This window comes from Leptosomus discolor, chromosome 17, assembly GCF_034619465.1.
Source record: "Leptosomus discolor isolate bLepDis1 chromosome 17, bLepDis1.hap2, whole genome shotgun sequence".
NCBI lineage: Eukaryota > Metazoa > Chordata > Aves > Leptosomiformes > Leptosomidae > Leptosomus > Leptosomus discolor.
Window position 1 is genome coordinate 1,616,476 of NC_141407.1, and position 142,777 is coordinate 1,759,252.

The following is a 142,777-nucleotide window of genomic DNA, read 5'->3' on the forward strand; positions in this document are numbered from 1 at the left end:
AAATGGCAGACTTAGAGGCAAAAGCTGATCAAACGTTTCAACATCTCCAATCCCAAGTTATACACCAGACATGGGAAACACCTTTCAAGTCTATCACAGCAAATACATACTGTTTAGTATTAAATAATTATGTCTATTGAATATAAGAATACGGATGTACACAAAAGACAGATTTAACTCTCAGGATGCAGTTTCATTATTTTAGTCTGCTCTAATGGCAGATCACTTGCAAAAGGAGCCTTCACAGGATTGATGTAAATTTTAAGAATGCATATACATTGTATGAAAAACAATTTGCTAAAATTAGATTTTTATCATTCCCTTTTTTTCCCTTCCTTCTCATTAATTAAATGCATCTTTTGCTTACCCATGTACCCCTGCTCCTTGGAGCTTCCCAGAACAAGCTCTTTCAGTTTGGCTTATTGCCCATCCTACATCACCTGAAGGACAATCTCTTCTCAAGTATCAGTGTCATTACTTCAAAACAACTGCTGTACTGCTGTCCCTTCCATCATTTCCAGTCCACGAATTAACTTCCAAGCAGAAAGCATCTGTGTGCCTGTCAGGCTGTATTTTATGCTCCTTCTCAGGCAGCTGGCCAGTGCAGGAGAGGCAACTCAAATTAACACCGTTAAAACTGGTAACACATATAGGGCAAGTCAAAATCAATTCAGGATGTAATTTCATTATTAATTTAATATAGTTGTGGGTTGCTGACAAAAGGGATGCTCCTGTCCTCCCCCCCTACACCAGCCAGAAATTCCTTCCTCTCCTTCCCTTGCACTAGGCTGATGATTATGCAGTAATGTGGCAAGTCAGATCTGCTTACTGTCTCCTCAACTGTTTTTTCCAGGACTGGTTTTCACTCGGATCAGTGAACTGACTGATGAAAAAGCTTCTTCAGCTCCTTGTGTACCACTTTTTTTCCAAATCTGTCAAGTATGAAGACCTTGCTTTGAGATTTGATTTTAAGAAACCAGGTTTTTTGGCAGTGTTAGCTCTTCAGTTGAATCACGGAGTGGATAAAGTACGTGCTCACGACACTGCCAGATGATATGCAGGGGCCTGCACTTAGCTTCAAGACAGGCTAAATCTAATCAATTTAGATAAAGTGTACACAGAATATATGACAGACTCAGTTTGCTAATTCCAGCTGCCTTGTTGTAGGGTATCATTTTGGGATACAGAGGAACTAAAGTTTCCCCTCACAGACTCCGAAAAGGAACTTCAGACCCTCCAGCTCCCCGCTCCTCCATCCCCTTGCAGCTGTGCCGCGGGCAGTGTCTGGCATGCTGGACTGCAACGTGAGCCAACTGAATGCTGACTTTTTGCCAGGCTAGCTTTCTGCTGTTTTAGTGAACTGAATGAGCTTATGAGACAATCACATAAACATCAGGACCGGCTCACATAATGAGGACTGGACAAGTAATGAGCTCTGGAGTTGGCTCCAAATCCTGCAGTCTAAGTTGAGGATCATTTCAGCCCTAAGATCTGCAGCAGCCAGGTATGGGCCTGATGCTCCAGTGCCATCCATTTTCAGGGCTAGCTGATTCTGCTCAGAGAGGCTGTGGAGTCTCCTTCTCTGGAAATATTAAAAACCTGCCTGGACACAGTCCTGGGCAACCTGCTGTTGGTGAACCTGCTTCAGCAGAGCGGTTGGTCTAGATGATCTCCAGAGGTCCCTTCCAACCCTGGCCATTCTGTGATTATTTGATTGTGTACAACATACAGAATAGTAAATATACAAATGAAGTAGTTAACTCACTACAGTCTTCATGCTGCTCTGTAGATACAAGCAACCTGGGCTATAAAACATCTAGTACGCATCAGCACGGGCATTCATGTTACAGGTTTCCGAAATGGGCAGAAGCCTTTTGACAAACCAGGTAGTATTGTCTCATTTCAGAGAGGGCAGAAACAGATATGGGATGCAGCAATCGATCACATCTTCTTCCAGCCATTGTGAGCTTTCTCCCTTATGAGTTATGGAAGCAATTTGTAAATGCCTGCATGAACACAACAGGATGGAAAACGCCAACTGCTTCAGCAGTAAATGGAGACTGCGCAGCATGCCTGAGGCTATCAGCTCCCTGCAAAGTGCATCTGCCCAGGTACTGAGACGTCAACTCCAGAGTTCACTGGGATGTACTTGTGTCAGACCCTGGCCCTTCCTTCAAGTGGCACTGGGCACACAAGGGCTCCAAGTGGCCTGTTGCTCAGAAGCAAACAGAAGCAGGGCCCATTACAGTCACTCTTTCAGGAAGCACTGTCCTGTAGAACAGGTTACACTGGAAGGATCCTTTGAAGGATACTAGCAGAAGATTCGCTTTTCAATAGAAAAGACAATACAATTGGGCTAAATACTGTAGTGTGACAGAAAGCCACCAAATCTGGCTCACAGACACTCAATTTCAATAAAAGGAGCTATATAAAAAAAATGAAGCAACTTGTCAAAACAAAATTTTAAAATAGAAAAAGCAACCAAAAGAAGGAATCCTACAAGGACCCTGGGGACTGTTAACTGCTGTATGGGAAGCTCAGGTAATCTGTGTGACACTATGCAAGCATAAAGACAGAGCCACCTCGTAGACAAACCTTGCATGACTTAACAGGAAGTTTAAGGAGTCTGTCCTAGGGGTGGCTGGAACTTAAAAGAAGTGGGAGCTTTGTCCAGATGAGCAAAATGGGAAATCCCATAAAGCATGGCAAATGAAATGCAAATGGGAAACTAAGGGGACTAAAAGAAAGAAGGAAATAATTCAAATGGTCCCTTGGCAAAGGATGCTCAAACTGATAGTTTGTGTTACTTGCTTACTCCCCAACTATGTCACTCAAACCCGCCACAACCAGGAAGCCAGCTACAGAGTGGATGAGATCACCCGACCACCACAATATGCAAGGGAGTGGCAGAGCCATCGCAGGTACCCAGCGAATACTTGGCATCAGCCATTACTTCCAAAGCTGCCAGGGAAACCCCACACCAGCACGTTTTGTGGTGCAGAGCACAGGAGTTAGAGCATCCACAGAAACATCATGTGGTTCAGTGCTTGTGAAAATGTTTGAAAGTTAAAACTCACTGAAGAGATTCATTTAAAACCACATTTTTATTCTTGCTGTGTTTGTAAAACTTGGGGGAGGGGGATGTTTTTCCAAAGGCCCAGGCTTGCTTGCTGCTGTTTTAATGAGTTGAAGCAGCTCACCCTGTGATTGCAGGAGCACTGGAGCCAGTGCAACAGTGGGAGCGAGGAGAAAGGAGAGGGGGCTACAGCCCACCATTCAGAAGAACTATTAATAGAGCTCAAATATTCAAGGTTTTGGAGGTAAAAAATTTCAGAGGATTCAAAAAAATGGTTTGATACATTCAGGAGAACAGGTCCATTAACAGACACTAGATGGGGAAAAAAAATAGTAAACCGGATACATCCTTCAGTATCCATAGCCCAACTTTTGTGGATCCTGGGAGAGCAATGGGGAAAAGCAGCAGAAAGCTGTCCAGCTCACACCTCCTCCCTAAACACCTTCCCCCACTGCCACTGCTGGAGAGCTGGACGTCCAGATGCACTGCTGGGCAGGCCAAATGACATCTCACACCCATCTTTATCAAACTCACTTTATATGAAGCTCTTACCACGCATTCTTCTACACACTGAAACAAAGCAAGGAGCAGAGAAGCTCCTTAGCACAGCATGGGGCACTCAGCCTGTGAGGAAAGTTCAGATTTACCTGCCCGCCAGCACCAAACTGGTTTTGACTGGGCCTCGATTTGGCCAATTACGCTTCAATTGTGAAATAGCATCACCTGAGCAGGGAGCCACCACCCTGTAACCCCTCAACCACATACAGTAAGATGGCAGGTTTTGGACAGCCGAGTCCCTCCCTGACACCAGATTAAGTCACCTTGTTGTGAAATGCAAAGGTAAGAAAGATGCATTTCACCATCAGCTCTATCAAAAGGAGGCTGAGAGCCCCAAAACAGATGCTGGCCCTCCCTCCCTTGCCAGTAACACCCATCCATCAATGACATGAATTATTTAAATCCTCTGTCCAGAAGCAGAATCACGCTACACCAGCCCTGAGATATCAACAGGTATGTCAACCCTTGGCTAAATTCTGCACGTTTGATGCTAAACAGGATGCTTGAATCTGGGTGGCAGCTCCCTAGACAGAACGTGTTCGTGTGGGTTTCCTCGGTGTTGGTCAGAGTACCAGAGAAGAAAGAAAAATTATTTTCCTGCAAAATGCATTAACTATTCCAGGAACGACATCAGTTGCTCCTGAGGTTTCAGCAGCAGAATAGGCTCAGAGTCCACCTCAGAGGCCTCGCTTGATGTGGCTGCACAGCTCTGAGCAGCCTGGCGCCTACAGGAGCATAGGAGGGGGCACAGAGGAGCCAGCCACTGCGGTTACATAAGCCATTATGACCAAGTGACGTTTTACACCAAAAAAAAAAAAAACCAAACCAGAGCTCTTTCTGATGACAGGCCTGAGCTCTGTTAATCATTGCCGCTTGTGGCTGCTCAAGTAATTTGTCACCCTTGACAGGCCCATGGAGCAGTGTTTAACAATCTCAGCACAGCCTCATGGAAATCTCTAGGGTCTGATTCCTGGCCATCAGCAACTGATTTCAAATCACTATTCACGACTTCTCTTTGGAGTCAATTATAAAACTCCATATAAAGTACCTACAGTATCTTTGGAAAGCAAGCGATGTTTTCCATCATATGAGGAATGCCTTTCTGAACGTAGCTGGAGGCCAAAGGAGGATGGCGCGCTGTACAGAACATGCCTTCCCAAATTTTAAGTTTGTCAGATAAGGCCTAAGGAGGAATCTCTGACCTAATTAGCAGGTGCCGTGTGCACCCAAACCCAGTTTGCTCTCTACAGATTCCAGTGGCCGTTCTTGGCTCCAGATGCTTGTGAGTTTAGATGTTCCTTCAAAAGCCCTGGCCATTAGTTCCCAAGATCTGCCAAAGTTGGTCAGACACATCCTCTTGAAGGTGCTTCCTGCCCTGGTGAGATCTTGTCCCTCCAAATCCAAGCCCCATTGGCATTTGAGGCAGGAAAAAACTTCTGCTTCCCTTTTTCTCCATCCTTCTTCCCCTGCCTCTCCTCATTCACCCCCACACTGATTCACATTAAAATTTATGTGGTCAAAGTTAGAAGCCGAAGCTATCTAGTGAGTGACCTGGACTGGGTAAAAAAGAACAGAACAGTTTTTACAAAGGTAAGTTGAACCTGTGTAGGTTTTGCTGCAATATCCCTCAGGTAAAAGTCACCTTTTTGTTTTTTCCTCACTCAAACTTCTCCAAACCAAAGTCCATGGTGTAGACCAACTCAGAGTTTAGTTTCCATTAAGAAAAAATGGTGTAAGTTAGGGTGATTCCTATTAAGTGAAATTAATCTTCATATACTCAGGATACAGCAAAAACATTCACAAAGCTTAAGAGAGCTTCACATCACGTATCTTAGAGTGGAAATCCATGATAACACGGACACTGCAACTAGGACATGTGGTTATTGTAAACAAAGCCCTGAAGATGTTAAAACACAAAGATTTTACTTCTTTCAAAAGTAGCTGAAGATGTCAATACAAGTGATTCAGTTTCAATACTCTAGTTCTTGAATGAAGCTGAACCATCACAGGTTTCCTGTTTAACCCCTCCATATTTAGAAAGACTTGTTACAACAGATCAATTCCTAATTTCATTCCCTAGAAATCAGCACGAGATAAGGAGACTGTGACACCAAGGCGACAGTGAAGGATAAAGTTGACCACACCAAAATCTAAAACTAATTCCTCGAGTAAGAAGTACTAAAAGGAAGTTTCTCAGAAGTCTGTTCACAGCCTCTTCTGCAGGTGAAGATGGCACAGCAGAGACATTGCAAGGTTTCCGTTTACGGGATCTGAATGCAATTGCAGAACAATGTAGGCTCGAAGGGATCTCTGGAGGTCATCTAGCACAACCTCCTACTCCAAGCAGGAGTCATTTCAAAGCTGGATCCAGTTGCCCAGGGCCTTACAGATTTGAAAATCTCTAAGGATGTAGATTCCAGCATTACACACCACTCTAATCCCCAAAAATCGTTTCCTTTTATCCAATGGGAATTTCCCTTGCTGCAAGTGGACGATAGATGTATAAACAATGAGATATTTAACCTGAAAATATCACAGACCAGAATAAAAAGGAGAATGAAAACCCAAAAGTAGTGACTGTTACAGCCACACATCAGCACTATTTAAAAATTCCTTTTCTAAAACTGTTCAATAATGAATAAGGAATCGTCAGATACTTCACATTAAAGGCATAGATGAAGCAGAAATTCATCTCCTGGCAGATTCTTCAGGGCAGATGTTAATATGTCAAAATAACAGGTTTAATATTAAATTGATGCCTGCCCTTGAAAAATATTCCATACTTTCCAGAATAAGAACACATGAAGAACTGCCCAGGATCTGTGTAGTGCAAGAGCCGGTCTGACACAGTTCATGAGCAAAGGCCTAGGAAACACAAAAGCAAAGCACCTGGTGATACTGCCCCTTTGCTCTTGCATCCACATATGCTTGAGACAAGCCTCACTCTCTCTCAGGTCTTGTAGAAGCTTCTTCCCCAGTGCACTGAAACGCTGCTGTGCTTTCCGAACACAGAGGTTATTTATTCTCCAGCTTTGTGCTTCAGAAAAACCAGTAAGGCAGCCTTCCACATGAAATCTAGTTTGGTGCCTCTCTCTCCTTTTCTGGTAGTCACAAAAATGATGAACTTTACCCATTACATACAGAATACTCTTTCATCCCAACACAACAAAACCAAAAAAATGCACAACAATTCAAGACAAACACACCCTGGAGGCTAAATCAAAGACAAACTCTTTCTGACAGCCCACTTCAACAGCTCTGAGCAGACACAACTTTCCAGAAGTCAGCATGTGTTGTCCAGAGAAGGACCTTCCCAATCCAAAGCCCTTAGCAAACAGCAAGCATTGGAACACCAGCCCTGGCCCTGCAAAAGCCTGTTAATAACACCCTCTCTGAAGAGAGGCTAGCTTGCCAACACTCACCTGGAGAGAAATTATTAAATATTCTTACTTGGTTTTAATATTTCCTTCCTGTAACATTATGTGCACATTTCTCCCATGTTAACCCTTAAGCAGAATTTAGTTTAAAGATGCTGCTGATGCAGTCATCTCAGAAATAAAACGAGAACCCTATTTAGTTCTGGATTGATTTTATTCACTCCAATACTATTTTTTCCCCATCCCTCTCCAAGCTTCATTGCCTTATCCTTTTGCAAAACAGCAGATATAGTTACCTACACCATGTCCAGTATTGCAATGTTACAACCATGCATTCTAAAGAAACCCTCAAAAGGAATTTGAAGTGTTCTGAAGAAGGGTAGTCACACCATTACAATGGAGGGGTATCTGGGCAACACAAAGACCCGTCACTCCTCTCCCTACTCTTTCAGCCTCCAAAACTCTCAAAGATTTGCAGATTGAGGTAGTATCTTTTATTTAACTAGCTGGAAATAATGACTTGTGTGACCAGAAGCCCTTCTCCAGGTCAGGAGCAGGTGTTAAACTGAAACACAACTCAAACCACAATTCACCTGAGCAGTCTATGAGTTTAAGTAAGTGATACCTCTCCTTATATTTAAGTAAAGAAATGTATAGCAAGATGCTCTGAGTTGGCCTAAAATGACAAGAAATTAATTCTGTCAATGAATATGTGAACACCACAAATCACAAGTAATAAACCACAAATAAACAGCACTTGTACATGGGAACCACGTCCAGTTTCCACTAATCCAAAACCTCCTCCTCCAGTCTGTCCTTTTCTAAATCCTGTGGAGCAAACACAAAATAACACTACTGCTGCTGGTTGGTATTTTATTGTGGTATTACTTCTGTGGCAGTTGAAGCTGGAACTACCTACCACAACTGTAAGAACATGCCAGCATCCCAGCTCACTGTCAGACAAAGAGGACACATTAGTTCTTGCTGTCACAGAAGTTTTAATACTCCAATAACAACCCCAAAATACCAGCCACAAGGCCAGACTGTATGTTGTGATCTGTACAAACTGTATTTGACTTTACCAGGTATTTCCACCAAAACACTTCATTGAGAAGCTGCGCTGATTTTGCCCAATGAAAAATGATCAGAGGGGCTATTTCAGCCTGCCAGGCCTCATATCCCCACTCCAACATGCGAAAGGATTTCTCTTATGAACAGAGCTCTAGAGCTAAGCTTTCAAAGCCCTGCAAACAGCGTTCTGATGAAACGTTAACTGCAGAATAAATCAGCCTAAATCCAGGGAGCTGTTCCAACAGATTAAAACCTCAATGCCAAAGAGAAAGGAGGAGGTCCTGCTCCCACTTTATAAATACCTCACTTTGTTTTAAGCCTGCCACCTGCTGCTTTCATTTGGTGGTCGTAGTCCTTTTATCAGAAGAGACAGTGAATAATGGGTTCACATAAGCTCCACGCTGCTAGGACTTTACACGCTTCCATCATATCCTCTTCAAAGATACCTTTTTGAGACTGAAGAGTTTTGATGTATTTATCATTCTTTACAAGGAACTCATTTCATACCTTTCATCATTCTTGTCAATCTTTTCAGCATCTCTCCCAGTTTCCCTAGGTCTTCAAGGGCAATGAGACCAGTACGGCATTCGCAACACAGGTGCACTATGGGCTTACACAGCAGTATGTTTCCTAGTTTGATCTCTATTATTTTTCCACAAGCATCTAACCTTCAATTTGTTTTTCCAAACACTGAGATAATATTTTGATAGAAGTGTCTATTATAAGCCCCAAGTTTCACCTATGTCTGGAAAGCCAGTTCAGAGCCCATCACTGTATACATCCAGTGGGGGTTGTTCTCTGCACGCGTTATTTCACTACCCTGAATTTAAAATGCTGTTTTATCACTCAGTGCCACAGGATTTTTCCACACTTCCTCAAAGTTAACTCTTATTTACTATAATAATTTATCTTTTATCAAACAGGTATTGTCACCTCTCTTCCATTTACTTTTTTAACTTTGACTTCTCTGTGCTTTTGGCCTTTGCATCATGCTCCAGCAATGATTAACATTGTGAAAACACTGTATAAAATTAATCTTCCTTCTGTCCGATTTACAGGTAAATTTTTATTGGATGTCCCAACACTTCTCACGCTCTCAGAAATGCCGGTTATTCTTCACCCACCTTCTGTGCCAGTCATAAAGCTTTATTAGTTTCTTTTGTCCTCCAAGTGGCTCCTTTCCAAGGTGCCAAGTCCTGAACTGTTTAATGTCTCCTCCTCTTCCTTCTCATTCTCTGCCTTTGCTCTCTCCTATTTCTCTTACACTCGAAGAATTTGCCAGAATAATTACGCCGATAATGCGCTCCAGTCTAGATTATGTCTAAGATTTTACTGCTCCATAGGACCATTTTTCACACTTCCTTAGGGAAACATACCAGAGCTTCTCTTTAGAAATGTACCTTCATAACTGTGCTCCACATAATGCCCTGCTTCCCCAGCACTCCCAGAACTGGGAATTTTGTCAAATCCTGGTTTTTATTGCATATTTTAAATGTAAGCTGTTCCTATTCTTCCCCCTTGACCTCAAGTTGACCTCAATTTTAATTATTTTTTTTTTTTATAATTGGCTCTTTTATATACATTTTCGGCATTTGTGTATGAACTACACTAGGTTAGTGTGTGGTAGCTGCAAACAAAGAGAAAAGCATCCATCCACTACAGGAGTGGAGAAGTCCTATACTCCTCTGCTTGCTCGAGAGTCAATCAAAAGAAGGATGCAGTGGGAATCACTACAGGCTCAGGTGTTCATTTCTTTTCAAAACAATGTGTTGATCTGATTTAGTTTCAGTAGTTCATCCTCATCTGTTTTTAGGCTGTACTTTTTGTTTTCTTGGACCCTTCAGGTAATGCTTCTTATGTCAATACTATTCAAGACAGTAAATTCAGATGAGATCAGTTTCATTCCTCTGTCTGACCCTCCTGCCTGGCACAGGATAACCAATTTCTCTACAAAATTCCTTCACCAAACCACACATGCTGGGACTGAGCAGTGCCGTTCCTCTTGGGATCTTTTGAGTCAGCACTGAGTAACTTTCCATTTAATGAAGGGACCAAGACTTTCCCTTGCAGCCCGATACACTGGCACCTGATACACTCCTCCTGTTAAACATTCACCTCAGAGTTTAAACGTTTCGGTTTTCCTTCAAATGAGGCTGTAATCAGGAAAGAGGTGAGAGCTTCAAGGCTGCCTCCCCTGCAATGACTTTAGAGCCAGTCTGGAGTAAAACAGAGACCCTCCTCTTGCCACTGCTGCCCTGCAGGCAGATTGCAAGCTGTTTTCTACCTTTTATTGCCCGATCACCAGTAATAATGCTCTTCACCTAGCCACTGCTCCATAGAGAAAGACAGCACAGCATTGCTCAACCAAGCTCCTTACTAGGCCAGTGGTGATAGCAAGCACCAAACTGTGTTAATGCAGGCGCTCAGAGGAAGAGGCAGCAGCTGCTATTTTTGAGAGGTCACTGCTCGTCCCTTAAAAGTGATGAGTATACAGGTAAGTCAGTAAAAAAAGGATGGAACTTTTTAACAGCTGCACAGGAATCACTGCAGTCCTTGTCTGTTGGGCCAGATAAGAAAGAGATCCCCCTCCTGCTGCAACTGCCCTCAGGAGCTCGGAGGCAGAAGAGCTCCCGACCAGCTGGGCATGCAGCACCTCCGCTCCCCACACCCTGGCTTTTGTTCACACAGATGCTTGAACCACACTGTGGGGATGCGGAGGCCAAGAGTGCAGAACAAGTCTCTTGATTTATGGAAATGCAAGTCCAGTCTTGAAAGCTAAGGCCCCAGACTACAAAAAGCAATTTGGAGTCACTGCTGCTGCGAAGACCTCGGGTTCTCTTAAAAATGCAAAAGAAAATTTGAGTCTAGTGATTTATAACAGGATAAAAATACTTCACTAAAGGAAATGTTTAAAGATCAGGGTTTAAACTCTGTGAGCCTTTCCCTATTGAAAGCTTTGACAATGCTAAGACTGTATTCCCTTAAATCATTTTTAGGCCAACAAGGTGACTGATGATGGCTTCTACATAAGCAGTTTACTTTAACGTGGAGACATAATAAAAATAGCAGCATAAGTGCCATGTTCACAATCAATCCACAGCCCAGAATGATGTTGGAAGGCTAGAGATCTGTGAAAACATTGATACATCACATCAAAGAAATCAAGCTACAGAAAAGCAATATACCTGCATTACAACACTTCTCAGTTCAGGCAATTAATGCTGAAGTCACAAGTTAAGCTTTCTGGTGCATGTATTTCAAGTCGTCTTTTCCCCCCAACAACTACGACCTACCAATCAGAGAAGGTACAGAGATCTACATTCTGAAGACCTCTATAAAAGGCTGCATAATATTTCTGCCTAAACAGTTCCTAACTTATGAAAAAGACGTACTGACAGTATTTCCCCTGCCTTTATGTAAAGTCTTAAATTCACATTCCTATTCTACTATGAATTTCTTCAAAGCTTACTATACCACACAACGAACTATATTCTATTTCTCAGTTTTCCCCCCCCCTTTTTTTTTTTTTAAAGAAAGCACAAGCTTCTCTGCCTGTTTTATTGCTTTCACTGTTGAGAAACTGCTGTCTTTATTAAAGAAGAATGAAGCAATTAAAGTCAAGGGGAAAAAAAAAAAGTAGTTATCTTGTGAAAGGCCATAGGAAAAACCTCCATTATCCTTCTACTACTGACAAAAAAACCCCATCTAACGCTCAGTGAATGCCCCCTTCACCTGTCTGGGAAATCCTGTGCACCACAGGTTTAAAAGCTGGTGTTTGAAGGCTGTCCTGTTTTATTGAGGTTGCAAAACAAGCCCAGACTTTAAACCAGGGGAAAAAAAAAAGAAAAAAAAAAAAGAAAAAAAAAAAGAAAAAAAAAAAGAAAAAAAAAAAGAAAAGAGAGAGGTTTTTTTCCAGACCAAACCAGCTTCTTGGGAAGGATGAGAAAAGCGTCTCAGCCCCGCGCCGCAGCATCGCTGCCCGCACCATTTCTGCTGGAGGCAGGGCAGAACGGCCCTGCCTGGCAGTGGAGCTGAAGATGCTGCTGGCAGCGCAGCTGCCAGCAGCACAGCACCTGGCCCTGCTGCTCTGCCTCCCCGCCTTAAGACACCCCTCTGTTCCTCACTACCAAGGTCCTCCAAGAATGCTGCTCCCTTTAGGATATCGTGGTTAATAAAAACAAGCAGGATGACAGACTTCTTCGAAGTCTTTAGGGGTCACTAAACTGCCAAGAAAAACTGTGATCAGTGAGGAAATACCATTTTCTAATGCCTAAAAATACTGCCAAGAATGGAATGCATTCATGTGGAACAGGCACAGGACCCCCCTCCTGAGTAACCAACTGGTGAGCTCTGCAAATGGTTTTACAGACATTTTTATACTGGTGAGAGTGGCAGCATACATATAATTATAGTGGCCTACAATTACCCTTCAAAACACTTCATTTAGGCAATTACTACCAGGCATAACAATAAAAGCCGTTTCTCACAGTTGTAAGCTGAATCACTATCAGAAGGGCTTGATGGTCTCATTATGCTCATGAAGGTTCTGTAGTACATGCGTGACCAGTCATCCCTGGCATTGAAGCTGTTGCTGGTTTCAAAGGACTGCTGAAACACCCGGACACGGGAGCTGTGGTGAAGCCAATAATCCTCTGTAACAGCAACCGTCAGGCTACGCAAAATTTGGGAGCATTGCCAACATTCCTATGCATTTGCAAAGAATTCATTAAGACAACATGGGAGTACACATCACACAAAATGTATCAATTCATATTCAACACACACGAACAGGAAACAAAAATACAGCAAAAGCATTTGGTCAGAAGGGTGTGGGAAGTCTCCATCACCGTCTTGGTACGACTGTCTCAGGCCAGAGAGGGTCCAGAAAGGCTGTGTCTATCATAGCCAGTCAGGCCATCTTTATTAAAAAGGGAAAAAATAAAAATAAAAATAAAAATCTTCCATTCACTACCCAAAGTATAGTTATTTCAGAAAGCAAGATTTTTTTGGGGGGGGTGGGGTGTGTGTGTGTGTGTGTAGGTGATGCTGTTTCTTCTCCTTGCACCTCCAGCACCTATGCTCTCCAGCATGCCACCACAGGTGCTCAGAAGAACCAGGATACTCCCCAAGAAAATCACATCAGCAAAGGTCTCTGGCTTCCTTGCATGTTTGGGGTGGAAACCTGGAACAGTGGCAGAGTGACAGGGAGTGCTACAGTGAAGTCAATCACTCTTAAGGCAAGTAACCCCTCTGAGCAAGAACCACACGTCTGAGACTGCTCCCTCTGTTAGAGCATGGCCACAGGAAAATTAGTCAGCAATTACTCGCCCAAAGCAGTCTGGACACATAATCTTCTTACCACATGCAATCTTCTTACCACATGCAATACACCCAGAGAAGCGCGTTTTGAAATACAATGAACAACCTGAGCTAAAGGACAACAAAATCAACCTGGCTTTAAGCCCCATTAGCTCCTTCTTCAAGGAGCATTCCCCAACTGCAAGCATCGCACTCAGTAATTGCACATAAATAACCCTTTTGGGTGTAGAAACCAGGAGAAATGATGATGGTTTATATTTTCTAAGTTTTGGAACACTGCTGAAGAGATGAGACAGCTCTTGTGAGCAAGAGAGGTCACTCAAGCACTGGGTGTTTCCTGACCAGCAGCAGGACTTGGACTTTGTGTTGCCTGTGGCATTTTAGTAGAGGTGTAGAAAAACTTTGTGACTCCTTGTGATCACAGTCAACTCAGCTCAGCGCCTGCTTCACGTGGACAGCCCCATGACCAAGTCCAAAAGCAGAACAGTCATGAGCCCCAAGATCATTAAAAACAGCTACAAATGCACAAATTAAGTGTCCAAAAGGTAACAAACATCTGGGTACCACCCAGCTGGTGCAGTGGCTCTGCTCAGTGTGAGCAAAAGATTTTTTTTAAACCTTCACTTGTTACAGGAAGACCCCACGTACTGCAAAGTTCCCAGGCTGGGGTACAATTGACTCACTACAGCACACAGACCGGATCTCCACTCCTCCCTGGGGATGGAGGCCTCCCTTATTTTTTTTTATATGCCACTGAAAAGATAAATAAATAAAAATGACACTTGGCTCTCCAAAAACCCAAATTGCTTTTACTTTTTCTTGGAGGCAGAGATGATCTGATCTTCTTCATTAACTCTCTTGCACAGACAAAGCTACAGCCCCCTATGTGTATTCACTCTGCTGGGAAATTCCAGCCCTTTTTGCAATACAGACATTTGTGTTGAAATCTTCATGATGATGGGCCAATTGCAGCTGACAGCCCTAGATCACTGCACGCTGACTCCTCAGTGACAATCACTCACTTACATGACACAGCAGTATGAATGAGCACGGTACCAAACACTACAGATTGACAAATGCCCAGTTGTAGCCAGGGAGACGTTACATCCCAGAGTCCACAGACTGACACAGGCGAGCACAAGGTCTCACCAAGGTGACACCTTGATGGGCAATCTTGTAAACAGCTCCTCCTTCCTTTTGTTTCTTCCAACACCGTAACAGCAGCTACAGCATTTGCTTTATTACAGGTATTACACTGTGCAAAGTGCTGAAGAATAATACACCTCCTTTTAAAGCAATGTCCTTGCTGCAGACTGGAAGCCAGCAGACCTGTGATCCCGCAGTTCAGCTCCCAACTCCGAGGTATTCCCAGAGTTCCCACGCACCGAGATCTCACAGCAGCACAACCATGCTCACCTTTGCAGGGGTGGAACTGAGAGGCCACTCACTGCCAGGTGAGCTGGCAAATGATTTGATGTATTAGCTAGACCTGAATTGGATGGAATACCTGCTGGGTATTCCATCCATTTACTGCTAGAAGTAACCAAAAACATTTAGGGCATACGAGCTCTCTTATTGACTCTTTATTTTTTTTAAATAATTAATGTTTCCAATTCACTATTTATCTTAAAAATGTCACGAAATTTTGTTCTGTGGCTGAGCTAATCCACGTGCAGGTCTTCACCAAGCCCTGTGCCCTTCTCTCTGTCAGCCCATGGATAAAGCTCAATTGCATTGTAAAATGAGAAAAAAAAAAAAAATCTTCCCTGGCTTTCCTGAGGACCATAAGAAATGTATTTGCTAACCTTTTTATCCAAGCTGAAGGAAAAAAAGTTGAATTTGTAACAAGGACAATTTCTTTGGCGAAAACCATGTCAGAATGAACTACATGAGCAGAACAGCAAAGGTGGGTACTATACAACGTTCAAAAATGCCTCTTTATCAGCTGATGAGTGTGTGCTTGCTCAACACTCGCAATGCTGTTATATTAATCCTCCAGCCATGGCAGGGACAAACCATGCAGCACCTGAACTGGCAGCACAGAAAAGCAGACTTAAACCACTCCCCAAGCCCCCATCTTCTACCATCTGGAAAATAAAGGACAAAACCACATACAAGCCCTCCTTTTCTGGAAGGAAACACACCAATCCAACTCACATAACCACATATTCACGCATATTAAGTTTTTCTCTTTGCCTACGCCAAGGTAGAAACACCTATACAAACTGAAAAAAAACCCAAGCCAGACCTTGTTGGCTAAGCAAGACATTTGAAATCTACCATAGAAAGTAACTATTAAAACCAGAACTATCTAACTCCACACAAAGACAACTCAAAAAATCCTTCAGCAGAAAATTGTTATGATGTATGACAACGGAACTGGTGAATCTGGATATGAATTTTCAAGAACACACCTGAAAAGCCTATTTAGTGAACAGAAACTTCATTCAAGACCTGTATCATTTGTATTTACGAAAATGAAATGTACACAATCCCAATTAATTCTAACACTTACAAAACACTACAAGGGCATCAGTAGCAAAATTTGTGAATTTCCAGCTATGTATTTTTGAAATATTTATGATGCAATTGTTCCTAATAAATGAGAATGAAGTCCATACATAGGATAAAAAGTAATACTAGATCCCTGCTAATTTACATAAATGCACTAAAAAATCCTCCTTATTCACTGTGTTTAAGGAATTCCAGATACTAACCCACGGTCAGATTGTTCTTCTGCCTCAGTACAGTGAAAACATCCAAGCAGCAGCCAGAAAAGAGACTGAATTAGTACCTACGCGCAATTCATACACCAAGTTACACTAATCTAACCCCAGCATCAAATTCATGCCAATTTGAAATAAAAAGTGCAAGTCTGTGCACAGGCACTTCACTGCCTTCAGTCTGGACTACAGTTGAGCCTGTAAGGTCACAATTTCAGTCAGCAGCAGCAAGCATCAATCTAACTGAATTGATTCTAATTAAATCCACACGTTTGTATACACTAGTACAGCAACACTAAATTAGCATTAATTTATAATTTGTTGGGTTCATCTCCAGCCAGATTCGTTTCCAGACGGGATTCACAGCACAGCAGCAGGAGTGCTGGAGGGGAGCATCAGCCAGGGCTGCGAGGACAGGCAGGACCTCTCCCTTCACAGGGGCGTTCATGGGCAGGCATTGAGAGCAGTGACGAAACTGCAACCCAGGGTAACATCAGAGCGCTACTGAACTTGGGCAGCTCTGCAGCTACAGCATGGATGGGAAAGCCCTCGCCAGATGCCAGAGGGCAGGCATAAATGGTCAATTTTCACAGGGAGACCGCCAGAAGCCTTTTGCAGCTCTGCTGCACGCTGTATTCACAAACAATCTGGGAAAAGGGGCAAGGAGTGGAGCGAAAGTCTCCCGAGGATATTGGCTATTCTGATAGTAAAGAGAAGGCCTGGCTGAAGACCTGCAGAAAACCCTATGAGATCGAATAACTGGGAAATAAAACAACAGATGACACTCAGTGCAAAGAAAGTAGCAGTCCGAAGAAAAAGGATCCTAATTTCACATATAGAGTGATGCGCCCCACACCGATCATTAGCATTCAGAAAGTCTTGCTGGAGCCATGACAGACTGATAAAAGCATCAGCTCACAGCCATTCAACATATAAAAACCCAAACCTAACATTAGGAAATGACTTCTAATTAAACCACCATATAAAGCTATAGAATGTCTGCAGCTTAAATCCTGGATGCAGCACCTACCCCTTCGTTTCAAGAGGACATAATGGAAGGGGAAAATATTTTTTTAACAGAAACAAGGTTTAAAAAGATGAATAATGAGGAATAATCAACTAAGCTAGAGTATTCTGCCTGGAAACAGAGATTACTGCAGTGACATATGACAGAAGCCTACGAGATCATCAGTTGCATGGAGAAGGCAAACAGGGATCAGTTGTTCACTGTTTCCAAACAACACAAAAGCTAAGAGGTATGAAATGAAGCTAGCAGCTGTCAAGTTCAAAGGAAAATAAGCAGAGGTAGTCAGCACCTACAGCACTGTTTTGTGCTCTGGAAGGTCTCCCCTGGGCTGTGTCAGTGCCATACACTGAAATGGAATGGAGACACGGGCGAGTCCACAAAATAGAAATACATTAACCATTAACAAAATTAATGCAAACAGCTACCTCTTGACATCCTACAGTGGACGAGAGACAAGGGGGCTATCAGACAAAGGTTTCTATAATTTGTCCTGACCTTATGCTATTCTCTTTTTGGTCACCGTCAGGAACGAACAGCAGACTAGATGGTTCCACCTGATTGTATGGCTGTTCTTACACTGCAAAATCAATTACATCTCTGATACTCCTCAGCCATTCTTTGAACTCACACAACTTGCTTACCTGGCAAAAGCTGATCTTCTGAGGAGGTGGGGACACAGAGGGGCTGGATTAGTGTCCTGCTTATTTACCAAATTGACCTGGTTCAGGAAAACATCCAGTAAATGCTAGAGACGGTACAAGACAGAGCAAGAAGAGCACCAGCTCTTTTGCATGCCCTCCAGTCATTAGATCAGTTTAAGATGTAACACAGAGCTTCATCATCAAAATACAGACAAAAAGGAAGCAGCAGATTGCCTTTATCCTCTGCTCGAACACACTGAGAAAAAACACAGTTCCAGCATTTGTGAGGTAAAAAAAAAAAAAAAAGGCCAGTTTCAGATTTTGAATCCATCTGTTAATTACGAAGAGAGTCTGGTTTATACATGACTGAATAATAAAGGTTACTTTAAAATTAAACTTCGCATTTATATCCTCTACTGTATGCATACTATGTAAAGTAAGAAACGCCCCTTTGGCAAACTAAAACCCGTTGTAAATACAGAAATGCATCCAAGCCTGGTAAGGATGATCGCCAAATGAAAACAAAGCTATTCCTTCCCGTGCTTCCCACAGCATCCATTTGAGTACTACATTAAATGGTGCTACATAGTCACAGAAGCCAAGGGGACATGACCAGATAGAAAATGGTGAATGACCAATAAGAATATATCACTAAAAATCCAGCAAGTCCCATTTACAACTCAGAGTTTATGAGAACAGAACTGAAGACCAAGTGAGATTATCTCTCATCAACTCTGATTCGCAGAGCAGAAGGCAGTGTCATCCAGTCCTTCCCACATCGGGACCAAAACGCAACTGCTTTGCTTAATAACTGACCTGATCTGGCCAGAATACTGGGAATTCCCAGGAAAAGCAATACAGAATTTCATATTCATGTGAAAATGAGACCATTGAGCTGCATCAAGACACACACCAAGAACATTTTCTTCAACACTACAGAGGAACAGCAGCAAAACCCTCCCCCGTTCTCCTTTAACTACCGTGGATTAACCCAGGCTGTAACAACTACAGACACAACGAGCCTCAACCAGCACTGCGCAACGGTCCAACACCAGGCTGGAGAGCCGTAGGCAGCAGAGGCACGTTTACTGACACCCAAGGCCCAGCTGACAGATGACGAGCAGGAGGCAAACCCTGCTGATGGAGGGTTATGGTATCAGCACTGCCTACAGAAATAGAACTCGCGGAGTGTTTGGCTTTACCTTTTTCCAGCAACAGTAGCGGCAATCCAGCTGAGCTATTATCTGGAAGAATGATAACTAAATAATTAAAAATTGAAATCCCTATTCTGTTACACACAGAAACCAAACCCAAAACATTTTTTAAAGCTGATTTGCTTTCTCCTATTATTTTTTTTTGTGCTTAGACTATATTACAACCAAAATTTTTTGAGTTTCTTACTGAAAACACCATATCTATACAGCAGTACTCTGCTGTAATGTTTACCTTAGGCATGAAACAGAGAAATGTTTAAGAAAACTGTCCTAGAAGCATCTTTAAGAAAATTTCCTAGTAGGTCTTTAAAGGAACCAAAATATATGTTGTACATAATAAAGCCTCTGAAATCTGAAGGTACCACCACACTTACGCTTTCCAGTGAAAAACACTAAAGATCCCGTCATGCCTGACCAATATGAAATATGAACTGCAAACGGAAGCACCGGAGGATTTCTGAAGATGATCTAGGATTAGGAAAATGCAACTTAAACAGGTTTGTTCATTTCAATTAGTTTTTAACCTTAGATCCAAAATGAGCAGCTAGGAACATAATTACAGCCTCCAGTAACAATGCTTCAAGCAGTTGTTTAATTTTCCTTCTACAACATCTCCAGATTCTACATTTGCAAACATCTCAATACAAGCCAAGTATAACCCACACGAAGGTTCTGCCCTGAAGACAAGTTTCAGTACCTCATGCACCACACAGAAGCTAAGTTTCAAAACCCCAAATAAATGAAATTGGAGCAGTCATTGCCAGCCTTGAGCCCTCTGCACAATCCCAGTCCAATGACCAATAAACCAAACAAATCCCAGTGATTGCCTTGCTTCTTCAGGAGTCTACCCCCAATTCAGTAAGAGACACACATTTGGTAAGCTCTGCTCCCCTACTCCAAGAAAATTATTGTGCTAGAAGAGTTCCACACTGATTTTAAACTCAGCTCTTTGACTCTACATTACCTTTTTACTTTTCACCATAGACTGATACACTGGTGCTAAACACGGTTTGAGAGACCCCAGGATTTGGAAGACTGCTGTCCTCTTGTTTCTACAGAAAAGGAAAGGCAGAAGCTAAAGTAATGAGCCCCCAGGTCCTCCTGTCTGAACACGGGAGACTCATGAGCGTGCCTGACACAGGAAGCAGAAGTGGATTCTCCTCCACTTGTAATCCCCATCTTCTCATCACCTCAGTATTCAAGCACAAAACCTCTTCTGGGTTTCCCAGATGCAACCCCCGGACACTTATCAGACCTTTCCTGTTCTCTGGAGCAAACACATGCATGACTGAGTCGCCCTAGTTCTGCTACAAACCTTGACTGTGCTGTATCATGACTTGATTACACACCAGTTCCAGGCTCCTTGGACTTGAGAGGAATCAAAAATGGACCAGACACCAGGCTCTCCACCGGCAATGCAACGCCCCAAGGCACTGCCACTGAGCCAGCTGACGGCACTCTCAACACCTCCCGGGAAGCCAGCAACAGTGTTACACAGCGTCTTTTGTTTTGTAACACCGCATTTTCTGCACCAGACTTTATAATAATGATTTTCAAGATAGCAGAAGCACTTGACTTTGCTACGATGTTTTGAATTACTCCCCACGATATACATTAAATATAAAAAAAGAAACGGACATTGACCTAAAGTGATGATGCAAGTCAACAAAACAATTTTTACAAGGTATTCCTTTCCCATTCCCATTCACATACTGACAAGACTGCCAAATTAAAGAAAAACACCCTGGTTTTGTTGTCCAAAGTAAATAATACAACTGAGAATTTTAAGATCTGAATACCAGAAAGCACAGCTACAGATGAGAGCAAGCAGGAAGCCCAGAGCACTCCGCTCCGTTATTTATATGAAAAAAAAAAAAACTTCTCCGCAATAAAACCAGGAGCAGTTTCCAGGCGTTTCTCTTTTCCCCCGACAAAGCCCGGCATGACGAGGGATTATTTCTTAAACCCAGCTCCCCGAGGCAGCGGTACTTTCCTCCGGCGTCTGGTAACGGCGGAGAGCGGAGCAGAGCGGAGCCCTCCCTCAGCTGCGGCCTCTCGGCGGGGGACGCAGGCGGCAGCGACCGCCCGGGCCCCTGCGGGCTGCGGCCGCCTCAGCGGGACTGGCCGGGGAACACCCCCGCCCCCGCTCAGGTAACCCTCCCGTCGTGACCAGCCACCGGCGGCGCCCCGCGGGCGGCAGCGGCGGGAGGGGCCGCGGGGCGCAGGGCTCGGCGGGACAGACGGGGCCCGCGGGCGCGGCTGCCGCCAGTCGCTGACCCCGGCCCGCCCTCCCGCCCGCCGCCCCGGCTCCCGCGGAGCCGCCGGGAGGCATCTGCTGCCGAGCGGCAGCCGAGCGCCTCAGTGCCGCTGCGGCGGCGCCCGGGGGTGGCGGCAGACGGGCAGAGGGCGGGCGGGGGCGGCCCCGGGGGTGTCCGGAGGCGCTGCCGGGCGGCGGCGGGGCTCACCTGGACAGCAGGTACCTCAGCAGCTCCGGCCGCCGCGGCATGTGCGGCACTCTGCGCCTGCGCGCTGCGCCGCGGAGACTGCGCCTGCGCAGCGGCCACCCGGGGGGGTCAGGACTACAAACAAGATGGCAGCAGGGCAGCGATTCGGGGCTGGGCGCCATCTTGGGAGTAGTTCCTCTTGCGCCGCCCTCCGCCGGGGCACTGGGCCCCATCCGCCCCTGCCCGCCCCTGCCCGCCCCTGCCCGCCCCTGCCCGCCCCTGCCCGCCTGCAACGGCCCGCCTGGGCGGGCGGTGGCGCCGCTCCACGTCCCCCGGCGCGGCCGCGGCTTCTCAGCGCGGCGCCTCCAGGCCCTCTGGGGCGCGGCCCCTCCGCCCCGCCCGCCGCGCCCTCATGGCAGTGGCTCGGAAGCCTGGAGCGGGAGGGGAGTCCCCGGTGGCGCGGCGCGCTGCCGGGCCAGCCCAGCCTCAGCCGCACGGCTGCGGACACCTCCCAGGCGTGAGAGAGGTCGGGGCCGCAGCCCCCGCAGGGAGCCGGGGCTCGGGGTTAGCGGGGCCGGGGCCCGGCGAGTCGCACGCTGAGGGAGCGTGCCTGCAGCAGCCCCTGGAGCCGCTCCCAAGCCTGGAACACCTCTGGTGTGCGTTTGGGTTGCGTGGTTGTGGTTTTATTGTTTCTCCAGATGCTTGGTAGGCCGAACAACCGTGCTCGTTCCTTCCCCGCGGGCTGTTCTGCAGCGTGCAGGTGTGAATGCCGGGGGAGCCCTCCCCGAGGGCATGGCTGTCCGCCTGTCCCTGTGCCCGCTGCCTGGTCCCAGGGCCATGCTCCTTCCCTGCGGGCAGCCATCCCAAATGGACGGAAAGCTCTGTGCAGCGCCTGGCACTTCAGCGGGGCCCCATGCTGTCTTGTACCGCCTGCTGCCTTTCCCCGACACCCCCCCCCCCCCCCCCCCCCTCCGCCCCCCGACTTCAGGAGCGTCTCCAAGTGTAAACACTTGGTTCTCAGGATAGCGTGGCAGCATCCCCAGCACCTCTCACCTCCGCCTTGGTAGGGCCCTGCCCCAAGCATTTAAAGACAGGCCCAAACTTAAGCCATATTCTGGTTTCTGGTGCCACCCAGTGGTCTTACATCCTGCTTCTAACTCAGTCCTGAAATAATTAAAGGCTGTTAGGGAATAGCGGTGGAGGAGGGGAGGCAGGGATGAGGCGGTATGTAGGTAGACTGTTCCCAGGGTGTTCCTGGTGGAAAAGAAGGAAAAGCACTGGACCATACTGCCACTAGGGTCGTACCAGCCCTACACAGCATCGCTGAGTACCCAGTGCTCCCCTCTCCTTACCTCTGAGCCTCAGCCCTTCCTCACATGGCTCCCCTGACCCACCTCTGAAATCCTGCTACCGCCCTCAACACCAGCTCCTACTTTATCACCTTTCCCAACTTACCTGTTATCTCTAGCAATTTGTCAGTAGCTGCTCCCACCTTGTCCAGCTAGCTTAACATCAGGCCAGGGCCTTCTCTTTTGCCAGTAGTCTCCCTTTGAGGTAGTATCAGAAGAAGCTGCCTTACTGGGGAAACCTCCATTCATGCAGCTGCAAGTAGCTGCAGTCTGACCTCCCACCACCGAGACCCATTGAGGCCAGTACAGGGAACACACAGGGAGGCATTTTAGGTAAGTCACATCCCTGTAAGTGGGCAGACAAGTCCAGCTCTTTGGCCTTGTTAGCCACATGATGCTTCCCAGGTGTTGGTAGCAGGGTGGAGTACTTTGGTTGTCTCTCAGGCGCCTGGTGCTGGAGTGAACCCAGTTCTTGCCTGAGTCTCAGGTCTTTGGAGACCACCCTGCAGACCTGGGTGATCCACCTCAACGGTCTACTTCATTGTAGGTCACAGTATTGAATGCCAAGTCACGTCTGCTTCCTGAGGGTCAGAGTCAGTTCAGCACCACAGAGTCAGGCAGCGTTACACACTCACACAAGCCTGGAGGCAAGCAGTGCTCCATTTTGCCAACTGCGATTGCTGCAACCCTCCCAACACACTCATTCATTTATAGTGCACCATTGCCTGGCTTTGCCAGGGCTACATACTGAAATGCAGGGGGCTGCGGTAACCACCTCTCCCATAAGTTTCCTAGTTTCCCTTCCTTTAAGGAACTGACAACAGTATCCAAGGTGAGCGTGTACCTACCAAAGAACAGCGAGGCCTGGCTGCTCCCTGAGGGACAGGGGAGCTGGCCAGGGCAGGGGCCTTGCCAGCCAGAGCACCATCCCATCATGCCCAAGCAAGTTGAACAGAGCAGACCTAAAGACATTAACCAGGTTCAGTCAAGAGTCCAGATCATCGATCAAGTTTGTGATGATAAGGCAGGCGCAGGTTGGGGTCAAGTCTGATGATGATAGTCAGGACCCGATGCAGCCCAGTAACTGCTGTAGTTCAAAATACTAAGACAGTCTTGAAATAATATTGTATTTTAATTCAATTAATTATTTTTCAAGCTTTATAGAAAAAGGAATTGTTCACTACAAAGTGATGAAACTGTCTTAAGTCAACTTAACCCCCATCCATCATTTGCGCAATGTGCACATTTAGTGCAGCTTAATGCTTGGAGGATTTGCATTCAGAGGGAAGTTGTATTTGGAAAATAACACCTAGAATTCAGTCTATCTCTGTCAACCTCTCTTCTGCCTAGCCCAAGTCAGATTTTGCCAAACTGTTGTTTTTTGTTGCAGTCAGATATGTCAGAGCATCTTCTCTATATATTTGTGTTCAGCTCTCTCCAAGGAGAGGGTGTCTGCCAGAGATACCAGCTTTGACCAAACAGACTCCCCATCAAAGCACCTAATGGAGCTAGAAGGCTGCTGGGAGTGGTCTGATTCTGCAAGGGGTTCAAAATCTAGCAGTTCTCCCTCTGACAGCCTTTGTGACAGCAGAGCAAAGCAGCATAGGCAGCGGGAGAGCAAGGTAAAGGGAGCCTGTTCCGTTGTTTTTCCCACAGGAGATTCCTGTGAATCGCTGAGGGCTGTCCCGAGTGATGGGCAGCTTGGTTCCACCACACACCAGAAAGGGACAGCAGGGATGAGCTAACAGCCTGCAAAGAGCCTGGACTGGCCCTCAGCAGGCACCTCTGTCTTCTGTGACAGTAGTCAGGGGGCAGCAGTACAAACACAATGTCCTGGTTTGGGCTAAACCAGAACTAATTCTGGTTTAGTGCTTTCACTTTTCAGTCAAGCCTCCTCTAACTAACGGCACTTTCTGAAGCAGCAGCATGTTTTTCCAGACAGTGACTGCTCCCAGCAGTGACAAGGCCTGATGTTTACAGTCAGTACCAAGGAATGGGATACAGAGAGGCCCTGGCTTAGACTTGTTCTTGTAGCAACCAAGGCCACTGCTGAATCTTGTATTGTGTATTGGGTGCCGGGAGTGAAAAAGGTCACAAGTGCAAAGAAGGTCGCTCCTGCAGGGAGGAGCGAACCGGACAGGTGACCCAAACCTGACCCATAGAGTGTTCCATCCCATAGACGTCATGGTCAGTGTAAAGCTGAGGGATCATGAGGGTCTCTCTCTCTTCTTTGATGGCGACATCTGAGGAGGACTCTGTCTGTTCTTCTGTCGTCGATCCTGATCCGTGCATCCCTGAATCCAGTGCCTGAGTCCAGCTCCTGCAGCCCGTCCCTGTCTGCTGCCCAGTCCAGCCTGGGACTGCCCCAGTGCCAGCCCTGCAGCACCAGCAGTGACGTATCACCATCAGGGTGGGGGGAGCTGGGGTCGGTATTGCTGTTGTATCTATTTGTACCTATTTGTACATATTGTACATATTTCACTATTTCCTTATTATTATATTTTCTTTTATTGGTACTGTTTCATTAAAGCTGTTTTAGTTTTCTTTTCCAAACCATAAATTCTCTCTCCCTTGTTCTCTCTCGTTTTTCCTTCTGGGAGGGGAGAGGGGTTAATAGAGAGCATCTGTCCTTTGTTAGTGGCTGGCCCAGCCTCAACCTGTGACGCACAACTATGCCATCTACGCATACATGTGCCTCATCGGGTTCGCTCCAATCTACTGGGCCAGTGTGATTTCTTGTGCCTTTCCAGTTTTATGCAGAGAGCAGAGCTGCCTGGATCCAGAGGACAGAGCTGTCCCAGCAGCAGCAGCTGGAGCCTTCTCTCCCGCAGGAGCAGCCTGCAGCTCTGCCACACCAGGATGGGGCTCTCCTGCTGCCTGTGCTTTTCAAGCATCTTCCCAGGCTACAGAAGTCATGGTTGCTCCTCAGAAACGTGGAGGGAAGGAGTGAGGGCAGAGATATACGGAAAATGGCAAGCCTGTAAGGTAAATTGTGCAAGAGGACCCGATATAAGGGCATGTGTTTCCAAAGCAGTGGACTGGTTGAGTCCCATGAGCTCACTGCGTGGTGTGCCAGCACCAAAAGGAGATCTTGGCCCAAGCTGGCTGCTCAAAGGACTCCAGCAAAAGGCTGCTCCTTCCCTGTAAGACAGAGCACTGTAACGCCATGCTCTGAGGGCAGGGTCGGAAAGTTGCTCTCCACAGACCTCACTTTGTATCGCAGCCCATAATCCGCTTGTGTTTCTGGGGCTTTCATGAGTGTGGAAGAGTTGCAAGCAGCATTCCTCTTATTTTGTTGGCATGTTGAAAACCACATTTCACATCATCACTGCACATCCATTGTATTAACCGTTTACTGAGAGGTCTAAGTGGGGCAGCGCTGCTCATGGTGCAAAAAAGAGCAATGCCAAGGTCGGCTGCTCTGTTTTCTCAAGGCAGAAAGCTGCCTCATGTAGGCTAGATGGTTTTGGTTGAGGGGCACAGACCAGGCATGGAAGGACCATACACCTGCTCGGCAGCTCCACCGAACGTGAAAGACTCTTCTCATTTTCAGCACAAACCTGTTTCTGCCCAAGCTGTGCCCTGTGCTGTGCCCAGCAGCTGGGACTGCTGGCTCTTTGTGTGCAAATAGGGTGGCTCCATATCTTCCAGCCTGGAAAACAGACCACATCAAACTCCTTTATCTTTTGTAGAATGACGCCTTTTCTTCAGTAAATGTTTACTTCTTTAGCATTTACTTTCTCTGTGTTCACTTCCTAGTAAGTATTAATAGAAACTAAAGCAAGGAATGCTAAGTGTGCCTGGAAGTAGCCACGTGTTGAAAGTGTGCAATGGAAGTAATGGAAAGGCGGGAATGTGACTGATGGACAGCATTTGTTCCTTTTTTTTCTTCTGAAAATGCTCTAGGTGGGACAACAACACTAGGGTTACAGTAAAGGATGAACGAAAATTTTCACAAGATTTGGGGTATTGTCTCGATGCAGAAGAGCAGGCTGAGGAAGTAGCCAAAATATCCAGATTAAAGCTATACATATATATGTATATGTACATAAAGGAATGGTTATGATTATAGGTATGTTATATATTATTATATATGTATTAATGGTATATTACTTGTATACAACATATGTATGATATATAGTGAACTGGTGCAATATGGATATAGAATTAACTGAATGCATGGTCCTGGAGACTGAGTAGTTTGGGCTGGAGCTTTGGGCTGGAAATACAGTCAATGTGTGTAAAATAATTAGCAAATTAAAATGTAAGTGATAGAAGACTGTCTATAAGAAAATGCACGGTGCAGAGTAATTACGAACTGATTACATCCTTATAAAACAAAGCTCTAGCTTATAGTGGAGCCCCTGATGCTCACACATCAGCATGCTGCTGTCACACCATAACGCTTGCTTGTCTACAGGACACCTGTGTGACAAACCTGGTGTCTAATCCAGCTGGGCAGAAGCAGTTCTGTTCCTCCTGGGGTTCGTGGCTGACTCCGAACCAGACAGCTGTGGGCAGCGGCTGCTTTCTGGCCACGCAGGGTGGGACGATTCTCCCAGCCTTTCTGCCCAGCTAGGTGCTGGGAGTGGGTAGGGGGAGAGGCAGACCCTGGGAGGAGGAGCTGGACATAGGTGTGATGATAAACTTCTCTGTGAGGCCCAAGGTCAAGATGACCCCCATCTCTGCCTGTTCACTATCCAAATGCACAGATGTTTCGAGAGAAAATTGGAAAGGTTTTCAAGAGGCCAGCTGTCCTGGGTTACAGTGTAAAATGTGCCAAAAGAAAAAAATATATTCTATTACCATCTTCAGGAGCTGTTGAGACCAGGTGGGGCGGTGCTCCCTGCCTCCCCCCCTCTGGACTATCTCCTGTTACTGGGCACAACAATGCCTTATCGCCTGACTCATCGATAACTCCCTCCTGGGCTATCTCCTGTTCATGGCCCATCAAGGAACTGCCTCACGACTCCCCATCCCATTGTGAGATGCTCCGCCCGGGGAGGGGGGGGAAGGAGCCAAGCAGTCCATGCCAAATAAAAACGGAGATTTTGAACACCCTAGCCGCCTTTCTTCCACTGGATTCCCAGAGGAGCTTTTCCCCCCACCTGAGTTCCAGAGGACGAGAGCTACCTGCCGACCACTGGACCTTCGGAGGAAGACCAGACTCTTTTACCTGATTGCTGCTTCCACAGAACTACACCCATCACTTCAGGAGGACTGCAGCCAGCATCTTATCGGACTGCTACTGCCACCCTAACAGGGGGTCAGGTTGTATTCCTGACTCTGTCAGTGTAAACCAGTGGGTTGTTTGTTTTTTCCCTGCCTTGTGTTATATATATATATATATTAGTAAAGAACTGTTATTCCTATTCCCCATATCTTTGCCTGAAGGCCCGTTAATTTCAAAATTATAATAGTTTGGAGGGAAGGGGGTTGCACTCTCCATTTCAAGGGAGGCTCCTGCCTTCCTCCACAGACACCTGTCTTTTTCAAACCAAGACACCAGCTGAAGCCTTTACATAGCTGTTTACTACAGAACAGCTTCAGGCTATTCCCTGCCTGAGATTTTTCTTTACGGGGAATGAGTCAGCCAGGAAATCTGTTTCAGACTGAAGTAAGTAGAAGAAATCTTAAGACAAATTGCTCATAAGAAGAAATTGCTAGCATTAGCTCATACTCACTCCTGTGCTGTAGACTAAACAAGAAATTAGTCATCTACCTGCTTATGCAACCGCATGCCCTGGTTTGGCTGGGATAGAATCATAGGCCAGCCATTAGCAGGCTCAAGCCAGCCAGGGCAGCTGACCTGCGTTAGCTACAGGGGTAGCCCATACTATAATGTCCTGCTCATTATACAGGTGGAGGTTCACCGAGGAGGAGGAGCTCCTGGAAGGTTCTTTCTGTTGGGGTTTCTTCTGCTCCTCCTCTTCTGCTGGGGCCTACTCTGATGACAGTGTATTCATTTGGCTGAGTATTTTCTGTTTGCCCTGGTGGTGGTTTCAGTAAATCTGTTGTACTTCCACCTACAGGTCTTCTCCCCATTTTCCCCGATTCCCCTCCCTGACTGGTGAAGGTTTGTTGAGTGATAGAGCGACTGTTACATTTAGTCCCAGGTCCAGGCTAAACGCAGACACCATAAACCAAAATGTCCTTGATGTGAGAGGAATGGGACATGGCAAATGTGATTCCACTTTTTAAAAGGGATTTGGGGAAGAGAGCTGGTTCCGAGCACAGCCTGCAGTGGATCAGCCAATAGCCAAACAGCCAAAACCTCCCGCAACGGCACATGTGGAAAGGAGGAGGGCCAGCAATGCAGAAGAATGGAGGCTTGCAATGGCAAGGACCTGCAGGAGGAAGAGACTTCCCCCAAAGCCTGAGGTGCCCTTGCAGAACCACTTCACTGTTCTGCAGACTGGAGAGGAAAGGTCACATCAGGAGCGACGCTGGAACTGAGCAAGGCAGCCTGATCTGCTCCTGTTGTCCTGGTTTGGCTGGGATAGAATCCTATTGTTTTGCACTTGGTGGAATTTTTGGCTATTTGGTCTTAGAGTTGCTTTTGCAGCAATGTGCAGTTTTACCGCTGCTTGTTGTTGGTTTTCTGTGGCTGATGGCTTTTGGGCATAGGGGCAGCGGTGCTGCTTTGCTGGGTGCTCTGGTGGTTGATTATGGTATTATAAATTCTTTTGTAGTTACACTAATTTCTGATTTGTATGAAATGGCAATGGGCAAAGACAAGTGGCAATACCCACGGGATGTTTCCAATACTGTGCCCATATTACCAGTCCTTTTGAATATTTTTCGGTTCCTGGTTGGGCTTAAAGGAAAATACTGGTACAAAGGAGGGTGCGGTGCAGCTACCTCAGCCTTTATGGGAAGCACTGAGGCTACCTTAGCCCCGGTGATGGGTGAGGCAGGGACTTGACCAATGCCAGAATCAGTTGCCTCTCTCGAGAAGATGAAACACAAGAAAAGAGCAGGTCCTGCAGGGACATCTCAGGCAGTGTAAGAAGAGGTGACAGCTCGATCTCTGCCCCGGGTGAATTGTGAGATATCTGTAAGAATTATGGCTGGCATGAAAGAGAGCCACTTGTTACCTGGCTGCTCTGATGCTGGGATAACAGAGCCTGTGATGACAAGTGTAAGTGGTAGAGAGAAGCCAAACAGCTGTGACCAATGGCAAGAGAAATGGGTATTGACAGAGGTCTCAGAAAAGAGGCTTATCCTTTCTCTCCCTCTCTCTGGAGGTGACTCCCCTTGAGTGTAAGGAACAGGTATCCCTTCAGAGATGATGTCATATATTGCCTGGGCAAGTGGACAAGCACTGGGAGAGGTATGAGCTTCCTGAGAGAAATATCTGTGCAGGAGCTGATTTTTTTGCCACCTGGACAACTCTCAGGCACCGGTAGACCTAAATGAACTCAGGCTCACCGGACCCATGTGGCACAAGTGGGTACTGAGCACACCACCCTCGTATGCCAAAGCTTTGCCATTATTTAGTTCAAAGGGTGATGAGGCACCAACGGTGGGTGAAATGGATGACTATATGCAGATAATCTCTCTGCCTTTCCAGGGCCAGTATCTCTACTGTAGAGCAAACATCTGATTAGTCCATGGAATTGCTCAGTAAAGTCTTGGAAAGATTGTCCAGGTTGGAGGGTAAGTTCCACTCTCTGTCTGAACCAACACATGTCTTGGCTGTCAGGAGAAAGCATTTTCCTGTAAGGCCTGCTCAAGAGAAACGACACACCTCACGAGGTACCCTGTGGTTCTTCCTGTGGAACCATGGGGAAGATATGAAAAGGTGGGATGGAAAACCTACCTCCATCCTACAGGCACGTGTCAAGGAGTTAAAAGGTAAAGTGACCACAAAAAGGGGCCCTGTCAGAAGAAGTGCTGTGCCAGTTTCCAGAGGGCAGCCCCACAGATAGTATAGATGGGCTTCAGGTCCTAATTTAAGATGTGCAAGTGATGGTGACGAGTACAGTCCACGCAAGTGCAAATGCTAACAATGGACGCTCTGCTCAAAAGTAGAGGGGCCCTGCCTCCAGCCAGGGGTATGACAGGGATAACCATGTCTACTGGGTGGTGTGGGTTCAATGGCCTGGCACATCAGAACCACAGAAACTTGAGGCAGTAGTTGATACTGGTGCACAATGCACCTTGATACTGTCGAATTACCAAAGAACAGACTCCATTTACATCTCTGGAGTGAGAGAAGGATCACAGAAACTTATGACAGTAGAAGCAGAAACGAGTCTGGACGATCTGCTGGTGATAGATGGAGTTCATCTGTCTCAAAGGATCTTTGCATATGACCTGGCCAGACTCATTGAAAGGGCTTTAAACTAGGCCTGGAGGGGGATGGCAATAAAACCGGGCTCACTAGAGTTGAGCCTAAGGGTGGCAGGCCACTCTTGGGAGTGACATTGTTAGCCCGGCTCAAGTGCATTTACACCAATGCACACAGCACAGGCAACCGACAGAAGGAGCTGGAAGCCATTGTGCAGCGTGACAGCTGTGACATAGTCACCATCACAGAACCATGGTGGGATGACCCCCATGAATGGTGTGCTGCAATGGATGGCTATAAGCTCTTCAAAAGGAACAGAAAAGGTAGAAAAGGCGGTGGGGTGGCTCTCTATGTTAGGAAGTGTTTTGACTACATAGAACTCAACAACTGTGATGGAGCTGTTGAATGTGTATGGGTAAGGATGAGGAGGAGGGCCAACGAGGCAGGCATCCTGTTGGGAGTCTGTTGTAGACCACCCAACCACGATGAAGAAGCTGATGAAGTGTTCTACAGACAGCTCGCAGAAGCCTCAAAATCACCAGCCCTTGTTCTCATGGGGGACTTCAACTTACCAGACATCTGCTGGAAATAAAATACGGCAGAGAAGAAGCAGTCCAGGAGGTTCCTGGAGTATGCGGAAGATAACTTCCTGACCCAGCTGGTAGGTGGGCCCACCAGGGGAGAGATGCCTTTTGCTAGACCACCTGTTTACTAACAGAGCACTGACTGTTATCCACTGCTGTTGTTTCATGTGGGCACCAGTGATGCAGCCAGGAGCAGTCTGAGGAGTATTGAGAAGGATTACAGAGCCCTGGGAGCGGCCGTAAGGGGCTCTGGAGTGCAGGTAGGTTTTTTTTCATCAGTCCTCCTGGTCGAACAGAAGGGGTTTGAAAGGGCCAGTTGAATCTGGCAAATCAACAGCTGGTTATGGGATTGGTGCCACAGCCAGGGGTTCAGCTACTTACCATGGGACTTGCTTTGAGAAGTCTGGTCTACTGGGGACTGACGGGATCCAACTGTCATTGGCTCATCCTTGGTCATAGGCTTGCCAATCTGGTGAAGAGAGCTTTAAGCTAAAGCTGCTAGAGGAAGGGAACCTCAATCTGCCCCACTCCTATCAGAGCCTGGAGAGGGATTTCGGGTCAGCAGGAGAGCACCTGCAGAGCAGCACGAAGGAATTCTGGCCAGTAAGTCAGTTTCATCGGGGGCTCAGCTGAAATGACTCTATGCAAACGCAGGTAGCAAGAGGAATAAACAGGAGCAGTTAGAGACACATACACCTGCAGGGCCATGATCTTATTGGCATCTCAGAAACGGGGTGGGATGGCTTCTGTGACCGGAGTGCTGGAATGGAAGGATACAGGCTCCCTAGGAAGGACAGGCAGGGGACATGAGGAGGGGGTGTCGCCCTTTAGGTCAATGCAGCTGGAGTGTACGGACCTCTGCCTGGGGATGGAGGAGGAGCTGACGAAGAGCTTATGGGTCAGGATTAAAGGGAGGGCAGGGTCAGGAGACTGTACAGTGGCGGTCTGCTACAGGCCACTCACCCAGGAAGACCAAGTGGATGAGGTTATCTATAGACAGATAGGAGCAGCCTCATGTTCACAAGCCCTGGTCCTCATGGGTGACTTCAACTACCTTGATATCTGTTGGAGGGACAACACAGGAGGGAATAAGTAATCCAGGAGGTTCCTGGAATGTGTCGATGATAACTTCCTTCTCCAAGTAACAAAGGAGCTGATGAGGAGAGGCGCTATGCTGGACCTTGTTCTCACCAACAAGGAGGGGCTGGTGGGGGATGTGAAGCTCAAGGGCAGCCTTGGCTGCAGTGACCATGAAATGGTAGAGTTCAAGATCCTTCAGGCTGTAAGGAGGGCACACAGCAAGCTCGCTACCCTGGACTTCAGGAGTACAGTCTTTGGCCTTTTCAGGGACTTGCTCGGTAGAGTACCATGGGATAAAGCCCTGGAGGGAAGGGGGCCTAAGAAAGCTTCAAGGATCACCTCCTCCAAGCTCAGAAGCAATGCATCCCAAGAAAGAGAAGTCAGAAAAAAAACACCAGGAGACCTGCGTGGATGAACAAGGAGCTCCTGGACAAACTCAAACACAAAAAGGAAGCCTACAGAGGGTGGAAGCAAGGACAGGTATCCTGGGAGGAATACAGAGAAATGGTCTGAGTATCCAGGGGTCAGGTTAGGAAAGCCAAAGCCCAGAGAGAATTAAATCTGTTCAGGGACATCAAGGACAACAAGAAAACCTTCTATAGGTACTATAGGGAGAATAATTGGTGAGGAGGACTGTAAACACCCTCAAGTGACTTGCAACTGGGGTGTCAAAAAACACATATATCACACTAATTGTTGTTTAGTTCTGTGTGTTTGACAAGTAGAACATCTGTGTTCAGATAATGTAGGCCTGTGACAGACTTGGAGGCATGTTATCAAACATGCTTGAGATTCCTGCCCTGCTGTGGGAAAGATCAAAGCACAGTGGATAAATACACCTGCTAAATCCCTAATCAAACAGATGAAAAGCAGCAGGGCTGTTACTTTTTTGCTCACTAGCAGGACTGAGCTCCGCAGTGCCTGCGTCCCGTTTACATGCCTCCTCCCAGGTGCTGCTGTGGAGATCCCTGGATAGCAAAGTAATGAGAGTAAATTTACTCTTCGCATTTCATCTGTGGTTTTGTGGTTATTCCTGCAATTTGCCTGTGTTTGCTCACACGGTTACGTTGGGGTTCAAAGGAAGACTACAGAAAGTGTGGGCCCTCTCTGAAAGGAAACGGGAGACCTGGCCACTATCCATCATATTAGAGAAGCCGTGGCAGTCCAGTGAAGTTCCTGCTGACTGGAAAAGGGGAAATGTAACCCACATTTTTAGGAAAAAAAGGAAGACCTGGGGAACTGCAGGCCAGTCAGTCTCACCTCTGTGCCTGGCAAGATCATGGAGCAGCTCCTCCTGGAAACTGTGCTAGGGCACATGGAAAATAAGGAGGTGATTGGTGACAGCCAACATGGCTTCACTAAAGGCAAATCGTGCCTGACTAACTTGGTGGCCTTCTATGATGGGGTTACAGCATTGGTGGACAAGGGAAGAGCAACTGATGTCATCTACCTGGACTTGTGCAAAGTGTTTGACACTGTTCTGCACGTCATCCTTGTCTGAATTGGGGAGACATGGATTTGATGGATGGACCACTCGGTGGCTCAGGAATTGGCTGGATGGTCGCACTCAAAGAGTTGTGGTCAACAGCTCGATGTCCGAGTGGAGACCAGTGATGAGTGGTGTTCCTCAGGGGTCGGTATTGGACTGGTGCTGTTTAACATCTTTGTCAGTGACATGGACAGTGGGATTGATTCCAGAAGACAACCGTGAAGATGATCCAAACCGTTCTATCATTCTGTGATCAGATCCCAAAGGGGCTTTTTCCCCCTGCAGTACTAAAAGTCTGCACTACTAAGAAATCGTCACCTGTGATATATTCAGGAATCTGGTAATCCACGCTTGAGGAGTAAATGGTAGAGTTTTCTAGTTGCAAAGGTTAGAAAAGTTTCTTGAGGCAGTTCCCCCCCATCCCCTGGCTACCCACTGTGCTAGTGTTCATCAGTTGATTCTTGAGGTAACTACATGGATTTCTGTGAGTTAGGGTTACCTCAGCCCTGGCATCTATTCTCATTCCGCCAGCCTTGGGAGTTACAGGCAGAGCACAAGGATGACGGGCCCCAGCCCTGGGGCTGCCTGTCCCCTATTCTTCTTCCAGCAGGGCCAGGGTACACACACACACACACACGCCAGTCAGAGGAGGCAGGACCCTTGCCCCAGCACCCCTCCTTCACCCCTTCCCCTTTGCTTGTTTATACCAGCCCCGCAGGTAAGGCAGGGGTTTGCCATCCACCCGCTGCCTGTGCGCCCCTGCCTGCACTAATGCCGGGACTGCCTCCTCCCAGTCACCCTCCTCTGCTGCTCTTGCACCTGTAATGCCCTGGGGCTCTTTCCCTTCGCCTCAGCCAGGCGGCTGCCATGCTGACACCTTCCCCAGCGTGGGGGCTAGTGGTGCGCTCAAAGCGACCAGGGCAGCCGCTAGTACCCATTTCTTTGTGCCGAGGGGGAAAGGTTCCCCAAGGGAGCTTACCAAGACATGTGAATATCTGCCTTGCCATGGGGCCAGTTCCCCTACATCCTGGCAAGCCTCACCAGTGTTTTTCAAAAGCACTACTTTGTCGCCCTGACCCCAGGGTGAGGGGCAGGGTCCCTGCAGCTACTAGGCAAGCGGCAGATTTGGTGAGGTGGCTCCTGAACGCATTAAGTGTTGAAGGTTTGATGGAACGCTGCCTGCCCTGAGGTCCCAGGCGTGCAGCAACCGCAGTGCCAGCCTTTCACCTGTCACCTCTGCCAAATTTTGCAACTCTGTCTGAAAACGAGAGTGTGCAGGGCTGCCCCCAGGGACCCCTTTGCTTTGTTAATTGCTGATGGCTGGGCAGCAATGCTGCTGCCGCACTCATCCTCCAAGCCCTCTGGCCACTCCTCAGCACCCAGGTCCCAGAGGCACTCATCCCACCGCTCACTCCTGTGGCGAGTGGCTCCGGCCTCAGCAGTTCTGCTCGCGGGGGGCTCCATGCACCCCCTGGCCCTGCTGCCCGCTGCTGCAGCCCCCCCCGCACTGCTGCACGTGCGCTTGCCTTTGCATGAGATGGAAACGCTCCCACGGCTGCTGTAAGCATGCCCGTAACCACCGCACACAACATGACGCGGCCTGAGCCTTTCCTTTCCCTGGCCCTTCTTTTTGGAGACAAGGAAATATTTCAGCAGGGGTAGGACACACCGATAACTCCTTCTCCCAGCTCTCGGGAGGGGGTGGGGGGGGTGAGCCAGGCCAAAAACCATGCGATGGGCACCCATGGCTGCGTGTGAGGCCAGCCAGGCACACCAGCGATGTTTTCCCCACGGCCCTTTGTCCAGAAAGGCATTCCTGGCTGGGATCCTGCCACCAACACAAAGTATAAAGCACAGGGGCTGCTGCTTGTTAGGGATCCCAGCAAGAAAGGCACTCGGACTCTGTAAAGTATTGATTAAAATACTTTAAAATTAAAAGACCTGGAGACAGGAGAAGGAAGAAAAAGTATAATCGTACATCCCTTCAGACGCTGGGAACCTCTAGTTGTGCAGCATCACATGGACCTCCAGCCAGGGCATAGCAGAGCGCAGGGGAGAGGTTCACTAGTATCATGGTCTTTAGGGTTTTTATAGGGTTTTCCCCAAAGTAAACAACTCCAGTCATCATTTCTGCAGTTAAACAAAAGGCTCTTTAATGAAAACACACAGCTTCACTTCAAGATAAAGACATAGACAACCGGTGGCGCCATTGGCAGGTGCCAAGTGGGAGCTGCCTACAGGCTGCTCCAGTGCAACCAGCTGGCAAAGCCCATCCTGTGGCCAGCAGCTGTATGCAGCCTGGCGCAGGCCCGAGGACTGAGCTCCCCCTGTGGCACGCACAGCCTGGCCAGGCCTGCGCTCCTCGGGTCAGTGCTGGCATGGGTCACCGGCCCCTTGATGGCCTGCGGTCTCCTGTCAGGAGCAGTGCGGGTGCCAGGGATGGGGACCTTGCAGCGTGCTCCAGGAGCAGTCCCGCAGTGGCTTGGCTTTGGAGAGGAAACTCCACATGGACAGGGCAGGAAGACACAGCAATCTCAACTTTTTTTATACATAAAAACAGATAACAAGACAGCGGTAAGGTGCGTGAACCCTGTGATGAGATGCTGAGGATTCAAGCAGGCCGAACTGCACCGAGCTGGGGAGGCTGCGCACAGGCAGCAGCAGGCAGCCCTGAGGCCATTCTCTGTGGTTTGAAAACCACATGTATAAGCGCAAAGGAAAAAAGCAGAAAGGCAGCTCGCCACAGCCTGCTGCAGATAAACTCTGGGTTCCCTTCCTCTGCCACTGCCAAGCTTACTGTAGGAGGCTGAAAGGAGTGTTTGCATCTCCAACGTAGTGGGCAAGGGCTGAGAGGAAGATGGGCTCAGCAAGCAGACGGTGGTTTAGGGGTCGGGGGATCTGTGATCCAGCTCTGCACAGTTTTAGTCTCTGCATGTGTGGTTGTTGGCTTTCTGAGCCTCTGCTTGTACAACGAACTCCCCTTCCACGCAGCCCTCCCAGTCCTTGCTGCATGTACCACCCCAGCAGCGTCACTAACACCTCTCCAGAGCACTTCTTTTTTCTATTAGGCACCAGAGATTCATGGTACTATGAAGTGCAGTGTCCTGCAAGGGCCCCCTCTCCCCTTGGGGGCAGAACAAACAGGTGGAACAGATTTACAGTAAAAGCACTGAGGAAATCTTTACTGTAAAACTCTGGCCTCGTGCCGTTGGCAGACTTCTGTGCACAGGGCGCGCAGAAGGACATAGGTCTTGCTGCAGGACAGAGGTGCAGTTTGCGCTGTGGTACATGCTGTTGCTTCAACAGATGGCAATGGAAGGGGTTAAAAATCTCTATGCAGGCTGCTGTTTGTTTGGACTGATGTTTTCCTGCTGCACTGAACAAGGAGCCGGGAGGTGAATGCTACAGAAGGGGCCTGGTGACCCAGCCCCTGTGAAGCCACTGGCAAGGGATCTGTAAGACTGGGCTGACCTCCCCAGCAACATGCCCACCGCAGCGGTTTGCAGAGCTCAGAGAATCCTGCAGATGAGGCAAACGCAATGTGCCCCCACGGGGGATGCGCAGCCAGCTGCACCGTGCTGCTGCAGGGAGGGAGGCCAACGCGGCCATGCTGCTGCCCTCCAGCCCATTGCCAGGGCCCTGCTGGACCCTGGGCCCTCGCACTCTCCCTCAGCAGCCTCGGCTGCCATCTCACGCCGGGCCATGCCCGGCTGTGGGGCGCGGGCACAGTGCCCCGTGCTGCCTTTCCCACCGTCTGTGTTTGAATGCAGGCACTCCTAACGCGGTAGCTCGGCACTTTCAGAGCCTGCACGGAACTTTGATCGACACCAAGGGACAGGGCAGACAGCAAACGGGAGCAGGACGGGAATAGAGCACGCTGGGAGGGAGGGACATGGCCCACGGACCGGGGAGCCAGAGCTGATGCTGCTCCCTCCCCGTAGCTGGGCCTCGGCTGCGGCGGCTGGGGCGTCAGCCGGCAGCAGAGCTTGGGGACAGGGTGAGGGCCCACCGGGTCACCGCGGACACCCCCTCGGCCTCTTGGGAGCGCCCGGCAGCGGCAGCAGGAAGAAACACCGGCGGCCGGTCGGCAGGGGGACGCGCTGCCCGCGCTCGGCTCGGGCGGGACGAGGCCCGGCTCTGTCTCCTGGGGGCGGCAGCAGCTCCAAACCCCGGGGGGCCGGGGGCGGCCGGGCCCTGCTGCGACGCCGAGGCTGCTGTCCCAGGCCCCTCGTGGGGCCCTGCGCCAGCCCAGGGAGGCGCGCTCAGAGGAGCGGGGGGAGCCACAGCACGGTTTGGGTTGGAGGGCGAAGGCCCCCCCCGGGCGTGAGCGCAGCGAGGAGCCGCGGGGCGGCCCAGGGCGCCGAGGGCTGCGGCCCGCGGGCGGGGCTGGACGGGGCGGGCAAGGCGCGCGCGGCCCCTTTAAGAGGAAGAGCACGGCGGCGGCGACACCGTGGCCGACCCGCGCACGCGCGCAGCCTTCCCCCGCGATTTATTTGGCGCCGTCTGCGTGGGAGGAGGGTGGGGGCGCGTACTTGGGTGGGGAGCCATGCTGCAGCGCGGCCGCGCGCATGCGCAGGGCGCCGCGGGGCCCGGCCGCCCGCCGTGCGCTTTGTGGCGCTGCCGGAAGTGGCCGCGGGGAGCGGGGCCGAGCGGAGCGGAGTGGGGCAGCGCGGAGCGGCGTCTGCCTGTGTCGCCTCAGCCGCCGCGGGCACCATGGAGCCGGCGGCCTGAGGGCGGAGCGGCCGGCCCTGCCCCGACATGCCCGCCGGGCCCTTCGGCGCAGGTAAGGCGGCCCGGGCCCTCCCGCGGCGGCGTTGCCCGCGCCCGGCCCGCTCCTGCCGCCGGCGGGGCCTCTGGCGGCGGGCGCCGCCCGGGAGTCTCCGCCGCGCTGACCTCTGCGCTGCCCGCCGCGGGGCCGGGCCTGCGGGCGCGGCGGGGCCGGGCTGGAGCGGGTGGGGGGCGCGCTTGCCCCCGGGGGTTTCCGCGGTGGCCTCGGGCAGCTGCCGGGGGTCCGACCTGTGCCGCGAAGCCGCCGCAGGGCGGGCGGGCGGGAGCGGTCCTTGAGGGACCCCCTCGCACCGGCCTGCGGCCCTGGGGTCTTTCTTGGCCTGTGCCCGGCCCCGGGGACCGGTTTTGAGGCGCGTCTCGAGTCCCCGAAACGAGCGTGAGGTGTCACCCGCCGTCGGTGAGCTCCCTTCCCCCGCCGTGCCGGCTGTCGCGGGCAGGAGTGCGGTCGCGAGGGAGGGAAAACTTATTGTTGCCGTTTCCCTGCAGACTTACAAATAATCTGGTAGTGGCTTGTGTTCCTGGCCACAGGCCTCCTGAGCTTTGCCATGATTCTGCTTTCCTGTGCTTATTTTTCGTCTCATTTGATCTTCAGGGCCTGCGGGCAGTAGATCAGATTTCTTTTGGAAAGTGGTGAACAGCAGCAAAAGCTCAGCAAGGCTTGCTGCTCAGGTTAAGGGGACCTTCAGCTTCATGAGATCCCTTCCTGGTTGTGAGGTTTGTAGAGTTGCACAAGGAACTGGACTGAAGAAGAAGTACAAATGTAAAATAAACTGTTGAGTAAAAATTACTCTCAGTCTAGGTCAGGGAAATGCAGTTTTGCAGTGGAGTTCATTATGTGGTGTTTGGCCCAAGTGAGGGATGTGAGAACTCCTTAAATTCTTGGCTGTCCTGCCTGGAAGGTAATTTTTTCAACCCTGCTTTTAGAGATTAGAATAATAGCGGGAAGCAAAGTAGTACTGATATCTGAGTAATGAAGCTTGAAAGCAGAGTAATAGCTGAAACATATAAAATTGACCGATATTTTTGCTTTCTTACAGCTCTTCAGACATTACAGTGTGCAATTTTTAGGCAGCCTCCTTCTCTGTGGCGGGTGCCCTGTGTCCTGCTTTGGGAAGGCTGGAGCCAGAATGGAGATGTGGTCTCCGAAGTCAGTGAGCAGGGAGTGCTGGGGAGAGCGGGACCCACGCCCTGTGGCTTCAGTGGCACCTGGCATTTGAGACCCAGCCTTCCCTATGTCCGATTCGTGTATTAACTTCTGCTGCAGTTTGATCATAAAAATCAGACAAATTCATCTTCCCTGGGCGAGGGGAGCAATGATTCTCTTCTCTTCTGCTCAGTAGCGCTGTGCCTGAACAGCCTTGGAAAGGATGACATGAGTTCCTGTTTTTTCTGTGCCTGATCTCTAACTGCCTTGAATCTAGACTTTTATTTATTATTTTGTGGTAATCCTGTTTTTTCTTTAGCAAAATACTGACTTAGCAAAATACCAGCTTTCTGCTAGTGCTCTCTCAGGTGGCTCTTCTGGTTGGCTCTTGCCTTGTTTATTTTTTGCCTGCTGTCTGCTCTGCCCTGTTGTCCTTTACACGTGGCGTGTGCCCAGGGCAGAGCCTATTCGTTGGATGGGCTTCGAAGGTGAGCTGCCTGGAGGGGTCTGCGCTTCTTCACTCCTGGTGGGCTTAATATGAGTGGTGCTGAGCTAGTCTTGGCAAGATCCAACTCACTGTCTCCAGCAGAAGCTGGGAGGACAGAGGGGCAGCAGCATCAAGGTGGGGCAAGTGGGCACGTGGCGGTTGGCCACGCTCAGGACGTCGTGGGCCTCGACTGGCTTGAAAAATTGCTCATAAACTGCTTTGGTGCCTGATCCAGGGAAGACTGGTTGTGGCAGGATGGCTTTCTGGCAGCATTGTCACCTCTAGAGAGCGGAGGTGTACTATTGGTGTAGTAGGGGGCGTGTTAGAGGGATTACTTGTTTTCTGTGAAATAGTTAGAAAGTTTGTCTAATATCCCAGAACTTCATGGTGTAGATCCTTTATGTTGATCCTTCTCTGGTTTAGGCTTGAAGGTCTTCAGCCTTCCTTGGGCATCTCTCTGCTGATCGTCTTTGCATCTACTATATTAATAACAATTGCTTCTGCTCTGCTTTTTTGGTCCTGATAAAACCCAAGAAGCATCTGTTTTGGGGACAGCTTGTCTTTGTGCTTTAGATCCTTTGGCATCATAGGCAAACGTTTCGTTGTACGTATGAAACTGCTGAGTACGAAGGGCTGAATGGTCGCGTTTGCCCCCACCGCTCCCTTTGCTCAGCACACCCTTTCTGAGGAACTGCCCTGTACACCAGTGCTGCTTCCCTGACCTCTGCCCTGCACACCCTCTGAAAACCTCACCTCTGCTGTAGGCTCTGGATGCCTGCGTGCTCCTTCAAAGTAATTGCAGAATTTGGGTCTGTTAGTTAGGTAATTCTCGCTGTCTGACTTTACTAATCCAGGAGTTTAAATATTTTGGCTGCAGCGGTTCATATTAAGTCTTTGGGGACTGGAAGTGGAACTTAAATATCTTTAGTTCTGGAGTTTTATGGGCTCGTTAGTGAGTTCTTTCATACTCACCAATTTCTACAGTGTTCGTGAACTGGGGATCTTTGGTCTTAAATGCTGAAACATCGATTTTCAGTCGTTTGTATGGTGATAGCTACTAAAATTCCTCAGCTGAAATGGATCTGGAGGGAATATATTGAAACCCAAATTATTTACCACACTAAGGAATACCGGAATTATGCTCAGTTTCATGCTAGATAGTAAATATTTTAATCTCACATCTCTCAGACCTGTTAATGCTGACAATTTCTTTCCAAATCTGTCTGTCTGAGAATCTGGGGATGTTTTATTTAGTGCAGCCTCCAGGAACAGAAACACGACCCCTTTCCAAACTTGAGAGTGTGTAAAACTGCTTGGTAAACTTCAGGATTTTGTTTGTTCCTCTTCCCACCCCTCTTCTTAATTAGGTTGCCTGTCATTCTCAGAGTCCTTAGGGATTTGAAACTCAATAAGACATATGTTTATGTGAAATATGAATATTCAGCTGCATGACACTTGGATGTTATTTGGGCCAGTGAGAATGCTTTTTTGTAGCTGAAATGCAGAAGCATTGCAAAAACAGAGGTAAAAATCAGGGTGTGCTGTTTGTGTGACAGTCACGTATTTTTTCCTTTTTTTATTTTGCTGTTGCTGTTTAAGTAATTGATGATACAGCCTCTTCTGAGGGAGTGAGTCCTGCTTCTATGAAGCATTAGGTGCCTTTTGTCCAAAGCATGTTGTCAGTTTGCTGAATTTGTCGAAACAGAACGTTGTCACAGACACAGTTGGGAGGGGAGACTCACCAGCCTTTTTTAACTTATGTCCAGTTACAAGGAGCTGCGGAGCAGATGGGTTTAGCTGTACCCCAATCCTAACAGATGGCAGCAAGTGCTAATTCAAATGGCAGTTGAAGTGGAATCTTAAATGAAAAGTAACTTCTAGTCCGTGCAAATAAAAACTTTTTACTGCTAAGTGTAGGAAGCGAATAAATCAATACCCTAGGGAATCCCACCTCACAAGGATTTTACGTCTGAAGCAATTACTTGTTTCAGTATTCCTTGTATATTGATAAGACTAACAGAAGATTTCTTTTATGGCAAGACTGATGATACAGATTTGATCATTAAATTCATGTATGAAGGTCAGGCAGCAGGCTGGGTGTATGTGGCAGCAGAGGTTTTGGTTACCCTGTCCTGCTGCTAAACCTCTTTTAAACATGGCATATTATGTCCATCCTGTACCTGTCACACACGCTGCTCCTTTCGGAAGTGTGGAAGGGACACCCAAAAGAGCTTTGGATCTGTGCTTCAGCATGGCAGGGAGCTGCATGAAGGCAAGTGGTTGTGTCCTCCCATCGCCATGCCCTAGTGCAACAAGGGTTTTCCAAAGTGCAGCAGGATTTGGGAATCCTTGTCCTGTCTGACGACTTTTGTCTTCTAGACGAGAAAGCTCCTGCCTAGGTCCTGCCTACAGTTTGCTTGTGCTGTGCAACACTTCTGCGCTTCTGGGAACCCAGTTTTGGTATAAGGGCAGCCACAGTAAGTGTGCTTGCGGTTATCAGCATGCTGATAAGCTCCTGCCGTGTGCCGTTAGCTGCCAGTCCTTCAGCTGGAGTGTAGTGGTGGAAAGTACATTAAACCAGTGCTCCTCAAATGATGCTACATGCCTCTGTAATGAACTTGAGTGTCAAATGGGAGGGATGGAGAGTGCCTTCAGCCCTCCCTTGCGGTGAGCAGCAAAGCCGGGGGGCAGGGGGAAGGGGCACACTGCTCTGGGGGTACAGGCAGTGCTGTGGGCCCGAGAGAGGCAGGGGAAATCTTGCAAAGTGGATGATATTTCACTTCTGTCCTTCCTTTTTCCACTCCAAACACAAGCTGGAGCCTAAGGCAGTGTTCAGGTGGGACAGGAAGGGGAAGATGAGGCCCTGTGGGTACAGGGACATGAAAGGAAAAGGCAGCAGTAGGGAAACCTGTGTAATGAAGTTGAGCGGTGACTGAAGCCATCACTAAGGATTGTGGGTCATGTTCATTTTGGGTTTTTTGTTTCTTTTTTGTTTTGTTGTGACTTCTCTGTGTCTCAGAATGTTGTTTTCCTCTCAGCCTAAGGGTTTTGACCGCAGTGGCACATGCGTTCCCCCTGCCACGGCCCCTAGAGGAGAGAAAACCGCTGAAGGACGGAGAGGGTATGCTTCCTGCAGGCTGTGGCTCCTCTGATTAGTTTGCTATCAGATGAGCATATGTCATTGCTGCCTCAAACCAGGAAGGACTTAGTTTGGAAAACGAAGGTCTCGCTGCCTTGTCTTCCCTCCTCCCTTGAAGGGTATCATCAGGCTTTTATGTAGGTTTTGGATGTAAATAAGCAGTTGAGGAATCAGCTAAATAGCCAGACATGTTTAAATAGTGACTTGTCCCTGGGAAGGTGTATTTCCAGGCCTGGGTCCTTGTTTGGTTTTGGGCCAAGGAATGTCCAAGGGAGGCATTCAGAACATTCCCTGGCTCCAAAATGTGCCAGTTAAGTGTAGTTGGTGAACGGTCCTCAGGGTGCCTTTTGTGACAGCTTGAGCTGATCTAAGTGGTGGCTGTTGAACACTCCTTCCTTTTTTCCTGTGCCAACCCTGTTTTCCTTGTTTTATTGTTCATGAGGTCAGCTGGCTCAGATAATGGGTAAGAGTGCCGGTGTTGGTGGGAGAGGAGGAAAGAGGAAGATAGCACGGTCCCAATTCTGATGGCTTAGGCTGCTGTGGTACCACCTGCTTAAGCAGCAGTTTGGAAATTTCTGTGAGTGTGGGTACAAAAGGCTGCTACTGCCAGAAGGGATGCTCCTGCCACACTCCTGGCCATGTGTCCTCACTGCTTCTTGGTGTTGGCACAGATGTTCATCTCACCTGAGTTAGATCAGATCTTGATCCAGCTAAAAACTTGTCTCAGCAGAAAAAATGTTTGTGCTGGCTTAGCTTTCCGGGATGTCTTGATGTGTAGATTGAAACTGGCAGCGTGTGGCAGACCTCCTTGAGCTGCCCAGTGCTGCCTGGTGAGACTGGACGGCAGCCCCATGACTAGCTGCTGCCCTTGTCACACACTGTGCCTCCCTGCCGCCCGGGGCTCTGGCATGCTCTGGCCAGGCTCCCAAGCTTGTTTCTGTACAGCAGGTAGGTGTTGTGCATGTGCTGATGGTGCAGCACCATCCACTGCTCTTGGGGCAGAAGGTGTACCCTGCTGTGCTTTGGGGCAAATGCTGGCTGAGAGTGACTGTGGAAGCATAGCTTAACTTTTGCTACTTCTAATACGCCTCTCTTGGTTGTGGTTTCACAACAATGCCAAAAACCCCCCAAAACACCGTCGCTGCAAAAACCTGGTTAGTTCACTGTCAACTTGGCTCCCTGAGCTGGCTCAGTCTGCAATAAGGGAAAATGTACAACTGTGGTTCACAGAATGGCAGGGGTTGGAGGGGACCTCTGGAGATCATCTGGTCCAACCCCTCTGCTAAAGCAGGGTCACCTAGAGCAGGTTGCCTAGGACCATGTGTAGGCAGGTCTTGAATATCTCCAGAGAAGGAGACCTCACAGCCTCCCTGGGCAGCCTGTTCCAGGGCTCTACCACCCTCAGAGTAAAGAAGTTTTTCCTCATGTTCAGGTGGAACTTCCTGTGCTCCAGTTTGCACCCATTGCCCCTTGTCCTGTCGCTGGGCACCACTGAGAAGAGCCTGGCCTCAGCCTCTTGACACCCGCCCTTTAGATGTTTGTAAGTGTTGATAAGGTCCCCTCTCAGCCTTCTCTTCTCCAGGCTAAAGAGCCCCAGGTCTCTCAGCCTTTCCTCATAGGAGAGATGCTCCAGTCCACTCATCATCTTCGTAGCCCTCTGATGGCCTCTTTCCAGTAGTTCCCTGTCCCTCTTGAACTGGGGGACCCAGAACTGGACACAGCACTCCAGGTGTGGCCTCACCAGGGCAGAGCAGAGGGGGAGGATGACCTCCCCCAACCTGCTGGCCACACTCTTCTTCATGCACCTCAGGATGCCGTTGGCCTTCTTGGCCACAAGGGCACATTGCTGGCTCAGGGTCATCCCGTTATCCACCACAACTCCCAGGTCTGTCTCTGCAGAGCTGCTCTCCAGCAGGTCGCCCCCCAGCCTGTACTGGTGTGTATGGGGTTATTCCCCCCCAGGTGCAGGACCCTACACTTGTCCCTGTTAAACCTCAGCTGGTTCCTCTCTGCCCAGCTCTCCAGCCTGTCCAGCTCTTGCTGAACGGCAGCCCAGCCTTCTGACGTGTCAGCCACTCCTCACAGTTAAGTATCATCAGCAAACTTGCTGAGGGTGCACTCTGTCCCTTCGTCCAGGTTACTGATGAATATGTTGAATGAGACCGGACCCGGTACTCACCCCTGGGGAACACTGCTAGTCACAGGCCTCCAGCTGGACTCAGCACAAACTGTGACTGTGCTGGGAGTGTTGGTGAAAGGAGAACTCTGGTTCTTCTGTCTAGTTCTGAGAGTGCTACCTGGGAAATTTTCTAGTGACTTCTCTATCCTGAATCTTAGGGACAAATCTAGGTTAGGATGTGTGCATGTATTGACTTTGCGAGGATTTGAAATGCGTTAGGGCATTGGTTTGGTACCAGTATGTCATGTTATAATGAAACTATAAGGTGATGTTGAGTTTAAGTTACTGATCCACCAAGGCTCAGTCAGTCCTGAAATGACTTCAGATAAAGTGCAGTCTTCGTCATCAGTCAATCAAATTTTCAACTACCAGTTCTGAGTAGTGCATGCTGTAGGAGAAATACTTAATGAATGAAAAAGAGGCTGAATTTTTGTCTTCTGAGGTGACTAAGATTTTCCTGAAGGTTTCCTGGTATATAATTTTAACTACTCTTGAGCTGAAAAAGGGAACAGGGTATGAATTTGAGCTGTTGATTACATGAACAAAATACTTCAACTAATCTCTGTTTAGCCAAAGATGTCATGTAAGTGGACCTTTCCTGCAAGGATGGTGCAAGCGGAAGTTGTGTGAGGTGAAATCACTTCTCAAGTTTAAGCATCTCAAATGAGCTGCTAGTCCCTAACTGAAACTTACTGTAATGGTTTTTTTTTTAAAAAACCCACCAAGCTTACAGCTATATTAAATAAAAAAAACTAAACCCAAACATATTAAGGTTGAAAACCAGCTGTTGAAATATCTTCCTTGTCTTCAAATGTGTGATATGGACACATGCATCCTGAATTTACAAGGGTGCATATCATGGCAAACAGCCTCTGTTTTGGTAATTTGTTATAGACGTTTCTACTAATTATGTATTTTTTTTCCTTCCTTGCCCCCCAGGTGCTATTTGGATTGTAGCATAGAGGCAGTATGTACTCAGAGTGGAGATCCTTGCATCTTGTCATTCAAAATGATCAAGGTAATACCAGTGTACTTCACAGCTATCCCGAAAACGTGGGGAGAGAAGTGGCAAATGCAGTGGTGCGTCCTCTTGGACAAGCTTTAATCACATCATCTGTTGGAAGTGAGAGTTTACTAAAAACAGACAAAGAAGTAAGTGCGTTTCCTTAGAGATCATAACTTCTTTCGTGTTAGAGTGGCAACTTAATGATTTTCTGTAGCCTTTTTTATTTTTCTGTCTTTAATAGTCCAAGTTTTATGAAGTGCGCTGTATTTTTAGGTTGGTAATCTACGTAAGGCTTCTATTAACAGCTAGTTCATAGCATGACCTAGTGGTAAGTGTTTATCTGAGCTACTGTACCAGGTGGTTCAGGCGAAAGTGACCAAAACCAAACCAAAAACCCCCGTGGAGGCAGGTAACTCAAAAAGCCTTTCTAGTTACCTTAATTTCTGAAGCAACGGTATGTGACTTTAAAAAAAAAAAAAAAGTCTTTGTATAGTACAAGTATTTATTTACTAGAATTTGAAAATATTCCATTACATCAGCTCCTGTGTGTTCTGAAGAGTTCTCTTTATAGGTTAGACTAAAGAGATTCAGGATTTACTGTGATTTACCATTTATTCATAATCTTCATAATGTCATGACACATAAATTAATGACGGTGTTTTCCTGCACTGTATGTTAAATAGAATTGCCCATACCATATAACTACTGTTATTTTGTTGAGTTAGAACCAATATGCTCTGACCATTGTTTACTTGCTAATGGTTATTTTTAATACCTTTTGCTTTGTGTTTGGTTAGGTAAAATGGACCATGGAGGTGGTTTGCTATGGACTGACCCTCCCTCTGGATGGCGATACTGTGAAATACTGTGTCGATGTATATACAGATTGGATTATGGCTCTTGTGTTACCTAAGGACTCCATTCCTTTACCAGTTATTAAGGAACCAAACCTTTATGCTCAAAGCATTCTCAAACATCTCCAAAATCTCTTTGTACCAAGGTGAGTGTTAGGGCTGGGACACTTGGGAGGCTCAGGAATTTGAAGCTGTAGTCAACAGGTAACCTGTCAAAGACGCCTGATGAGCTGTGGGGGCTCCTGATTAAAGTAAGACTGCTGTCGTTGCAAAGTTAGGATGAAGGTGTCACATCAAACCTGTTTTGTAATTTTCAATAGCAAATTGAGTTGTGGTGCTGTGTTTAGGTAATTAGAATTACAGATCATTTATAGACTCAAACATTTACTGTTCGAAGAACTTCAAGAACCATCTCTATTAGATGACTGGAGGGCAAGGGGAAAGGTTAAATAGCATCACTGGGTGACCATGTGCTTGGTATTGTGTAGAATCATCCATCCTTTGTTTACTCCAGACTTGACCACATTTCTGATGTGCTGGAGGATCCTGCAGTAGGTGACTGCTTTGTGCCTGCATCTTGCTGCCTGTTAAATGGACATGATTATGCTGACCATCTTTCGCCAGTAGTTTTGAAAGAAACCTGTGGGGAAGTGCTTGCTCTGATAGCCTGGTGTTAAGACATCCTTGGACGATAATGTTGACGTGCATGTGCCTCTAGGTCTTGGACAAATTTATATGGTCAGCGTGTTCAAACATCATCCTTTGTTGTGACGAGTTTACCTGCTGCCGTTGGGCACATGTGTTGGATAAGTAAGAGGAGGTTGTTTAATGGTGCCCTGTGAAACGGTACTTAAAAATGTTAGCTACCTGAGATTACTTCAGATCTATGTCTAGTGTATGTCTGTAAGTACCAGATCATCTGCTTTTATCAGTATTAGTAAAGTATCACTGCAGGTGGCCTTCAAAGCACTCTGCTGCGCTTCGATCACTTAACTTTACCTGAAGGCTTTGTAATAAAGGGCTTTGAACAATAACTCATACAAGTTCAGATGAGTTCATTGCTGTGTATTGATTTCTTCAAAGTCTACCACCTAACCTGAGTTGTCATTGCTCTTAACTTGTAGTGATAAAGGCATTTTAATTCCCATTAAAGGGTGGTCAGGGCAGTGGCACAAATCTGAGGAAAGCATGCTTCTGGATTAAACTTCTGCAGAAGGTTGTCTCTAAGCTTTAATACATGCAGAATAGTCTACTGTCTGGGAACCTTTATTCCCTTGGTGCAGTAGAGAATGAATTCTTCACTAGTCCATTAAATAGTTCTTGCTGTGATCCCTTGACTGCTTTGGCACCAGGGGCCCTGGAAGCCGTCAGTTCCGTAGTCGTGTTTCTTGCATGCTGTTGGCATAAGCTGCCACTCCAGCGTTCTTTCCCAGCTTCATTGGTGGAGCTTGATGCAGGGTGGAAGACTGCGTGTGATGGCTGTTGGACAAAATAATTAACATCCAGAGACAGGAAGGGCTAGAAAATCTTTATTTTAAACACTTCCCTGCTCCCCCCCACCCCCCGCCCAGTATAACTGTTCTATGATTTTTCTTTCAAAAGCTGTGTTCAGAATTCACACCAGCAACAAGAAGACATTCCATAATGGAAATAAAATGCGAAACTGAGTTGTGCACATCTTGCTTGAGTGAAAGCAAAGGCTCGTATTCTTACGTGTCTGTGTACAGGAAGAGGAGAATACTTACTGGTTTTACCCAATTGATGCAGGTTGCTGGTGCTGATGGGCTCCTCTAGAATACTTTCCCAGTAGCTCTTGTAGCAACCTGCATTGCGCTATCTCCTGGAAGAAATCTGTTCTTGTGTTGAAAATACTAAGCCTTTATTATAAGCCTATGTCCTATGGAGGGTTGTGATTAAAATAGCTTCCTTCCTCATCCTGGTTTCCTGGAAACGATGTAGCTGCCTTAAAAGTGGTGGCCCAGGGTTGTGGTGAGGGTTTTGGACTCAGAGGAGGATGTATAGTTGAGGCGTGCAATGCAGCAGCCTTAAGTGAGCAGTTGAACTTAAATAGCATCTCAGGAACACGTATACTCCAAATACAAAGCAGGTGTGTGGAAATCATTCTAGTTTGAGTGCTCAGCTGAACCAAATGTTTACATGCACAGTCCTAGAAATAGCGTGGTGCTGAAAAATAAGAACAGAGAAAGATGGGTGAGTCAATTTGCCTTTCCTCTGTTTGCTGGACTGACTAGAGAGGGGGTGCTTGCATCCTTCCCTCCAGCACTGACCTTGTGTCCACCTCGGTGAAGTGAACACTTCTTTTCTTGACGTATTCTAGCAGTCCCCAAGCAACGCCCAGGCTTTCCATCTCTAACAGCCCTAAAATATTCAGGAAGCCTTGCAGATTACTTAAGCAGTAGTGGTAGTTACTGCTCTCAGATAAAGTTTCAGTGCCGCAAAGTCTTGTTGGAAGCACAGAAAGAAAATACCCTGCTTCCCCTCCCCCAGAGACTGAGATGTAGATTCTAGGGTCTTCTGTGCAACTAAAATGTGTGGAACTGCTTGAGAGCCTGTGGAACATATGACTGTCCAAGGGTAATAGATGCTTTTTTGTAATAACTCCTGCTTCTCATAGGAAATCATTAGAACAATTCTTGGTGGAAAGAAGTGTGGGAACCAGAAGGGCAGATTCCGTAGAAGTCTAGACATGTGTCTGCAAAATGCAGCAACCAGAGTTTGCCATTTGGTTGACTTTGTGGGTAACAGGAACTGGTAGATGGACGGGTACTTTAGAGTTGCCTTTACCAGACTAGCTCAGAAGTATCCCATTAGTCATCTTGCATATGGAGCACCTATGCGTAAGCCTTTCTATAGATTCCCTAAATTATTAGGGAAACGGGTCTTGAAACAGGCTTTGAAACTTCAAGTGTATCAAGATTAAGGATACCTTTTGGTTAAAGTATCTGCTCTGTTGTTGCTCAGGGAAAAAATAGGGCTATAACCAAGGCAGGGCTTGCTTGTCCCAAGCTGCTTTGTTCTACGGAGACTATCTGTTAGGTTCCAGTACTAGCATCAGACAATCCACTGAAATCCTGAACTGTGACTAGTAGTCTGCAATTTTGCATTGGATATTATCTGGTCTCTTTGTAATCTTGTTTCCAGTACGGTAATACGTTTATTCTGTCAAGATAAGGGTTGACAGTGTTTTCAAAGTGTGTCTGTCAATAAGTGATCTCAATGTGAGCTACTATTCTCTAAGAAAAGCAGATCTCTATCTAGTGGATCAGCATCTTCTTGAGATGCTCACCATGCAGCATGACTTGGGGGTTATAGCCCATTGAAAGTGTTTGGTAGGAATCTGGTAATACAGTGTAGTAGTCCAGTGGAAGGTAGTATTTTTATGATTTTTTTTTTTTGTCATCCCTTTGTAAGCAGTAGGAGGGATGAGGAAATGGCATACAAGTAGAAATGTGGCTTGCATATATTACACGGTCTAATTTGTAATCTCCTCTTTGACCCTTTAAACTCAGCTTTGTTTACCCGTGTCCTCAGAAACTGTCCAGAACATTTCACGTTACTATTTTGTACCAGTTCTGCCTTGTCCAAACTAACTGGTGGGAAGAGAGCGTGCTGCTCTGTGCTGCTTCTGTAACACTTCATGTTGAGTGACTCGGCAGTGACAGTGGGGAACCGATTGTTACTGTAGGGAAAACCTTGATAATATCAGCTTGTTCCTTTTCTCCCTTACTTATCACCTCTTCCTTTAGTCTAATTTTCCCATGTAGTGATGCTCTTCTAGATTTTTTTTTTTTCTAAATCCAAGGAATTGGGGGTAAGAGTTGGAGCTACATTTGGAAGCAAGAGGAGAACGAGGAAGAATTAAAATTAGTTTGCTAACAATGTTTTCTCCTAAGCTTGCCACTTTCCTTCTGAATGACATATGCAACAATTAGTGATGTCTCAAATAGATTCTCATTGTCTGCTCTAAGATAAATTCCTTTGGGATAGTGGGTTGGTGTTCACTCTGGCGGTGAGCTCTGTGTCATGTAGAGAAGAATATTATGGTACACCTTGGTCTCATTAAGGCAGAGTTGGGGTGCTTAGAGACACAGTTAGGGTGTATAGAAGCATATTAGCTCATTCTTGGCTCTTGTTCAATAATATTGATGTTTCCTCTTGTAATTGCTCAAAGTTCAGATTATTGTACACAACAAGTACTGTTTTCTTCTCTTGCAGGCCAGACCCAGGATCTAGTCAAATTAGATTGTGCTTGCAGGTTTTGAAAGCTGTCCAGAAACTGGCTCGTGAATCCACAATTATGGCGAGAGAAACCTGGGAGGTTTTGTTATTATTTCTTCTTCAGATCAATGACACTCTTCTAGCAGCTCCAACTGTGCAAGGTTCATGTTCAACTTCCATTTGGTTCATTTACTGGAAAAAGCTTTGGCTCTGCTTGATATTAAGCTGCCAGGGGAATGGGGGGAAACCTGTTAAAAGCTCTTAGTAGCCACCAAAGCACAATAGCTCCCTCCTAATTCTGCTGCACTATTCTGGAATAAAGCATTGTCAGAAAATACTGAATGATTTGGAGCTGAGTTTTCCGAAATGTGTTTTTTCAGAACAGTGACTCTGTACAGGAACAGTTCATGGTGAACGGTTTCAGACAGTGTTGTTCCCTGATTGTTTCACTGAAACCCTTGTGTGTCTTGCTGCTTGGCCTGCGTACTTGAGAAGAATATTGTCAGTTTATAGCTATTTTTTTTAAAAAAGGCATTAATATAGATAGAGTGCAATAGATCAGAGAATTCCCAGTGTCCTTTAGTGACACATGCATATGCCTGGGCTTTGTATATTATGTTTGGTCTTATAAAAAGGCTAATTGGCTGTAGGAAGCAATCAGGAATCTCTCTTTAACAAAAAATCATGAAAATAATGAACTTAAGAATCTTTACGCACTTAAACTGAAATCTCCTTGGGGAGATATATGATGTTATTTAGATTGAATACTCACTAAAGACATGCTTTGTTTCTGTTTTAAGGTGGCATTGCTGAGAATCTCGCTGAAAAATTAATTGGCGTGCTGTTTGAGGTGTGGTTACTGGCTTGTACGCGGTGCTTTCCAACACCACCTTACTGGAAAACTGCCAAAGAGATGGTGGCCAACTGGCGACATCACCCTGCAGTAGTTGAGCAGTGGAGCAAGGTCATCTGTGCCCTTACTTCCAGGTAGGAGAAATCCCGTGGAAATAAACACATGTATGGGATGATCACGGTTATACATGTTTTCTCTGAAGTTGTTTATTTGTGGAATGCACAGCAAAGTAAATGAGCAAAACAACGCAGGAGACCTCACTAGTGTCCTTGGCTTTTACTGTTTGTGCGTGTGTCTGTTCTGCAAGTGAAGATCTGGATTGGGTCATCTCTGTCACTGTGTCATCTCAGCGTCTCGCTGGTATTCAGCACTCTACGGTGCGTTGGTATTGGTCTCCATCACTGTGACTCTTCACCAGGTCCCATGAAGAATGAGTCATGGATATCAGTGTAGCGTTGCAGTCTGTATGTTCAGTGGCCGTCACTACCAAAATGATTAGGCACTTGTGACTCCTGCATGTTGCTGTGCTGGAGGTGACTCCTGGACTGTGCCACCAGCACCCTGCGGAGCTGAGGCTGCGCTATAGCTGCTCGGCACTTGTGCCCTGGCAGCAGGGACGCAATGGGCCAGTGACAGGCTGGGCTCTCCTCTGAGCAGCGGCGCTCTCCTCCAGAGAGGGTCAGAGAAGAGCTGTGCCAAGCCTGACTGGGTATGGCAAAAGTGAGGGTCTGTCGGCTGCGGGAGAAGTTAGGCTGCAGTAGAAGGCCCTGAACAGCGAGGGGAGTCTCAGTACCCTTAATATTAGGGTCTTTGTGGTACGAAGTCTTTGTGGGACAAATCTCAGCATCTTGGAGGAAAGAACTAAATTAATTGGCGAGGAGCAGAGGTCTGGGTCTCCTCCTCCCAGCTCTCCTGAGGCATCAATAACTATTTCTGTGGAAGTTCAAGGATGTATTAAAACTGCGGCACTGTGAAAAGTTCAGTAGTGTGCTTTTCTGCAGTGGTTTATTTTAATTCTGAAAACTTTTGCTTTTGAATTACCTGTCAAAATTCCAAGTGTGGATAGATTTTTCCAGGTTATGCAGCTACTTGTTAAACCTGTGGGGAAAAAAGCTGCAATGCAAGTCCTGCATATTTCCCACGCTATTTCTCTGTCTATTTTTAGCTCATTAGATGTAGCGTTGCGTAACAGAAAATATTTTATGATTCACTGATCTGAAAAGAACAGCTCTGTCTCAAAACATGCGTTGGTGTTCTGCTCCATGCACTATGCCCACACTTTATCTTCTACTGTTGACTAACAGTCTTAGTTCTGTTGATGCATAGTAATCTGCAGGTTTTCTGTAATATTTTAGTCTGCTGTTCAGTGATGTTGGTTTGTGCCCAATACATAGAAAACTGAACTCATCTGAGACTAAGTTCAGTGGTATTTTAAACTGCACCTTTAATTGTTCAATGAAGCTCCAGCTTCAAGCAGTTAAAGTGCTGTTTTAGTAAACAGTTTTCTGAATTGGAGTATTAGCAGTAAGCTGAGAGCAAATGTCTCAAAACCATATGGAAAATTATATTTGGAAATCTGCACACATATGCAGTGTTAATCTGTATCCATTGCTATGACTTCATAGCAGGATAAAACTAGGGTCTTACTTGTGTTGCCACACCAATAGATACTGCTTTTGCCCACCTAAGTCTATTAATGCCTTAAGTCTATTTTAACTGACTTGGATGTGTGAATGTGATGGGTTGTCCCTGGCTGGGTGCCACATGCCCACTAAAACTGCTTTGACTCCCCTCCTCAGCTGGACAGGGGAGACCAGACGCTTGTGGGTCGAGATCAGGACAAGGGAGATCGCTCACTGGTTACAGTCACGAGCAAAACAAATTCAGCTTGGGGAAATTAACTTATTGCAAATCAAATCAGAGAAGAGTAATGAGACATAAAACCAAATCTAAAACCACCTTCCCCCCACCCCTCCCTTCTTCCCAGGCTTAACTTTATTCCCAATTTCTCTACCTCCTCCTCCCCAGTGGCACAGGGGGCTGGGGAATGAGGGTTGGGGTCAGTTCATCACCCATTGTCTGCCGCTCCTTCCTCCTCAGGGGAAGGACTCCTCACACGCTTCCCCTGCTCCAGTGTGGAGTCCCTCTCATGGGAGACAGTCCTCCACGAACTTCTCCGGTGCGAGTCCTTCCTACGGGCTGCAGTTCTCCATGAACTGCTCCAGCACAGGTCCCTTCCATGGGGTGCAGTCCCTCAGGAACAGACTGCTCCAGCGTGTGTCACCTGCAGGGTCACAAGTCGTGCCAGCAAACCTGCTCCAGCATGGGCTCCGCTCCACGGGGCCACAAGTCCTGGCAGGAGCCTGCTCCAGCGTGGGCTTCCCACAGGGTCACAGCCTCCTTTGGGCATCCACCTGCTCCGGCGTGGTGTCCTCCATGGGCTGCAGGTGGAGATCTGCTCCACTGTGGGCCTCCATGGGCTGCAGGGGAACAGTCTGCCTCACCGTGGTCTTGGTGCAGGGGAATCTGCTCCTGTGCCTGGAGCACCTCCTGCCCCTCCTTCTTCACTGACCTTGGTGTCTGCAGAGTTGTTGCTTTCACATACTCTCACTCCTTTCTTTGGCTGCAAATGCTCTTGCACAGTAACTTTTTTCCCCTTCTTAAATACTTTATCCCCGAGGTGCTGCTACCGTTGCTGACTGGCTCGCCCTTGGCCAGTGGTGGGTCTGTCTTGGAGCCGGCTGGCATTGGCTCTGTTGGACATGGGGGAAGCTTCTAGCCGCTCCTCACAGAAGCCACCCCTGTAGTCCCCCTGCTACCAAAACCTTTCAAACCCAATACAGTGGATTACAATTGATATCTGTTTTCAGTCATTCTTAAAAATGCCCCGAATTTCAGATTCAGCCGTTCTCCTTGAAAATCTGATTTCTTGTAGCTCATGAGGGGAGAATTGCGAATCGCGGTACAGTCTGCTGCAGAGCAGAGATGTGGGGCATGGCTTTGCATGGGATGTGCCCAGACTCTTCTGAGTTTGTCAGAGCTAGGTAATTCCTCAGCAAAACCCTGGTATGGGGTGATGCCTCCGGGGCACTAAATGTAGATGAGTATGAGGATGTCAGTGTGAAATACTGGAAAGCAGTTACTGCCTTGTACAGGTGTGTGTATTTCTGGTTTGGACCTGAGGAAGGCCTTGTGTCCTAAAGCTCATGTGCCTTTCTGCCCAAGCTGGTTACTATGACAGGCTGTGATTCCAAACACACTTGGGGTGTATTTCACATTAGTTGGCTGCACATTACTGTAGTGCCCAGTGCAGGAGGAAGTGGAAGGTGTTAATTCACCTATTTAACTCTTGGGTTAGGAGTCAGCCATAGACTTCTACTCTCCTCCCCTTTCTCATAGCTTTAATGACTTTATCTTTATAAAACTGTGGCTCTGTAAGTGGGTGATGATGAATGGGACATTTCCTGACCATTACTTGCAACTCTAAGCTTTGAAATAAGAGTGTGATAACTGAAGCAAGAAATGGTGCTAAAAGTGAGTTTAGCTTAGAGAAAGACAAAAACTGATTTCTGAGAATGCTAGGATGTTGACAGGGTGCAACTCTGATCTCTTCCGTCCCTTAACACCAATATTATGTTGATCAGGGAAACTGATCTGTAAGTTTGCCAAGCTGGGGCTGAAGCAGGGGTCAAATCGGACAGCAGTGGCTCAGTGAAGCTTGTTGGTGACTGCTCAGGTGGTTACAGCACTTCTAGAGAAAGATCTCAGTTTATCTAAGGCATTGCCCTCATGATATTGCACTGCTCTGAAGCCCTCTGTGGGTTTGCTCTTCACTGTTCTACAACTCGTAGCTTCTCCAAAACATAGCGCATCCTTCTGAGGAGCTTGCTGCTCTGTGGATCGCAAATCCTGTGCTGCTTGTAGGGTGGCATCGAGTGTTGCTCTGTGCTGGTGTAAACTGCAAGTCATCAGTATGAAACAAAATTCGGAGCTTCCAAACCCCCTTGCTTTCTAACGCTCCTCTCCGAGTTGGGAGGCTGGGTGCGACCAGGTGAGGATTCAGAGATGAAAACTCAATAACCACAGAGCGTAATTAAGCAGGCATTCTGTATGGCAGCCCTGGGGATTGCTCCACCACGAGTGCTTTGCTGGAGTGGTCTCAGAAAGTGGCTTAAGTACAGTTTGTGCACATTCATTACGTTTCTCAGAACTAATGATAAAATTCAGGATTTTGCTAGAACTCATTACTATATGCTAATGATTTTGGTACATGCGCAGTTAAATTATGGTAGGGGACTCTTCTCCCTCTGGTGGTGGGACTTCCTCATGTTGTCCTTTCTTTATTAACCCCAACCGGTGTATGTACTCAGTTGTCCTTTGAACATTTTTTTTGTGTCCCCTGGTCTCGTGCTTTACTTGGGTATTATTCCAAGTTCCTGTTATTTACATATGTCTATATGTCTATATCTTCCAGACACCAAAGGCCGCACAATCTGTTCTTCCTTGACACAAACACATGATTAAGTTACCTATATCTTAACTGGTAAAAATATTACTCTCTAACAATGTACAGACAGAGGGTATAAGATCAAATGGTTCTAAAAGACTAAACTAAATAGTTTAAAACAACCAGGCTTAACATGGTAAATACAAGAAAATCTTAGCCCTATCATCAGGGCAAGAGAAAGAAGAAATATTTCATGTCAAAATAGCTGACCCAACATAGCTGCTTTAATGCAAAAAACCTAGCAAGAAGCATGCTTTTACCTAGGTTTAAATCTTAGCCCTATCGAGTAACTTGGAATTTAGGTCTGTAACCTAATGTGACTTGCTGGTGTCATTGGACACTATAGCTGAAGAGATTTAAGGATAAAGGCTTAAATTTCTCCTTATGTAAGAGCTTGTCAGTTATGTAGGTGCCTGTGTGAATTGGTAGCCCCCTGGCGAAACAGATGGGGGAGCTGCTATGGGGTGTTAGACCTTCACAGCTCTTGAATTTGGTTGGACCTTTGGGCAGGCTCCAAGGCGTGCGCCCTTCAGAGCTTTGGGGGCTAATTGGTGGTATAAAAGGGGGATCCCTAGGAAACCTTGGGCTGTTGCGTTATTGCTGGTGGGCTCACCTGTGGACTGCTGATTCCTTTGAGGATCAAATGCACCGTTACAGTTTTGAGGAGTATTAACAGAATGACAGATCTGTCTGACTTGCTTTCTAGATTGCTGCGTTTTACATATGGACCTTCATTTCCTCCATTCAAAATTCCCGATGAAGATGCTGGTCTGATTCCTCCTGAAATGGATAATGAGTGCGTTGCACAAACTTGGTTTCGCTTTTTACATATGCTGAGGTATTGTAATCACACCCATCCATTGTTCGTATTCTTGCATCGTTTCTGTAAATTTGTATGACAAATGAAAAATTTCTTTGGAGTTTGCTACGATTTAGCACCTAAATAAAATAAAGTGTGAGGGAGTTGTTGTGCCAATGCCCTGCAGCAGTTCAGGGCAAGACTGTGAGTGGGTTGTTCAACTTTGAACTCTTCGACTCTTTCAGAACGTAAACTGGTTCATTTAATTAAAAAGTTTTTAGCTATTTGGTGTTTTGGAGGATCTGAAAAAAAAGAGAGTTCAATACAATTTTGTTTCTCTGAGATAGCAAACAGGAAAAGCAGAACAATAGCTCTGAGAGATATGTACTGCTTCCATTTATTCTCCAGGGTGTTAAATTTAACCTACAAAAGATTATTTTTAAAATGGGTGTATCTCTTTGTTTTTGTGAAGAAATCTATAGAGTTAATTTTAACATCCATTTTACTGTTCCTTAAATACACAACAGAACTAAGTGGTACGCTTGATTTTAAAGATTCTTGGGAATGGCATCACATTAATATTCTGGGTGACTAGAATATTAAACTTTTCATATAAACCTGTATTTACTAATTAAAGCTAGATAAACATTAGACAGTTTAAAATCTACTTCTTAACAAATTTAAAAAAATGTGTTATTTTTCTTAATTTCTGATAGTAATGTCACAAGTACTGTAATCCTCAAATCTGAAATTGCTGTTAGAGTCAGGAATTCCCGTATCAGTCAGGAAAAATTGCTCGAACTTCTGCAGCCTGTTCCCTTTCTTGTCACTGTTTGCTGGCAACATTTAGTTCTTTGCTTAGCTTTTGAGAATAATTTTAACAATGTAAGGACCTCTTAAATGGAGTTCAAAAGACCTCATAAGTAATTAATATTACTGCAATGGTGGGATTATTCTATCAAGTGTATGCTCTGGTTCATTGAATCTTAATAAAATTACTCAGAGTACTTGGGTAATGTTTCAAAGGAAGACAAGTAAGTAGTGCCAACCTGGGAAGTGAAAATTGACTTCCTGTAATGGAGTAACAGCTAAAAATATATTGATGTTGGATGCTGTTTTTGTGTTGTTGCTATTTAAATGCCTTAAACTATTGCACCTTTTAAGTATTTTTAAAATACCAACAGCTGTTCTTAAGCTGACTAAAAGATATTTTGCTCTTTTTGTGTGCAGTAATCCTGTGGATTTGAGTAACCCAGCCATTATTAGCTCTACCCCCAAATTTCAGGAGCAATTTCTGAATGTGAGTGGGATGACTCAAGAACTGAATCAGTACCCCTGCCTTAAACATCTGCCTCAAATATTCTTTCGTGCCATGCGTGGGATCAGCTGTCTAGTGGATGCATTCCTAGGTAATGCTTTTATCTTACCTCTGGGTAGCCAGGAATAGTAACTTAATCATTATTTTATTCTCTTTAAATCTGCCATCTCTGTAAATACAGCTGTAACAATTTATCATTTGCAAGTATATCCTGGAATTGATAGGGAAGGGACCTCAGGTCACTCTTAAATGGCCACCCATATACACAATAATATTTAAATGCACAAAGTTGTAGGTGGCCTTAGTTTCAAATGCAAAACAAATAAATATATCTGAAGTCTAAAATAAAACCATCCATCTCTTCCCTAAACCAAGGCTTCTTTCTATCTTTGTCTAATCAATAATGCAAGTGTTACGCTTTTAGCATGTTGTGAGCACTGACCACTGTGTTTATAAACGCTGTGGCAACAGCTGTGTGCACTGCCTGTTTTGTAAGGGATGGAATTTTGGCTGTTGTCTTCAGATCTTTATACTGCAAGTGCCAGTTTCACTTAGTTTATGATTAGTGGGTGACTAGTACTGCTGAGAAGAAAAGCTGTGTTTCTTTGTGTCAGCCGGTAACTGAGTAGCTCAGATTTGACTGAAAGGTACAGTAGATGTAAGCGCTGGCTGGTAGGTTTTTCAGTAACACTATATAGCACCTGAAATCGAAGGCATTATTCTTAGAGTGCTTCAGGCTTATTAAAAATTCTTCAGAGAGAATGTGCTATAGTAAACTCGGAAGAGCTGTCTGTCTCCCCCTGCCTTTTTGCTTGAATGCATGCAAACAACTGTTGGCACCTGCCAGCAGCATGAGCTGATGTGTCACTGCAGAAGACTTGAACAGATAGGGGAGCTGCCTTCAGAAAACCGATTGGCTGTGGAATGAGACTGTCAGCTTTTACGTGTGGTTTGTCTTTTGGAAAAACCTAAAGAGTTTAGTCCTTTTAAGCAAAGCACTTAAGATTCTCCTGTCTCACTGAATTGTAAGGCCCTTTTTACTACAAATACATTCTGTGTTACTGTAAAAATATTGCAAGGAAAAGCTTTGTCAGTACTGTATTCCCCACTGCCCGCAAGTTTTTGTCACTATAGACTTCACTTCTGTAGAAATAGCTTTGTTTAAAAAGTTGAGTGATGTAAAAGAGCAAATGATCATTTTTCTTAAGCTGTGATACTGAATCTTGAAACCTGTTGTGTCCACTGTGTTCTTCCAGATGTCTTGCCACTAATTTTAAGGAATTTTAATGGTTGCTTTCTACTACCACCACATGTGGGATTTAAAATATTCAGTAAACTGTCAAATAATATCATAATTTGTAAAAGGGGGATTGTATATAGGCAATATATGGCTTAACTTTACGAAAACCTCATTGTGTTACTCTGTCAAACTCTGTCTTCCTACCTATGATAATAGGATTTGGCAGTCTACACTGAAACAATAATTTAAAATAAAACTACAAAAACAAACTCCAGCTGAGCACTGGTAGATGTTCCTCTGAAGTATCTTACTGGCTATGTAAGCCGAATTAAAGTTTTTTTTAAAAGCTGTTAAATACAGTATGTATTGGGGAAAAACATACTTTATGTGTTTTTTGTGAAAGTGTGGTCAGTAATTTTCAGTGAAGAAAATAATTTGTGATGTAAGACTCTTGAGGGGTACATCTCACAGTGGAGGAGAGGAAGAAGCTGAGCAGCTGTTAGCTTTGCACAGTGCATGCAGCTCTGCTGGGATAGCTGTTGTAAAGAATTTTTGGACCTTAGAAATCGTCTGGGGTTCTTACCTGAAACTTTAACCCACTAATGGCGTGGTAGTCCTTTTTGTGTTCTGCATCTGGCTACCTGAGACTCCATTCCCACTGGAGCAACCGTGTCTACATACACAGCTCCTCATCTGGATGCAGTGGGGGGAGGGGGGTGACAGTATCTGGGGCTGAGGTCTTCCACACTGGCCATCTGTGGAGCGCTTCTCTGGGTCCCTGGCAGCCCAGAGTCTCCTGTGAGCATGCCAGGAGCTTTGCTGTCTACATGAGCTTTTGATAGGACGTTGAATCAGAGACTTCAGACTTCTGAGGATCTCATGTGGCAAGATGAAACACCCAGGGTGATGAGAGCCCACCTGGCGTTCAGAGACAAAGACGGCAGACTGTGATGCGCTCAGGCACAGGAGAGCTGCTGGTGAAATTCAAGTCAAGCTCTAGGTGTGCCTGTGAGAGTGTGCACAGGCAGACTTCAGAGCTCCAGTGTGGGCCCCTTCAGTAACGGGAGATCTCCTTGCCTTCTACTCCAAGGGCCAAAGCATGTGGTTTTTATCTTGCCCTTCCCAATAATGTACCTACGTGATGTGCATGTTTAGCAAAATACTGCATCCTCTTTTCGGAACAAGCGTCCCAAAACAATACGTTTCATAGTGCGTACTCTGCCCTCTGCGTGGGGTGTAGCACTAAGGGCTGAGCAGCGAGTTAGTTGTTCCGTAATGTGTTACAAAAAGTAATTGGGTGCTTTAATGAGCATGGTCAAAAAAAATCTGTGTCAAATCTTCAAGCACACTGCAATTCCACACTTAATTTTTCAAATGGGGTGTGAGAGTGGTGGTATTCATTAAAATGGAAAGACAGAAGTGGTGTTTGTCAATTCAGGTTTTGCAGAGGGCTAGTTGCTTCTGATTCTGACAGGGAAGAGTAGCTTTATACGCCATGAGTATTTCCCTGAAGTAAAGAATGCCCTCCTGCTGCCAGAAAAATTACAGCTTGCTCTGCTTTCTTATCCCATCTCTTGTACTGATGTAGTATTTGTCTGTTCAGCAAGCTGATTCAGCTCACAAAACCAGTGGAAAGCTGCATGGTGGGTGGGTTTCCTCTTAGTTCAGTGAGCTGTGTTGGCTTTGAAGGGTCAGACATGTTAGAGATGTTTCAGAATGGGGTGTGGGAGTGTGTTGAGAAAGAAAGGCAAAGGTGAGAGGCATCTGAATTTTGGCAGGAGCAAGCTGCTAAATTGGCTTTGGCAAATGAACCTTGCCCCTTTCCCTGTGCCTGCTTCTGGACTTGGTCCTCCCATGTGCCATTTCCCAGGTCCTTATGGTGTGGGGGTGTTTGGTGATTTTTAATCAGTTGCTTATCTAATGTAAGGAGAGTTTTCTTTTGCTTGTCCGTTTATTTCTGCTAATAGTAAAAGGGGAAAGATGTTTTTCTTACTACCTCTGTTTTGGGGAGCAGCGAGGGAAGCTAGTCTGTTTACAGAAGGCGCCCAGTCGCTTACTGATTGAGCTGCTGCGTATGAGGCTATGGAATTCGGGCTGAAAGCTTGCTTTATGTCTTGATCTACAGGCATTTCACGACCCCGGTCAGATAGTGCGCCACCCACGCCGGTCAATCGGCTGAGTATGCCCCAGAACACTGCTATCAACACCACTCCACCCCATAACCGAAGGCATCGGGCAGTGACTGTGAATAAAGCAACGATGAAAACTAGCAGTGTAAGATTTCATACCGTGTTTAAGTAGCTGAACCTTTTGATGGTTTCCTCTGTCAGAGGAAATAATTTCCTTGCTTCTAGGAGCTGACCTCTTCTTCTGTTCAAATAGGTAACTACTGCACATGCATCAAAAGTGCAGCACCAACCCTCCTCTACTTCTCCACTCTCTAGCCCAAACCAGACGAGTTCTGAGCCACGGCCGCTACCAGCTCCTCGCAGGCCAAAGGTTAACAGCATCTTGAACCTCTTTGGATCGTGGTTATTTGATGCAGCATTTGTTCACTGTAAACTTCATAATGGAATAAACAGAGACAGCAGCATGACTGGTAAATATTACTGAAAAATACACATATGCTTTTTTCCTTATTTTATTGACATTTCCTACCTGCAAGATTAACATATGCATAATAATAATTAAAAAAAAAAAATCTGAAGTGCTGTGTTGTGGTTAACCCCTCCCAGCTGAGCCAGCACCTGTTGTTAGTTGAGCAGGTGTTTGGGGGCTTTCAAATTCAGAATATCACTTTTTACTCTTAAACACTCCCTTGCTCTAACAAGCATGGCAGTTCCAATTATGCTAGTGGGGAAAATTTTATTAAGTGAAGGAAATAATGTGATTTTTGAGTCCACTTCCTAATTTGAAATCTGCTTGAGTGTCTCTGAGTAATAGCGACTTTTTATAGTGACTCTTTAATGTTTGAAAAATTGTCAAACATCACTCCAGATACTGCACAAAGTAGTACTTCTTGTTTTTGAAGAGTGTTATGAAAACAGAAATACTTAAAATAGCAAGTGGAGTTGCTGCCTTTCAGTGGCAGTTGCTATGTGTTTCCATATATGGCTTGATACCTTGGTTATCTTCAGTCCTTAACTGCTAGATTTATTTTGTCTCCTAGGCTTGGCCTCAGCTTTAGAGGTTAGATGTTCTGAGACGTGATTAGTGCTCTGCTCAGAGAGGCTTTTTATCACTCTTCTTTGTTTTGGTGCTAATATTCAGAAAAGAATAAACTTTCTCACTCCTTGCATTTTTCCTGTTCTTTGTGAAGTATTCTGCATGTCTGCTAAACTCTTCCAAGAGATCTGTGTATCGGGAGCTCACTGGCCTAAGTAGGAAAATAGGAGGAAGAGGTTTGTTGTAGTAAGTTGGGTTTATAGTGGGACTTGACAGCAGCAGTTAAACTTGATGATCTTCCTTGTTTGTTGTGTCTCAAACACCTGTGTGGAGGTGATGGATTTAGGATTTGGGATCTGTTAAAGGTATTTTTATGTATGCAGCACATGGTTCTTGAAAGTATTTCGTTGTAGATTCCTGTGGTAGGTTCAAGTTCCTCTGTAAAAGGGCCATGACACATTCCTAGAGAAATAGCTGAGCTTAGGAAAGAGTAAGGCCTAATTTGAAGGTATGTTCAGTTGCATATGTAGCTAACATTTCTGTATTTAATGCGTTTCAGAGGGATTGGGTCATTTTAATTTTTACATCACCTGTATCTTGAGCAATTTTAATGAAGTGTTTAACCTGAAAAGGGTGTCAGCGGGGATGCTGCTTATACAGCAGTGTCGGGTATAAGCAGAGGTGTTGTGGTTCTAGCAGAAGTATACAGTCATCCAAAATCAAAGTGATTGACTTCCTTGAAGGGGATCCAGGGCCTACTATTCATGTATGCAATGTCTTAAGTCACCTAAGAGAAAATTGTGATGTTGCTGGCCTTACTAGCTTCCTGAAGACTGGAACTGGCTGTTTGGAAATTGTTTGATTCTGTTCCTCCTCCATGCTCTCCAGAGCTGTCCATAGCGAGGTCAGTCTTTGCATGTCACATGTTCTGCCATTTGTTAGCAGCAGCGGGTCTGAGAGAATTACGTTGGTGGAGACCCAGAAAACTGACTGTGTTATGTCCTGCTTTTCTAGCAATTTGGAGGACAGAATTAACTTACAGAATTTAATCAAGTGTTTGCTGCCCTTCCAGGATGCTGTGTAAAGTACTGGTCACAGCAGGGCCATGGCAGGCTGTTGGAAGGAGAGTGAAATGGAGATGGACCCATACTGCCAAAACTCTGTAGAGAGGCACCACAGTCTGGCTGCCTGATTTATCCTTTTGGGTAAATCCTTTTGCTCAACCTCTGCTTTAGGTGGGGAAATGTAGCAAGACTTGTAAAGGGCTGGGCTCCTGCAGTTTCTGTTGACTTCAAGTATCAGGTTTAAGTTCAAATTGAAAGGCTTCCAGTTTTGGCGTCTATCTGTGAAGCCAGATGCCTCCAGGTGAAGTCTTTTCCTCCTTGAATAGTGTAAGGCAGGAGGTGCTGTGCTGGACTGATGAGGTGGGCCAGGAGGGTTCTGTGATGTGGGTCCCCTCCATCACCCAAGTGGGGCCCATCAGTAATAATCAGATCTGCGTCTTGTGCCCATCCACCTGCCTCTGCTCCTGCCACCCAGTGTAGATGTGGCTTGAAGAAAGAGGGCAGCCAAGAAGGGACGGTAGCTGCGACAGTCCCTACTCTTACAAAAGAGGACAGAAATCAGTCTGCTGCTTTTTGTCCGCAGGTTGGCTGTACCCGTGGGTCACGGTCCGTCTGCTGTCCTCTGTAGCCTGATACAGTAACACTTCTGCCACTAGCTTGAGTGTTCTTACCATGTTTGAGGCTGCTGGGGATAATCTTTGCATTAGCTTCAGGAAGCACTATTATTTTTATGAATGCTTTAGTTTCTTTATGATTGGGAAGGGTCTGCGCTTAAAATAAACTTTACTATGGAGTCTTGTCTTCCACTGGCCCCCACACAGTATTTTTCTGGGACTGTGTAAGATCTCAACAGTTTTAAACCCTTCTAATGTTTGGTTTGTTTCAATGCCACGCAGTTAAGAATTTTTTCTGTCATAGCTCTCTGATATGATTTCTCTGTCTCATTGCTGGCTGGAGGACTGAGGACCACTTTGAAAAGGAGAGAGGTGAAATATGTTGATACAGATTGCTCCTTGGTCCTGCAGAGAGATCCCCTGCCCTGGGCCACCTTTCTGGAACACTGCATTTTCTAGTGCATGTCTCTTACTCCTCTTCTGTCGTGTGACACATCCTCAATGAGAGCCCATCTGACGTGATTTCTAAAGAGGTATTCGTGAGCTAAATGCAAGTGTCTAACAAGTAACCCTGTGGATGAGCTGAGGTCTCAAGTTCTAGTTCAGAACTTGGTTCAGTTCTTTTAAACGAACGCTGCTGACTCACGTGGATTAGCACCTTGTCCTTCTCCCATCGTATAACTCAAGTTTTTGATAAGCTTTAGGAAGTAAAGAGTAGTTGATCAAGGCCAATGTGAAGGAGTACTTACCTACCCTTGCTTTTCTTGTCCTGGAGCTTCACATATCTTACTTCTTGAACTCTTGAATCTCCGGAAAGGAAGTCAAGAAAACTGACTGGTGGAAAAAATGTGCAGGTTTTTGTAGGTTCTGAGATGAAAAATATCTGAATGGGTGGAAGGGTAACCAAACTTGCGCTACTTGACCTTGCTTTGGGAGGGGGCTGACTATATAACCTCCAGAGGTCCCCTCCAGCCTCAGCTCTTCTCTGCTTCTGTCAATATAACTGCTGCCCAACTATTGTTCAGTTTTCGGTCATCTTCATTGGTAAAGTTCTCGTTCCAATGCTTGCGCAATTCAAGATCATCGTGGGTATTTCACATCTGTGGTTGCTGTGTTTTTTTCTGTCCCTCTTTGGGAAGAGAGAGAATTGTTCTCTTCCACAAGATTAGCTGGAGGCCATCTGTGTATGGCTGAGGGCTGGTGGAGTTTCTCACCTGGGAAGCAGTCTTCCTGTTGTTGGTGTGATGCTTTTGTGCCTTGAGTGTTGTTTATCAGGTTTTAGTTTCTGCACGGAGACCTTGATTGTGAAGCTTTATGGCTTTATGGCTTTATAGCAGGCAGCTAATGAACATTACTCTGTATTGTGGTAAAAGAGGAAAAATGATGTGTTCAAAAAATGTACAGTTGGTTTGAAAGGAGCTGGATCCTGCTGTTGTAGTCTTTAGCTGCATGGTGTTTATTTAGGTGTTAGCATGGCATAAATAGCTGCCTATGATTGGTACTTGAGAAAACGCTTTCATATGAAATCTGCTGTCAAGCCTTTATGAAGTTGACGCTCACTATGACAGCTCTGGGCTGTGTGTACATGTGCCGAGTGTAGTTTCATTGGCAGGATGTGTTTTGGTTAGACAAGCTTGGCCATGGGATGCGTGCTGTTGCTGTCCTCAAGGACTTGTGAGAATTGGGAGGGACACATGAATACCTTGTGCCAGCATTTCAGCAACTGAATCTTCCTGTCTGTGGGCTCATTGTTAATCCTTTTACCTAAAGAAGTCCATCACAGGCCTGCCAGCTGTGTGTGTTCCAGCAGCTGAAGGTCTTACCTGGGCGGGTCGCTGCTATCACCCAGGCGCTGCTGGCGGTGGGGGGAGTCTTGGGGTATAGTTTTACCTTCATCTCTTCTGGCCCTGCTGTCATTAATATTAATGTCCCAGAGAATGTTTCTGGGGGTCTAGGAGCAAACTCTAAGAAGCCCCAGTTAGGGACATCTTGAGTCTTGCTGAGGGGCTTGGTCACAGGTCTTGATCTGACCCTGTGCATTCAAAGCAGCAGCTCTTAGGAGGTGGTGGCATTCTCTGACTGGAGTCTTTCCTCTCTGTGCTCTCTGGAGATTGTTTTTGAGATGTTGATATTTCTGGTAGAGTTCTGCCTTTTTATTTTTGCTTTGGAAGATTGTTAATTGAGCTGGGAGTCAGGGGACGATGCCTGGGTCTCCTGGGTGTTAGCAGTTTGGCTTAGGGAAGACAGAGCTGTAATACCGTCAGGAGTGTTGCAGTGGGCAGCCTCTGCAGGTAAGTAACCTTCCCCCACAGACATGCCCCAAGTCGCAGAATCCTCAGGATAGCCTTTTGTATGCTGCATATACAGGGCAACGTAGGGACGTGCATTTGAGCTGGGAAGGGTTAATACATCCATTTAATGAACAGATGTACATTGATATGAACAGCTCTAAATCTTACTAGTATTTTGTAACTTTTTGTTCATTGTTTTGCATGGTACTTTCAAAACCATAATTTTGGACCTGAATGCCAATTTCCTATGTGTTTAACGAGCTTGCTGTATCATAAAGCTTTTAATCTATTTTTTAAAAAAGCTAAAAGCTTCTTAACTTATATTACAATTTCACCATCTTAAAAGTATTTTATAACTACTGCTGTCCTTTGATTTGTTTCCATTTTATTTCTATTATCTTGCAGCATCTTTTATCCAAATTCTTCTTTCTTATAAATCTTGTAAGTAGGAACCAGTAGCTTTTCCTTGATTGCGGTCATGCTTTACTTTTTCCATAATCCCATATTTTATTTGTAAATTCATTCCCATTGTCTTTTGTAGCTTTTGCACTTTTACTTGAAAAAGACAAGTAATTTTTTTGTGTGTGTTTTTGAATGGGGAGGATTGTTGGCAAAAGCAAATTAATCTGCCTGAATCAGTCCCATCTTTTCTGTACTTTAGTCTGTGATCATGTCATGAGTTTCAGGACTTTGCACTAACCATGTTTTTTTTACTTAAAGCTTATTTTACAGACCTAGTGTTTGATTTGTATGCGTTGTGCATGTAGTGTTTTTTTTCCAACTACGATATATTGCTGGATAGCTTATTTAGGACAAAAAATGGCTCATGGGAAGATGCATAAAGATTTGTGCTTATTTGCTACTTATGTCATGAAAATTTGCAAGGTACAGTAGGTTAAACGACGAATTTAAAGACAAAAATTAAGAGTAGACACTTGTCATTAGGATGTTTCCTTTAAAAAACCAACCAACCAAACAAACAAGCCCCTATCCAGAAATCAACAGTATTCCAGCTGTCGAAACGTTAACGGACCTTTGTTTGCAAGACTAACTGTGAACCTGATGTTCCCCAGTGTCCCAGGCTTGAGATAGAGGCAGTTCTCTGGTCCTGGTAGAATGATGTTGGCGTGATTCTGTTAGGAGCACGCATTAAGTGTTGCTTGGTTTTATAGCTTATAAAAGTTTTGAAAATCAATATAGTCTTAGCTAAAAATAAGAAGGATCGTACTTTTTCTGCTGTTATCAAAGAGTGAGGTTGTCCAAGGAAAAAAGGAAAAAAAAAATTACATTGAGAGCAATATATCTTTTTTGGTTGCCTTCCTGGCAGAAAGGATGAAGGCAGCCAAGTGAGTAGCCTCCTCCATCGTATGCACGTGATACTGATGTGTGAAAGGCAGACCAGAACTCTTTCTAGAAGGACATGAATTTAACTGGCTTGGACTGGCAGAGCCGTCCTGCAGGGAGGGAGCACAAAGCTCGGCTGAACCACATCCCATTTAGGTACAGCGTGTTCCCAAGAGACTTCTGTGGAGCTTGTTGTGGGATAGGGAGTAGGAGGGGGCCAGCCTCCCTGGTAGCTGCTGTCGGGAGGCTGTCTAGCCTCAAATTTATTTGATGATTTCGGTAGTCCTGTGGGGAGACAAGGACCAAATCAGGAGAGTGGGTTTCTGCAAACTTCTCTTTCTGATATGAGTCTTAAGAATTTTTTGATACATTTTTTATTTGTTTATATAAGAAAATTGGATCAAAGCAGCTTGGTGTTCAGAGCAGCATAAGAGATTAGTGGGCCAGCTGAAAATTAAGCACTTGCTTGGAGGTCACAATAATGGCACCATCTAAATGTTTTTTGGTATTTTAAGGTAGCAAGGCAAGGTGGTACTTCATTTTTCTGGAGAGGAGAACTAGTGAGGGAAGGTCCTTGTCCTCCAGAGGAGTTAAGAAGCTGGTATTGGATGTAAACATACTCTTCCCAGCAGAAAGTTGGGACAGGCTCTAGAATATGAAAGTCAGTTGTTGTCATCCTTATAAAGAAAAAAGTTACACCCACAAATACTCTCTAAGCAGACACACTGACTCAAATACAGTGAACTAACGGCTTCATGATGACTACTAAATTTGACTTGATCTTTGTGTCCAGGATCCCATGAGCCTATTACATACATTAACACACACAGTGAAATGCTGTTTTTTCTCTTCCCAGCTATAGCAACGCAAGCTAGCGTGGAGTTTCGCCGGAAAGGATCACAAATGTCCACAGACACAATGGCTTCCAACCCCATGTTTGATGCGAGTGAATTCCCAGACAACTATGAAGCGGGAAGGGCAGAGGCGTGCGGGACACTGTGTAGGATATTTTGTAGCAAGAAGACTGGGGAGGAAATATTACCAGCTTACCTATCCCGGTACTAACCTATCTTCCAGTTGCTTTATTGGTATATTTACGGTGCAAATGAATTCACAGTGAATAGCATTCAGTTACTGTCTGAATCCTGTGTGGCCAATTCAGAAAACCCTGGTTAGCCTCCAGATGCTACAGGTGGGGATCCCTGGCTAAACTGAGTAGTGATTTCCTTCTGTCTTCTTGTCATGCTGGTTTTCATTGGGTTTTCTTCAAGTACTAGTTGAAGGGAAGTCCGTTGAATTGCCTCCCAGCAGGAAGGAACATTGTCTTTTTGATACTTTCTTGCCTCTTGTGTTCTTGTTTGTTTTTTTTAACTTGTCGGGTGGAAAAAATAAGTGTGCAGGTGTGAGACTTTGTACACTTTATTCGACCATGAAGGGTCTTGCATTGTCAGACACCTCAGCACTGGGATGGAAAGTGCTTGTGGTTTGGCTTTTTTTCTTTAAATATAGAAATGCACTAATATTTTGGTATTTAAAACAGTTGTGTTCTGAACTACCTCTGTTTTCAGTTTTGTTTCTAGTAAATAAGGCAATTTTGCCTGTCATAGAGTACCTTTTTTTCCAAATTTTTGTTAAAAAGAGAAATAGCAAAGGCTAGAGGCAGAGAATCAACTTTAAATCATGATTCTCTCAAAGTGCTCAGGTACATTTGTCCCAGATGGCATCAAAACTTCTTGGAGGACTGAACTGTTTTTTCTTGCGTGTTGCAGTGTTTTGTGTATAGATTGTTCGTGTTTCTCTTACCCAGTCAGTGAGATTCCTTTGTGTTTGCAAGCCTTTTAAAAAAATATAATAACGGGGATGTAAGTATTCTCCAACAAAAACCTGTAAAAGAAAGTCCCTGCTTTAGGATGATGGCCAGCTAGGTTCCTGCCCCCCCCTTTTTCATTTGAACCGGGTATGGTGGTTATGTTTGGTCTCTCTTTTCCCTATCACTGATCAGTGTGTCCTGTCCTGTTCCCCCTCCCCTAAAGGATTTCATGGTGTTTTTCCTGTGTTGGGAAGTTAAAGTCAAGGTCTCCCACCCATTCTTACGTGGGAGAGGGAGTAGTGGGAGAGCACACGACCTAAGCCCTGTTATAACCCTCTGGGCTGTATTTGCACAGCTTCCAGCCCCTGTGTTGCACAAGTCAGAGGTTTCGGTAAGACTGTGCTGCACTGCCTTCTCTGGTGAAACACATCCCCCTTCTTGTTAGGCTCCTTGGGTGCGCTTGCCTGTGCTGAAGTAGCTTGTGGCGGGATGCTCCTGTAAACATTTTCTAGCTCTGATTTTGAAACCTACTCTATTTTGTATAGAAAAGATCAAATAGTGGCTGCGTATTCTTGTTCATGTGGGATGCTGATGCTTTTTACGTGCAAATAAATTAATCTTATCTTTCTTTGTCAGATTTTACATGCTTTTAATTCAGGGTTTGCAGATAGCAGATTTCGTTTGCCACCCCGTTCTTGCCAGTGTTATTCTAAACTCCCCTCCTTTGTTCTGCTGTGACCTGAAAGGGATTGATGTCGTCGTTCCTTATTTCATTTCAGCTCTTGAGACAATTTTACCTGACAGGTAAATTACTATTTCCTTGTAAACATCATCATAAACAGGGGGGGGGGTATTTATCTTCTGGCATTTCAGTCATTCCAGAGTAGTTTTCACTGAAGGAGTTCTATAATGTGGGCCCCATAGTGTGTATGTATTGATGGTGATAATAGTGCCACTTCATAAGCTCTAATTTTCAATTTTATTTAATGCAATTTTCTTTAAAGCAATAGTAGAGCTTATTTTAAATTAAATATGTGAGTTGTGTTATCTACATATTCATTGATGGAAAGCAGTATGTGTAAGAATAGGGAAAAGGAGTGATTTAGCTCAAATATATTGAAAGCCTACTGATTTTTAAGTAAAATTTCACAGGATATTCCTTAGTGGCTGTTGCTGCGGTGAATTCATTAAGAGAGTAATCTCTTTCACATCATTAAATAGAAAAATTGATCATTTAGACAGGCTGGTGAAATTGGGGTAGGTTCTTAAACCAGAAAATATACATTCACTCGTCAGAGCTTTATTCTTCTGGATGTTTTGCTAAGTAGTGTAAGGCAATTAATAGTACTCCGCATACTTTCTTCCAGCATACATTTTGTGTCTTGGTACTGCATTTCGTTTTGAAGTTACGCGTAAAATATTATTTATCTTCTGGGCTTGAATCTGAGCCACTGCTTCTTTTGACTAGGCCTTAGAAGTAGAATTTGCTAGTGGCTACTGCAAAAAGTGGATCTCTTCGCTAAGCAGCTCGTGTTTTATGCAATATGCACATGAGCCTGTTCTGCGGATCTCTGACAATCCGGGGTGGGTTTGAGTTGTGATAAGCCAGTAAAACCCCATGACTGAACCTTCCTGCTGTGAAGATGCACTATACAAATAATAATTTCATCAGCTCGTTGCTTTTATGTGGGGTACAGAATTCTCAGCAAGTGATGATTCCTGCATGAATTCATTGTGTTACTGCTGCCATTAAAAAAAAAAAAAATAATCCTGAGCCTAGGAAGAAACAGCTGCATGATATACTGCAAATTATTTAAGACCACTGGGTGGCTGTATATTTCATTTTAACTTAATTAAGTTCCTGTGAGATGTTGATTAACTGTATGATGCTTTGATTTGCAGAGAACTCTCAAAGTTTAAAATCTATGTAAACCCCACAGAGCTAAGAAGAGCTTCGATTAACATCTTGCTGTCTCTGTTGCCTCTCCCTCATCATTTTGGAACCATAAAGTCTGAGGTAGTAAACTTACCATTTCGTTTTGTGTTTCCATTTTTGTTTTCCTGATTGTTCCGCAGTGGGGTTTGGATGACTTGCGGGTTGTATCAGGTGTTCTGTTTAGCACTGAAACTCTGACAGCAAGTCTGTAACAGTATGACTGTATTGCAGGTGGCCATGCGCAACGCGTGCCGTGGATATTAACTGTTGAAACCAATACCGTGCTGGTGTGATCTCTAATTGATACTGAAATAAATGTATTTTTCCTTCAGGTTGTGCTGGAAGGGAAATTCAGCAATGATGACAGCTCAACATATGATAAGCCAGTAACCTTCCTTTCCTTGAAGCTGAGGCTTGTGAATATACTTATAGGAGCTTTGCAAACAGAAACAGATCCCAACAACACTCAAATGATACTAGGTAATTTCAACTTTTTTATTTAACTGCGTTACAGAAGTGTCTGTCTTATTCTGTCCTGGAGTAATATGGGTTATTAGTAATGCATTGCTTTGTAAGAAAAAAGATGAAAATCCTAGCTGTATAATCACCCTTGTACTGTGAAAACATCTTGAAAAGCCTCACATTTTTGTTAAAGTAATCTCTTTTTACAGATGTGGAATAGTACTTGAAAAGTAGAAACAGAAATAAAGCACGTTCTAGCAGGAAACGTCGATCATAAGTAGGAATGAAAATAGGAAAAAGTGGTGGTTTAATGTTGGGAAGGATTTATAACTAATTGGTTACAGGGAACACTTTAGTTTTGGATGTGATTAAGCCTAGAAACAAGTGGAACTACTGGGTGACTGGTCATCCAGCACTGGCAAAATACAGGTGACATTTGTTTAGCTCTGTGTGAATCTTGAGCTTGGCAAAAACCCAGAAGCTTTGGCATAGAGTCTGGAGATGCATCATAGTTTGGCAACAAACTGTTCTTTGAGGTAACGAGTGCATTAACGTTATTTGGAATACTCGGAGTAAGTAGAAGCTGAAAACTTGTATAGTACCTAATCTGTCACATGAAATATCTTTTCAGACAAGTAGAAAATGTACTTGCCTTTTTACCCCTGTACCACCCCTGGCCCTTCCCCTCCCCCACACCCTTCGTTTTCTCTCTTTTGAAGTGTCTTTTTCCACGTTACGGTGTTCTCGTCTGTCGGTGATTACAATACCACTTCCCTCTTGTCTGTTTAAAAAGGAAGCAGGCTTGTGCTGCGGTGGGAGGCGTCTGCCTTGTTCTGGGAGACAGAGAGCCTACCTGATTGATGGGGGAGGGCGGGAAGGTGGCGTGAGCAGTGAAGTAAAGGGAAACAAATCCAGTCTGCGAAGACTTTCAGAAAGGTTCCTTGCAGTGGTTGAAATAGTTCCTTTAGTAGCAGAACACTAGAGGAGAACAATGTGAAAGAATGATTTGCAAGCGATGCTGGTGAAGGGATGAGGGTATTCATGGTTTCAAAGTGATCCTCCAAGCGAGACCCACAGTGTGTGGGTGCACAGAGGGTTGCACCACCCCTAGAACCGCAGGGCAAGGCTCTGTTCAATCCTGCCCAGGCGTCCCTGTACCCCTCCACTGCCGGTTGGTGGTTGACCTGGCTGGGTAGATGCTCTGCCTTGAATGGTTTGTTACCATTACTGTTTCCATGATAGTCCGTGCCAGTCCACCTCCCCTCTATTCCTGTTGTTAAACTCCTGTTTCTGTATGTGAAGTTATTTCCTGCTGGATTTGGTTGGAGCGGGTTCTTGAATCTCCTGTTTAGTCAGAGATTCTCAATGTGCCACCAGCTTCTCAACAAAACCAATGCTTGCTTCCAGGGGCTCGCTAAATGTTTGACAGTGGTACATTTCTCGTCATACAGCAAGTGCTGTTTTCCTAAACATTCGTTGCTGGGGGCAGGGCAGAAAATTAAAAAGGGTGTGTTGGTGTCAGCCTGTTGGGGGGCTGTGTCCTCACAGCTTCTTTCCCCCCTCACCCGGGGGCGGTGCTGCCAGGCAGCCCAGGCTGTTCGCACGGGCTTAACTAAGGCACCCAGGGGGCATCAGCAATTTCAGTTTAACAGTGTCTTACACTTGTGCATGATTCTGTCTCCCAAGATGGAAGAGGAAACTGCTGCTGGCTAGTTTGGATGCAGGAGGGATGGCTACCCCTGCAGTAGTGCTTCAGCTTTTCCAATATAGTATTTTAGGCACTGATGGAAAACAAAGCAGAGAAAGTACGAGGCTGGGGATGACCTCCAGGTAGAGAGAATTTCAGTGTATCCCACCTCAGATTATGAACTGACCTCCTGATTTAGGACATTGGTTTTGTTTTAGCCAAATTGAAATGAAATCAGTTTTTAATTTGCTTTGCAAACCCACAGGTTATCAGTGATGCAAATATTAGCCTTGATTTATTCCCCACTCTGCCTTTTGGGGCAAGGACAGAAATGTCTTTATGAAAATGAAACTCCCTGTGTTACAGTTGTAACATTTCATTGAGAACAGGCGTGGTCCCTTGTGCTGATGTCTTAAGGGTTGCTGAATGGACCCGACATGATTCACTTTATCTTCCAGCATGTTGCTGTATGTTCTGGTTGTTCATTAAGACTTTTAAACATGCTTTTGTTTGCCAGTGACCAGCTGTGTTTTGGTTCCTAATGGCCAAACAGGGGAAGGGAGCCTCTGTACCAGGCGAGAATGTGGCCAAGGCCAGCACTGTATAACCCTGGAAGTGGCTTTGGACTACGCAGCTCGTTTCAGTTCTCTCTGTTGTCTAACAAATACTGTTCACAGAATCAGTAGATATACTTAAATGTAACCTAAGTTTTTAAATTAGCACAATCTGATGGGAGATGAGGAACGATTCCACCCTTTTGGTGAAACTAGAATCCTTCTGAACTGAGGAATTTGGCAAACCTATGTTCAAAGCATTTTTAAAATAGCTGAAAGCACTCTCTATCTCAGCTCTCATCTGCTTCAAATGGCTAAGCCTGAAGCAAATCCTGTGTTTTATAAAACTCTTCCAAGGAGTTATAAAACTCTTTATAAAAGTTTTTATAAAACAGGATGGCGATCCTGTATGTTAGACCTTCAGTGCTTCTTTGTAAATTTTAGCAGTGAATATTCTACTGTGGTCCTTAGTTACCTCCTTATGTCTGATTCTTCAGGTGCAATGCTAAATATTGTTCAAGATTCAGCACTGTTAGAAGCCATTGGCTGTCAGATGGAAACGGTAAGTATTTCTTGCTTATGAAGTTACCACTTCAGAAGGAATGCACTGCTCCTTGTATCTGCTCTTGTAAGCTGCTCAGTTAGCATCTTGAGGTTTGATCTTTTTTTTTTTCTCTCCATTGTATCTGAGAGCATCTTCTGGTATAGGGAACTCTACTCAGAAAAATCTTCTCATCGCTCAAAACTGACTTTCAATTTGCAGAACGGTGGTGAAAATAACCTCTTCAAAAGCCACAGTCGTACTAACAGTGGCATTAGCACTGCAAGTGGAGGTAGCACGGAGCCCACCACACCAGACAGTGAGAGACCAGCACAAGCCCTTCTGAGGGATTATGGTAAGGATAGCACTTTAGAAAAAACTCTGTCATTGTATGCCAGGGTGATGGGTTTGTTTGTTTTTTTTTTTCTGTTCCTAGTTCTGGCTAATACATTAATGTGGTTGCGTGTTTTGAACCCAGGGTGGATAGCCCCTTTGTTTATTGCTGGTTTGTGCTCCTATGTGCCCTTTCGGTGATTGTTTTTTAATCCTACTAAAGGACTCTGTTAACATTTTAGAAATAAGAATGTAAAAGCTTGTAGAAAAGGTGTTTGCAAACTGCTTGACTTTAGCTAATGTTTTCAAGACACTGAGCTTTCATGAACGATAATGGGATAAATACACCAAGTGTAAATGAATGGCTTCGTTCATTTTGGTAGTATTCCAAATGCTTACCGGAATTTCGCAGCACCTTTTCTTAAACTGTCTTTAAAGAGCATTTGAGGGACTCCTGTTTTTTATAGAGCCAGTAAGTAAGCAGAATGCTTGTGATGTGTCATTTGTTATAACAGGACAGTTTAGTAATTAACTTCCGCTTGCTATGTCTTGTACCGTGCATTTTTGAATCCTTGTAATAAAATCCATGTTCTTCTAAATCTGTCTGGGGTAAGCTGCCCAAGGGTCAAGATTCTGGAATTTCATTTGCCCCTTTGGTCTTCATCAGTTTAACTGCTGTTGACCAGTGTGAGAACATAGCACATTTATTGTGCTGTAGCCTAGGTTGACAACTCTGTTCTCGCCAGCCAAAAATGTGGGGGCTTTTTGGTGAGTTTTTTTTTTTTTGCTAGTTCTGTAAGTAAGGAAAGGAGGGACATTAGCAGGAAAGACTTGAGTATATTCTAGGGGTTCACGTAAGTATATCGATGCTTTCCCTACAGGATTTGTTTGTTTGAAGTTGTTGCAATGCTAGTTTTCAGCACACTATTTGAATTGAGTGTTTAATTCATGTGGATTTTCATGTACAAGTTCTTGTAAAAATACCCATTTATAAGGTTAAAAAAACACTTTTAAATATTTGACTTATTGAGTCTTTAAACCATGACATAACTTGAAAGATATTTTTGTAATGTATTCAATTTATTGGTGTTTTTTTTAATTTCCTATGCACGGAAGGTAGGATTGTAAGAAATTTATGAAAAGGATTTCTGAGTTTCTGCTGGATGCTTCACACAAGAGAAAATTGAAAACAAGATAGTCTATTTTTACTGTTTAGCTGTAGCAGACACTTGAATCTGCTACTAGTATAATGTTGTACTTGACTCTTGAGTGTTAAATATGAGATTTAAGTTTTGGGAAGGATATACCTTAGCTGTTGTAGTTCTCATGTCTCTCTATAACTAGTCATTTAGCAGTTTTTGTTTCTGAAATTAATGTGCCTTCTTCAATTTTAACAAGTGTCTATAGTATTTATGTTCCTCATATTTTGGAATGAGAACAAGTGATACTAAAAACATTTTCTATTTTTAATTTTGAGCTAGAAGTTCAGGGAAATTAAAGGTCTAGAAATAATTGTATTTTTTGTTCTCCAGGACTTATTTTTTTTGTTATCTACATCTGTCTAACTAGTAAAACTTTGGATAAACGCTAGGTGTAGAAAGAATGGGTAACTTCTGGCATAGATATCTGAAGTTTCATGCACTGTTAGTACTTGGATATTTAGGCATCAGTAATGTACTAATGTACTTATACATTACCTATGCCTAAATTTTTCTGAGACTACAAGACATCACAGCAATTTAAGTACAATAGCAAGCCTGAAGCTAGCTGTTCTGCTCCTGAAATGCAGCAGAGTGCTGGGGTTATCTGAAAGGTCTTTTTTAAAAAAAAATTAAGAATTGAGATGGGGTAATCTGAATGATTTATATGTCTTGTGGTGTATATAAGGTAGTTAGCCTGTGCAAAAGTGACCAACCCAATTTCTAGATTCTGGGTTACGTATAGTTTTCTTTTATGTGTGTATTGTGGCTGCTTTGGCTTGTGCCTGTGCTTTGCTTATTGTCACTAATGCTTAGTTATTTTCCCTCCCTGTGGTATGTGGTATCGGGGTTATATCCTAGCTCTTAATACAGATACCGCTGCTGGGCTACTGATACGCAGTATTCACCTGGTAACCCAAAGACTCAACTCACAGTGGAGGCAGGACATGAGTATCTCTCTGGCTGCACTGGAGCTTCTGTCTGGACTGGCAAAGGTAAGAGGGGGAGTTTTGTGTGCTCTGGCCTCTTCTCGAGGGGTGATTATAGTCCTGTTGAGGTGAAAGTCATGCCACCAAACAGGTCGTCCGTGTCTGAGTTTGTCAGCAAGTGTTCTGTTTGGCCACGAGAAAACACAGTTCTCCTTTAGTACTTCATCTTCTCCTGCTGCCAGCGCTCTGTGGCTCAAATGGCGTGCACTCTGTAAGTGCCTTTGGCTGAGAGGGAACCGCAGGGTGGCTTGGTCAGCCGCACGTGGCGCTATGGTACGATTCTGGCTGGCTTTGTTGAGCTAGCTGAATGGCTCCCAGCCTTTCTCATGGACTCCCATGTGTGGCTGGTGGTGTTTTCTGTTCTGGTTTTTATACAACAGGGGATGCATCTGCCATGTTAGGTTGCACCGTTGAGGAAAACCTTGCCGCTAAGCTTCCAGTGGCAGTGCAGGGGACTGGGCCGTTAGTTTTCATCCCCGCTGTGAACCATTTCTCGTAGCATTGCTTGGTCGGGTGGCCAGTCTGTCTGCTCACTGTGACCAGACATAGACACAAGAGGTTTTGATGCTGTTAGATGTCAGATTGCAAATACGCCAGGGTATTAAACAACTCAATTGCCCTTTTTATAAGTGTTGTACCTGCTTTTCCCCTTCTATTTCATCTTAAAAACAGTTTTCTGAGTTTAGAAAATGATACCATATTTATAATACGAAAGTTTTGCCTTCTTCAGAGCTTTATCTGCATGCAAATCCTTGATTCAACAGCAAATAACTGAACTAAAGCTACTGGGGAGGGGGGGCACTTTTTTGTTGAGAGGTAAAATGCTCTTTTCTGCTTGAGGGCTCTTCTTCCCCAGCTGAACTTCATGATGTTTGTTAAGCAGAAGTCCGGTGTATTTACAGCAGCCACGATGACCTGGCGTGACAATTCAGCATTTCCTGTCATATTCCCCCAGGACGTCCACAGATCTCTCTGAAATACATGTCTCAGGCATTTTTTTAGTGTGGAGTCAGCACTGAGCCGTGTTGGACTGGATGCTTATTTTATTACTGCAGCAGCATGAGCTGAAAGATGCATTTGAAAGTGTTTTGCAATGAATTAATGTATGGTTATTGGGTCTTACAGAATGTCATAGAGAGCCAGGGGTTTCTGCAGCTTATGTGGTTAAGCCAGGTTTTGGGTTTGGGTTTTTTTTTTCCTTTGGCTTGCAGTGAAATGGGCATGTGAAAATACATTATCTTTTCAAATGCCTACCCAGGTTAATATTAAGTATAATAATCCTTGTATAACTCTCATGCAACTGAAGTGATTTTTCCCTCTGGGACATCTTGGCTATCTTTACCCTTTGTAACAAAGAGGGTAGGAAGAGGTCACCTCTTACTGCAGAATTGCAGAGTGGAGAACTGGTTTTGTGTGTGCCTTTGCAGGTGACCATTCCCAAAGCCCCCCTCAGGTTAGAGGCTGCCCTGTCTTGTGTCTGTTCAGCAACAGGTTATTAGTGGGACTTGGTAAATTCAAAAATCCTGTTTCCTGCAAGAGTGCTGGTTTACCAACCTGTCTTTCATAAGCTCATCTTGAGGGGGCTCTCTTTGCCATAGATTTTTACGCTTCTGCAGGAAATCTTGCCTTCATCCTAGGGATCTGAGTTGTCACCCCTCCCTCTGTGGAGTACAGCTGCCTGGCTCCGGTGTTGTCACCAGTGAGACCATCCACCACTCTGTGGCATGGTCAAATGGTACAGAGTAGAAAAATCCAGCTTTGACTGTTCCTGTGCCAAGTCACAGGTTGGGAAGAAAAGAGAAGAGCAATTCAGTTCTGTAGTTAGTTCTATAATGCAGATCCTCGTGCCTCAGTGTCCAGGGCTCTTCCCTAGCCCTCCGGTCTGCAGCCTTGCTCCCTGAAGCCCTGAGGAGGGAGAGAAGCTGAGGGGTTTTTGCAGTGAGTTTTTTGGGGGGTTTTGTGCCAATCTGCTTGTCTGAGGAAGGGTTTTCTCCGCCTTTTTTCACTGGTGAAAGTTACCGTGCTGACAAAATATACCTGGTGGAAACTTATGTGGGCAGAATGAAGCCCCATGGAAGGGAGGCTTGGCAGTGAGTGGGTTCTCAGAGGTACAGAATGGGTTGCTATAGCTGAAGGAGAGAGGTATTTGCTGAGAATAAGTTTCAAATACTCATTTATTCAGCTTGCAATTGGTTTCTTACCAAACCATATTGGTACCACTCTCGCTCTTGGAAATGAAGCCATACAATGTGGTGGCACCTCAATGTAGCATTTATTTCCTTGAAGTTTCAATATCCATCACTGTTAAATGTTTTTACCAGCAGCTTTTAAGCTGTAATCATAAGAGCTCAACCATTTATTCCTGTTTCTTACAACTGCATTTAAAAATGCCTTTAAAAACTCTTTATTCTCTGAAAGATTTTTGTGGAGGAATTCTTACCCTCTCCTGCTTGCTTCACACAGGTGAAAGTGGTGGTAGATTCCTCCGATCGGAAGAGAGCTATTAGTTCAGTGTGCAGCTACATAGTGTACCAGTGCAGTCGCCCAGCCCCGCTCCACTCCCGCGACCTTCACTCCATGATAGTCGCAGCTTTCCAGTGCCTCTGTGTCTGGCTCACTGAGCACCCCGACATGCTGGATGAGAAGGTGAGAGTCTCCTGTGTGTGTATTTTGAGCACTCCAAATTGTAATGGCTTTCATGCCCAACCTGTCTGTTCTTGGTCCTTTAAAATAATGTGGTTTCCTTAGTTTTCAAAAGCATACTGGGAATTTCAAAGCTAGTTTGTGTGCAAAATAGTTTTGAATTTTGTTTTCTGCTCTTTATTCACCAAGAATGGTTTTGGCTTTAAAATTACCTTTCATATTTCTAAGAATGTCTTAATCTTCCTTTTTGCTTTGTGAAGCTGGAAAAAGAGAGAAGAAAAGAGAAACTGAAAAAAGAAATATAGAAACCAGTGGTGTATATATAGCATAGCTACCTGCTGCAGATACTTCACTAAAAGCCGTGTCTCTTCTCACTTCTCAGTTCTTACCTGACTAAAGCATCCTCTAGACTTCATAGAATTCCTTTGATACTTGTATTTTGTTTCACCAAGAAAACAGTTTTCTAGAAACTGAGAAAGGCAGAGTTTAATCCAAGATGGAATTTGCTTGGGAAGCTTGAAAAGAGCAGGAAATGAAAGACGAGTGTTTCCAAGAGCCTTCTGTCCTACTGTTTAAAAAAAAAAAAAAAAAAAAATTGAGTGCATATTTTCATTGTTGGTCTCCTTGTAGAGGCAGCACAGTGATCTTTCTATATTTTATATGTAATGCATATTAATATGTAGTATGTTCATAAATTTTTATATAGAACATATATGTTCTATCTCTTTATACATTCTATAGCATATATTAAAAAACGTATATTGAAATCAAATTGAAAACCCACAAGCAGGACTTCAGATAAAGATGCTTTCTGCATATGCTTTGGGATACTGACATGGCAGTAGGTGACTAGGGTGGGATGGTTTCTCTGGATGTGGCACAGCATGGACTTACTGAACTGCATAATGCTTTACTGCATAGAATCATTTCGATTGGAAAGACCCTTAAGATCATGGAGTCCAACCGTTAACCCAGCATTGCCAAGCCCACCGCTAAACCATGTCCCGAAGCATCACATCTACATGTCTTTTAGTAAATATCTCCGGGGATGGTGAATCAACCATTTCCCTGGGCAGCCTGTTCCAGGGCTTCACAACCCTTTTGGTGAAGAAATTCTTCCTAACGTCCAATCTAAACCTCTCCTGGCGCAACTTGAGGCTGTTTCCTCTTGTTCTATCACTTGTTATTTGGGAGAAGAGACCAATGCCCACCTCGCTACAGCCTCCTTTCAGGCAGTTGTAGAGAGCGATAAGGTCTCCCCTCAGCCTCCCCTTCTCCAGGCTGAACAATCCCAGTTCCCTCAGCCGCTCCTCCCCAGACCTGTTCTCCAGACCCTTCACCAGCTTCGTTGCCCTTCTCTGGACACGCTCCAGCACCTCAGTGTCTGTCTCGCAGTGAGGGGCCCAAAACCACGCACAGCATTTGAGATGCGGCCTCACCAGTGCTCAGTGCGGGGGCAGGATCACTTCCCTTTCCTTTCAGTTATCAGTGCACATGGAGACAGTGTTACCTACTGTGTGCAGTGCATACCACACACTTAGTAGCTTGTTCCTGTGTCACAGTAGTTGGGTGGTGTCGTGGTTTAGGCCCAGCCAGCAGCAAAGCACCATGCAGATACTCACTCATTCCTCCCTGCCTGGGGGATGTGGAGGAGAATTGGAAGAAAAGGGTAAAACCTTGTGGGTGGAGATAAGGACAGTTTAACAAAACAAGGAGAGAAGAAACAATAGCAACAAAACTCATAAAAGAATATGTAAAGCGAGTGGTGGGCAATGCAATTGCTCACCAGCCAGAACCTGAGGCTCAGCCCCTTGAACTCTCCTTCCTTTGCCAGCTCCCCCAGTAACATCCTGAGCATGACACTCTATGGTATCCAGTATCCCCTTGGCTAGTTGGTCAGCTATCCTGGCTGTGCCCACTCCCAGCTTCTTGTGAAAAATTAATCCTATCCTAGCTGAACCTAGGACAGTTGGGAACCATTCCCTGCATTTGCAAGTGTTAGAATTGCAATTTGCCATGTGCCTCACCTTAATTTGCTTTGAACTTCACCTGCTTTTTTACTAGCCAGTGCTGTAAATGCCTTCTGTAATTCTTCATGGCTAGCCTTTGCACCTCAATGCTGGTTAATTTTGCTGTCAGAAAACTTTAATCATCTTCCCCTCTTTTTCTGCATCAAGTAGGAATATAAGGACACAGGCCAAGGCATAGAACCCTGCCTGGTCTCTGATGGTAAAAACTGACCACTTACCTGTGTTCAGATTTTAACCAGTTATTTATTCTTGAGAATGCTTTCCTTGTTATTCTACAGCTCAAGCCATGAGTTTTGAAGGATTGTAGCAATCCAAATGTTTTTAGCAAGTGTTTTGTGATGAGCAACACTCGTGAGTCACACCTGTGGTTCTGCTGGGTGTTGGCCTCTCCTGTAGTGGATTTGGTGAAGCTTTGCTGTGTATGTTTAGAATATTGTTATTGTTCTCTTGATTTAGGTACCATGATGTATTTTACTTATGAAAACTGTTGGAGATGGAAAGATTTGGAGAATGAATTCTTGCAGTTTTCCAGACGAGTTCATTCTTAATGTGCTTAGAACTTTATTAAAAGATCTGCAGAGAGTCTCACAAATGCATTTATTATCTCTAATTGTATTTACATTTTTCAATTGCACTCTTAGTAGTCCTCTTAGCAATTTTGTACATATGTAATGGAATATATTGTGTGTATGTATTCATTCAGCACCTTCTACCATGAGAATACAAACATAAGTGGACATTTACAGATGGAGAAAATATCATTCCTATAGCAAATGTGATCTTATTCCAACACTGTCTTTTAGAATTATCTTCTGCCTCTATTTCTGAGCTCATACTGCCAGCAGTCTTTTATTTTAATCGATGGTGTATCACTGTTTCCCTGAGGTCCTGGAGACATTTATTGGAGTGGTTCTGCTTTAGGATGGTTCCTCTTGTGTTTTAGGATTGTTTAAAAGAGGTGCTGGAGATTGTGGAGCTGGGCATTTCGGGAAGTAAATCCAAAAACAGTGAACAAGAGGTCAAGTACAAAGGAGATAAGGAGCCAAACCCTGCATCCATGAGAGTGAAGGATGCTGCTGAAGCTACACTAACGTGGTATGTAATTTGCCAGAGCATGTTTACTCTTTCGCATTGCCTTGTCTGAGAGTGTTTTAATTAGGAATTCCCAGCTGGTGAGATCTCAGCAGCAAGAGCATTTGAAAAGTCATCCAGAAACTCCCTCTGTTTTGCTCTTTGGGCAGGGTTGTGCTGTGCTCTGCCTTAGCTGTCTTCCCCCTCCCATTACAGGGGTTCAAGGGAAAAAAGATCCCTGTGATTGCTGTCTTCCCCTCCTGCCTGCTCTCTTCTTTGCAGAGCAAAAGCCAAGCCTTCCTCCAGCCCCTGGTGTTCTGTTCTCAGCCAGTGCCCTCTGCAGACAGCAGTTCCCTCCATCTCCCACTTGACCTGGTGATCCTATCTTTCCATTCCCCCTTCTCCTTATCCTCAGCCTGGCAACACAGGCCATCCCCACACTGACCGGGAAACCGATAGACACTGTCTCACGTGTAATGCAGCAGGGAATGGCCCGTGGAGGAGATGTAAGCTGGTGCGGGGTGGGATGTCGTTCCACCCACAGCCTTGGGCTTCCTTAATATATTTGGGAGGTTCTGCTGGGAGTGCAGTAGCAGATAATGTGTGGGTTGGGGACGGGAAGCACAGAGGAGAATTGAGATCTGCTCCAGACAAGTGGAAAAGTGCTTTTACTGGGTGAACAATGTGATGGTAGACTGGACAGATTGAGGATGGGTAGGATAAATATTTTTTGCAAAAGGCAATAGCTGCTTTGTTTTTTGCTCTGCTTCACAATAAAAATCAATGCAAACTTTGCTGTTAGTAAAACCAACTGTGTGATTTCCAAGGTAAAAAGAACTACTTGTTGGAACTTATGGACAAACCTTTATTATTGTATAAAAGTGCCCATCTTCATTTAGAGAGATGAAACTACCTGTTCTGAGAATAAAGTGGAAAAGTGTCTGAGGAGGACTTCAGTTAATTTACCTTTGGTCTGGGTGGTGTTGGTAAGAGTAAAGTCCCGAGTTAGATCATAAGATCTTCCGTCTGACACTGGTCAACTCTCTCTATTGGTTCCTGCCATAGAAATTTTCAGGGTAGATTCTGTACAACTTCAGATGATTTAAAGTTGTACTTCTAGGAGCCTCCCAAGGCTGTGGCTCCAAGGAGGTCAGCACTGTTGGATCATACCTGGAGGCTTTCTCCCGGGGAAGGTTATCATCTATGATAGCTGTGCTTGTGTGATCCTGGGCCTTTCTTAAAGGGTTTTAAGTTAACGTAATCTGTACTTGAAGAAAGCAAAGACAATCATAACTGGTGCATCTACCATGTCTGCCTTGTTTGTTGATATAATGCTTTAAAGCATATCTTACTATCTCTACAACCTAGGTTAGAAAGAAACTGATTCTGTAGGCAGAGGACCCTTCTTTGTAGATTTTCATGTATGATTTCCTGAAGTTACTGGTTCTGTTTTAAGAAAGTCTGATGGGGGAGGGCAGGCTTGCCCTGATAGGGTAACTGCTGTGTCTAGATACAAATGAAGAATATGAGTGAAGGTCTGTGCTTGGGTGGAACAGTTCGTCATCTTAATCTGACGTAACTTTTTTTCTCACTTGCAGTATTATGCAGTTACTTGGAGCTTTTCCTTCTCCCAGTGGCCCTGCTTCTCCTTGCAGCTTGGTGAATGAAACCACGTTAATTAAATATTCTCGTCTACCTACCATAAACAAGCATAGCTTCCGTTACTTTGTGTTGGATAACAGTGTCATCCTGGCGATGTTGGAGCAGCCTCTAGGGAATGAACAGAGTAAGTTCTTACTTCCCATTTCCTCCTTCCTCTGGTAAAGCTCTCTGTATAGAGCTGCAGACCAAAGGCACTTCATCAAGTGTGTGTCTCACAATTCAGGGGTTTACCTGTTCCGTGGGTGTGCAATTGAGCATTGTGTTGTTCTGGGATGAAGCAATGCGAATAACTTCAATCCCACTGATAGTCACACATGTACAAGCCCATCCAAATTGTTCATGTGGTGTGTCTTTCACCCAGTTAGATCAGATACTTGCAGCTGACTGCCATCTAAATTATTGCTGATGGACAAAAGCAATAGCATTATATTTTGAAAACATCCTTGTTCATAAAAGAGTAAAAATATAAAGAGTATAGGAGGCTTGATAGGGATAAGTGCTCAACAGGTGTTTGATGTGACACCTTTATGCGTGCACAGTTGCTTTTGCTTGCTTTATATCTCCTGTTACTAAATGTTTTTGTGGGTGCTTTTGGCTCAGAAGGTTTTAGTTGCTTGGGAGCTGTTACAACTTTCCCATGTACCATCCTGTTCTATCAGTGACGCTACTGTAAAGGAGATCCGTCACAGGGTATTGGTTTTCACAGCTGAAACGTAACTCATTTCAGTCTCATATGCTTTGACCAACAAGAATTTATATTAAACAAGGTGGTATTAAATTACGTGATGCTTTGAACTGAATAACTGATCCTCTGGTAAGTCTTCGTGTATCATGGCATTATCTAACAGAAGAGATGAAAATTCTTTTACGAGCTACCTCAGTTTAAGACTAATTTGCATTAGATCTGCTGGTCTGCCACAGATGCATTTTCCTCATCTGTGGACAGGTTGGAGTCTGGATACTAGTGTTGAAAATAGAGATTGCACAGAACTTCATGAACTGGCTAAGAGAAGTTGTTATTTTGAGTTGTTGTCTAGAGTGCTTCAACCTTATTGAGAATCACTAAATAGATCTTGCAGAAAGTGCTGATGCTGGGAGCCTTGCTGCACATCCACCCACAGTCTGTGTTTGAGCAAGCATGTTCCTGACTAGAATGGATTAGGGCACGCTAGAATGGCTGAGCAATTCTCATCCTTACTCTGCCTCTGCTAAATGCATTACTGAGGAATCCTGTAAAGCTATTAGAATCTCAGATTAGATTATCTTTTCTTGCTGTGCATAACTTGCTTACAAATCCCTTTTGAATTACAAGATTAATTGCAGTAATGCACGAGTACATCAGATCACTTCTGAGGCAGGTCACTGAAGTGGGTGATTGCGGGGAGCTGGGTTGGTTTGTCTGTATGTGTACTCATGTAGCTGTGCTGCACCCTGTACTTCCCATGAGATAGTAGGGAAGGAATAAATATCTGCTAGTTATCTGATGGTGTCAATTTGTGGTTTACGTGCACGAAAGTTAAATATAAAAATTTTAAAAAGTAGCTGTAGAGGTACAATGATCCCTCTTCTAAGGTGGCTGATATCAGTGGCCTTTTAAGTCTCGAAGGAAGACTGAAATCCCTGCAGTGTTAGAACCATCATTGTGCAAGTTGAAAGGCACCTCAGGAATCTGCAATGTAAACTCCTGCTCTAAACAAGCGCCAATACTGAATTGAGACCAGGACAATGCAACCTGACGCCCAAGTGGGTCTTGAAAACCTATGAGGACGACTTCTCTGTGTCCCCATTCCTTGTGGTGAAAAATGTTCTGCGATGTGAAGTCAGAATCTTCCCCTGTCTGAGTTTGACCATTAGCTCTTGTTCTTCTGCTGTTCTTATTGCTGCTGTTTGTGTGGGACCTTTACAGAAGGTCATGGAAGTATCATGGAAGCTGTGTCTCCATATGGTCATTTGTCTTACCTAAACAGGCAGTGACTGCACAATCTTTTTTTTTTTTTTTCTTCATTTCCTGGAGATAATTTGTAGTAAAACAGTGATCTGCATGCATTTGGATAAAAGTTACTTTTAGCGATGAAACTGAGCTGGCGACTACTGAACAGACCGCAAAGTAGACTAGTACTTGTCTGCTGCAGAGAGGAGGGTCGCTTGCGCCTCACCAGGAATTGTCTTTATGGTCAGGGAGGAGTTAACCTTGAAAACAAAACCTCTGTCATCATGCCTGCATTTCTTTCTGGTGAAATTATTGCACAGTGAACTGTTTGCAATTTATGATGTTGTGTTATTCTCTTAACCCATGTGCTTTGCAGATGACTCTTTCCCCTCTGTCACGGTTTTGATCCGTGGGACATCTGGAAGATTTGCATGGGCCCAGCAACTCTGTCTCTTGCCAAGAGGAGCTAAAGCAAATCAAAAGGTCTCTATCAAAGCCCGTAAAGAAATCTTTAACTTAGAGATGTTCAGCAGAAATTCCACTAATGTGAGACAGCCCCACAGAGCTGGTGACTATACATTAAGGCTGAGCCACGGGGCCTTTAGCTGTAGGTAATGTGACACATCTCTGGTGACTCTTTATGACTTGTGATTAATATTGAATACAGGCTGTGAAAGTGCTGTTGCCTTCTAGATTTGTTTAAGGGGAGAGAGCGTTCTCTTCCCCTCCCTCCCCCCCCCCCCCCCCCCCCCCCCCCGAAAGCATCTTCTGAGGCGATGGGGAAATGGACAGTGTATTTAGTGTGAAGGCGTGAATGTTGGTGCTGATTTGGGGATGTCAGGCAAAGCCCTTGCAGCAGAGGGAGCGAAGTCTGGAGGTGCAGAATGAGATGCTGCAGAGAGAACACGTATTCAGGCTACAAAGCCCTATGTTGCAAAGATGGCTGTAAACTTCCTGTGAGAAAAAATTAGACTCTGGAACGGCTCTGGAGAGGAATAGTGGAGGAGAAATACCCCAGTCTCATTTTACAGTAAAATATCTTACTGTATTTGTCTAGTGGAACATGTCCTTCTGTTATCAAAATTTCTGTTTGTGAACTTCTCCAAATCTTCAAACTCTTCAATGCCCCTCAGAAAAATAAAGGAAATAATAATGTAGCCGCAGTGAGGGCCTGTCATTCTCAGCTGTCATGTTCACACTTAGATGAATCTGGTCTCCCCGAAGCAGCCTTCGGGAAGACCCCCTGTGTGATGTCTTTGGAGCTGTGCTGTCACTGAAGCTGAGCCATTTCGCTAAACGGTGTCAGTCAAAGTGTGCTACCTCCCACGCTGAAGGAGAAGTCATGGCTGCTGACCTGCTTACCAGTTTCAAAGGAACTTTTCCAACTCAAAGGCATTCTGTAACTTTAACGTTAACAAGTTTGCCTTTTTGAAGCTTAATTGGCAGTAAATAAACTTATAAAGCAGCACTCAAGATGTAATTAAAGGTCTTGCTTGCTTGGACCCTATGTACGTGCAAACCTGCACCTAGATCTTTTGTTGCTTTCGTTTGTGACATCAAGTTTTGAATTGCATACTAACAGTTTAGACCGTAATGTAGTAACAACGTCAGAATTGCTGTACGATACGTTATGCAAGGCCCTTGGGTATTCTGGTAGTGCATCTTGCTCCTGACCCACAGCACAGCGCTGTTCTCTTCCAGGACTTGCCAGCTTGACCTGTTGTGATCGTCGTGGTCAGCAGGGTTAAAGTGGAGGCTTCTCAAACAGTTGTTAGCTTTCGCTCGATACGGTTAGAATGGGCTGAAAACAAGATGTTGCCATGTAAGCTTGCCATTTTTATTGGGATTTTCAGCTGCTTAGAGATTAGATGGTAAGCAGGATTCATAGATTGCAGGAGTGCAGCCACCAAAATGGGCAGAACTGTGTGTCTCTTAAAATTTACAGCCACATTTTTAATACAAGTCTATTATTTTAAAGTACTTACTGAATGTTTTCTAAGGATGCCTCTCACTACCGGGTTAGTGTACTTCTGGTGGTGAGGAGGGAGAGAATGTTTTCCATGTATTATGCTGAAGTATTGTCTAGTGGTATGATGCCTTGAATGTAAAAACTATCCCCCTTTTTTGTCAGACTTTTGTACCAGAACCTCGACCAGCTCCTAAAAGTGATGTTGGATTGAAATACAGTGTGAAGCACCGCCCTTTTCCTGAAGAAGTGGACAAGATCCCATTTGTGAAAGCTGACTTGAGCATTCCTGATTTACATGAAATTGTAAATGAGGAAGTAAGTAACTCTTAGTCTCTGACTTGATTTTGTTCTTGGGTTTTTTGTCTGTTCATGAATCATAGACTAATGTCTTGCTGTAAATAGCGTGACTCTTCTGCTTGATTAATTTCAGATTAATGGAATAATAACCCCAGCAAACTAATGGCATCTGTGCGCTTCTCCAGGAAGACGTTGATGCCTTGGATGTGTTTTTTTTGGGAGGCACTGCTTAACACGTTTTCTTGCAGATCATAATGACTGGTATTGCTAGGAAGCAATTTGTTGCTGCTTCTGGGGAAATGGAGGGGTTTTTTTTGAGACTTGGGGAGGAGAGGGGTGCATGTCTCAAAAATATTTGAAGTTTTACAGTGCCAAATGTGTTTTAGTTTCTGCTCACTTAAAAGGGAGAAGCTGTAGCTGGTGCTGCGTACATAAATTTGGAACAGCTTTCCCATGCAAGCAGGTTGGTTGGATGTTCACTTTGTAACACTGCAAGGCCTTGTAGATAGCACTTTGGGAAACATCCTGGTGGTGGAGTTGCAGCTGCTGCTGTACCTGTGACTTACAGCTTTCCTAAAGGGTGGAGCTGTTTTCTTAGTGGATCTTGGTGGAATCAGCGTTTCACACAAAGTTTTTTCAGCTCGAAGAGCGACACGAGAAGCTGAGGAGTGGAATGGCCCAGCAGATTATTTTTGAGACTTCCATTGATCAGAAAAGTGAAGAGGAGTGGCGGAAGAAGAGCTTTCCTGATCCGATCACGGAGTGTAAGCCTCCCCCACCGGCACAGGAGTTCCAGACAGCACGCCTGTTCCTCTCTCACTTCGGGTTTCTCTCACTAGAGGCATTGAAGGTGACCTGATACTTCTTAGTGTTGTGCAAGTGTCCTCAGTACCCGTATGGTCTGGCTTAGCAAAAGAAGAAAAGTTTTATTAGTGGAAGATCTTCCGTTTAATTCCAACAACAGTTAAGCTGTAGTCTAATCAAATAAAGTGGATTCCAGTCTTGCAGGGCTGGGAGCAGGGCTGTGAAAGGCCATGCCTCAAGTTGAACATGCTCTGAATAGGTGGCTGTATCTGTATTTTTGCAGTGGGTGCATAAGCTATTGCATTCATGTGTTCGTACTGGAGATCATTCCCTTGGAGTGAATTAGGTTTTGGGGTGGTACTGTAAGAGTTTCTGGAATATGACTGCCTTAGAAGTTCTGCTCCAGAGATGATTGTGCTGAAGTGGTTTAATCATACATGAACACTTGGGAGTACATACAGGTTGTAGAGCTTTGTTTTTAAAGAACAGTTTATAGAGATGATCCATGTTCTTAATTTGAAATTCTGCCTCTTACCTGTAGATTCTCCCTTTTATTTGTTGCGTTTCCTTCCAGGAACGGTCAACAAAAGTGGACAATGGAGATTTTGCAAAAATTCTGTCTAAAAGTGCTTAGTATTTTACATATTACTGGTATATCAATTAATAAATAGGACACTATGTGTGGGACTGTGTGTAGTTGTGGTATTTTGAAAGTATCTGCTGCTTTTGTTGTGGTAGCTAGCACTGTTTGAGCAAAATGTTATGTCTGTTTGGCTGGCAAAATACCATTTTTGTTTAATGAGGAGAGTAGAATGCAATAAATTGTTAAACTGTTATGCTTGCTGCTACTCATTTAGAGTAACAGGATTATATTGCATCAGAACGTTGTGTATGATTTTGCTCCTAAGAGAAAATGGAAATTGTCTTTTTGTGTTTTAATAGATTATTATTGAAGCCATAAAAGGCCTTTTCAGTTAGGAAAGATGGGGGTTTTTTAAGCTGTTGAACTCTCTCTATTGGATAGGAACCTGCTAACAGTCGTCTACCTCCTCACCTGATTGCACTTGACTCTGCTCTTCCTGGGTTTTTTGATGACCTTGGCTACTTGGATTTACTACCATGTCGTCCTTTTGATACTGTTTTCATTTTCTACATGAAGGCAGGCCAGAAAACAAGCCAGGAGGTGAGTGAAAGTATAGAGTGCCAACTAGCCTGTATTGTCTTGTTTCTAGAAATCCTCAAGTGAATAAAGCATCACTGCTAGGGACTAGGGTGGAATATCAGAGCCAGGGTTCTGGGCTTTGTGTTCATTTACAGCGTGAGCTATAACAAGTCTCTGCATACTCATCTGTAGGTTGAAGTACATTACCCCCATTTAGGATTGTTGTAACATCTTTTTAATATATATATTTTTAGATATACATTAAAAATATATTAAAATATTAATAGTATTTTTGTTATCTGTTCTGTCCTTATTGTCCTTATTTGCAGAGTTCAGAGATTCATATCAGAAATGCATTTCAGGTTTCTTGGCTTAGCTTGCAGGGAAGGTTGCAGTTTGTTCCGGCAATGTGCATTGTCCAGATAGTTTTGTTTGATTCTAGTGTTAAACACATGTTAAAGGAATGAAAAATTTTCTGCAAGAAAGAAAGTGTTACTGCTTTGTAAGCCTTTACATTATGCTGTTTACATTCAAATGTGATTAGGTTAATCAGGTTAATTTGTGCAAATCTAAATAGTGACTTCTTTAGACTGTGACCTAGAAAATCACTAGAACAGCTTCTGGGCTCATTAAAAAGGTTGTTCCTAAAGTACCTTCTCCTCATTCCATTCATAATCCAAATATCCATACATAATTCAAATAGTAAAGAGCAGAAGCATAGCTTCCTTAATAAATTATTGTGCCCTCTCCTCGTGTTACCATGAACGTACCATTGACAACCCTGTAGCACTTCTGCTTCTGTGCGGAATACACTTAATTCTTGAAACCAGGATTGTGCTTGTTTTGAGCTTTCAAGTTCAGAACAGCCAGCACACGGTCTTTCCATCTCAAGTCAGCTACAAACAGGATATACAAGGTTTGCCTTCCAGCTGAAATGTGCTCTTGCTGAGCTAGCAGAATGCTTTCTTCCCCATCTGATGTTAATATGCTGGTATGAATTTAGACAGATGAGATTACTTAGTCCTGCAGAACTTGCCGGCCTTTGGAAACCAAATTAGCATGGGGTTTTCCATGTACCTTTAAGAAAATCCTTGTATTTGGGAGATTCCACACATATTTAGACACACTTGTGCTACTCCTGCTTCAGGATCCCTGGGCATTGTGCTGTGATTCCCGAGCCTTTCGGATTGTGCAAAGTCGCAGTGGCAGTCAGGTTAATAACATACTGGTCTGTATGGACCTGAGCTGAGTGACACACTGATACTGCTCTCATCTTTGAAAAGACCTGTGACTTATTTCTGTCCTATTTCATTTCCAATACTAATGATCAAGAGAAGAGGAGGTCAAAAGCAGAGTTGTGACATGGTGTCCGCTTTGAGCGGGGCTGGCTGCCTGGCCCTACTCTGCCATCTCTCTGTGTGAGTTCGTGCCACTTGAGCTCAGGACCTCCTTCCATTCTGAGAGGTGACCTGCTGTCCTTTCACAGGGAGTGGTGTCAGCTATGTTTTATCTGATGCTACTCAGCCCAAAATAGTGGCATCTAGCCTGCTGGTTACTGCATCAGGCCCAAATATTTTTCTGTGGTGGTAGGCTTTTGCAGTTGAGAAGGGTCTCGTGGCATTTATTTATACAGGGTAACGAAGCTGCCCACATGCTTTTTACACTGTTATACTCCACGTCATTAAATGTCCTTTGAAAATACCCGCTTGTCCTTGCTTTACTGTAAATTCACTTTTTGAATGGGCTCAGATATAAAACCGTATAGTTATATAAACCCTGAGCTTGCCTATTTTCTGAAATTGTCTTCTAAACTGCACTTACCTCCATTCTGAAGCATACCTATGGCTTCAGTGTGCTCAGTAATAACAGTAGTATTTCAGTGCAGTGTGTCCAGTCATTGCTGAATATTGTACGAGGCATTAGGATGGGGTGCCACGACCATGTGGATACAAGGAGCCTCCTGTCCTTCCAGTGCCTTGCCCTGTCCCTGCAGTTTCTGCTCCTCTGGAGCCTGCATCCCAGTGTACAGCCCCCACACAAACCAAAATCAGAGACGCTCTTGCCACAAAACAAATTCTCATGTGGCCCAGAAAGGATGGATGTGTTGCACAGTGTTGTCTGTTCTACAAATCCCAATGGTTCTTTTAGGCCAGATCACAAATTATCTGTGTCTCCCTGCGTGCCACTTGGTGAAGATCTCGACTTTCGCTTGGTCACCCTAGGATAAAAATTGCCTTTGGATGTGGAAACATCCCAGATCTTTATAAGAAGTAGGATTAAGGTTTAAAGTGAACAGTGCAGTGTGACATTTGGTTAAAGTGTGTGCTCAATCCTGCTGAAAATCGTTTTGCAAGATCTGTTTCATAATTTAACGTGCCGTGAGGCCTGCCTTCAAAATCGCTGTATGTTGTGTACAGGTGAGTAGTGATAAAATACCTTTCTCCTAAAAGTTCACCGTAGTTTACTAGTGAAAATTGTCCAGAAAATTCTTATGTTACATTTAGTGCTAATGCGCTGAACAGTTCTGTGGTTTATCCCAGATGAGTGGATAAATCTCAAAATTGCCATTTCTAGCAGTTTGATTAACTATTTTACAGGCTTTGGCAATCATAGAATCATAGAACAGTTTGGGTTGGAAGAGACCTTCAAGATCATTGAGTCCAACCTTTGTCCTTGCTCTACTAACACCCCTAAACCATGTCCCTCAGTACAACACCTACCCGTCTCTTAAACACCTCCAGGGATGGTGACTCCACCTCCCTGGCCAGGCTGTTCCAATGCCTGACAACCCTTTCAGTAAAGAAATTCTTCTTAATCTCCAGCCTGAACCTCCCCTGGTGCAGCTTGAGGCCATTTCCCCTTGTTCCGTCGCTTGTTACTAGGGAGAACAGACCGACCCCCGCCTCGCTACAACCTCCTTTCATGTAGCTGTAGAGAGCGATAAGGTGTCCCCTCAGCCTCCTCTTCTTGAGGCTGAACAGCCCCAGATCCCTCAGCCGTTCCTCATGAGAGACATGCTCCAAGTCCTTTCCTAGCTTGGTAGCCCGCCTCTGGACCCCCTCCAGCGCCTCAGTGTCCTTCTTGTAGAGACGGGCCCAAAACTGGACACAGCACTCAAGGTGCGGCCTCACCAGTGCCCAGTACAGGGGCACAATCACGTCCTTGCTCCTGCTGACAGCACCATTGCTGACACAGGCCAGGATGCTGTTGGCCTTCTTGGCCACCTGGGCACACCGCTGGCTCACGTTCAGCCGGCTGTCAATCAACACCCCCAGGTCCCTCTTTGCCCGGCAGCTCTCCAGCCACCCCTCCCCGAGCCTGGAGCTGCTGGGGGTTGTTGTGGCTGAAGTGCAGGACCTGGCACTTGGCCTTGTTGAAGCTCATCCAGTTGGCCTTGGCTCAGCAATCCAGCCTGTCCAGATCCCTCTGTAGAGCTTCCCTGCGCTCAAGCAGATGGACACTTCCACCCAGCTTGGTGTCACCTGCAGACTTACTGAGGGTGCACTCCATCCCCTCGTCCAAATCGTTGATAAAGATGTTAAACAGGAGTGGCCCCAGTACTGAGCCCTGGGGGACACCGCTCATGACCAGCTGTCAGCTGGACTTAACTCCATTGACCACAACTCTCTGGGCTCGGCCGTCCAACCAGTTTCTCACCCAGCAAAGCGTACGCCGCTCCAAGCCAAGAGCAGACAGTTTCTCTAGGAGAACACTGTGGGGAACAGCGCCAAATGCCTCGCTAAAGTCGAGGGAGATGACATCCACAGCCTTTCCCTCATCCAACGAGCGGGTCACCCTGTCATAGAGGGAGATCAGGTTTGTTAAACAGGACCTGCCCTTCAGATGGCAATGATGGCAGAAAGACAAGTTGATCAAATAGGACATTGCCAAGCAGGAGGAGGCTGGGCAGCAGGGAGTAGCGTCCATGTAGAAAGTCTGGGGTTCCACGCTTGCTGAATAGCTGTATTTGGGCAAAACCATGTTGATGACATGAAATTGTAATTAAAAAAGTGTGGAGGAAGACGGCTGCTTCCTGGAGTCTCCTGTACCTACCACGGTGCTGCTGGTTGTTTCAGATCCTGAAGAACATGGAGTCTTCCAGAATTGTTCAGCCACACTTCCTGGAGTTTTTGCTGTCTCTTGGCTGGTCCGTTGATGTGGGGAGGCACCCTGGGTGGACTGGCCACGTCTCAACAAGCTGGTCAATCAATAGCTGCAGTGACGAAGAGGGACCTGAGCAAGGTAAGACATAATGAATGGTGTAACATTAAATTAAAATGTTTAGACTCCTTTAGGAGACAATGAGTTTAAAATTTCTTACTACTGGATACCTGTCTGAGCACTTGCACTTTTTTTTTGATAAATGCTGATGTTTACTAGAAAGAAATGTGTACATATTAGATTAAGCTTCAAGTCAAACTGAGCAAAATTAGTGTTTGTATTTTGAGGGGAGGAAGTAGCCTCAGCAGGAAATACCTTTGTGCTCTATTTTTCGCAGACTCGATGAGTCTTTAACGTATTTTCCAAAACCAGTATTCAGGTGAAATTGGATACAGATTGTGCCACGTTTTGGCAAATAGACATGAAATGCTGTGCGATTTTTAGTGTTCTGTAAGTAGATTAAAATGAGATGCTGATGAGTAAGTTACCCTTGTAATTGTTCTTGGTAGGAAGTAATGAAAACAAGCTGCTGTTTGTAGGTCACGGTGGTTGGAGCCCACATGCAGCTCTTCTGTCCTGCTTAATTTACTCTGCTTTTTTTCCACTAGAGCAGCTCTTCCTCTGGGCTTGTCATATACCACCCTCTCCCCATTCTGTCAGCCAAAATGATCCTCAGGGCGGTGAACTGCTATCCCAGGATAGTGAACTGGAGGTTGGGTTAGTTTCTGCCTTGAACAACTTAATCGCATTACCTGGGATTCCAATAGTGTCTGGGTTGGCTTCAATGTGGTTCATGGTCGCTACTTCAAGAGCCAGACCTTTTCTTTGTGATCTTCAGAGCCTCAGCCTTCTGCTGTGGGCCGCACAAAGGCATTGAACAGGCTGGTCCCCCTTGTTCAATGTCTTTGCTCTGGCATTTGCATCAGGTGCAACACCATTACTGCTGCAGTTGCTTAAGCAGCAGCTCTTGCTCTACTGTCCCTTCACTGTGCCTTAGAAATGTTGCTGGCCAACTAAAGGCTTCTCCGTTCACTTGTAGGATAAAACTGCAAATGATAGAAGGCTTGAAATGTGGGGGAAAGGTTAAGAGAGCAGGGGCATGGCTTTCTCTGAACACGTCAGAAGAGTTTACAAAATGGCCAGGTCTTGGTTTAATTTTCCTTTGAGAACAGGGTCAGACTGTGATTTACTCGGAGGCAGAGCCCTCTCCCTTCCCTTTGTGGCTGGCTTTGTCAGTATGGCTCTGTGGAAGGCAGTGCCTGAATTAATGAGGTAACCTGTTTTGATGTAGGCTTTTTAACTTGGATTTTTTTCAGCAATTTGGATTAGATCACAGACCACCAAATAGTTGCATTAGTTCAACTAATTGGGGGAAGAAGGAACAGCAAAAGCATAAGCAGTGGCTAAAAAAATGAAATGGTAGATTTAAAGTAGACTTGGACCAAGTTGTGAAGATTGCTTGCTTTGTTTTCTCCTCTGCTCTTTGCTGTGATTAAAGCTGTTTATTTTATTAAATGTACTTTCTCTGTAGATGTCTCTGATCAAAAACCCATTCAGGAGTCTAGTATCCTGGCCTGTATCAGTAGTAGTGTGGCCAGCAGGAGCAGGGAAGTGATCCTGCCCCTGCACTGGGCACTGGTGAGGCCGCGTCTTGGATACTGTGTGTGGTTTTGGGCCCCTCCCTGCAAGAAGGACACTGAGGGGCTGGAGCGTGTCCAGAGAAGGGCAACGAAGCTGGTGAAGGGTCTGGAGAGCAGGTCTGGTGAGGAGCGGCTGAGGGAACTGGGGTGGTTTAGTCTGGAGAAGAGGAGGCTGAGGGGAGGCCTTATGGCTCTCTACAGCTACCTGAGAGGAGGTTGCAGCGAGGTGGGGTTGGACTCTTTTCCTAAGTAACAAGTGACAGGACAAGAGGAAACAGCCTCAAGTTGCGCCAAGGGAGGTTTAGATTGGACGTTAGGAAGAATTTCTTCACCAAAAGGATTGTGAAGCCCTGGAACAGGCTGTCCAGGGAAGTGGTGGAGTCACCATCCCTGCAAGTATTTAAAAGACGTGTAGATGTGATGCTTAGGGACATGGTTTAGCGGTGGGCTTGGTAGTGCTGGAATAGTGTTGGACCTGATGATCTTAAGGGTCTTTTCCAACTTAAATGATTCTAGCGTCTTATGATTCTAGAATAGCTTCCAGTGAGACATGATTAAAATAAATTCACAGGCATATGCTTTGGTTTTGTTTCCCTGCACACCCCCAAAAGCAAAGAAGTTCTTCAACAGTTGGGTTCAGGTTGTGGTGCTGCTCCCTGAGAGCTATGGACCAGAGAAGCAGGAGCGCTCCCCTGCTGGTGCAGCATGGCTCGGAGGCTCCTGCGTGTCTCTGGCCACCTTTGTCCAGCATGCTGAGTTTCACTGCTCTGTTGGTTTTGCTGAGGCAGCTGTCCTAGGAACCCTTCTGTAAATAGTTCAGTTTGAAGTCCTTACTTGTCTTCCTGGAGGCGGTGTGGGGGAGGAAAAGGTGGGAGGGTGTGTTGTAATTTACTTACTGCAAGGCTCCACCAAAGAACTATTTTCTCTTTGGGCTGTGAAGGCCTGATGTACTGGTCAACTGTGATGAAGCAGTAAACGGGGGCTGAGAACAAGGAACTTTCTTGCATTTGGTTTGATTCAGGAGAGCTTTTTTCTAACTCTCCTTGGCAGAAGAAAAGACACAAAGGAGAGTGTAGAAACTGGCTTGAATTCTACAATAGTATCAGACCGAAGTTACAAATGTTAGAATCTTTTGGAAATTTAATGACTAACTGAATGATGCTTGTTAGAGGGAATGGTTAGATATAGCTCCTAGATGAATTCTTGTGACAGACGTGCTTGCCAGAGTACTCAGTCTGAGGGAAATAGGGTATGCGATACAATGGAAATGTGTTTGAAATAAACCCTTTCCCAACCCAAAATGCCATTTCCTTCAAGATGACAAAACAGTTTATCTGAGAATGGTTGTTAGGCATGAGATTTGACTGTGAGGTCTTCTCATTCTAAAATGAGATTGGCATGATTTCTTCTCATTGATTGCACCTTGTATTTGCAGGTCTTCTCCTGAGGCAGTGTATAAAGAGGCAGAGCTTCCTTTTGACTGAACTTTCATTTTGTATCCATTTCAGATGATCTAATTATTTCAGAAGATGTTGGGGCAAGTATCTTCAATGGGCAGAAGAAGGTGCTGTATTATGCGGATGCCCTGACAGAAATAGCTTTTGTTGTCCCATCACCGGTGGAGTCCCTAAGTAAGATCACTTTGTACATACTGTTCACAAAAAACAAATGTTTTTTGTTAGAGAGCATTTTCAGAAGCAGAAACTAAGTAAGTTAACTAGCAGTATGTCTAGCAAGATCCTTGTCAGAAAGCTACTGGTGTTTAAATTGCAACATCCTAGTCCTTAGACTCCATCCTAAGGTGATACCTGTTCTGTGCCCCTTTGTCTCAGTCCAAGCCTCAGTCTATGTCCAGGTTTGCACGGCAGTATTGCTGCTACCCTGGGTGCGTTAGGTTGGACATACGGTTCACTATCAACTGGCAGTGCTTTTCTTTTCCCCTCTCCCATCTTGATGACATGCTCCTACAGCACATGGAGGAGCATGTGCACAACTGCTATGTAGGTGAGCAACAGCTTTCACATCGCTTGCACACTAAAACCAGTGTGCGAAAGTTTCCTGGAATGGAAGGGCTGTGAGGAAATGATAGCCCTAGGGAGGAGGAGACTGTGTTCCGTAGGAAGTGAATGGGACACCTCTTAATCCATAGGGAGTGCTTTAATTGCAGTCTCTTTCTGGAGTAGCTGGCAGTTGTCCACCGCTGAATCCTATTCCTGCTTTTGGGTGCTCTGTTCACTTGGCTGCAAGTCTATGTGTGTTTAGTTTCAAAAACCTTACATGTGATGACAAGTTAAGGTTTTGGGCAGAAGAAGAGACAAAACCCACCTTTCTTCTTCTGGCTTACAGCTGATTCACTGGAAAGCAATGTCTCTGACCAAGAAAGTGACTCCAACATGGATCTGCTGCCAGGAATATTGAAGCAGCAGCCTCTGACACTTGAACTCTTCCCCAATCATACAGACAATCTTAATCCCTCCCAGCGGGTAAGGCAAAACTTGCATTGAAAAATAGCATTCTTCCCCCAAGAAGCTCACTGGCCACACTACAGCAATTTTCGATAGTATATGATTTAGTTTCCTAGCATTTGGAGCCGTTGATCTTTAACATCTGCTTTGGTCCTGCCAGAATTTGTACATGCAGTATGAGTTTGCAAGTTTACATTAATTAAATATAAAACTTAAACATGCAAAGTGGTAATACTCTGTATATTGAAATCTTGACTACATGCAGGAAGAAGTATATGCAGTATTTACAAAGTAATTCAGACTTGAATCCATGCTTGGAAATTTAGAATGGGTAGAAATGAACACTTTTCATACCTATCCGGTTTAAAATAGTATATGTCAGTCGTGTCTGAGTATCAGGTGTGAAGTTGCTTTTGTATGGTAGCAAAGCAGAAAACCGTGAACTACTGTAACAGCCAAGGATTTACAACTACTTATTTCTTGTATAGAATTCACTTCCAAATGTATATTTAGTTATTGATTGAAGGTCTTTGAGAACACTGAGACAAACTTGAACTAGTTTTTTAGGATTGAGTATCTTCATTTATGTTGAATATAAAAATTGTGGAGACCCAGATTACTGTTTCTCAGTGGGTAGTTCCACTGGAGCTGCCCCGGCTCAGTAGTTGGCAGAGGTTGTACCTGTCTGAGATCTGAAAGACTAAGGAGCAACTGTGGAAATGCTTGTTGGATGCATTACTGCACTCATGATGTTTGCAAATGCTGATCTTCCCTTGTGTTCAAAACAGCTCAGTCCTACTTCCAGATCCAAGAGGGTGCCTCAGGGCCGGACTATTCCACCGATGGGACCTGAAACCAAAGTGTATGTGGTCTGGGTGGAACGTTACGATGATATAGGTGCGTAGAAGTTTTTGTTGTTCACTAAAGTAACAACAGAGCAGGGACCAGAGGAAAAAGTCTGTTCCATTCCTCCATAAAAAGCTAAATTCTTATTCATGTCTGTAACTAACACTTTTAAGATTCTAAAACAGTTCTTTGATATTTGAGTGGTGATCCGAGGGGTGTACGTGAATCAGGCCTGGAGATTATTTTAGCTCCGGTGGTACCTGTGAAATGCCATCATGCGCCTTCTTAAGCTTAACACGCAAGGCAAGTGTGCACCCCTGGTTTGGAGTTCCCCACAGCTGCTGTCTCCTCAGGGTGGATCTGTTGTTCTTCCTTTCAAAAAATGACTTCTGGCACCTGCTGCTTCTGTGCTGAAGGGATCATCAGCCTTCTTGGTTTGATGGGACCTTTAAAACTTTCTGTTCTGTCTTGCAGGAGGGTAAATTTATTCTGTGCTCCAGGGGCCGTTTTGTGCTATGCTGTCCAACTGCCTTTCTGCACCTTTGTTCAGCCAGGGCCCTGCTCGTCATGAGCTTGGTGTTTCTGACTCTGGGTACCGGCTGCCCTGGGAGAGACCCAGCTTTGCCCATCCTGTTAGAGCTGTGGCACGGGCAATGGTGGGCAGCTGGCTACTAGACTTGAGGAGCCCTTTGTTCCCAAGAACTTCTTGTGTGCCGGTTCTAAGCCGTGGCCTGGCTTTAGCGCTGTGCTGGAGCCTCTCTGTGCTGGCCTAGCCCCGCAGAGCCTCTAACACTGGCCAGTAACAAATATTTTGTTCTATCTTTTGATTTCTAATCATGGTTCCTGGTCTGGCAGTAAGAGTGGACCTTAATCAAGCCCTTAGCTCCTCCCAGAGGAAAGCAACCAAGAGAATGAGAGGGAACAAGAGGAAGCTTCTTGTAAAGTCTAGATGTAAATTCTCAAGACCACCACCAGAGCACATTCCTCAGAGTCTTACTGGGATCAGGAGGCAGACATCAAGTTATGCAGCATCGTTTGCTTATCCAGACATTGCCACAGAGGGTGTTCCCCTGGCTCCAGGAGTCCCTCAGCCGCTGCAGTTCCTAAACTGGTGTCCCTGGCCCACTTCTTCCTTAGGTGGCAGCTGAAGCCAGCTCACTGCAGAGGCAGCAACTACAACAGTGCTACACATGCATGTTTCTGCTTGACTGCTTTCAGCAGCTGTAGGAATCTCCCAAAGCTCTGGGCCTGAAGCTGAAGGAATTTGTTTGTGAGCCTCAGTAACCACGGCAGTTGGATTTGGTGGGGGAGGGGGTGCTCTTGAAAGTGTCTTCTAGCCCAGAGCCTTTGCCTTACACTCCTTATGTTCTTGGCTATTGCCCTGTGCTTCTGGTACATCTTTGAATCTGGACGGTGGGAAAGCTGTCCCTTTATCGTCTGGGCTATCGCCTCTGTGCCAACTGCCTGCCCTGCCTCTTGCTGCATCTCAAAGCCCTTCTGTGACCCTCAGGGCTCTCCCTCTGCTAGCTCCAGCTTTTGTGTGCTGTTAGCATCCCAGCCCCCATGGCAAAAGGTGTTTTTGGGCCTTACACTCTTTCTGCTGGAAGAGGTGGCGACACTGTCCTGCTGTCTGAGCTGTCCTGCTGTCTGAGTTGTGCTTTTGTGAATGACTCTTAACATCTCTCCCAGTTCCTGCCCCTAAACAAGGCAGTGGGAAGTGCCACATCCCCTTCCAGGGGTCCGAGTTCTTACTTCCTCCTCTTGCACCTTCATTATCCAGTTGTTACCACGTGCGTGGCAGCAGAGTGGTCAGTCATGGTGAGGATCTACAGAGCTTGGATTTGAGGAATGATACCATGTTTGTTGGAGCGGGGCTCAAGGGAGCTATAGATGTGAGCAGTGGGGGTGTTTAAAATTCCCAGCACTATTCTTGAGGCTGATTACTTGTAGATAGGTAAAGGTGCTCTTGAATAATAATTCGAAAGCTTTTTTTTGTGATTGAAGTACTTTGCATCCTTCCTGCTTTCACTGTTCCTCCAGGGATTTTTGACCTTTGGGATTGAGAGAATTGAGGGTCTGGGACCTGTGTTACCTAATCTGTTGAGCACAGGATGGCTGAGGTGTGTCTATACACTCTGTGAATGCCTAACCTTAAAACCAACCAAAGGCTTTGCATCGCTAGCAGTGCAAGAACATCCATGGTTAAATGCTTAAGGACTGCATGGTTTTGACTGACCATAAATAATCTTTCTTTTTACAAACACAAACCGAAAAAAAAAACCAACAAACTGGGTTCGATAAACTTTATTCAGTGCATCCTCTTCTTACAGAAAACTTCCCCCTCCCTGATCTGGTGTCTGAGACTAGCACTGGTGTGGAAACTACAGCCAACAGTAGCACTTCCCTAAGGTAAGACTACCTTTATTTTCATTGTTTTTCTTGATTCTTGCAGACAACAGTTTAGGCTGCACTTTAGAAAAAGTTATGACTGAGATTATTTGCATTCTTCAGCTTTCACAGCCAATCCTGAAAATGCTAGGCAGTCATGCTGAGAGAGACAGATGAGTTTCATCAGTTGATTTTTTTGTTGTTGTTGTTGAAAAAATGAAAGAGCTTTTCATATCACTGCAGTTTAAACATAAATTGAGGAACAGAAAATGTGTGGGTTTTATCTTGAGTCTGGGATTAGCCTCTCTCCTGATGTGCTCCCTTGTGAGGTGGTTAATGCAGCATACATGTCATGAGGCTTAAAGCCCTATCTGCAGGACTCTCAAATTCTGTGGTGACAGAAGATCATCGAAACAGCATAGTTGATAGAACCATCTGAAGTCCAGAATATGTGCACAGGAGTCCCCCTGGTTTAGCCTCAAAACATCTTTTAACATTCTTTTAACACTTAAAGTGGTCATTTTTCATGTATAGATTAATTGAAACAGTGCTATAAATCTGATTTAACAGTTTTGTTTTTTCCCTTAAGATCTACCATTCCTGAGAAGGAAGTTCCTGTGATCTTCATCCATCCTTTAAACACTGGCTTATTCAGGATAAAGCTACAAGGAGCAACTGGGAAATTCAATATGGTTATCCCACTGGTGGATGGAATGATAGTCAGTAGGAGAGCACTTGGTAAGCTAAAGATTTTTAGGAACACTCATTTTGATTTGGGGTTTTTTTTTAGTAATAATATACTCACAAAATACATGGTCTGGAACGTTTCACTGGAAAACATATTGGGCATGGCAGAACAAAATAAAAACACGCTTTTTGCAGCAAGCATGGTAGCAGGAACAGCAGAGGGAGCAGGTGGTCAGCGTTTGGCTGACAGCACAGCAGGGCTCCTCTGCAGTTGTAGCTGGAGAGAAGCGAAGAGCTGGAACTAGTAATGGTGGAAGGAGAAGGAAATGCCTGTTATTTAGGTAAGAAGGATCAGAAACATGACCCTAATGCGTTGAGAGCCAAGGGGCTGGTGCTGGTTGACTGCCAGAGAGTGCTGCTGAATTTTGGACTGTGCTGGCATGCTGTGGGTGTTCCTTCTGGTTTAGAAGCCAGACAGTGATTAAAAGCCACAGCAACTGAGGATTTTCTAATGTTTTCAGTAAAGATACTTAATGTGCTACACAGGCATGTGCTAACAGGGGCCCGTATGTGCTGTCTGCCTCGTCCCGTCTGCCTGGACGGGTCGTGGAGCTGTCTTACTGCCTGTGCTGCTGTGCTTCAGGGCTGGCAGTCTCACTCCGGGGAGAGCAGCTCACAAGGCAGAGGGAAGCGAATAAGCGAACATTAGGACGCTTGTACATAACCATAAAGCTAACGTTGTAGGGGTCTGTTTGGGGTGACTTTCAGGTTCTGGTTTTTGCATGCTTCCTTCAGTGATGGGGAAATTGAAGCCAGACTGGGCCTTTAAATAACACTTGTGAATTCAGCTGATGACAATGACTTGTACTGAAAAAGGATCAGGTGTATTTTCCAGTTGGGTTGGCTTTTCAGCTGCATCAGGACTATTAATATAACTAAATTTGTCTTGTCTCGAAGTTCAGCAGATGTGGTTTGTGTGCAGTCAGGAAGCAAGTCCTCTAAATAGGGAAGATGCTGTTTCTGCCTGTAAGAAAGTGCTTGTGAAACAGCACTAGGTTGACAGACACGTACTTCATTAGAGGCATATGAATTTCAGTTCAGAGTAAGTCCACTGCCAGCTTTGACCAAATGTTGCTGCTTTGGTTCCTGACCTTCTCCTCCCTGCCATGTACAGCAGCATGGGTTAGAGCAGTAACACCAGTGGCAAAGCAGCGAGGGAAAGAGAAACACACTTCCAGCCACAACCCAGCAAATCTTTGCTCATCTGCTGTTCCAAGGGGACAGCTCTGCAATTCCTACTGGAAAAAAGTCCTGATGGGTGTTTCTTACCCTGAAGGCTTCCCTGGCATTACCTGGTGCAACTCCAGGGCCCACCCGAGCTCGGTGTGTCCTCGTGTGGTGTGGCCAGGGGCTGGAGCACTGTGATTCCTGCGTTAGCTACCCTGGATTCTTTCCCCTCTTGGTCCTGAGTGTGCTGTTGCAGGCAGTTGCTTGGCTCTGGCAAAGCAGGGAAATCATTCTCCTCCTCCAGGCAGTTTAGGGCACCACTGACTTAGGCCCTTTCTTAGACATTTTTCACAGTAAAGTGTCCTTACAGGCCTGGGGGACTGTGGTTATCTGTACCAACTGCTCGTTGAGAAAAGTTCTTGACTTGGTGGGACTGAGCATCTCCCTTGTGTTTGTAGATGGGACAGAACCCAACATTGTCTTTAGCTGCGAAGCCAGCAAAGGGAATCAGACTTGAATTTGTTTAAACTTGATTCAAATGTTTCTTTTTCAGGTTTTTTAGTGAGGCAGACGGTAATAAATATTTGTCGGAGAAAGAGGCTGGAAAGTGATTCATACAACCCCCCACATGTCCGCCGAAAACAGAAAATAGCAGACATTGTCAATAAATATCGGAACAGGCAGCTGGAGCCAGAATTTTATACCTCGCTTTTCCAGGAGGTTGGGCTCAAGAACTGCAACCCCTAGGTCGTTATCCTCCCGGGACAATTAGATCAGAGCTTGGTGGCTACAGTAATGAAAACAGTTAAATAACAACAACAAATTTCCTCAGCCCTCCGGAATTCAGGAAATTGTATTCTAGCACAAGTCAGCAGATACCATGTGGGAGGAATGAGAAATGAATCCAAAACACTGCAGTTGGGATATTGACTTAATTTGCCTACCCTCAAAAGATTACATAATTCCAGTCTTCCTGGATGCTAGCAACATAATCTCTTCACCCAATCATCTATTCCTGACTAATTAGGAACTGTAAGTGTCTCATTCTGTGAGAGGAACACAATCAAAACAAAGCCATCTCTGCATATGAGGATGGAAAACAAAATACAAACAAACCTGTCTTCAGGCTTCTCACTACAGCCACGTGTGGAAGGAGAAGGGAGCAGGACCTCTCCTTTGAGGAGAGTCCGTTTCAGAGCATCACCTTTCCCTCCAAGAACTTAAAAGACATTTCAGCCCCCCTTCAGAGCGCCACAGGAGATCCTTCACTGCTTGTAACCGATTTGTGTATCAAAAGCAAGAGGAGGAAAATTGCTTGGAAGCATCAGGTCGTGAAAACCATAGCCAAGATGCTGTATGTTACAGTTCCCTCCGTGGCTGGGCCTGAGTCCATCTGCGTGCGAGATTTGTCATGCTGGCAATGAACCACACCCGAAATGACCTGACTTCCCAACATAAGTGGTTACTAGGTGAGAGCTCTTGGTAATATAAGAAACAGTTTAGGACTTTCAGGTCTGTTGCAAAATGTCACATTTAATTTTAGTAGCTTGAATTTTTTAAAAATTTTTTTTAATGCAACTACTTAATTTATTTTGAAGTGTCTGTGTCATCTACTCACCGTTTCCATAAAAAGCATAAACATCACTTAATTTCCTTCCATGGGATTGAAATCTGAGATTCTGGGGCTGCCTCCTGCCTGACATTTATAGCATAAGCAGTTTTCGCAGCTTCTACAACACTTTTCAGAAGCTTCTGTTAAACAGACTTAAACAACTCAAAAAGAAAATTCAAGAATTCTTCGTTTTCCCCATTAACTTGCCGTTCCATGAAAGCCCCTTTGGAGTTATGATGTAAAATTGGTTTGAATCCACTGTGCTTTCTCGTGCTCAGCAGCAGTGCTTCCCTTTCACCTAGGTCAGGAGTTTTAATTTTCAAACTGGATTTCACATGTTCAGGACTTGAAGGATGTGCTGGGAAAAGAGGTTTCCAGCTGCAGGTTTAATACTGGGAATCTCAAGGCTGCAGTGGGCGCTGGCAGCCTTGGGAGCGCTCTACGCCTCCCGGCGCAATCTCAGCGTGTGTTGCAGCAGGGAACCACCGCCGGGCTCCCAGGTGGGTGCAGCCTGCGATGGCTGGTGGCAGCACGTGTCGTTCTCCTTCCGGTGAGCGGGTAAGGTACGGGTATGAGTGTGAGCAGGAATTTGGGGAGCTCCTCACATTATTCCTGAGGTGTTTTTATTAGCTTTTTAATATGCATTGCAGTAATACCTGTCAGTCATTTAATTTTGATATTTCAGAGTTACCTTTTGCAACAGTTCTGACCTGAAACAGTCTTTAATTGTTTCATTACAACTTACCTGCGAAGGACGTACCCTGATCCTGTCTTCTCATGTGGTTTTTCACAAAGATTTAGTGGAAACACAGGCCCCTAAAAATAACATGTGAAAGGACTTTCAGGATGTCAACCCAAGGGGATTTGGGTGACATGTGCTTGTTGCAGGGGACAAGCACACCAGCTTCTCAGCTCAGGAGCTCTGGATTTTGATCCAGATGAATCACAAGTGGAAAAATGAAACCACATAAAGATAACTGCTGTGGATCATGATAGTAAGGGTTGATGGCTGGTCCGTGCTTGCATGATGCCCAGGTTGCAAATGGCAGGAGGAGCTCCAAGGCAGCGCTGGGGTGCATTGGCAAAGTTGTGAAGGGGAGCTTGGACAGCTTCATTGCTCTGCCAGACTCTTGCCAGTATCCATTTAACGCAATGACACTAAATTTACCCACATCTTGTATGTACCTATTGGATCTAATTAATGGCCAAACACACTTTAGTCCACTGATTTAAAGGGCATGACCAATGCATGTGTAACAAATAAACATACCAAGCAATCACACGTCTGCACATCTTCAGTGACGTACCAGCACCCACCTACCATAGCTAAGTGTACGTGACGTGCAGAGTCACTGGTTTGTACGGTAATGAGCTGCAAAAGATACAGACATTGGGGTGCAGACAGGAATGTAAAGATACGGGCATTTGGGGAAACCCGGGCTATTTTCCACAAAGTCCAAGGCAGCCAAGGGGACTACCTGAAAATTTGCTTTTTGAAAAGAAAGCTGAACCATAGTCTTGGGTCTTTTCCATGTTCATCTCAACGATGGGTACAGCACCCACGTGAGCAGTAACAACGGTGAGAGCAAGGCAGCTTCTCAGAAGTCGTGAAAGGAGATGCGTCGGGCTGGCGTTGCGCTGCTGAGCCCAGCATCGGGTGTAGGCATTGATGCCGCGCTCGGCTGGAGTTGTAACACCCGCGGGTTAACGCGGCACACCAGTGCTGTCACCTGGCCGTCAGGTTTGGGCTTTGCTGTCTGGGAAGGTGAACCCTCAAGAAAGTCGCAGTTCAGTCTTGCGATTACAGAAACCTGTGACCATCCCGCTGGGTTCGGGCGCCGGCCGCAGCAGCGCGTGCCCTCGGCAGGCCTGTGCTGGGGGAAGGTGTCTGCAAGGCGGGTCCCTCCCGCCCCTGTGCGTGGAGAGGTCTCCGACTCTGTAACAAAATGGAAACCGCCGATTGGGGAATGAAACCCCTGTCCTGTCGCAGTCGGTGCCCAAACTCCAGTGGCTTCAGCCAGTCCAGGGTGCAGCCGTGTGCTTTTTCCCCGAAAGGGTTAGAGCAAATGAGGTTTATCTCAGCTGTGATTGCAAGAACACATTAGTCGAGAGCCCAGACCTTTTATTCATCCCAGACTGCTGTACTGAGTTTTCAGCTGGACGCCTTGCGCGGCTTGGGTTCATGTTCCTGGCCATCACCGGTGACAGGTGCTGACCATGGGCTTGGTGTGTTGGTCGGGGCTCCGCAGGTGACACAGCGCTGCAAAGGCCAAGTTGCAAGTGTTGCAGAGTAACTAAACTGAGATGTTCTCCTTCTGTTCGGGTTCATCATTCAGCCTTTCAATGGTGCAGCAAGAGGGGGGACCATGGTCACCTTGTTAAACACGGTGTCGAAGTTACAGAAAATTTAGTACATTCATAAAGACTCTTTTAAAGAAAAGCATTTTACTGAAAGGTCCTTTTAAAAAAGGCTTCGCAGCCTTACAGCAAATGAGCCGGGAAGGGGATGGTGCCTGTGGAAGCAAAGGTGTCCGTGTGGGCAGCAGCGTGTGCGCGGGCCGTAGGGCAGAGCAGCTCCTCGCTGCCTGCACATGCTGGGTGCTCCACAGGTGACGGCACCTCTGCCCGGCGAGGCTTGGCCTGCCCAGAAAGATGAAAGAACTAAATTTCAATCTAATGGACAAATTTGGTGTGATTTAATGATGGCGTAATTGAGTGGTGTTCTGTGGAGGCCAACACAGACCTCTTCCACATGGATTTTAGCGGGAGCAATTAGAGAATGCCAGACACCATGTGCTTCAAATCATATACAATTTGTATGAATTTCTGTATGTTGCCAAGACATGATCTTTTTGTTCTTATTGTATTTTTCTGTAAATATTCCTGGCGCTAAGTTGTAAAGTAAAGGCAAAATGTAAATATGAAGATGTGAACTATGTTCCCTTGTCTCTAGTACTTTATCTCTTACTTGTTTAGGGAAGGCACACAAAGGCTTGTTTGTATTTATGCCAATTCTTTGTCCAGGAGAAACACATCAAATACTGAATGTAACACAATTAGTCCAATAAATTTTAAAGATTCTTATCTAGTACCTTTGCATTGTCAGTTTTTAATATTTTCCAACGCCTTTGGTTGAAATGATCGGCCAATAGAGGTGTTTCCCAGGGAAACAGCAGACGTAGTAACACAGTGAAGTCGCGCACCCTCTGCTACGCAGCAGCTATGGTAACGGTGCCCCAGCGTGGGTTTAAGGAAGTCACGTTGTGTCTCGGCAGTGTGGGGAATGAGGAGATGGAAACGCCACTTCTAAAGGGAGACCCGATGCTCCTGCGATGCAAATGTTGTCCGGTTGCTCCTGCGAGCGGGACGGGGAAGCTGCTGCGGTGAAGCCGCATGGTTCAACCACAGCACCGAGCCCTGCACGGGTGGGACAGCTCTTCTGTGCGGGTCGGGGATAAAGAATTTGACTTCAGTTGTTCAGGTTGGGAGAAGGGCTGGGCAGCAGCGCAGGAGAGCCCTGTGTCCTGTGGGGGCAAGGCACCCCCAAGCTCTGAGGAACAAGGGATGCTGCAGGGAGCCCGCGGTAGAGGGTAGGGTTTGCACCTCCAGCATCGGACCGATGCCAAACCACCCGCTGACCATCTCTGAGCTCCCCAGGGAGGTGACGAGCTCTCACTGCCAGCGTGTTCCCTGGGTCAGGGCTGTGGTGTTCGCTCTGGCGGGACCCTGTCCGTGGGTCTCGGTGCTTCCCTGCTGAGGCACGGGGGTGGTTACCTGGTCGTTACCCTGCGTTGTCCCTGGTGCTTCGCCCTTCCAGCAGCTCCTAACGTGCGGTGCTGCCTCCGGGCCGTTAGCCTGGTGTGAGCTGTCCCTGTGTCGAGCGGACAAAACCACTGAACCAACCGTCCCAGAACTTTGACCTTCCCATCGCCCAGTTTGGGTTTCCTGCCGGCTCCCTCTGGGCGCTTCAGCAGGCGCCACCTGCCCAAGCTCCTTGCCACGTCGCTTCCAGGGAGGTTAGGGCAGGTCCCACGCTGAAGAATCAAAGAAATGAGTGATAGGTACCTTTCTCTGCAGACTCAAAGCATAGGGCCAATAGCAGAGAGGGGCTTCTGGGGTGAGTTTTGGGGGCCTGATGCTTTCTCCTTCCTTACGCAGGCAGCAAAAGGTGCTGGGCAGAGCGGTCCGTCCCTCTCCCAGGGGCTGGCAAACCTGGGCTGTCCTTGCCATGCACCCTGCCCGCTGCTGTGGCTTCTCGCTTACTACAGGCTTCCTCCCATTGCTTTCCTGGTGCCTTTTCCCCAATTTTCATTTTGCAGAGCTCAGTTTCTGGCCGTGCTTCAGCCAGGCAGGGAGCTGCTCTTCAGCCGACGTCTGCTGCTCCTCAAAAATCCTTTTCTTTGCTAAAGTTCTCCTAACGCAGGTTTTCAGCCTGACATAGAGGAACTCTGTCCCTGAATAAATGAGCTTGCACTCAGCTGTGCTGAGGGGCAGGTGGTCTGGTGGCAGGTCACCCAACGGCCCAAATCTCTCCCGCCATGTGCTGCCCCTGGGGTGCCACAATCTCACCTTGCACCAGTGCTTGTCACCCCAAGCTACTCCCAACCCCCCACTTTTTTCCCCAGTTTTATTGAGAACTCTGCTGATAGCCCCGAGCTGGGCGTTAGATGCATCTCCCCACCCTGAGCTGTGCCTGTGAGCACGGGGATGCCCACGGCTTTGGAGCCTTACCCTGCCTTCCAGCAGCCTCCGAACCCTCCTGCTGGGACCTGCCTGCAGGTCTGCCAACACGCTGGCCCTGGCGCTGCTGGCGGGAGTGGGATGGCACCCCAGTTCCTTGGCCCCCATGGGATGGCTTGGGGTGCCCAGGGGGAGCTCCTGGAAGGAATAGGGGCTGGTCGGGGGCCTGAAGACACCCTCCCAGCCCAGGACCCTTTGGAGGAGGGGGACTGGGGAGGGATCAGCCACTGCTGAGCTGTTTCGGGAGGCTGGAAAGCCTTAAGGGCCTCAGGTTGAAAGTGTCTTTTCATCAGCAGAGCCTGTGGAAATGGGAGGTGGTTTGTGTGCACAGGGGCTGCGTGGGGGTGCGGTGGTGACCAGACTTCAGCTTCAAGCAAGCCCAGGAGCTCAAAGGCAACTCAAGCAGCTTCCTCAAGCAGGAGAGCCTGGCTGGGAGCAGCACCAAGCAGCTCTTTGGGTGTCCATTTTTCTGTTAACGCTCCTCCCGTGCACTGAAGGTGTTTGATGCCGAGGCAGTGGAGTCATGAACCTGCTGTAGTGCACCAGGGCGTCATTTGGAGGCACCACACAGGCAATTGCTGTAAAACCAGGAGTGACAAATCCAGGGGTGGAGGCAGGAGAGGCCGCGGTGTGGAGCAGCCCAGGGACAGTCGGTCTCGCCCTCCTCCAGGGCAGAAATAAGAATTAATTTCTAATTTGCTGTTAATGAGGGGAGCTGCTCCATGGGGCGTGCAGCAGCCAGCAGCACCCCGCAGCCGTCCTGCATTCCGTGTCCTGCCCACCCTGGGTGAGTGGGAGCTTTGCTGTTGGGGGTGCAGAAGAGACGTCTCATCCCCAGTGCCCTCTGCCATCCTCTTCGTCAGCTCAATTCCTATAAACTTGCCGAGCAGCAGCAGAGGAAACACCGCACACTGACGCCAAATACACCCATTTTTCTCTCCACGGCATGGCTAATTCTGACCACAAATGGAGCCAAATTGTATTACAAATAATTTTCCAAGGTGAAATGTGATTTAGTCACTGCTTTAAGCTGAGAAAATATTATTTGGCTGCTGGCAGTGAACACGTGTCTGCCAGGAGCGGGGGTAAGAGGCTGAAGGTGGAGATGGGCTGACCCATGGCTGCAGGTACCCTCCAGTGCACCCACTTTTGGGCGGGGGGGGGGCGCCAGGGTGTCACCCATGCAGTGCAGGTGCTGTGGGTGTCCCTGGGCTCTGCTCGTGCTGCCAGAGCACCCCAGGAGCATGTCGGTGCCACTGGAGTGTCCCTGGGCAACGTCAATGCTTCCGGGATGTCCCTGGGCTGTGCTAGTGACACTGGGGTGTCCACAGGCCACACTGGCTGGGCATCCCAGAGCTGTGGGTTTGGGTCATTACTGCGACAATGAGCCCCATCACAGCATCATGGAGAGGGGCAGCATGTTGCCATGGAAACCAGGAGAATCCTGGAGGTCTCAGCCTCGGCTTTCAGCTGGGGCAACAGCGTGGCTTTGCATGCTGCTTTGGGGGAACCCTCACTCCCCGCGCTGCTCCGGAAGCTTCAGGCAGCACCCAGGGCACGGCAGTGGCTGAGGGGAGCTGGCTGGGGGCTCGCCTGAGCACACGCGGGGTTTAAACCTGCCTTCTGCTCCCCACCAGAGCTTTATTGTATGTGCTGTGTCACAAACTGCTGCCCTGCCCCTGGGGGCCCAGCGCTGCCTTCAGCCCAGCCAGGGGGTGATGGGATGAGGCGATGCACCGCAGCTCTGGGGCTCACACCAGGTTTTCTTACAAAGGTTTTCCTGGGGAAGGGAGAGATGGGCCAGTTCATCCCAGTGGCGGAGGGAAAAGCTCACTGGGCTGCCCCCAGAGCCAGTGCCGGTGGGACAGGAGGAGCCGTGGTGCCTCAGCACCACCACCTTCACCAGCTCCAGGGGGAACAGCTTTTGGGTGGTAAAACTGCTCCCCACTGCAGGGCAGAGCCCCAGCAGCAACAGGGGTGTCCCAGAGGGGCTGGGGGTACGGGGTGAGCACATGGGTCTGATGGGCACCGCACAGGGGTCCTGTGCTCCCTCCCCATCTTGTCTCAGCCCTGGCCCATACTGGGCTTTGGCTCCCCCAGCACAGGCCACCCATGCCACCTTGCCCACCGCCAGCATCGTCCCCAGCAGCTCCTGCCAGCCACCGTTACCCACCCGTGCCTGCCCTTCCTCCCCCTCATGCTGGGGTGTCCCCCAGCCCCACCACCCTGGCCCCCACGGGTGGGCTGCGGTGAGCCCTGGGGGTGGTGCACCATCAGGAGAGGGGCCCAGGGCAGCCCCCCCCAGCCAGTGTGGTAGGAGGGTGGTCCCCTGCGACCCCCTGTCTGGCCATCCTGCTGCCCAGCCCCTGGAGCACCAGAGGGGTTGGGGGCCAGGGGGGCTGGGGGGGCCCAGAGCAGCCCCTCTGCAGCCCCTGCAGCTCGACGGAGGCTTCCCCGAGCCAGCACCAGGGCTTGTGTCCTGTCAGGCAGGGACAAGGGACAAGTGCCCCCACGCTCCCCCTACAGCCTGTGATAGAAGCACATTTGATGACATTATTAAATGATTCAGTGCATTTTCTGCCTCTTAAAGTACTTAATATACATGCCCATGTGATTCATTATTGTTATTATCTAATAAAAGATTATCTGACTCACTTTCATGTTTCTTCCAATTACAAATTGAAATTGTTCCCACTATGACCTTGCAGCTGCTAGATTTTCTAAAATTAGCCATAATGATGCATTTTACTAAGATAATTAATTAGCTAAACTGAGAAAATTGAGTAGTAGAACTGCTTCACATGCTGCTAATTATCTTTTATTATGTCATCTTTACATGCAAATAAAGAAATATTGTGATTATTTTAAATACTGTTTTCATTAGCTAATATACTTGTTAGCATAGCGATGGCTCGATTCTTCCTCGGCAGCAAGAGCCCTTGGGGACTCTGCTGCTTATTGACTGCAGGACTCTTCCTTTCAGATTAAGAAAATATAGTTACGGTCCAAATTAGGTTTATTTTGTCAATTTATTTCATGGCAGAAACGGCCAGCAGGCAGGAGGGTGTCGGAGATGGCAGGAGGGTGTCGGAGATTGCAGGAGAGCCGGGAGCACCGAGGGCTCCCGCTGAAGGTTGTAGGGCTCCCGGGTGCAGGGAGGGCAGGGCAGGGGCGCTGCCCCCCAGACTCCTCTTCCCCAGGGGCTCTCCTTGCCCAGGGTGTACCCCATGATCCCGAGCCCTGGTCCAGCCATCCTGGAGCAGCTCCTGGCACCTTGTGGGAGTCTGGGGGCGGCTGGGTGGGTGCAGGGCGGGCTCTGTGCACGGTGCTGTGTGGAAACCCTTCGTATCAGACACCCTCCACACGGCCAGGGGTGCTTCGGGGCAGCAGCGCCAGTGTGGCGGGGAGCCTTGCATCCCCCTGCTTCCATCCCAGGGTTCCTGCTCTCAGAGCCAACTGCTTGGCAGGAGCTGGTGTGGGATGCTGAGACCCGCCCTGTTGCTGCCCAGCAACCCTGTGCAGCATCTGCTGGGTTTTCTGCCCCTCGGTTTTATTTTGCCCCATCCCCTCTGTCACTGGTGTCCAGCTGCAGTCCCCTCCCCACGGGCCTGGGGCTGGGTCCTCTGGCCGACAGCCGGGAAAACACCACCTGCCTCTCAGAGGGGCTTTTGGCAGAGCCACCGCTCACTCTGAGGCTGGCAGGGTCCCACCCGTGCTGCTGCCAGCCCTGCCCCGGGGCAGGTCGGGCTGCGGCGCCACAGGTCATGCCAAGCCAGGCATTGACAGTGGGGGCAGGAGCAGCCACGCTTGGGGACCCTGGGACGCGTTCGCACACCCATCGATGGCTCCTGGAGCTGGTTCCCAGCTCACCACTGGCTCGCAGGTGGCAGCTCTTGGAGGGGTTGATGCTGCTGTCCTTGGCTTTGGCACTTGGGTCCCTCCCCTGGCATGGGCAGGACAGAGCGGGGGATGTATTTTGCTCCCTCCAGCCTTTTGCTTGTGAAAACCAGCTATAATTTATACCAGTGGGGAATTTATGGTGGGGGAAAGAGCTCTCTGAGTAGGCGGCTTTGTGTAGCTCTATAACAACCCAGAGGGCCGAACAGGGTTTGAGGAATGGTCATAGGGATGCTTCCTGCTGGCTTACTGGTCCAAATGGTGTCCATGCTGGAGATACAGTGAAGGCAGCACCACAGGGTGCCACGAGTGTCACCGGGCAGAGGCGGCCGCAGTGCCCCGTCCCCCCAGCTGCCACAGGCACAGCCCACGCCGTCGGCAGCTCCAACACGGTGCCTCATGGTGGGTCGTGCTCCAGCACCACAGCGCAGTCGCCAGCAGGGCTACGCACAGGGAAAATACACCCTGGAAATAAACCTGCCTGAGGCCACAGGGTTTAAGTGGTAACTTGACTGTGCCAAAGGAGGAGCTGGTGGCAGTGCCAGCTGTGGGAAGGGGACGGTGCGAGCTCAGACAGGGTGTTTGGGGCCCTGGGACAGCTGGGTGGAGGAGCAGGGCTGGGGCGCAGCGGGGCTGGCCACCAGCATGGCCTCAAAACGGTTCAGATTGGAGCTCCCGGGGAGCACAGGCACAGCCCTGGGCTTGCCTGGCAGGACGGGGCTGCAATGTGGGCCCGGGCAGCGGGGAGCAGCCCTGCCCTGGCATGGCTGCCTGCTTAGTGCACAGGAGCCACAGCTTTCTGCCTGGAAGTGTGAACAGGCAGGCAGGACCTGCTGCCCACATGGCCTGTGGCAAGCCCGGTGAGCCCCATGCTCCTAGGCAGAGCTACTCCAAAATCTCTAGTCCCAATATCTGTCCCCTTGAGGACACTCCCAGCAGTGGCACGGGCTCTGTCCCAGGAGATGTACAGCCTGCTCTGACCCCATGGGTGACCTTGCTTTGGGCAGGGGCTGGGACTAACCATTTCCTGAGGCTCCATCCAGCCTGAAGGACCTCATCACCCCATAAACCTGAGCCTCTGTGGCCCTCGGAGCCCCACACTGTCATGGCGTGGCACTTGCCCAGGAGCCTCAGCATCGGCCCAGCAGTCAGCATGACAGTGGGAGGGCTGGTGGGAACGGTGGTGCCCCCAGCAGCCGCTCGATCCCCTGCCCGGGGCTCCTGGGAACAGATGCGCCCAAGCGAGTGGGAGCAAACGCTGGCTTTGCTGGCCACCAGCCACCCCCCGGGGACAACCCCTGCAGCGCGGCCAGCGAGCTCCAAGCCCGGTGGGTGCAAGAGCGCCGCAGCCCCTGCTGCCACTGCCACAGCCTCTGCCTTCACCCGCCACTACCTTCATTTCCATGTACAGCTTGAAAACTGTCTTGTTTGAAGCTCCCACGTGCTTCAAGAGCATCTTTTGGGGCAGAGCCCCATGTGAGCTCTGTCCCCTGCCCCTCACAGCAGGCAGAGCCCTGCTCCTGCTGCCTGTGTCTGGTGGCATTGCCTGGGACAGCCAAAATGACATGTCTAGGTCCTTGTTCACCATGGTTGTTGTTAATAAACCCCAGAGAGCTCCACACCAAGGAAAGCTCCTTATTTTCTGATGGTGGCAGCTGGGCAGGGAGAAGGACCGTGGCTGGGATGGGTGCCGGGTACTTCTCCAGCCCCTGGCCCGCCCCAGACCTGGAGTTTCCATCTGGGGCTGAGCACATCGGAGCAGGGTCAGCCCCGACCCTGCAGCCCCACATGTGTCCCTCCAGCTTCACAGGGTCACCCTGATAGCATAGTTGCCCGTGTGGAGATGGACCCTGCCCAGTCCTGCTGCCATGGGACATCTCCCTGGGACAGAGAGCAAAAGGGATGAGCTGGAGTAGAGACAAGGGAGGGTTAACCAAAAAACTGCAGGGAAAGCTCAGCATCTTACTGGAAGGGAGAAAACAGAGACTTGGAGCAGAGTTTTCTCACCATGGTTTGAAAGAGGTCATCAGGAGTGCAGGGCTGAGGGTTCCAAGCTGGACAGGCTGGGTTTTGTCCCTTGGCTTCACTCTCCACAAGGGACAGAGGGGGCTCAGCCCTCCCCACACAGCCCGTGCTCCATCCCTACCTCCTGACAGTGCTTATAGGACCATAGAATGACAGACTAGTTTGGGTTCCTGTTCCCTTCCAGAGAGGGCCCACACCTTCCCTAGTCTTCCTTTTAACCCCAATGTACCTATAGAAGTTTTCTTGTTGCCCTTAGTGTCCCTGGCCAGATTTCATTCTCTCAGGGCTTTGGCTTTCCTACCCTGATCCCTGGCTGCTCAGAGGGTGTCTCTCTCTCTCAGTCTGGGCCTGGGCTCTCACAGCATGGAGGTTCAGCCCCTGCAAAGCCTGTCACCTCCGAGCAGCATAACCAACTCCTCATAGCCCGTCTGGGTCCTGCTGTGGGACCATGGGCAGCAGGTGTGAGCAGCACCACAGGCTGCGGCTGCTCTGGGAGTGTCATCCTGCTGGGGCCAGCACCCAGCTTGGTGCCACCAACTTGGTGAATGCCTCCTTCAGCATCCCTGGTGCAGGGGCGTCACAGGCTATGGTGGGATGACCTTGGATGGGGAGAAAATAGAAGGAGGGAGAAAAGAAGACTCATGGGCTGAGTTGAAGACAGTTTAACAGGTCAAGCAAAAGCTGTGCGTGCAAGTGAAGCGAAGACGGGATGTTTTCACTACTTTCCATCAGCCACCGGACGCCAGCTGCTCCCTGGAAAGCAGGGACCAGCACACGAGTCCTCGGGAGGATGGATGCCATAACCATGCACGTGCCCTTACCCTAACGGCGTTAGGGTCCACTCTGCACCTGTGTCCCCCACAGCCCTGCACTCCGTGGATCCAACATGCTGGGCCATTGAACCCACATGGTGCAGTGAATCCAGCTGTCTGTCACCTGCCCAGCCAGAGTCAGGTTCCCTCTGCTCCTGGTCAGTGTATTCCCTGTTGGACTCCTGTGGTTTCAGACCAGAAGTCCCTTCATCAAGATCTGGAGGAGAGATTGTCTCAGCCCTTCATCCGCATCAATAACGATGACCTCATCGATGGACTGCAGACATTCAGGGGCATCGCTCTGCTCCAGTGCAGTCTCGATAAGTCCACGACAAATCGTAGGACTGTGCTTCCACCCCTGGGACAGTCGATTCCAGGTGTATTGGACAGCCCTTCACATGAAAGCAAACTGTGGCCTGCACTCTGCTGCCACAGGGACAGAGAAAAATGCACTGGCAATACCAGTTGTAGTGTACCACTTGGCTGCCTTGGACTCCAGTTCATACTGGAGCTCTAGCATATCTTGTATGGCAGCACGCTGTGGTGGTGGGAACTTTGTTCAGGTCATGATAGTCCACTGCTAGCCTCCACCCTCCATCAGACTTTCACCCTGGACATATAGGACTATTAAAAGGTGAACGAGCCTTGCTGATCACTCCTTAGCTCTCTGATTGATGAATCAGCTTGTGGGTGGGAGCCAGGAAGTCTCGGTTGGTGCGATATTGCTACCAGTCCACCGTCGTGGTAGCAATCCTCACCTGCTGTTCTTCAACCTGCAGCAACCCCACAACAGAGGCATCCTCCAAGAGGCCAGGCAAGGTAGACAGCTCTTTAATCTTCTCTGTATCCACAGCAGCTACACCAACCACCCACCAGTACCCCTTTTGGTCCTTGAAGTACCCTCCCCTGAGGCAGTCTACACCAAGGATACATGGGGCCTCCGGGCTGGCCACCAGAGCTTGCTTTTTGCCACTTGACTCCTGCTAAGTTCACTTCAGTCTCCAATACAGTGGGCTCCCCCCTCTCATTTCTTTCAGCTCTTATTGCTGAGCATGACATCCTATAGCAGGGAATTCCCCTTTGGTCGGTTTGGGTCACCTGTCCTGGCTGTGTCCTCTCCCAGCTGCCTGCCCATCTCCTGGCCCTTGGTGGGGAAAACCCACCCCTGCAGAAGCTGTGGCACACAGGCCAGGAGCTACGTATTTTGCCTTGGAAGAGCAAGCAGACGCCCCTCACCATGTCCCTCGACGTATTCAGTACGTAAAATAATTCCTTTGTTTTACCTCGTGCAGAACCGCCATGTGGAGCCTCACCCAGTTCTCGCAGCCGGCTCTCGCTTGCCGTGTGCGGTGCATCAGCAAAGGCCAAGTGCTGGACATCGATGTGTCTGCCCTCCAGCGACTCCAAAGCTTCTCCTTGGCTGCTGGACCCCAAAGGACTGCTTGGGAGAGTTTGCACCATCACCAAGTGGTGGGGCACGCGACTAGGGGCAGAGCTTGATGGCTTGCAAGGGTGCAGGGCAATAACCTCAGGCTGCGCCAAGTGGGAAAGAGGGCATCAGTGACTGGACTGTGCACAGAAGAAAACCTCTGATGTAGGATGATAACCAAGCACAAGCGTGTGTAAGCACAGCTGAACCTCTGAAACGACAGCTCTAAATTTCTTTTCTGTGGACCACACATTTTATAACACAGCCACCAGGTGCAATGGAATCCAGTCTATGTTAACTGTTCCCTTTCCCAAGTGAAGGCAAAAAATATACTGAGATTCCAGCTGCACCAGAATACAGCAAATCTGCACACAAATCAGTTGCTGTAAAACACCTAGTGTCAGCCAGTGTTATGCTTATGATTGTTGAAGGATCAGGAACTACTGGATGTGGTAAAGTTATGCATTTATTCTTTGCTCGTAAGCCTTGGATAAATCTATAAACTGGTTTTCAATTGAGGCCCAGTTCAGGTTTTTAACCAGCAAAATATGAACATTACAGGGATATTTACAAAATCCCTTTTTGCAGAAAATCTTCCATTATTGGTCCTATACCATCTCTTGCTTCCTGAGATAATGGGCAGGAGGAGGGTTTGCCTCCCTTTCTAACTGTACTGGGTTAGCTGACTTGAATAACCCAACATCTGTAGAACTTCAGGCCCATCTTCTCCTTAGGGCACCCTGCTCATGTCCCTTCTCACGATTATTATCTGGCATTTAACCAGGCTCAGCAGTTAACGTTTCCATCACATGTTCCTCAACAGTGTAGTCAGATACGGTCACAATAACCACCAGCTGGGATGGTTGACTTGGTGGTGTTCCTGTAGACCTCACTGGTTTTTGGAGTAAACCTTCAGTTCATGAGTGTCATGACAAAGCCAGTGTGAGAGCAGCTGGTAATTGTGCATATCACACTTGACCCAGTGTGGGTCACAGAATCATGGAATGGTTTGGGCTGGAAGGAACCTTAAGACCACCCAGTTCCCACCCCCCTGCCATGGGCAGGGACACCTCCCACCAGACCAGGTTGCTCCCAGCCCCATCCAGCCTGGCCTTGAGCACTGCCAGGGAGGGGGCAGCCACAGCTGCTCTGGGCAGCCTGTGCCAGGGTCTCACCACCCTCACAGCCAAGAATTTCTTCCTAATGTCTGACCCAAATCTCCCCTCTTTCAGGTTGAAACCATTACCCCTCGTCCTATCACTCCCCTCCCTGACCAAGAGTCCCTCCCCACCTCTCCTGCAGCCCCTTTCAGCACTGGGAGGCAGCTGTAAGGTCTCCCCGGAGCCTTCTCTGCTCCAGGCTGAACGACCCCAACTCTCTCAGCCTCTCTCCATAGCAGAGCTGCTCCAGCCCCATGATCATCTTCATGTCCCTCCTCCGGACCCACTCGAGCAGCTCCATGTCTTTCCTGTGCTGGTGTCCCCAGAGCTGGACACAGCCCTGCAGGGGGGGTCTGACCAGAGCAGGGTACAGGGGGGAGAATCCCCTCCCTCGACCTGCTGGCCACGCTGCTCTGGGTGCAGCCCAGGAGGTGGTTGGCTTCCTGGGCTGAGAGCGCCCGTTGCCCAACGGTACCTTTTTCCCTTGGGAATACTAGAGCTTTTCTGCCTTAAATTTCACATCCCCTGTGTCAATAGCTGGTGCTACTGTTTCTGAAGCACTGACAATAATTACAGGCTGGTTTGCCCTGAGGATGGGATTAGTTATTTCGTCCACAGCCATCACGCACATCCATCCCCTTCATGTTCCTGGCAATGCTGGGGACACTGGGGACATGGGGACACCCCAGCAGGGCCGTTTGCATCCCACAGCCCCAATTTTATTTTGCAGGAACCTGTCACAGCCAAACCTTGCTGAGCTGAGTCCTAGTGCTGGCCCAAACCCTGGCACAGCAGCAGCTCTCTTCCCAGGGAGAATCATGTCACGTTGTTAGGAATTCACATCAGAGCAGACCCACTGTCAGTCCAAAAATAAATTGCTTCATAATTTTGTGTAATTAAGTAGTAATTCACTTCCTAAGCAGTTGCTTAGCCGTTCAGATGCTGAGCAATAATTACGGCTGTCGATTGCCATGAGAGGGGAGGCCGGAGCAGAGCACTGCACACTCGGGGCTCTCCTGTGGTGGGGACAGTGGGGTGGGGGGCAGAGGGGACATGGGGGGCTGGCTGGTACGAGGCTGCCCCAGGACCCTGGGGATGATAACTGGGGGGTGCTGGGACTCCCAGGGAGCTGCTCCGTGCTGTTGCTCCCCTCGGCACACGGCGGGCAGGGACACTGCGACCCGCTCTGCAGACGGGGGTCAGTGAAGCTGCACGTCCCCAGCCCTGCGACGGGCCAAGGCCAAGGCCATGGGCAGCGTTGGCCTGCCAGTGACAGCGAGGGAGGGCAGCCCCAGCCCCGCTGGCAGGCGGGCGGGGGAAGGACTCGCTGGGCTTTTATTTGACTGTACCCATGACCTCTCCACTGGCGCAAAACCTCCCCTGGAAATGCAGGGTGTCTGGCAGAAGCTGGCAGCAGGGCAGGCAGCCCAGGCAGCTCAGCACCAGGAGCAGTGCCATGCTGGGCATCGCTGGCAGCACCACGGACCTGTCCTCCTGCTGCACCAGCAGAATGCCCGGGGGTAGAGGAGTGAAATGGGGCTACACGAGCCACCGTGAGCTGCTTGCGCTGCCTGTGAGCAGCAGCCCCAGCTCCTGTCTCCCACAACACGGGAGGGGAGCAGAGCACCCTAATTACTGCCTCTAATTATGTGAGCAAGTGACTCTGCGAGGGCTGTGCAACCACCTCCGTCCCACTGTGCCCCCACGCCGGGCCAACAGGGACACGGGAGCAGGGACACCACGGGAGCGGGGACACCACGGGAGCAGGGATGCCACGGGAGCGGGGACACTGTGGGAGCAGGGATGCCCCAGCACAGCCCTGCCAGAGTATGAGGCCACCGTGCCAGGGGACACGCTGCTGCTGTCAGGCACCCCTGGACACAAATTCACTTTCACTGAAGCATTTTTAGGCTGTTTGGCTCAAGATTTCCAGCCATGAACCCCAAACTGTGGTTTTATGAATGCAGGGAGGCAGCATCAACCCAAGCACCTTTTTGTGGCAGCAGGAATGAGGGCACCATGCCAGTGTCGGAGCAGAGGACATCCCAGAGGGGTTGGTCCAGGCTGAACCTGGGGCAGCCTGAAGGTCTCCCTGGGGGCCAGGATGCAAAGAGAGATGCAGAAAGTCACCCCAGGCTTAGCAAAGATGCCGTCCGACACAGACATCTCTGCTCCCAACTTGGATCTTTCTCTATGAGTATCTCCCCTCCAGGGAGACAGACAAGAGATCATGGGTGGCGAGGAGACCATCACGCTGATGGCCCAGTCCAGCCCTTTTTGTTACAAACCAAGAGCTTCCCGGAGCGGGAGAGCAGAGGTGCTGCCGGTCCAGCCATGTGCCTCCTCCTGCACGGGGCTCCTCGTGGCAGCTCAGCTGGCAACAGAACTGCCAGGACACACGGCCACCTCTGAGCTGCCATCGACCATGACCAAGGGTGGTGAGCACAGGGGATAGTGCTGACGGGGATGGTGCACACTGGGACATGACGATGGGAATGGTGCACACAGGGATGATGCACGCAGGGATGGTGCTGACGGGGGCGGTGCAGGAGGAGCAGCGGCTGCGGGATGCTGGGATGCACCAGCACCACTGCTCTCCGGGCAGCACAAGCCCCAGCCCACAGGTAGACGCTGACTATAAAAGCTATCGGTGTTTGGAGCGGGGGCAGCAGCAGACGAGCTAATTTTGGCTCACTGGGTGCCACATGCCAGCCCCCTTCTGCACAGCCACAGAAGCCAGGGTCACCCAGGATCAGGGGGACAGGGAACACAGGGAACCAGTTTGGCAAGTGGTGGGGCAGGGTGACAGCTGGGGACACTGTGGAGATGCAGGGGAGCACAGCCACCTCCCTGCATGGTGTCTCATGGTGCCTCCTGCGTGTGCTGCAACCTTGGGCTGAGGTTTGGGCCCCCCTTCAGGGTCCCCCAGCCTGAAAGGATGCCAGGGGCTCCCCAAAGTACACTTGCACTCCCAGAGCCCCCCTCCTGCTCCCCTGGAGTTTGCCCTTGCCAGAAACTTGCTGGAGGTGGCTGCTCCTTATGCCCCTGTTCCTTGCCACCTGCCTGACCAGTCCTGCCAGAAACCTGCACTTTTGCCGCAAAAATATGTGTCTGAAGTTTTTCTTGTTTGCTTTTGCCTTGCCCCGTTCCTGTTTTCCCTCTCCCCCACAACTTAACTGCTTTGGTCACGAATAAATCCTGTCCTCCCACCTCCCCTCCTCCAGGACAGTGCTGCCAGTGAAGGCACTGCATCACTGTCCCCCCGCGAGAAGTCCCCCTGACAGGGACAAAATGGGGTGAGTGAGGCCCTTCCTTTGTGCCAGCACCGGGCTCAGTGATGAACCGGTGCTAACTGGCACCCTCCTGGCTGTGGATTTTCTTCTTTTCAGCGGCTGGTGCCTCATGAGCCCTTGGCATGGCCGTGCCCATGTGCTCCCAGCACGGAGCATTGGGATGGGGCTGGGGGTGGGCTCGTTTTTCCAAGCCTCCCACTCTAGACCCCTGTCTGGCAGAGGCAGGGAGATGCTGCCGGCCGCCTTGGCCCCTCCACAGGCACATTGGGCACGAGGTGACGGCTCCGCTGCTCCCTGCCTCGGTTTCCCCATCAGTAACACACAGCGGATGCCCCAGGGCCTTGCCACGCACCTGCCGGGGCTGCACGGTGCCAGGGAGCCATGGGACGCCCAAGGGGTCTTGGGGTGTTGTTCTGGGGTGCTGCCTGCAGCGGGACCCATGAGTTCCCACACCAGGCTGGGCATCGGTGACTGCAGGTGCCAAGCCAGCCCCTCGCCCAGCAGTAGGGACAGGCAGCTGCTTGAAAGGCAGCATTTAGGCAGGTGAGGGGCACAAGTGGGGGATTTACAGCTCAACCCTCTGCCCACGTGGAGAACTGGAAATATTCAAAGCCATTAATTTCTGCTAAATAATTGTGCTGGTTCAACAGGGTTCGTAACAAAAGGGTAAGGCTTTAATTCCCTAAGAATTGCTATGACGTCTCCAAAAGGAGTAAATTATTTCATTGCATCAAGGCAAATGAAAATGAATTTTGATTTCAGAGAGGAAACTTTCCCATCACACAGCATTTGGCTCCAGCCCAGCATTGCTCTCCTACAATATAAGACCTTAAAAAATCCCCTTAGTATTTTCCTCCCTGTTTCTCTACAGCAGAGATGTGGCTCAGAGGATCGCAGGGGGACTCACGGCACCTCTGGAGGTCTCCAGCCCCAGCCCCAGCCTCTCTTGTTCCATCATCTGCCTGTTGTCCCCTGTCCCCCCACCACACTGCGAAGAGCCCCGCTCTGGCTCCATTCCTGCAGCTCTGGATGCTGTCGGTCACCTGTGGCCAGGCCACCCTGCTGGCTCACACCCGGCTCCTGTCCCCCAGGACGACAGGGAAGAAAACACTCCCTGGGAAGATGTGGAAACAGCCTGGCCCGGGGTGGTGCTCTGGGGGACCAGGCTCAGAGGAGCCAGTGTGTCCCAATGGTTTTTCACGTCTCTGCAAGGTGCTGTGACAAAAGGGAGGTGCTGGCAGCAGGGGGGCTCCCCGCAGTGGGAAGGGGCTGCCCGTGGCAGAGGGGCTGGCAGGGCCAGTTGGCACATCCCGCTGCAGCTGCCTGGCCCCGCGGTGCACACAGTCGAGCCCTGGTCCGAGCCCTGGGCTGCTCCAGCCGAGGGGCTCCCAAAAGCTGCTCAGCTCCCCCCCCCCCCACCTGGGGATGTCCAGCGCCCGCACGGGTGCCAGGCACAGCGGGGAGCTCCACCAACGTGTCCCCTTCTGCTGCCTGCCTGGCAGCTGGGATTGTCTCTGGCTGGATGCAGCAAACTATCATATGGATGCAGGAGGAGGATACGAGCCCTCCTCGCACTTGCGTTGATGGCTGTTTAATGAGCTAATTTTCCTTCGCGCTATTGATTTCCCTGGGCTCGGCTGCGAGACGGCTTACCTCTGGGTGAGGAAGACTCGGCCGCTCTGAGCAGGGCCCTGCCTTAAATCCACAGGACATGCTGGCGCGGGCAGGGAGCATCCCACTGCTCGGGGCTGCTGTGGGCAGGGCTGGCAGGGGCTCCTTTTTCCAGGCTGGTGTTGACAACAAAGGATGAAGCTCCAGGAGAGCTCATACCCCAGGGAAGTGTGTCCAGAGCTTGGATTCACACCAGATACTTAAAATACCCAAGTATTGCCTTGGAGCTGGAATAACCCAAACCTGCTTTTCCCAGCTCTGACGCCGTGCTGGGAGTCTGCTGCAGACGGAGACGGATGCTCCTGTCACGCACACATATATGCACATGCCCACACACAGAGCCCTTTCTTGCACCATTACTGACTCCGCAGCCAGCACAAAGGGGCCCAGGGGGTCCCATCCTTCCCACTGGCCCCTTGCTGTGACGCCTGTGCAGGGACAGGCAGTCCCCAGGCAGCATCACCCCTGCCTGACAGCTGCCTCCAGCAGTGCTGGGGGCTGCTTCACAGAGCCAGATGATGTTCAGAGCCCAGCTTGAGTGCTCCCTGCTCACCCTCCTTCTGCTTTCCTGCCCGACCACCCTCACTCCACCTCCTGGCACCAGTGATGGAAGGAGAAGGGGTGCTGGTGTCGCCAGCCCTGGCACTGCTCATCAGCCCCGGGACCAGCCCGGCACCGGCTCTGGCACATGGGTGGGTTGCAGCCCCACATCTGCAGCTCAAAAGAGCTGCAGGTGACTCAAGAGGTGGCATTTCCAGCGCAGCCCTTGGGCAGAGAGGAGGACAGGAGTCAGCCCACCGCACGCTTGCCCCATTGGGACACTCATGAGGGATAAACAAAAGGAGCTGGAAGTCCTAATGCATGATCAAGATTATGATTTAATTGGCACAACAAAGGCTTGGTGGGCTCAGCCACATGACCGGAATATTAATATGGAAGGATGCAGCTTGTTCTGAAAAGACAGGCAGGGGATTAAGGAGGAACGTGTTGCTTTGTATATTAAGGCTGGATACATTTGGTTTGCAGTCCAGGGAGAACCTGGCTGCCATCCTGCTGTGGTGTCTGCGCTGCACACCGAGGGGCTTTCAATGGGGAATTGTGACACTCACCCAAAGCCTGGGACACTGTGGTGATGGAGAATATCCCCACCCAAGCGGCTGGTGTGGAATCAGGACAGCAGGGACAGACTGTCCAACAAACACTCCCAAGGCATTAAAAGTGACCTTTTTCGAGAGGAGGCGAGTAGAAAAGAAAGGCTCTGGCTTTGCTTCTAACATCCAGGCTGTGGATGCATAGAGGTGGGGGGAAATAAGTGGGATGATTGTGACCAAGACATGAAGCAGCTTCTTGCCTGGCACAGGGAAAGAGCCAGAGCTTGGAAACAAGAAAAGGGACCTCTAGGGATGCCTGGTCCAACACGCTGCTTCGAGCAGGGCCAGTTAGACGAGGGTGTTGGGGGCTTTGTTCAGGTACAGTTCAAATATCTTCACAAATTGAGAGCCCAAACCTCCGTGAGCCCTGAGCCAGGGGCTGACCACCCTTATGGGGAAAGTCTTGTCCTTATGTCAAGTTGCCTGAGCCCGCTGGTCTTGTCCTGCCCCTGTGCACCTCAAGTGTCCCATGCTCCAGCCCTCTCCTGCCTCTCGTTACGGTCCATTTCTGCCACCCACATCTCACCAGCGTGGCTGCAAGGAGGCTGCAGGACACCATGCCAAAGGCCACGCCAAGGGCCATGGCAAGATGGAGAGCATCCCGTGCTCGCTCCAAACTGCGAGCCTTGGACCAGGTAGCTGGGGAGGGGCAGGGAAGCAGGCGGGCAGATTTGAATGTAAACGTATCCGTTTGGAACGCAAAATCAAGAAGGCCAAAGGGAAAAGAAAAAGGATTGAGCGAGCAAGGCAATGAGAGTGTGTAGGGAGGAAGGGGGCAGGCCAAGCCGGGGCTGGTGGTGCAGGGTGGAAAGGGGAAGCCACTGATAGGGATACTGCGGTGCTGGGGGAGTTCACTGCCTCAGTGCATCAGCTGGGGTGTGCAATTAGCACCAGTGGAAGGACACCGGCTCTGCTGGGAACAGCGCTGGGGAGCTTGGAGAGACAGAGCAGCGCAGGCAGGCCAGGCCCGGCAGCCCTCTCTGCGGACACAGGCAGAGCCGGCAGCAGGAGAGCCTGAAGCAGGAACGGTGTTGCTGAAGTCGAGGGGCTGGGGCAGCAGAAGGGCAATGCCGCGCAGCTCTTTAAAAAGAAGAGAAAGCCACAGAGCGCTTGGCGCAGCTTCAGTCCCCTGGGAAACACCAGGACGAGCAGTGAAGCAGCCCCAGGACCCCACAGGACAGCACGCTGAGGAGCAGCCGCCAACACCAGCTCCTCACAAGCAAACCATGGCAAACCCAGTCTGATTTTCTCCATTGACGGAAGAACGGGAAATGCAGCGCGGATATCTTGATGTTTGTGAGGCTTTTGACACAGGTTCATGAAAGAAGCTCAGAATCAAGTTGCAGATCCCATGCAGCAAATTCTGCTATAAAATGAGTGCTGGTCCCAGCTCGGGTAACCGCCTCGGGCTGCAGCTGCCAGCAGGCGAGATAACGGGATACAGGACTTGCAGAAAAAACAGGAAGACAGGAAGAGTGGTAATTATGTTGGAAGGCAGATTCCTAACCCCATACTCTCCCTCCATGCCACCCTCACTGACAAACTCGACAAGCAGGCTTGGAGAGCAGGACACCACACAGCACAGCCCAACGCTGGCAGAATCCCAGCACAACCAGGCCATCGTACTAACAAGAAACAGGGAGCAAGAAGCAAGAGAGCAATTTTTGGGGGAAGGACCTGACATTCTAATGAATCACAGCAGAGCAGGGGGCTAACAGCAAAAAAGGGCAAACATGATGCCGGGATGTGTAACCGGGAGGGTTTTGGAGATGCTGTAGACCGCTCTGCCTTCCTCCGTGGTACCAGGAAGCAGTGGCTGGAGAAGGCAGCTATGTCTGGACATTGCCCTTTGAGCCAGTTGGAGAGGATCCAGGGAAGGCTGTCAGAGACCTGGAAAACATGACCGGCAGGAAAAACCAGCAAGACGTGGGACCACTTATTCGGTGGAAGAGAGCAGAGGGGAGCTGCAGCAGCATTCTGCAGGAATGTAAACGACCCCTGCAACCAGGAAAGGATTAATCTGCCTGTGCCAGATGACACCAGGAGAAGCAGGCTTAGATTATCACAGGGAAATTCAAGGTAGGCACTGGGAAATGTCTTCCCAGTCATGAGGGGGGAGGGACTGGAGTCTCCATTGCCAAGGTTTCTGGGACAGACAGATCCCACACGGCATGGCATTAGCTGGCATTAGCATTAAATGGTCCCAGAGTTCCCTCGTTTCTAGGATTTTACCATTTCTGGGTACAAGCATATGGAAAACTCTTAAAGCACAGGCCTGGCCAACTTCATGGCCTGTGAAGTAGGAAAGGTAGGACAACTGGGCAAGCTCTGAGAATAACCCCTAGAGACCCAAAGAGATGAAAGGGTCTGTAGGGACCACGGGGGCAACACTAGCATCATCCCACAGAGCCACACAGGGAGGTGCTGGGGGTCTGATATCAAACCAGCCTCCCTTGGGAACTGACAGTGAAGCCAGGGCTGGAGAAGTCACAGGTATGAACTTTCGGGTTAAAGCAAAGCAGGTGCAGCTTATGTGGGCAGCAGACCCCACGTCATGCTGGATGCTCAAGAGGAGCCTGGGGAAAGAGGAGCCTAGTGAGGAAACCTGCCTGGAAGGAAAATCAATTAGAGTCAGCGAGAGGAAAACATGCCAGGAGAGAAACAGTGCTTAAAGAGCTGAGGGCTGTGTGATTTGAATTTGTGAAATTATTTCTGTTGTCTCCGTCCAGGGACGGCTATGGCCGGTGGTTCTGCTTTAGTCGCATGCACAGGACGAGCAGAGCTCACACAGCGGCGGGGGGGTAGGGGGGTGTGTGACGGATGCTCAGGGACCTGGCTAATGATGAGCAGCATGTTAAGCACCTTTCAGTCCTGTTAACTGGAGAAGTGATTAGAAGCACCCGCGAGTTGGCAGCTCTGAAGAAACAGGAGCCACAAGACTTGAGCAGAAAGTAAGTCCTGGGGATTTCACCAAGAGCACTGGGCACTGGGAAACTGCTGTTGGCAAATCTTCTCCCAGCTAAAGCTGCTGCCCACAGGGAGGCCCTGGGGTTAGGTTTGACCAGATGATGACAACAGCTCCTGCCACCATCGCTTGCCGCGGCAGTGCTGCATGGGGTCTGCACAGCAAGGGTCACGGGTGCCGATGCAGGCACGGGGCAGAAGGATGCAGCCCATCACAGCTGCCTGCTCAGTCCTTTTCTTCCCAGCCTGGGACTGCAGCTGCGGAAGAGCAGCAGTAAAGAAGACCAAGGCTAAGTTCTCCATAGACATAAAGTGTCATGTGTCATTTGTGCCCCGTCCATGTCTATGGGTTAAGGGGGGGCGGCTGTCATATTGCGTCCCAGGGACAGCCTCGTGGGACAGCCTCCCTCCCTGAGGGCCCCAGGTCCTCACTGTGTGATCCATCACCAACTTACCCGCACGACAAGCAGGGCGTAGTGTTGGACAGTGCCCAGGTTTATAGCAATGACAAAGCAGAGGGCTTGCCATAGGGCCAGGGCAAGTGACAGCCCCACGCACACCAGCTCAGCACCAGGGAACCATGGTGGCACGGGGACTGGCCAGGAAATTCCCAGTTCCTGGGAGCATCCCATCTCCTCTGCCATCAATCATCTGTGGCAGCAAAGCCCAGGAAACCTCTTAATAATCCCAGATAATCTCACAGGAAAATTTACAGCAGCAATCATGTAATTTATCTGATAGAAGCTCCTGAGGGCAGGGGAATTTCCTCAAATAACCACAGCCAAAGAATCCTCTGTTCTTGAACAGGGAGTTTCCAGTCAAAGCCTGCCCTACAGACTCCCTGTAGGAGGAGTCCAAGGCTGAGGAAACCTTGGTCTATGGGATCCTTGGGGTCCCCTGCATGGGCTGGAGGTCAACTGCTCCTGCTGCAGCCCGGCAGCGAGGAGTGCAGGCAAGATAACCCCACAGGCAACAAGCTAATCCAGGGCCGAGAGGCATCTGGGCTGGGGTGTCTCTGATCCCACGCACAGTTCAGCCACTGCTCCAGCTGCCCACAGAGGAGCCTGCCACCTCCCTGCTGGTGGCTCCTGACATAGAGAGTTTTGACAAGGGTCAGCCCAGGGGGGCTCCTGGAGTTGGGGATCCTGTGGTGCCCGTGGGCCTGAGCAGAGGCATGCAAGCATCTCACCTTGGTTGAGAGCCAATCTTCAGACCCTGCACTGGAAAGCCAGCTTGCTTTAACCCTACCTGCCACACTGGTCTTTGAAACACTGGATTCTGCCTTGATGCTAACACTGGTTAATTACTCCTGCTTGTTTACAGGCTCTGCAAGGTCTTTAAAAGTCTGCTCCTTCCCCCTCCAGCTGCCTGCAGGCTCTGTATTTCACAGGTGCATAGGTGTGCTTCCACAGCCGGGAAGGGAAGGATGTGGGCTGCTGCCTCAGAGTGCCTCCCTCTTCTTCCCGCTGCGCCGGATCCGGCTGGGACCTGACCATGGCCGCTGCCAGCAGAAAGGGGTTCCCTGCCCGCTTGCCCTCCACGCAGCCAGTACTTGCCGGGGCAGCTCCAGGCTGTTGAGCTCTGCTTCTCACCCACTTTGCAGCATGGCCAGGGCTGGGCTGACAACCCTGTTCCCAGCAGGACCTGGTGGCTGGACCTACACGTCCCCCTTGCCCAGGTCACTTGGGTGTCGCTGCCCACCATCCAGTGCTCCCAAGCACAATCCTCCCAAAAGACCTATATAAACACAACCGATGCTGGTGTGACTCTAGAGCCTCCACCTCTGCTTCCCAGCTTCTCCCTCTGACATGGCCCCCACTCCCCAGCTCTGAAGAGGACCCAGAGGCTGCAGCCAATGGAATTCCACTCAGGGAAGGCCACCAGCACAAGCGGCAGGTACGCATCTGCTCTGGGGATGTAACAGCATCGGCAACGAGGGCTGGTAAATCTTCCTGCGGCCTGGCTGCACAGCCCTAGTCAAGCCTCACTGGGTGCGGGGTCCCAGGCCGTTCTCCCTGTGCCTTGCACTGGGCCATGGTCCCGTGGATGCCACTTCCCGTCTCTGGGGCCAGCGCACAGGTTTGGTGCACCCTTCCCACAGCTCCAGACTTCAGATGCTCATTGTTAGAGAATATCTGCTTCTAGGACATGAGGTGGTTGATGCAGGCAGAGATGGGTTTAGCCAAAGCGTTTCCCAAAGCAATTGATCTTTGCTTCAGGCAGTGCAAAACTTGCAAAATCAAAATCACTTTTGTGACATTCCTGAATCAACTTAAGGGGGTTTGTTCTAGGGGAGGGACAGACACATTAAGTTTTGCTCTAAACAATCTGATTTTAGATGACCTCTGGTAACTGCTCCTCAAACCCCTCTCCAAACACCAGGCCAGAGACCAAGTGGGTGTCCAGCCCCCTGAGATGGTTCTGCAAGGTATCTGGTTCACAGACACAGGACTCATGTTCTGTGAACATCTGAACCACTGGAGGCAGGAGAAGAGCAGAGGCTGAGCCCCATCACACTCAAACTCTGGTCTGAAGTGACACTCTCTGGTCGTGCTTGTGGCATGTATGGGGAGAGGGTGCTTGAGGATGCTGACTGACAGATGCAGCACACCCCAGCTGGCTATGACCCCTTGCTATGGCCAGAATATGGGCCATTCACGCCGATGACTCCAGTAGAATAACCCCAGTGGTTTTGCCCAGGTTTGTATCAGCATGAGCAGTTGGTCTTGAAATTTGCTTCTAGAGAAAAAGGATGCAGTAAAACCAGAACTGTCTGCTGATGTGCATCTGACAGGGGGTTAGGTATCTCCTGGTCTAGGAGTCTAGACTTGGAAACAGTCTTGTGCATCCACTATAAAATCTGCAGGACAGCTTCTGGATAGCTTCTAGACAAATGTACCCCTCTGCCTTGCTTTACAAATGGATCATCAAAGAGGGATGGGAAAACTAAGGCCCCTGGTCTTCAGTTTCTGCTGACTTCCATCCAGGGAGCCTGGATGCAGGTTGGACAGAGCAAGTTGGTGGTGATGAGAGACGAGCTTCCCCTTCAGCCTGGCCCTGACACTGTGTGGCCAAGCCCTTGGCATGGGAGGATGCACAATAGAAAAGAGTTGAGGGATCCTTCACTCACTTTGTGCTGGCACAAATGTCCACAACAGCCCGGGAAGACCATTCTGTGCATAGAAGCTCCAGAGCTCCAGCAAAGCCATCGACTTGTAAGGAGGCCGCAGAGCTCCCCAGACCAGGCAAGTGGAAGACCCCTCTGAGACGTGCAAATGTACAGATGGCCACAACAAGCACAGTGCTGCTTCATCAGCAGTTGAGACTAATTTACTGAGGTGGACTAATTGACTGAGGTACCCAAAAAAACCCCATGGCTCACAGCAGTTAATTGCTCCTTTAGTGACCTCTTCAGACTGCTTCCAAAACTTGTGGAGTGGCTGCCTTGTTCCTGCGTGAGGGCTGCCACCATGGAGAAAAGTCTTTATGTCCCTAGGTTTGTGTCACGGGGTAGCACATCAGCTAGAGGTAAACCACACTCATTCTGCCCCTGCCTGCAAGGCAGTCAGAAATCCCAGCACGCGGGGCTCAGCAGCGCCCAGGCAGGCACGTTTCTTGCAGGCAGCACTGGAGCATCCCACTCTGCAAGAGGACAAGCTTAGCCTGGAAACAATCGGCATTTCTTCAGCCTCAAGGGACTCCTTACTTCCCGCTGCCGAAGCTGTCCCCATGGCAGCTAGCACCTCTCCCTGCGGCGGCAGCAGCACACCCGGTGCGGTGCACATGGCTGCCCAAGGGCTGCCCAGAGCTGCAGTGTGTCGGCCCGGGCACACGCACCCGCCCAGCCGAATGCGCTGCAGCACCGAGGTGTGCCTGGGTAATCTGTACAGCCACTGCATATTAAGCAGGTATTCGAAATCTCCGGGGCTCCTGTCCAGGAGAAGCAACGTGGTCGGTACTAGCCTGCAGGCACGGCACCACGCAGTGCTACCACTCAGCCCAGGTGCTCCTCGTGGGGAGGCTGCACCTTCTGCCGCAAAAATCCACATCTTGGATAAATCAGTGACATTTATAAGAGTGGCATGTGATGTCAGAGGTCTCCATCCCTGGTCGTGAGCTCAGACTTCGCGGCTCTTCACACACCAGGCGCAGAGCCGCACGCAGTGGCCTGCAGGGAGTCCAGTGGCGGCGGGTGCTGGTGCACAGCAAAGTCACTGCCCCAGTCACACGTGGAACATGATTCAGGTCACGCGACCAACCCCGGGACAGAGCCCAGCAGCCTGTGCCCAACTCCCTGCAGACCTCAGGTGTCCCCAGGACCTCTCTGTAAGCAGGAGCACATCCAGGTCTCAAATGATGCTTCTTTTCCCACTGCAGAGACACTGGCCAGGAGAAAGGCACAGGCCCACAAAGAGTCGATGCCCCAGTAGGAGAGTTGGCTGCAGATCAGCCTCTGCCTTTCCCACGGACTTTCTGTGAAAGCCAATAAAGTGCATTATTTCTTCAATTTTTTTTTTCTTTTTTCTTTCTTCAATGCTTTTTTTTGCCTTTCTTGCTGTTGCCTAGCTGAGGTGCTGTGAGTGACCACACCACCTTTATTTGCATTTTGTTTTTCCTGATTCCAGTTAACATTGGTTTCAAGGTAGGTACATAACAGTAACATGTTTCTCTTTTGGGGTGGGGCACATCTGTAGATTAGGGCCACGGTGGATGTTCATGCATGCAGCATGCAGCACATCGTAGGTAATAACGGCCCCTCCATGCATCCCCATGCACAGCTCCCCTGTGGGCAGCGAGGTACAGGGGTGTCCTGAGCTCAGAGGCATTTGCCCAAGCAGACTGTCACAATCCCTCTTCAAAGAGGCCAAAACTTTATTATTATTGTTGTTGTTGTTGGGTTTTTTTTCAAATCAGATCAGAAGGTGGTGATCCCAAAGATTGTGCACAACGACGGCTGCTGGCAGCAAGGTTGCGCTCCGGATGATGCTTGACCCCAGCTCTGCTCAGCGAGCATCCAGCACTCACAGGGGTTACATCCTGCGCCCAGGAGGACTTTGGAATAGCCAAGTTTGGGACTTAATCCTGCTTTCCAGAGAGGCTGAGGGAGGTTCCAGTACTGGTGTCAAAGGGTGCTGGGGCCACTTGACAACGGAGCTCGTGCTGGTCTTGTGAGGGTACCAGCTGGGAATGGTCCCAGTTTGGGTGCACCACTCAGTCCTGTTTGGATGTTGCTAGCACAGCGAAACACTGACACTGGGACAGTTCTTTTAAATCACCTTATCCAAAACACTGCAATCCCACTCCATAAATAAAGTAGACATGGCCCAGATTAAGACTGGATTGGTAGATGAGTTTCCATTATAAACCCATACATTCTGTCTTTACTGCGTCCAGTTTCGGGGCCCACAAAATTGAGAAGCCAGAGAGGCATCAGTGGTGATTGACCAAAATGGGCACAGGGTCCTGCAATATACAGGTGGAGGAGCTGGGCCTCTTTCTTCTGGTGAAGAGGTACCTTGAAGCTGATCTAACAGCACTCTACAAGTACTGGAAGGGCAGTTACAGGGATGATGGAGTCAAATCCTTCTTGGCAGTGCCCGGTGACACATCAAGGAGCAAAACCCACAAAGCGAGTCCTGAAAGGTTCAGGTGGGATGTTAGGAAAACACTTTCCTTGGGAGGATGGTGCAGCCTTGGCACAGGTCACCAGAGAAGTGGGGGAATCTCTGGCTGTGGAGGGTGTTTAGGTTCAGGTAGGCAGAGCCATGGCTGATCTCATCTTGTGTCGGTCACCAATGTGGTGCTGGGAGGGACCTCTGGAAATCTCTAGCACAACCTCCTGTGGTCCCTTCCCATCAACACTTCTGCAATTCTATAACAAAGGTGTTGAAATATCTTCCCAAATGGTATTTGCCAGATGAATTCTCATCCGGGAGGGGATTTGCTTTACTGTTTCCTAACAACTGACTCACCTGTTTTGTATGTACAGCAATGAGCTGCTTAATGATCCTTAGGCGTTCTTTTGAGACCAACCAACTGACCAAAAAGTGGTTAATCTGAAAATAAGCATCTTTGGTTTTCTGGTCATGAAGTACCAATTAATTCCACCTTTACAGGGATTCTACATACAGAGGCCAAGGTGCTGCTCTAGAGACAAGAGGGAGGATATAGCAAAGGATGTTGGTTGGCCAAAGGTTGACCAGTGCAGGATGAAATCAAAAAGATCAGGTACAGGCACCCCTGGTGGCTAGAGAAGGAGTAGACACGACCAGGGAAAGGGGAAGGCACTGGAGAGGTGTATTTCATGCACGTTGACCTTCTATAAGCAGAAAAAGAATCTGAACCTGGCAGATAGGAGAGACAAAACAGTCATGTGAGATCTCAGCAGTGTCCACCAGTGCCATCCATGGGCAAGAAGTCAGGCTGAAGGAGGAAAAAGGGTGCGAGGTGAATATGTGGTTTGGAGCAAGTGAGAAAGAATAAAGGGGTATCTTGCAGAGAAGTAAGTCCTGTCTCGCTGGGAAGAGCACAGTGGTGTACTGGTCTGTGCAGGGGACCTGGAGGGGGCATGGACAGGGTGAGTGTAGCTCCATGATAGATCTGCATCCCTTGGCTGTGTCCTCTGTGTTTGATCTACACGTGTGCAGTGACAGGTATCTCCAGACCACACCAGCACTGCCCAGTGGTGCTGCCTGCTCTCCACCCAGGAGCCCTCCATGGCCAGCTGAAGAGCTGTATACCCAAGGGGACTGCACCTGGTGAAAGCCTGGAGGCGTAAAGGGAACGGGGCAGCTGGACAGCACAGGACATCGGCACCAGCTGGTGCTGAGCAAGCCAGGACTTGCCAGAGGGTGCAGTGCAGGGCTGGACCAGCATCCCCCTGAGGACCGGCATACAGGATAGCTGCACCGCACTCTATTAATCAGCCCTGAGTCTCAGCAGAGCCAATTAGCTCTAGCAGAGTTTTCTTTTGGTGCTGGAGCTAATTTGCTCAGAGCAACTCTGCACCAGCTGGGAGGACGGAGTGACTCCACACTGGTCATCCTCCCAAGCAGCTCACGCCTTCCCAGGCAGAAAAGGGAGGCACCACCAAGGCAAGGGTGCTGCTGGTCTGGCTGCCAGGGCGCTGAGCCGGACGAGGGACCGCGGCGGCTGCGCAAAGCCCCTAAGCGCTGTGTCACCGGCAACAGGCACCCCGAGGAGGTCTGCTTGTCAGGAGTCCCAACAGGAACCCGCCTCGACGGGCCTGTCTCATGGCCAGCCGGTGCTGGACCCGGACCTTACCGGGTTGCTCCCTGCCGAGGTTCTCCCTGCACAGGCAGCTCGCACAGCCCATGCCCCGGGTTTGCCCCCGGCGGGTCTCCTGGAGCACCCCCCGGGGAGCGGCATTCCCTTCTCTCAGGCCGGCGGCCTCCCGGAGCTGCCCCCGCGCTTTCCCGGCCCTAAGCGGGGCCGCCGCCGGGCGCCTTCGCACCTCTCGAGGCCTCAGGCGACCGTGGGCGCCAGCGCCCGAGGGGAGCGAGGCGCAGGGCCGGGGACACGCACCGTCGCTCCAGCAGGTCCCACGCAGCGCCGCGTCAGGCGGCGGGGCACTGCAACTCCGGCACAGACCCCAGCGGGGCCGGGGCGGCCCAGCGGGCCGGTTCACATCCGGGGAACGAGCGGCGGGCGCGGACGTGGAGGGCGCGGGCGGGGCGGCGGGGGGCGGGGGCCGGCGCGCGGGGGCGGTGGCGCGGCCAATCGCCGCCGCGCTCTCATCGGTGCAAACAGGAGCACAATGGAGCGAGCGGTGGGCGCGCTGCAGCCAAGCTTGGCGCGGGCGCCGCGTGGCTGACGGGCCGGCCTGCCAATGGGCGCCGGAGCGCGGCGGCGAGCAGCCAATGGGCTCGGAGCGGGGGCGTGCCCCGGCGAGGTTAGGGTGTCCTTGCAGGGTGCTGGGCTAAACTTCACCAAATAATAGCTGTTTGTATTTGGGCGGCCGAGGAGCCATTTTAGGTAAGTTCTGCCCCGAACTTTTGGGTTTGCCCGCCCGGCGCGGCCGAGGGTGGCGGTGGGGAGGGGGGCGGCGGCGGGGCCGCGCCGGGGCGGCGCTATGAATGAACTTGGCGGCGGCGGCGCGGGCCGCGGGGCGGGCGGGCGGCGAGGCCGGGGCGGCCGCCAGCCCTGTCATGGCTCCGGCCGCGGGGACGGGCCGGCCGCGGGGGAGGGGCGGCGGCGTCCCCGCGGGTTCCTCCTCGCGGCCTTCCCCTGCCCCCGGGCCCGGCGGCAGCGCGGAGGCCGCGGCCCCTCCTGCCGGCCCTACCTGCCGCTCGCCCCCGGCCCGCCGGCGCGGGAAAGGCCGGGCCTAGCCGGCGCCGGGCCGGCAGCTCCGGGCCTGCCGCCCCCCCCCCCCCCTTCCCTTCCCGCAGCCGCGGCGGCCCCGGGGCGTGCGGGGGGCCGGGGCCGGGGGCGGAGGCAGGGCGGTCTACCCCTGGCGCTGCGCAGAGGCTCCTCCCGGCCGGGAAGGGGGGAGCGAGGCCCCCGGCCCCGCGCCGAGCTGCGCGACCGCAGCGGCGGGTGGGATGCGGAGTGCCGGGAGCTTGCCCGCGGGGCGCAGCTTTCTGCCGTCATTCGGCCGCAGTGCTCAAGAAAATCGATAATTAAGTCTTTAAACTTCGCGGGCGGGGGAGAAGCGGGTCGCTTGGCAGGCTGGAGGCCCCGGGGCACGGCTTTCCTGCCATCCGGCCCCTGCCGAGCAAGGGCACCCGGGGCGATGAGGAGGGGGGGATTCGGTTAAAGGGCCGTTCCCCTCCGCTCCGGGCGGCGGGCTGGACCCTGTCGTCAGCGGATCCGTCCCGCTTTGCCCCCCGTTGCGCGGAGCAGACGTGGATCTGTTGTGACATTGCAGCCATGTCACAACAGAGAGGCATCACAGTCACGTTGGAGTCACGTCTCGTTCGTGCTGCAGTCATCTCGCCATAGTCGCCCCACGCAGCTTTGCGTCCGTTGTGTTTTGGTGGCTGCGTTGTGAGGTTCTCACTGGTCTTACCAGTGACTTTTACCGGCGATTTGAGGCGGATTTTGGTCTTGATCAATGAGGTTTGTAGGGTAAATGCTGTGAGAGAAACGCACACAAACAGAATATGGAAAGATGAAGAGAAATCATCTGCTACTACTGCTGCCTAGTGCGCGCACCCGTCTTGGAGCAGCTAATGTTTTCTCTGTAGATTGATTGCCTTCCTGACAACTACGCTGAACTCGCAGTAAAGTCGGCGACCGTGGAGGCCAGGCAAACTGCCTCGGCACACGGAGAGCTGGTTCTGTTTGGTCTGCTGCTGGCCTTTGATGTGGTCGAGCTTTTCAGAAATTTTGCTATGAAAAGTGCTTGCTTTATTTCTTCAGTGACTTGGGATGCTTTTAGCTGAAACCTCAGGCTTTTCATTGTTTACCTCCTGCTTGGGAAATGCAGCAAATGCTTTTGGGGTTAGAGAATGAGGGGAGAGGGGTGGAGATGGTTTGCTGTGGTTGTGCCAAGTGTCCTTCCTGTAGGTCTGTGCAGGAGTCTCCAGCACCCCTCTGCAGTCACTGGCCTCCCTGGCAGAGGGCTCCTCGTGGGCAGACAGATGTGGCTGTAGTTGTTTGATGTTTATCTCTGACCCCTTCACTTGCAGGGCTACAGATGTTTGGCAGCTGGTGCTGCCTGTATGTTTTTAACTGGTGTGGGGTCAGTTGGATTAGGGTGTTGCCAGAGGAGGAGGGAGCCCTGGGCTCTGCGAGTATTTTTACTGCCGAGAAGTGTTGCAGTTGCTTTTGGGCCCTGTTCAGGTGATGGCACAGGAGTAGGTGCCACCTTACCTCTCCTCCCCCTTTGTTTACCTCATTCACTTAGGAGCTCTGCTGTGCTGCTTTGCAGAGAAATTGTTTTGGTCCAGCTGTTGAAGTATACAGCAATAACAGTGTATTTTTGCGGGGAGTAAATTCTTCCTGGAGTAAATAGGTTGTTTCTCTTGACGCTTCTGGCCTCCAACTGGGTTGGTTTTGTTCAAGGTTGCCACTGGGTTCCTTTCCTACTTGTTTAGTGAAAAATTGATTCCTCTTCCACTACAAAGCTTAATGTTGTTGTCTGTTTGCTTTTGGAAAGCTAATTCTGCCCTTCGTCACCAAATTGGTACAGCTGCCTAAACTTGCTGGTCCTTCAGGAGCGATGGACATACTGCTGGGTTTCTTTCCCTGCAGAGATGGGAAGTGCGCAGCAGTGGTGGGGTGAAGCTCATTGAATGTTGCCCCTTGAGTGCTGCAAGCTGTAAAGCATGATAACTAGTAGAGTTGCATCCTACCAAAGTGTCTGCGTGTGCCTTGTGCAGCAGAGCTGAAAGTACGTATTACTCTTCTTCAAATAAAAGCCGAAGTCAATGAGAGGACTTGGAGAAAGACTGGTCTTGGTTTGTTTCCACTTTCTTGAAGTTTGAAGCCCGTCTTGCAGCCGTGGCTGTTGTCTCACTCCTCTAAGGAGAAAACGTTGATTGCGCTGTTGCTGAGAAGGCAGCTGCAGCCCCTTGGTGCAGGCTAGCACGGGTGTGTTAAAAACCAGCCCGTGTGAGTCTGTGAAAGCAAGGCAGTTCTCGTGCTGTTTCTCAACGTTTGCAGCGTGCGAATACTGCGCATCTCTGGCGGAAGGTGCTGTCAGGGTCCCTCATTACCTTGTTCTGAGTACTGCTGTCTAGTTTGGCAGTGTGTGTCTTTAATAGCTGGGGTTTACCTCTCCCTCTGTGTCCTGCGTGCTGGCATCAGGGGAGAGTGGCTCTGTCGAAGCTGCTGGCCTTTGAGCAGCTGGCCCTGGGTATGCCAGTGTTAGCCCTGATGGTCAGTGCTGTGGGTTTTTTTGGGGTCTGTTGATTTCTAGTGGCTTGGTGGAGGAGGCTGTCAGAGGAATGTCTCATTTTCCTGATTGCCTTTTACCATATTTCTTTAACAAGAAGCAAATCTCTGCCTCCCCCCTCCCCTCTAGAACTATCATCTCAATAATTTTTAAGATTTAGTCTTCCTTGAGAGATCTTTAATATTTTCTCAAGAGCTTCTCCAAAGAAATAAACTTTTACAGGTGGGTAATATAAAGTGTTTCACTTTAATGGCTTGAGTTATTTCAAGAGGGGTTTGCACAAGCAAGTGAACTTGTTTTTGCAAGGTGGCAAGGCAAGAGCTTGGCCGCTGGAGCAGGCCTTTGGTTTTTTGCATGAAGCTGCAGTGTCCAGGCCTGTCTCAGGTTCGCAGAGATAAGAGCTAGCATCGTGCACATCAGCGTGCAGGAGAAGCTTGCCCTTGCGAAGGAGGGGAGAGGGTTGATCAGCCTTGCACTGCGAGCGAGCTCTTGGTGCAGGAATGTGGACTCGGTGTGTTGAGTCTGGAAGGCAGGCGTGCGTAGGGAGGCTTTTCTGAAATTGTCTTAAAGAAACCCTGGCAGGCATGGTGGTTGGATATCTCACTGGGCTTCAGGGGAGCTGAGGGGGCTTGTTTTCATTGCTCCTGTAAGTAGCAGGGAAAGCATTTCTCCTCTCTCATCCCAAGTTTCCTGCTTGGGACAGTGGAGTCAACATCTGGTGTTGGTGACTTAGTGCTGGTGTGTGAAAGCAGAGGTAGAGCAGTTGTTGGGGGCCAACAAGCTGTGTAAAGGGCAGAGAAGATGGTGAGGGTGAATGGTCTATATGTAGTTGAGTAACAGCATTTGCTGTGGGCAGGGTGTTGGTGACAGCATGCAGGGTTTGTATGGTGGGTTCTCAGCACCCTCAAAAACCATGAAAACAGAGTTACGCTTCACCCTGGGAATGGTGGCAATGTCAGTGCCTGCGTTGCCAGCGTGGTGGTGGCGGGACCAAAATCCTGTAAGTGCAGGTCCCCTGCGTAGCAGTGTGCTGCAAACGCTGTGCTGGGCAGTGCCTGTCCCAGCCAGCCTCCAGCGATCCTCAGGCACGAGCCCCGGGTGGAAATAACAGAGCTGCGGAAAGCTGATCAAACAGTCAGCAGAAGGGGGAAAAGCGTGGTGCTGTGGGTGTCAGCTTGTGACATGAGGAGACTCTGATTTTGCTTTCTAATATCTCAGGCTGGTGCAATATGTTTTCCGTGTGATAGGACAATGCCTTCAACTTTCCCTTATATGGGAAAATCTGGTATGCAGCCTAGCAATCTGCCAATATGTGGCTATTAATTTTTAGCATTGTTACGTTGGATGTGTCCAGTCAGCCTAAGAAGTAGGAAATACCTGGGATGCTGTGGCTGGG

The 142,777-nt window shown here is 48.0% G+C and overlaps 1 protein-coding gene across 3 annotated transcripts; it reads left to right on the forward strand.

Moving 5' to 3' along the window:
- The first annotated feature begins 46,951 nt into the window (after positions 1 to 46,951).
- On the forward strand, positions 46,952 to 110,472 carry RALGAPB (Ral GTPase activating protein non-catalytic subunit beta). Of its 3 annotated transcripts, XM_086474630.1 has the most exons (30): positions 46,952 to 47,134; positions 47,786 to 47,988; positions 52,079 to 52,242; positions 52,882 to 53,068; positions 58,148 to 58,279; positions 59,471 to 59,649; positions 62,924 to 63,072; positions 63,181 to 63,397; positions 68,338 to 68,373; positions 70,133 to 70,334; positions 71,723 to 71,890; positions 72,989 to 73,103; positions 73,355 to 73,502; positions 76,223 to 76,287; positions 76,489 to 76,621; positions 78,660 to 78,793; positions 81,251 to 81,433; positions 84,404 to 84,555; positions 86,130 to 86,317; positions 88,500 to 88,606; positions 90,255 to 90,407; positions 91,030 to 91,239; positions 92,218 to 92,376; positions 96,432 to 96,597; positions 99,665 to 99,787; positions 100,503 to 100,639; positions 101,410 to 101,518; positions 103,798 to 103,876; positions 104,445 to 104,593; positions 106,323 to 110,472. In XM_086474630.1, the coding sequence occupies exons 1-30, from the start codon at positions 46,952 to 46,954 to the stop codon at positions 106,514 to 106,516; spliced, it is 4,524 nt and encodes a 1,507-aa protein (XP_086330756.1). In that variant the 3' UTR covers positions 106,517 to 110,472. The 3 variants fall into 3 exon arrangements, with proteins under 3 accessions (XP_086330756.1, XP_086330755.1, XP_086330754.1); XM_086474629.1 differs by lacking the exon at positions 68,338 to 68,373; XM_086474628.1 differs by lacking the exon at positions 68,338 to 68,373 and having other exon boundaries at positions 78,672 to 78,793.
- The last annotated feature ends 32,305 nt before the right edge of the window (positions 110,473 to 142,777 follow it).

Bases quoted from the DNA above. Each gene is read 5' to 3' on its own strand.
- RALGAPB (XM_086474630.1), top strand. From the start codon at position 46,952: ATGTACTCAGAGTGGAGATCCTTGCATCTTGTCATTCAAAATGATCAA. The intron at 47,135-47,785 runs GTAAGTGCGTTT...GTGTTTGGTTAG, and splicing joins TACTAAAAACAGACAAAGAA to GTAAAATGGACCATGGAGGT. The intron at 88,607-90,254 runs GTCTCTATCAAA...CTTTTTTGTCAG, and splicing joins GAGCTAAAGCAAATCAAAAG to ACTTTTGTACCAGAACCTCG.